Raw genomic sequence first — 144,179 nt, forward strand, 5'->3', positions numbered from 1 at the left:
TCCCAAAATGGAATGCCTGTCATGTGGCAGAAGATTGAACTGGGTAGAAAGGGAGGGAAGTGGGAAAGAAGAGAGTGAGGATAACCTGAAATGAAATAACTAGCCTTAAGAGATGAGACCACTTATCAGGAAGTTATGCTAGGAAACTCTCTTGGGGAGCAGTATGTTCTGGGGGGAAATTCCAGCCCTGCAATGCTGACTCCTGTTTTAGCTGATGCCTGAATTGTCACTGGCCAATCTAATCCATTCAGGGACCTCGTCAAACCTCCTGAGGTTCAATTTCCCACTTACATAAACCCCTTTGCCCTTCCTCTTTTTAATGTGTCCTGGGGCCCCTGTCTTCTCCAGCTAAAGTGTGAAAATTTCTTATAGGACAGGAGTGAAGAAAGACATTTTCTAAACCAAAAAAAGAAGCCCTGCTTTGCTTCAAACTCTGGTAAGGAAGCAGGCAGCTGGCATTGGTCTGTCCCGTGATCCCCATTCACATAACCTCAGCAGCTCCAGAGAGCTGCCACATGCTCACCACCATGAGGCAGATGCTCAGGAGAGGGGGAGGGATGGGGGGATGAAAGCAATAAAGCAGACATTGTTCCTTTCTCCTTTAAAAAGAGGAAGACCCCTGTGAGGTTTCATTCCTGAAGTTACCAGTAAATGCCCTCAAGTTCACACTTGAGCAAGGATTCATTGCTGAAATTCACTGAAACCAGAGAGTGGACACAAGAGAAGCCCTGGGGAGGCAACACAAGGTGAAAGAGGCAGAAGGAAGGAAAGGAGCTGGCAAAAGGTGAGGAGGGCTTTGGGACACCCTTTGTGCAGAGATGGCTATAACCCAGCCTGGGCATTCCTCCTCTCTTAGCTCATCCTTAGATTCTGTTACAGAAGTTGGCACCCTTTCCCAGGGAAAAGAGCTGAAGTGGAAAGGATTTCACCAGTGCATTGCTGGTCTCCCCAGGGAATGGGAGCGTCTCTGCATGGACTATTTATAGCACGTGCGTGCACACACCAGGGTGTTCATGTGCATCTGAGGGTTTCTGTTACTTGTAACTTCAACAGATCTGGAGGCGTCCAGATCTCAGAAAAGATGGTGGTAGTAATGGTGGTGGTAGTAGCTAATTGTCACATGGCGGCTCTTCCCCTGTTTAGAGTCTTTAAATACATTAACACACTAAATTTTCTCAACAACACTGTGAGTGGGAACTGTTAAAATCCCCATTCTGCAGACCAGGAAATTGAGAGACAACTTAGTTAAGCAACTTGCCCAGGATTACACGGCCAGCATTGGGCAGAACCTGGGTTTGGCCCCAGGCCATCTGTTCTAGTGTCCAGTTTCTTAACCACCATGCTACACTGTCCCTCATAAGGATTCTGGTAAAGAATATTAATTCTTATTGATAAGTCATAAGTATTAAGCTCTACTCTTAATTGAGCTATATTCTCTTAAACCTTATGTGTTAGATACAAGGTATATAAATAAACCTGTATCTCATGTAATCCACAAAACAATCGTACAAGATAGGTACTATTATTAGCTCTACTTCACAAGTGAAAAAACCCAGGACTAAGGAGGTTAATTTACTTACCCACATTTGCATTTGGCACACAGGCAAAACTAGAATTTATGTATATTTAGTAGCAAAGCTCATGTATACAAGTATCCAGGACCCTATGCCAAAGGAAAGAATAACTAACTTACTATTTTAGGTTCTTCGTTAAAGTCAACAAACAATTCAAGAAAGCCTCTCTTATTGAGAATTTTTACTCCCTTTCATTCCTTTTTTTTTTCCCCAATATATCCTGCTTTCCATTTCCAAAAACCTATTTTTCAGGGCATACTCTATGCCTTTCATGTCTCCCAGATACCAACTTGACACACACATTTGTAACTGGACAAATAGTCAAAGGCATTAATTGGATAACTATCGTTACATTGCCACTTGGAGAGGAATGAAATAGTGAAAATAACACCCCAATAATGAATAGAACAGATAAGTCAATTGCTGTGTATGAGTAAAATTGTATTCTACTTACCTGTTATTAATACCAGTAAATAGTAAAGTACCTGATAATTACTCCATGAATGTTTATTAAACCAAAGAATGATGAAAATAAAATTATTCTAATTACTTTGTCCTGTTTTATCACTCATATTACAATATATGGTAGGGAGACATTGAGAGCAGACAATCTCTTTGAATTCTAGCTTAGTGACTGTCTAAGAAATCTAAGTTACAGCCCCTCTCTGCCCTTCAAATCCTCCCTCTGCCGATTGAGAATAACAGATCTATCTCAAAGTTTGCTGTGACAGTGAAACAGGAAATACGCCAACACGTGCCCTAGAGGTGGATGCATGCAGGTGTTCAGTACTCTTCCTGCTCTGCCTTCCCCTGAGACTTTCCTCAGCAGGGACATGTCCACCTGCACCTCTGGGTCTTCCCTCTATCTCTACCTGCTCTGGCCCTTCACCTGGAATCCTTCATCATCAAGGGAAAAAGGAGTTTTGTTTTTTTTTATTTTTTATTTCTGGCACTGAGGATTGCTATATATACCTCTGAGCTATAGCCTCAGTCCATTTTAATTTTTATTTTAAGTCAGGGTCTTGCTAAATTGCTAAGAGTTTCCTTAAGTTAATGAGGTTGGCCTTAAACTTGCAGTCCTCTTGCCTCAGCCTCCAGAATCACAGCCCGACTGATGTTTTTCTTAGTATAGATATATTACTATCAAAGTGACTGTTCTCTACTTAATCTATGGTATATCTTAGTCCCTTGAGATTCACCCCCCCAACCCGACCCACCTCTTCCTCTCCTTCTCTGTTTCTCTCTCTAACACAGACTTTGTGCCTGCTAGGCAAGCCCTCTACCACTGAACTACACCTCCAAACCCTTGTCTTCTTTTTTTTAATGCTGCTTCACTAAAGAATGGAATGGAGAGTAAATGAAATGAGAGTCAAATTCTTCTACCCTAGATTTTCATTTCCAAGAGTTGGACAAATTAAAAAAAAAATGAAAACCCTAGAATCTCTCTTTTTAAAATATATTTATTATCTACTCACAATACAAAATGTATGCTTTTAGAAACAACTCAATAATTGCGATCTACTTTTACAAATACTAAATACACAATGCTAAAGTCCAAATCGTAAAGACTATTTTAACTTTATACTCTAGTTGACACTGGGACATGGCCCATGTTCCCCTTGAGGACAGCAGCTGGAATTGCAGAAGTCCTCTTTTAATTGCCCTCTTAGGGAAGTGCATCAGCCAAAGTCAACTGCTTTGCCCAAGGTCACTTTGGCAACCCACACCGGCCACTGGGCAAGATGGGATTAAAATATTTGGCCCCTTCCTCTAACACAGGACAACTGAGCAGCCCCACACTCCTTTTGGGGTTGGATAAGGCCTTCGATGAGACTGCATGCTGACTTCCCTCTCTTCCCCATAAGGCTTTCTTTCCTTCTCTTTCTCAAGTGCAGACCCCAAAGCACTCCCTAATAAATTTTCTGTTTATTAATCTTGACTTCAGAATATGTTCTACAACAGATGCCTAATTGGTTAATTTTCAAACATTTGAGCTGAAACCAAGATTCTCTTTTACTCCAAAGAGCAAACAAAAATTGTCATTTATGTCTACCTATAAAATGTCAACAATTGTAGATGGTTAAAAATTAAGCACATAAGGAGTTTGTATTTATGCTTGCCTAATATAGAAGTATAACTTACCTAAAAATGGCTGTCTTCTCTATGCATCATGAACACAATTCATTTTTTTAATTTAAAACAAATAGGATTACTTTTCTATAAATTAATTCAGTAAAAATTGACATCTTCAAACTGTTCAGAAGCATGATACATTTTTTCAATGTATTCAGATTTTCATTTACATATTAGCAAAGCTTTATACTAAAAAAAAAAAAATAGCCAGGTGCATGGTACACATCTGTAATCCCAGTAACTTGGAGACTGAAGCAGGAGGATCACAAGTTCAAAGCCAACCTCAGCAACTTAGCAAGACCCTGTGTCAACATAAAAAATAAAAAGGGCTGGGAATGTAGTTCCGTAGTTAAGTGCCCCTGGGTTTAATCCCCAGTTCCGCAACCTGTCCTCCCCTAACACACACACACACACACACACAAAAAAAAAAAAAAAAAAAAAAGAAGAAGAGGAAAAGAAAAAGAAAAAGTTAAGAAAGAAAGAAGGAGACTACGTAGGTATACATTTTTTTTTCTGTAAACACTTTATTGTAGGTGTTTCAATTGATTTTTAAGCATAACAAAAGCTCAGTTACAATGTTTTTGCTTTATTGGCTTAGTCATGATCCTAAAATTCATCTGGAATAATAAATAGATAAGAATAGCTAAGAAAAATATGAAAAAGATTTTACCCTCATTGTTAAAACACGAAACAAAAGTGTAATAAATGAATTAGTATATAAAGAATAGATAGTGAACAAACTAGTTGATCAGGAGCAGAACTTTTTTCTTTTTTCTTAATTAATAACATCTGCTAGAGGAGGTGCCACCACTGAGTGAGGAGAGAAACGAAGAGTTTCTCACAACTGGCACTAGAATAATTGATTAGTGATTTGGAGAAAATCAATTTTGATTCTTATCTTTCATTTGAAGGATTCAAGAATTAAATGGAGAGAAAAGAAATCTAAGTCATAAAAACTAAAACCAAATTCTGGGGAATATTATCTCTGTATTAGAAATGAATTGATTGGTTTAAGAAAAAACATTTCATTGACATAACAACTTTAAACTGTTGAACATAAAAAAAATACACGCACATTTTAAAAGTTCAACACAACCAATGAGAAAGAAATGTAAATTAAATACAGAAACTCGTTTTGACCTATTAAATTAATAAAATGAGCAAAATTATAATAGTCAATATAATGCAATTAATTCCATAAGCATCTTTTTATACTGTAAGTGAGGATTTTAATTCATACTCTCTTCCTAGAAAGTAGTTTTATAATTTATCTGAAATATTATTAAATGTTGTTACATTTTTAACACTGAAATTATACTTCTACAAATTTATCTAATGGAAATAGATATGGGGACAAAGTATCATACACATATATAAGAAAAGAAAATCTGGGTCTGGTTGAGCATTTGCCTCAAGTGCATGAGGCACTGGGTTCTATCCTCAGCACCACATAAACAAATAAATAAATACAATGAAGACATTGTGTCCATTTACAACTGAAAAGATTTTTAAAAAATGAAAATCTGAAATTAATGAGAACTATTATAAAACCATGTGATTGATTATCTTGTAGTTATTTTATAATTTGTTTTTGGAAGAATTTCTCATGATAAAGTAAAATGATCATAATTTGATGTCACAGGCAAATACATAACTGGACATGATTCTGAATGTCAAAAAGGTGTGAAAGAGTTCCAAAATGAGTGTCAATAGTGTTTATGAATGGTTTTGGTTGTACTGCCTTTTCAAGTTTTCTACAGTGAGAAAACAATTTTGCAAGTATATTTGTGTGTCTAAAGAGACATTCGAAAGGTAAAGAGTTAGAAACATTTTAAACAATTCTTCAGAGAAGTTTGCTCTTAAAATATGAGAGCTGCTGAGGGAAATGTAAAATCCCCACCCCCACTTCTCTCCTCTTCCCTTCTTTCTTTTTTATTCACGGAAGAGGTTTGAATGCTTTACTGTCCACAAAGGATAATAATACAGAAATAAAGAAATAAAAATAAATGTAAGACTAAGTTTCTTGAGGAGATGAAAACCAAATAAAGAATGCTGCAGAAGAAATTCACTGGGAACACATCCATCAAGTGAATGAATGAATGATGTCAAGCGGTAAGATTCAACACGAAGAAGGAAAGATTAGTGCATTTCTTTTTTCATTAAAATAACAGTATTGGATACAGAGACAGAATTGTTTGTATTCATTATTAAATTAATATTGCTAAGTGGTTCATATCTGAACTACAGGATTATGCTTAAATACTATTTGTTACAAGAGCAAGTAGAAACAACAGAACAAATTAACTTGTAACTCTTCTTTTACAGCACAACATTTAATTAGACTCCATTTACAAATGTTGGTTTCACACAGAGAATATGACTTGGAGAATGCTGGCACTTATCCAGATATTTCTGAAACCAAAAAGCACACTTGCTTTTGAGGAAGGGTAATTTTTAGGAAGTTGGGGCTCTGGATTTGTAGGTACTTTTTGTAAGGTAGAAAATGTTAAACCAAATATATTACTTTTTAAATATAGGCTGAGCTATATTCCTTTTTTCTTTTAAAAAATGACATTCAAGGGGCTGGGGATGTGGCTCCAGCGGTAGCTTGCTCGCCTGGCATGCGTGCGGCCCAGGTTCCATCCTCAGCACCACATACAAACAAAGATGTTGTGTCAGCCAAAAACTAACTAAATAAATATTGAAAAATTCTCTCTCTTTCTCTCTCTCTTTAAAAAAAATGACATTCAATAGACACTTAATACTGATGTTTTAAAATAGTAATTTATTTATACAAGATCTCCAAAATAGTTAGAGTTCTAAAAATAGCTATTTATTTGATTTGTATATATAGACTACTAAACTTTAAGAACCTCGCTAAATATAACTTTGATAATTCACATACTTTTTTCATAACTTTTTCATTTGAAGGACTTGCAATGTAAATTAAATATAAACGAATTAGAGCTACATAACTGTAAAGATATATTATCTATTTATTCATCCAACAAGTATTTATTAAACTTCTGTTATGTGCTAGGTACTTGGAAACCAATATGAAGTTGTCATCTGCCCTTACAAAGCTTACAATCTGATAGGGAAGACAGTCTCTGTATAAATAGTTTCATTGTATAGAAACCTTAGCTAATTTGGTTTCAAAAATGGCTGCCAATGGATTCCACCATATGTGTAATTATAATGCACCAACAAAAATGGCCACCAAAAGAAGTAATTTCTAATCTGTACTGGAAGGATTAGGTGATCTAGAGTGGGTAGAGAGACTCATGGATGCCAAGGCTGAGGCAGGAGGATTGCAAGTTCAAGGCCAACCTCAGTAACTTAGGAAGACCTGTTGCAAAATTAAAAAAAAAAAAAAAAGGCTGGGAATGGGAATGTTGCTCAGTGGTTGAGCACCCTTGAGTTCCATTCCTGGTAGAAAGAGAGAGAGAGAGAGAGAGAGAGAGAGAGAGAGAGAGAGAGAGAGAGAGAGAGAGAGAGAGAGAGAGAACACAAATGAACAACAAATGACCCGTGAAAGGTTAAAGCAGGGTACAAAATGGACTTCAGGAAGAAAATATTAGAATGCCTATTCAGATTAACAGATTGAAGATGGCCCTGCCTCAGCCCACATTTCAGATAAGCCCCTGTCACTCAGAGCACTTATGGTCTCTCAAGGAATGGGCACAGGGATGGCAGTGATACCTGGTTGATCTGTGACCTTTTGTACTACAGTTTCAGTGTATTTAGTTGTGTCAATTTATAAATCATATTATCTGATTTATCTAGTTGCACTTATCTTTCCAAGATGGTCAATTAGATATAAAAGATTGCTCTGAATATACTGTACATACAAAATAATAGGACTGGGGGTGAGGCTCAGTGGTAGAGCACTTGCCTAACATGGGAGAAGCCTTAGTTCAATCTGCAGCACTGCATCAATCAATCAATCAATCAATCACAGGCATAAGGAAAGACGCAAAAATACAGTCAATACTTTTACCCCTAGGAAGAGCTCTTAGATGGGCCACAATGTAAGGTAAAACAATGACCCTCTATTCAAATGTGATAAGAAGTCTACCCAAAACCAATTCAGGATTATGGAGAAGGATTCTTGGGTTCATCTCCATTAACGATGGCCCTCAGTTAAGTGCACATTTGTAGACAAATAACAAAAATCATGTCTTAGTAGGTGGATAGGATGGAGAAATAGATGGCTTGATCTGGAATTGGACCCTATAAGGCCCTTTCTCTAATGTGTCTATGTGTCTGTGTGAGGTCTCTTTCTAGCTACAATAGCGGTTAAACTCAAGAATCTAAATAAGCCGAATTTGGAACCAGACTTGTGAATTGCTGTATCACAGAGCATTAAAGATTTAAGAAATAATAATAAATTATACCAAACCAAATTTATCTCACCCAAACATTAACAATTTAAAAATTAAGAATATATGATGATAGAATAAATTATTATTAACAAATCTAAAATGTAAAATCCTATTTAAACTTTCACATTTTTAAGAATACTTCTAATGTATATAATAAATAGTACTACATACATATTATTGCCAGTACATGCATAGACATATTATATTGGGCAGGTATAATGAAGATGTTTTTAACCTGGGGTGTGTTTTTAACTCTCTCTGGGGAGTCCTTGCTTGGGAATGAGTTAAAGGAGGTTTACACTAGCAATGATCATGGGCGTGGAGGAAAGGGAAAAATAGATGCTAGAAATATTTAGGAGGTGGGGTAATAGGATTGGTGATATTCCTTTAAAAATGCACATTTTTCATATCTGTCACCTGCTCTCCCTTCACCCTATTTCTTTTTGTTTTCAAAGTGCTGGGGATCAAACCCAAGGTTTTGTGCATACTAAATAAGTGCTCTACCACTGAGCTATACCTCCATCCCAATTGCTCACTTTTTATTAAAACTCTTAGTATAAATGCAGAGGATAGAGTGCAATCAAGGGTCACTTCTCCGGGGAAGCTTTCCCTGGTTCCCAGGTCGGTACCTAGTCTTCCATCATTCCTCCAGAGTCAGACTCCTCCTTTCCTCAGAGCTCTGATCTCCATCTGTAATTAGTACCTTCACTGGCAATATCATCTGAGTAATGTCAATCTCATACTTTAACTCCAAGCTCCACGAAAGACTAGCAGAATGCCTGGCACTTAGTAAATGTTAGAAGAATGAATTAATTAGATGCCAAGAGTAATGGAGAGGAGCCAGGATCCCCCCCATATTTCTGGTTTGAGCATCTGTGCCCATGTGGTGCTATTTTCCAAGATGAGGTTTATCAGAGAAGAGGGTTTGAGTTGGGAAAAAGAACAATGAGTTTAATTTTAGACATATTACATTGGAATAAAAAACTTTGAACATCTTATTTTAGAAGCACATAAGTGTGTGTGTGCATAAATAACTATAAATATAGATCAACAGAAGACTATCAATTTTGATTCTGTCATTAAAATTACCCCTTGTGATTTTGTAATAGGTTCATATGCCGCAAATGTAAAAATCAACTTGCACTAAAACTTATTTTAAAAATAATCATCTAGAATGAAAGTTTATTTTTGTAAAGCATGTTACTCTACTCAAGTTATAAACAAGATTCTTCTTACTGTCAGCCATAAAAAAAAGAAAGAAAAGGAAAAAAAACACAACCTCTTTCCCAACCAAAACTACCTTTTTAGCAGAAAATATGAAAACTTATTTCTGCTCAGCAAGATTGTGTAGTATCAAATAGCACCCCTTGAAATCATGCCTCCCGCATCCTGAAACAGTCAGCCCCATCCTGCCCTGGGATCTCATGTGATGGGTTTCAGATTTCCTTGTGTTTTGATCTTGTCGTTTATTTTCCTGTTTTCTTATCTATATGCTGACTTCCTTAAGCCATTCATCACTTCCTTGATATCACTTTCAGTTCCTGATCTTGGATGTAGGCTACATTACTTCTGGATGTTCAACCTGGACAGTAAGAGTGATCACATTAGATCAGAACTAAGGAATGGTCAGCCCTGTGTCCTGTTTCTCAAACCCTGTTTCTCAGGGTTTATGGCAGGTTCAGGTTCAAAGCTCTCCCAAGCCTAGACTTCTGAGCATTTAATATGATCTATCATTTATGAATTTGTTATCCTTGTTTTTTTAAATATTTTAATTTGTTATATATGACAGCAGAATGCATTATAATTCATATTACACATATAGAACACACTTTTCCATATACACAAAGTAGAGTCACACCATTTGCGGCTACACACATGTACTTAGGGTAATGATGTCCATCTCACTCCACTGTCTTTCGTAAGTTATCCTTGTTTTGAATGAAGTATTTAAACATGGTTCTTATCTTTACTTGCCTCATTCCAAAGCCTGTGCCCTTAGCTTCCTTTGTACATTATTTCTAGGGTTCAGATTTCCAGAAGTGATACATATGCTGGCCTCCTTCTACTACTTGCCAAACTGTTTTCCAATAATAATGATTGCTACTTATGAAATACTTAACTATTTAAAGTGCATTTTATGTATTAACATGTATATTTCACAAAACCATGTGAGGTAGGTATTAGCATTCCCTTTTTAAGTGAGGAAACTGAAGGCACAGAGAAGTTAAGTAACTTGTCTAAAGTTCCAGAGCTAATATGCTGTGGCACCAAAACTAGAACTCAAAGATCTGTCTCCAGAGCCCACAGTTACTAAATTTGCTACTTCACAAATGTTGTGTCAATTTACACTGGTACCATTAGTAAGTGTAGATGTTATGCTCTAGTTTGAAACACTTCTACTTTTTAATTAATACATTCTCATGTGTACCCAAAGCTTACTTTGTCACTTTAAAGTTAAGGCTGTGAGTGGAAATGGAGGCCCACCTATTCTCTAATACCTTCTCTTTCCCATTGCCACAGTGGGAAGAATTTGAGCTGAGATATGGGCTTCATAGTTTCTTCAGAAAGAAGTAAACAGGGTCTGGGGATGTGGCTCAAGTGGTGGCACGCTCGCCTGGCATGCACGTGGCCCAGGTTCGATCCTCAGCACCACATACAAACAAAGATGTTGTGTCCGCTGAAAACTAAAAAAATAAATATTAAAAAATTCTCTCTCTCTCTTTAAAAAAAAGATAGACTCATATTTGAAATACCTTATTTACATTAAATTAACCACACCATGATTAAAAAAAAAAAACAACAACAAAGTAAACAGGACAGAATACCTTGTGTCTGTGAAGTTGTGTTTTGACATTTCATTGCCCCCTGCTCATCTCTGCAAAGTGTGCAAATAATGATAGGTACCATTTATTGAGTGCTTATTTTGTGCCAAACATCTGCTTAAGTACTTTGCAGACTTTGAATCGTTTGATTATGAGATGGGTATCACTACCCCATTTTAAACTAGCTAGGGGAGCTGCACTCAGTTGATCTGCATAATGGTGCATAAACATGGGGCAAATTAGACACTAAACTCCCAGGACTGCTCATTTGGCCTTGGTTCTTTAGTGAACTTGAATGAATGAGATTGTATCACCATACAGTTGCAATAACTAATGAACGTCACCTTCAGTTTCCCCTGACAAACAAACATACGTGATCTAAGAAAGCTAACCTAGGCGAAAACCAGAGATAACAGATTTTTTTTTTTTTTGAGGCTCATTCTGCTTTAGGATTTTAGTTTAAATTAAGTTTGGAGTCAGTAAGGGTTGTTGACCTCTTACAGTGCTACCATCAAGGGGGATTAGACCACACAGTGTCATGTATCTGTGGAAGGATGGCCAAGATAGTCGCTGTTTCCTTTCATTGTGAATTTATTTTGTGTTGTGGCTATTCCACCAATTTTAGTGTCAAAATATTGTCATGTATGGATGTGATCCAAAGAACCTTGAGGATGGTAACAAGGATTAATCAGACAAAAAAAAAAAATGTGATTTCATCAGTCAAGAAAAACCAGGAATTGTAAAAGACCATCTGTTGTTCTAGGGTAGACCATATAAATAGGAACAAAAGAGTGGTCTCAGAATACACAACCTGTTTTTACTGAGGTAGGATTTGGACATCTGGTGGCAGCACTGCTCCTGTTACATACAGGAAATTTGCAGGACACTCATTCCTAAATAACCTCATCAATTGACTTCCCTATTTTTTTCTTTCTTTTTTTTTTTGTACTGGGGATTAAACTCAGGGTCGCTTTACCACTAAATTACATCCCCAGCCCTTTTTATTTTGAGACAGGATTTTGCTAAATTGCTTAGGACCTCTCTAAATTCCAGAGGCTGGCCTTGAACTTTAGACTCTCCCACCTCTGCCTTTTGAGTCCCTGGGACTAAGGTATGCACCAATGAACCCAGCCCTATTTTTTTTTTTAATATATTGTTAAAATTCAGGTTGCCCTGTGTTAGTCCTTTACAGATTAAAAAGAAAAACTATATTCAGAAAATAGTTTTGATCCCGGTCTGGGGTTGTGGCTTAGCAATAGAGCACCCGCCTAGCATGTGTAAGGCCTGGGTTCGATCCTCAGCACCACATAAAAATAAAATAAAGGTATTGTGTCCAACTACAACTAAAACATAAAATATTTTTTAAAAATAGTTTTGACCCTGTTACTCAAAATTCTTATACAAGCAATCTACTTAATATCAGATCAGATATATTTGAAAGACTTTGAAAACCCATGGAAGAAAGCAGGTATTTTCTGTAAGCAGCCAGCATGGCCCCTTCTGCAGCTGTCCTGTTGGATAATTCAAGCAGAGAGCAAGTGCAACTGCAGGGAGAACAGGGTGAAGCTGGGATGAGAGCAGATGTGACTTAAGATCACATTCAATCTTTCTTGGGGTACAATTAATTTTCCTTCACAAATCAACTTTGGAAAGTCTCTCTTTCCTAGTGCCATAAAAAATAGCTGATAGGGCTGGGGATGTGGCTCAAGTGGTAACACGCTTGCCTGGTATGCTTGGGGTGCTGGGTTCGATCCTCAGCAACACATAAAAATAAAATAAAGATGTTGTATCCACCGAAAACTGAAAAATAAATATTAAAAAAAAATAGCTGATGGTGCTACTGGAGATCACTCAGGTGAATTTATCCAATTTTCCTTTTATGATAAAACTTTTTAATGTCTCCTAAGGATGTTAGGGAAATCTGCTGAATCGGAAAAGGTCTACAAATAACATTCAATACTAGTAACAATGCCCTTGGAGCTCAAAAACCTAATACTGGGCAAATTGACTCTGTGGACTTTGTGAAAACAGTAGTACTTCCTATCTGAAGTCTGAGTGGGTTGGGGCCCTTCCCACCTCCTCACCCTCCAAAGAGGGTTACTCCAGAATCGAGGGACATTTTAGAGTCAGACATAGAAAAGTGGCTTTGGAGTCAACACTGGATTCAGGACTTGCATGTGCCCATTAAAATGTGTGGACTTGAAATAAATCTTTTAACCTCTGAATCAGGGATTAGGATAGTGTGTCCTAATAGAAAGGTTGTGAGGATTAAACTAGAGATCCTGGGTAAGATGCTTAACCTGCTGCTTGTCTCTGAACACATTAAGGAGGGGAGCCATGGTCAAGACATCCCTTGAAGACCCCACTTGAGACCACAGCGATTGTGTTCAGGTGCTGAGTTACCAAAGGGTATCAAAAAGGAAGTTTCACCTACAAGCAGTTCTGAGAAAAGGCTCACAGTGGTGTTACCAGGCACTCTTCCTGAACACTGCCTCTTTCCCCCTTCCACCACCACATCCACACAGCAACAATCCTTCATCACAGCCTCGGTTTCCTCCAGTTCCAGGTTGTCAACTAAAATCCAGAGGTTGGGTGAAGATTTTTGCCTGATTACCCAATGGTTGAAACACTGTGGTTAAGACTGGGCATGGACTTATATTAGAACCAAATGGAACTTGCTTCCCCCTTCACTATTTACAAAATCTTTTGTAAACACGACAAATTTAACCTCTTGGAACCTAGTTTCTTATTTATCTAATAAGGATAATACCTAATTGAGGGATGAAAATTATTGAATGAGTAAATATGTACATATAAAGTGCTTAGTACAATAGCTGGCCAACAGTAGGGCCTCAGGACATAACCACTGAATCCTATTCAAAAGTGCAAGGTAACTGCAGTCTTTTGGTGTATAGGAACTAATAATTAAGTTAAAACTGGAATCAAAAGATATGCTGGGAATCACATTATTTTAAACACGAATGGATGGCTATACATCCTATCTTTAATAAAATTAACATTTCAACAGGCTTGAACTCGGCTCACAGTTTATCTACTTTACCTACTTAGGTTTCTTATTTATAACAATTATTTGTTCCAGACAAGATACACACTACCTAAAATCATTAATTTCATTCTAAATTAACTTCCTCCAGGGACAGGGTAGAAAGAATCAAGTTTCTGATGACCTACAGATTATTTGTGATGTGTGTACTATTATCTCCTTTTCTTACAAATTAGAAAAACAGCACCAGGACAAAAGATAATCAGGCGAAGGAAGCGATAAGTATCTTCAGAGTTGAGCTCAGGTGGGCTGAGCGAGGCTGAACCTTGGTACCCTTCAGTTCCCCTTGACTGCCCTTTTACTTTCTCAGGTATAATCAAGAATATGTCTCCTAAACAGTGTTCTCAGGAAGCCAATCGAACTAGACAAGAACAACGCCTGCCATCGAAGAGAATGAGAATTTTAATCAATAATGAGAAACTTAAAATCTGGGTGCCATCTCACTTTTCCAGCGGAGATTAAAAAGCGACAGCCCCTGCCACACAGTGACTACTCAGTCTGCCCCCATGAACGACTGCAGGTAGATTAATTTCTGAATTATGATTCACCTTCCCTTTCCTGTTTTGATGGAACACGAAGACTAAACCATCTCTGTCAATAAAAAGCTCAAATTTCCTCCCTGCAAATTCGCGCTAGAACGACAGTCTAATTGGCTGACGCGCAGGTGGGATTTCCTGTCGCCATTTTAAGGAGACACATCCCTCTGCAAGAAGTGCCCAGCCTGTTAAAAGGGGCTGTGCTTGAAACAAAGAAAAAGCAGGAAAAAAAGGGGGAACGATCTCGGTCGCCCCTGCCTGCCTCCCCCTGCCCCCAACCCATCCCCGATTTGGGCGCTGGGAGGCGCCGGGCGGGTAGGCGGAATCGCATGAGGTCCTCGGGCTCCTCCATACTCGACTCTGGTCTCTTCGCGCCTAGGCAGGTGCGCGCTCGCAGCCCTTCAAATCTTCTGGTGCGCTTCACACCCAGTCCCCAAAACAGAGCTGCACAGAGCAGATCTCAGGGAGGGCTGGCGAGGTCTGCGGGTGTAGGATCCGGAAGAGGGAAGGAACCTCTTGGGGCGGGCTAGGGACAAAGGATTTCCAAAGGTTCTGCGCTCCCAGCTCCCCCAACCACTCCAGTCCCCTTCCCGCCAACCCGGGCCGTCTACCGGCCACCCTAGGAGCCGACACACGGCTCCATCCCTGCCCGTAGCTCCAGGCGCTGCCAGCAGCTTTCTGGGCTGCATTCCCGCCAGTCACTCCTGCGGCCATCCTCAGGCTGCATTCTTCCCACAATGCAACTCCTCTCGTTTCTTAGGCCCTGGCTGGTTCTGGCGTACCCCAAAATGTAGCCCTCCGCCCCAAGAGCCCAGCTTTCCTTTCCTCCGCGGATGCCCAGTTGGCCATTCCACCTTCAACCCCAAAGGTTCCCATTCTCCAACCACTACCGCAGCCGAGTTTGGAGCACGCTGCCGGGCCCCAGGAGGGCGCGGGGCAGGTGTCCTGGCAGCGTGGAGCCTCCACTCTCCTAGCTTTCATCAGTAAGCCCCTCACGCGCGCGCTCCGCATCCTCCCTCATCCCTTCCCCCGAAGCTCAGTAGCCTCCAGCCTCGGTCACTGCAACGTCAGAGCTGCTAGAGGAAGGCAGAAAGGCGCGGCCGCCAGCAATGACACCATGTGACAAGCACCACTTAGTGACACGCAGCTTTGGTTGAAAGCGGGCGCGCAGAAGGGGAGGAGACGGTGGAGGAATGGCCTGACTTTCCCGGTTAAAACATCTTAAGCCCCAGACTGCAGAAGGACGACGCGCCTCCCAGTAGGAAATGACTACGGCTCGAGACCCTGAACGCCAGAGCGTGTCGATGTAAGTGAGAGGCTGGCGATAAGAGTGTGGGTGAGGGTTGGTGGTGGCGGAGGCTGGGGGGCGGGAGGAGATTCGAATTCAATCAGCCAAAAGGAAGAGAGCCAAAAGAACGCGGCCTGGGGCAGCCACGCCATTGCGCCTGAAGGTCGCTGGGAACCTCCGCCCTTCACCTTCCTCCGAAATCTGCCACGCCAAGCTTCCCAGCCCAACCCTCGCTGATTTAGGACCACCTTTTTTCCCTGCCCTGGGAGCCAGACCTTGACACAAAGGACATCAAACAGCAGTTGGGAATATCCGGAAGGGCGGACACTTTGACATCGCCTTTTGCCACCTTTCCCTTTATTTCCCAAGGTAAGGTGATTATTTTCACCCTAGGGAGGGCTGGGGAAGCGGCGGTAGGGAGAGGAGTGATGGTTTGAGCCGCGAGAGGAGGCTGAAACGTAGAAATTCTCCCAGCATGGAAGGAGGCAGAGCGCGGCTGCGCCTGATGTCTTCAGATTTTGCTTTTCGGAAAGGAAAAGTCCTAGTCCCCTGCTCTCCCCTGAGGTGCGGCAATGCGAGGAAGCGTCAGGGTCCCTGATTTCACCTTTGAAGGGGCTGTGGCTTACTTTTTTGATCTGTTTCTATGGTGGCAGAGTGTGGCGTCAGGTCTGGTTACATTTCATTTGGTTCAGCGACCACGCAGGTCTGAAAGGAGAGAGCAGACAATGTGAGGGCGCCGAGTGCCCGAGAAGTGTATGAATCCCCTTGGGGGGGGAGGGTATTTCCTGAGTCGGTAGGGCCCCGAGAAGCGCGTGTGTTGTCCCCAAGGGTGCCGGTGTGCGGCTGGCAGGGTCTAGGTACTGGCCACTATTTAGGGAGCCAAGCCGCCGAGCAGAGTAAACAGGAGCACGTTGGTCGCCCCTCCTTCGCGCTTTGCGGGTCTCTAATGAGGACGAGTAGGAAGATGCGGGGGGGAACTATCAAAGGATGCTGGCAGTGACTCATTGTCTTTTCCCGCCCAGAAGAGATTCTTTACAAAATGGAGAGAGAGGGCAAAAGAGGTAGTTCTTTTCCGAGACCCGGATCCGCTGGAGCCGGCGGACAAAAGGCCACCGCTTGAGCCGGGCCCCTCGCGGATTGTGCGCCCCTCCAGGCTCACCTCCTCCCCCCACCCCATCACCTCTCTCGGGTCCCTAAATGTTGCCACAAAAGGCCGTTAAACTCTCAGGCTTCCCTCCTGGAGGAAAAACGCGCCTTCGATCTTACGTGCGCCCCGCCCTCGTCTCCCTCCCCAAATAATCCGCTTCTCTGCGCGCCTGAGCTCTTAGCACCCCCTGGGACCCCGCAGGCGATCGCGATGCCTGGGCGCCGCTTGGTTGCCGAATCTCCAGGCCCTGGGTTTCTTCTGAACTGTAGTCACTAAAAGCACGAGTGCATATGGCGGCAAAAGGAATTTCGCGGTAACCGCGTCACGCCGTTCCCAGTGCCTTTCACAGGCTGCCTTTGGCCGGGGAAGGTGGTGCTAACAATTGAGTCCTTTGTGTCTCGCTCTGCGGCGCGGATCTGGAGTTTTTACGAGCCTGTTTCTTCCGTGGAAACCTAACTGCCGCCGGGATCGCGTACTTTTTTCAGACCAGTCTACCGTGATGCACGTAGTAAGAGTGGAAAAACCCGGCCGCTGGGAAACTGTATTCATTTGCATTTGGAAGGGGGTTTGACATCTCTGCAATGAGTTTTTTACATTTTTGAATGTAAGGGGGAGTGGGACGTTAAATGTATGGTTGGCAGAATGTGGGGCCTAGCGAGGCTGTAATTTGTCACCTTGATAGAAGAAACTGTGCAACAAACTCGTGCTTTTTCTGACGTCAGAAGGACAACGGAAATAAAACCTGAGCCTGGCAGCTGGCTGGCCTCATTGTCAAATATCTCACACCGGGTGGGTACTCCTGTAATCTATGCAAGACAGTCAAGTGGAGACACTGATCTCGTGTGGGACCCCTGGATTTTGTTTCAACCCCTGCCTCAAAATGGCTTTGCTCTTGAGAGTCTCTTAAGTTCTCAGTAGGTTGCTGTAAGCAACTGGAAACCGGCCTATTTTGATTTGAGGTCTTAATCTTGATGAGGTTTATTTGCCTCCCCTCCATGTACTGTATGCGATATATTATGAATATATGTTTTCTCCTGAGGGCTCACTATGTAGCTGGTAGCAACTAACAAGATCAAATTTCTGCTTCTGTGATGCTTCCGTTCTCGTGGGGGAAGCACACTATATGCATGCATGTATAGATACGTGTCTGGCAATGAAGAAACAGGTCTTGAGATAGAGTGACCCACTAGAAGGGCCCTAGTGTGTGTAAAGGTAACATCTGTCCTAAGACCTGAGTGATGAGAAAAGATCAGCTGTTTGAATTATCAGAAGTCCAGCAGAAAGAACAGCAAGTACTTCCTTATTACACTCTGCTTTGCTGTAATGTAATTCAGCACATGAGGTCCATAGATTTTAAAGGTTTTTTTTATTCTTTAAACATATTCTGTTGCATATATATGTGCACACCTGTTTATCCTACTTTTTTCCTCTCTCTGGGTGATACTTGAGGGCAAAACCCATCTTACTCATTGTTCCCCTAATGTCTAGCACATAATAGTTGCTTAATAAGTACTTGCTGGATTGAGACCTTAGTCAAGCCATTTTATTCACCTCTTTATGATATTGTTAATCATCCCTTCCTTTCCATATCCCATTATCTGTTCCTTACTCCTAAGTTTGAAATACTGGGGTTTTGCTTGTTTGTTTTTTGTACTGCTTTTCTTTCTTTCTCTCCAACATGGTCCTGGGGATTGAACTGAGGGGCACTAGACTACTGAGCCACATCCCAGTTCTATTTTTTTTGTATTTTGTTTAGAGACAGGGTCTCACTGAGTTGCTTAGTGCCTTGCTTTTTGCTGAGGCTGGCTTTGAACAAACAATCCTCCTGCCTCAGCCTCCCAAGCTGCTGGGATTACAGGTGTGCACCACCAGCACCTGGCTTTTTTTTTTTTTTTTTGTATTTTGAACCAGGGTCTTGCCAAATTTCTGGGGTTCTGGGGCTGGCCTCTAACTCTCAACCCTCTTGCCTCAGCCTCCTGAGAGTCTGGGACTATAGGCATGTGCCACTGCGTGTGGTTTTGCTTTGCTTTTCTTTTTCACCAACTCTCCCTTTTTGAGCTGTGGCTAAGCCCTAGCAACTGCCTCTCAAACTTGTCCTCTTGTCTTCATCCTCACTGCCCAAGTATAGGTCCCTGTCACCTGACCTAGATGTAGTAATTCAACTAGAATGTTGGACTATGAGAATCACGAAACAGAATGGAAGAATCCAGTGGTGGAGGGAGTAAGATGCAAATTCTAGGCCTGGTTAGGAGGGAAGGAGCCAACAAGTGAAGAGGAAGAGCTTCCCAGCTGGCCTCCTTCATACTAAGCTCTGCTCCTGTAATTCAACCTGGATACTCCCATGAGATTTGTATTTTTAAAACTCAGTTTACTTTTTTTTTTTTTTAAGACCTTGCTTCTAAGAGCCTCCAGTGGCCTACAAATAAAATCTAAATTCCTTCATGAGGCAGGCAAGACCCTTCATGTTCTGACTCCTCCCCTTTCCCTCTTTCTCCCTGAGGTTCCCTTTCTCCCAGTACAGGCTCACAGTACACCCTTCTGTCACTTTTCTTCCTCCGTAGCTATGTGGATTCCAGACTGGAATGCCCACTGAAGCCATCATTTGTGACAGCCTAGCCAGATGCCATTCTTCTACCTCTTGGAAGAAGTGTTTGCTGATCACTTCATTGACTTTTTTTGTTGTTGTTAAGGATTTGTTGATCCTCTACTATTTGCATTACTGTCACCCAGGTCTTGCATTACTGGGTCTCATCAGGTCTCAATTTACTAGCCCCAAGGACAACCTTAGCATCTCTAAGTTTCAGTGTTTTTCAGTTGTTAAATAGGGATGCAGATGATGGTAGTGGTAGTGCCCATCTTATTGAGTTATCCTGAAGATTTAATTAAGATAATGGATGTGATGTGTTTGGCATGGTGTTACCACTTCATTTATATTGAAGTAGAAAGGGCTTCAGGTTCATCATCTTTCAGGAGAAGTGGGGAAAGTTGACCAGTGATGTTCCCCTTACCTTTGCAATTCTGTTTAATCTTTTAAAAATGCTTTTCTGAAAATAATATCCTAATGGAGAACTATCTGAAGTTTTCCAGTCTGTGACGTGTGGGGGTGGGCATGGAGGAAGTATGTGCATAGAAGTAGGCCCATTCAAAACTGTATGATGGACTTCGGAAAAAGACATCTTGCTAGGCTGACCCTAACTTGAATCTTTTAAAAACACTGTTAAGCTTACTAGTAGAATTTGTTTGCATATTCATTGGTTTTCTAGTAATAATTTATGTATCAGGATTAGTTATCAATGGTAACGAGCTCAATGACTGGGAAAGCAGAGTGGCAACATGGTTGGGGGAACTAGCCCTGGGTCTGCAGTCAAAAGACTGTGTCCAGCAAGGCTACAATGTGTCCTCCTTGCCAATAACTATCTGCCCAGTCTTGGGCAACTCATTCAACATTTTTATATCTCACTTCCCATCTGCCCAATGGTAATAACAGTATCTGAGCTGCCTGCCTCACAGAACTGTGAAGATATAATGAGAACTGAACAGAGAAAATCCTTGAACAAGTTAAAAGAACTATTCAAGATGATGGTCATCTGGAGGTCAAGCACACTGCTAATCTGCAGGTTTGGGGAAGGGTTTAGATATTAGTGATTCTCAGCCCTGGCTTCACAGCAAACTCATCTGGGGCCTTGTAAAAACCTACCAATACTCAGGCTCCATCTCCAGAAATTCAGATTTCATGTAGAGTAAAGCCCAGACACCAGATTTCAGAAAAAAAGGGAAAAAAAAAAAAAAAAGAAAGGAAGGAAGGAAGAAAGAAAGGATGGATCACTAATATGTGGTGGTTTCTATTTAAAACAAACAAAATCAGAAATTCAATGAGGACCTCAGTCTGTTGCTTGATGAAGTCTTAGCAATGCAAAATTATGAGCTTGACTAACTTTTCCCCTTGATTTCACCAAGCCACCCAGTTGTTGACCTCATGGAGCCACAGCCTTGGGTTACAATTTATAACCTGAATTTTCCCAGGCGTAAAAGCCTGTCCAGTAATACAGCCAGGGCCACATGAAGATTTAATGTGGATCTCAGTTTCCATCTCTTAGGCATGACGAAGAGGATTAGAAAAGAAGGGACACAATGGAAAGGAGAAGGAAAGGGATACGTTGTGCCAGGCTGTGGAAGGAAGAGACTGGGTGGAAGAGAAAGGGCAGAGTGGAGAAAAGGTGGAGTTTAGTTTATTGAAATAGTGTTTGTTTAGGTTGCAAACTGGTGGTTTAGGGCCAAATTAAACCTGTGGACATGTTTTGTGTGACCTACACTTTCTTTTGAAATTGTTTGGAGTTCATTGCCAACATTGAAAAATCAGGATTTCACTTAATATCTGGATTTCTGGCATGTTTTGAAAAAAAGAAAATTAAAAGATGTGGCTCATGGTTACTGCTAGTTGGGGGGAAAGAGATGGGATACTTGTTCTACAGTTGGCTTTGCTCATTTATCTTGCCTGCTTGGACACTAGCTAAATTTGTTTTTAACTTTTTTTTTTTTTTAAACTTTTAATCTAAATCTGTAGAGTGGATTTTTGTTTTGTTTTGTTTTTGTTTGTTTGTTTGTTTTTTGATACTGGGGATTGAATGGGGGTAGGGGCACTTAACCACTGAGCCCTTCTTCTGTTTTTGTAAATTTTGAGACAGGGTCTTGCTAAATTGCTTAGGGCCTTGCTAAATCTCTGAGGCTGTCTTTGAACTCTGATCCTCCTGCCTCAGCTTCCTGAGTTGCTGTGATTAAATCTGTAGATTTTAAGGCTGGTTGCACATTCAGATCCCCTAGAAAGCATTTAAAATACTCATGTTTGGATCTCATCCTAGAACCATTAAGTCAGAAACTGTGGGTATTTGTTGTCCCCTTATCACTATTTAAAAACAACACCAAAAAAAAAAAAAACTTCCAGATGTTGAAAGAAACATCATTCATTGTTTAGTCTGCACAGGCTTGCCTCAGAATTGAGGACTACTTATCTACTAAGTCAACATTCAAAAGAGGTCCATCTTATCTTTGAAAGTGAACCATTCAGGAAGAGTCTGTATAATCAGAGGACTTCAGAACTGGGGGAGATATTTGAGAAAGCATCGTCCATTAATCCAATCTTCCTGAAACCTGGAGAGAAGAAAGGAATTGTTCAAACACTTCCATCACTTGGTTTTGAATTATGAAGTGTCTTTTGTTCCTTTTTTTTCTTTTCAATGCGGGTATATTTTTAAAGGTTTCTTTTTAGAAATGATCCTCTTGATATATAACCACTTCATAGTGCTTTAAACTTCTCAATATTTCTATTTTTCCTAGAGTATTTTGTAAATGTCATAGCTTAGCTAGGACTTAAAAACTAACCATCAAAACTCTTATTCATTGTTTTTAGTTCTAGAACAGTCCTTGACCAGAAATGTCATCAGGACAAAAACATATAGATACAAAGAAAAATTTTCACAAAGGCTGAAATATTCCATGTTGTTTCTACTTCATAAGTTTTTAGTAATTATTGAAATCCATTTTCAGTTAATGAGAAATGCTTTTAATTTTGTTAGTACATAGACTAATACGCTCCCTGTTTAAAGGAAGCTTCAAATGCTATTGATTTTTCAATGTAATATATGGTCTGTACTCCTACATTCAAAGTTATGGGTTGACTTAATTTCTGGAGTTTATCATTATTTTCTCTCTTGAAATCAGAATAGTTCCAAAACATCTCAATATAGAAAGGTTAATTCCCAGACGTCATAGGATGGGCATATTCATAACAGATTTTTCCGAGGAACTTGAATAGAAAAGGAATTATGGAACAGTGAAAACAGGTATTGGGTCATTGGACAAGATAGGACACAGTGGGCAGTCTGCTCCTGCAAGTTAGTGGCTCATCTCCAGGCCCCTGGCAGAAATAGTCAGTGCTCATCCCCCGTGAGTTTCCTATAACATCTTCTCACCCTCAGCACTGCCACTGACATTTTGGACCAGATGATTCCTTGTTATGGATGTTTAGCAGCATTCCTGAATTCTTTCCACTGGATGCCTACTGCACCCTCTCGCTTGTGACAAGTAAAAAGGCCTCTAGACTTTGCCAACTATCTCCTCAGTTGAGAACCTCAGCTTTAATACAACTCTGTCTCTGGACTTTCATAAATCATACCAGCAATTCCCAAACGTACCAAGTTCAGTGGCCTGAATATTCGTGACATGTACTTTACATTTATATAGTACTTCACAGTTTTAAGTGTATTTTTTCACCTAAATCCCACATGCCCAGGAAATTCAGTGGTAGACTTATTGAAAAACGATGAGACGGGGCTATCCACGTTGTTCTCGTTTTTGTTTTGTTTTCCTACACAGATTGTGTTTGAAAGAATTGCTGAATACATTGTCTGCGGGCAGATGATCATAGCTTTCTTTTTAAATTTCATCCTTCTTTTTATTATTAACACATGTCTACTAACGCCATGTGCTAGGGATCCAGGGGAACTGTGGTCCCTGTTCCCAAGGAGTTAAAATGGTAAATAAAACAATTATTAAAATATATGGCAACCCTTGCTGTCAGCCAGTGCGTAATCTGCATAGCAGTGTTGCAAGGTTTCCTAAGTAAACAATCAACCACAGATTGCTCATTGGTGAAAGGCATGATGGAGCAGGAAGAGTAAACAGGGATTGACTGGACATTGTTAGACAAAGCCAACAAGCTAGGCTTTGAAAGAAACGTCATTCATTGTGTCATTCATTGTTTAGTGGGCCCAGGCTTGATGGGAAGGTGGGAGATGTGTTCAGAAGCAGGAGGATGAGGAATGTAAAGCAGAAAGCTGCATGGGAACAGAATCTCTGAGGGAGTGGAGGGAGCGCTAGGTTCCAATGGGATGTGGTGGGAAGGAAAGGGGAAGAGATAGTGATGAGCAATCTGGGCTTTGCATTCTAGGTTCCAGTAATTAGACTTCACCGTGTGGATGTGTGGAACAGTGATGTTTGGCAAGTTGGGAAGAAAAATGTGCAAGACACTCATTTTCAGGAAGATTTGTCTTCTACAGATGGGAGAGGGCCTGGGATTGGGAGGTGGAATGGAGGAGAGTGACTGGGGCCACGCGAGGGTTGTGGGACTGCAAGGAAAGGGAGGAAGACATGGGACAGGATGAAGGAAAGTTGGCAGGACTTGGTGACTGATTAGATAGGAGGTTTGTATTAAAGTGTTAGCCAGGTTTCAAGTCTGGGTGACAGGAGAATGTACATTATCTTAAACAGACATAGAAAAGCTGGCGCGTGAGGTCGGTTTTTCACGTGTGGAGTCCAGCAGGCAGCCTGAGAAGGTAAAGAATTTGTGGAAATTTTTTTTCTAAGCAGGAAGAAACCTGAGAGATCATCTCTCCCTCCTGCCCTCTCATGTTACAGATGAAAAAAAAACACGGGACACGTTAAGTGCTATGATCATTCTCAATGAGTATTTAAGAGGGAGATCCTATATCATAATGCAAAGGAATCCTAGAGGCATAAAATGGAAAAAAGATCTGAAAGATGCCCTTGTGGGATCTTGAAGTCCTAAAAAGGAAAGAATTTGGAATGTGTGGAGCAGGAAGAGTAGAGGGCCAAAGAGCCCTTTATTCTGGGAGGAAGAAGGGAGTTGGCAGAAGAAGGAGCCAGGAAGGATGCAGAGAGAAGCAAGGTGGGAGAGGTGGGGACTCAGAATGAGGACTGGGAAAAGCCACTTGTCTTGGTTAGGTTGCAACAGTAGGAAACATAGTCACAAAAGTAAGTGCTGCCCATGAACTAAATCATGGAATCTTTGTGACTGTTCAAGATGGGTCATACTTCCATTTTACTGATGAGAAAACTGAGACAAAGAGAAGTTAAACTACTTGCTCAAAATGACACAGCTCTGTAGTGGAGGAGCCAGAGAATACCAGTCAAGCATGATTTCAGGGGACAGATGAAAACAAAAGCAAGAAGTTCTGAGGCTGTTGGCAGTAAAGGGGGGGTGTGTGTGGTTCAAGGTTCTAGACAAGGTTACTTTGCAGATAAGGAGCTCAGAGAATGAAAGACAGAGGCCAGGGAAGCCAGAGAGGGCAAGCCTAGAGCCTTAGGCAACAGGAGATAAAACACTTCTGAGATTGTTTGCTGGCTCCCAGCCTTTTCACCACTAAAGGCTGTTTTTATTATTACTTAACTCCCAGGTTTCAAAGAGTTTGACTAACAACTTTAAGCTTTTAATTGAGGTACAAATTATGTACAATGCAATGTCCACATCTCAGGTATAACATTTAGTGAGTTTTTTTTTAAGTAGTTGATGGATCTTTATTTTATTTATGTATTTATATGTGATGCTGCGTGCCTGACACACATGAGGCAAGTGCTCTACCACTGAGCCACAACCCCAGCTCCACATTTAGTGAGTTTTCATCATAAACTTAATGTTATTTCACTTCCCAGTTTTATTACCCCCCAAAATGTGTGAAATTGCCAATTAGAACCTAAGATTATCACATCAGGCCAATACAATCTAGCTAAAAGTGAGGATACCTGGCATGGTACCCTGTTTAGCCTCTCTGAGGCTTTGTGAAATATATCCATATTAGCACATAGCTATATCTACATAACGTCATCTAAGAGTGCAGAGATCTAAGGACCCAACATGTATGAACAAGCTCAGTCAGTTATGGGAAAAGATGGCCAGGAAGAACAGGGCCATTTTGGACTTTATGCTTAAAACTGTCTCTTAAAAAAAAAATTTCAAATATAAAATATGACATTTTCTTCTTTTTTTTGGTGACAAGAAGATCTAAAGTCTGCTTTTAACAAAAATCCTCAATCTAATACCATATAACTCTCATCCTCCTGTTGTACATTAGATCTCTAGACTTGTTCTTCTTACCTATCTGCAACTTTATATCCTTTGGCCTACATTTTCCCATTCCCACGGCTCCTGTAATCATTATTTAATTCTCTGTGTATGTGTTTTCTTTTTTCTTTTTTTTTTTTTACTTTCCACGTGTAAGATTTTGCAGTATTTTTCTTTCTGTCCCTGGCTTATTTCAATTAGCATAGTGTACTTCCGGTTAATCCATTTGTGGCAAATGACAGGCTCTTTTCTTCAGGCTGGATCACATTCCACTGTGTGTGTGTGGATCACAGTTTCTTAATGTATCCATCCATCAGTCCATCAGTGGACACTTTTTTTTTTTTTTCTTTTTCTCCATATCTTGACTCTTGTGAGTAATGTTGGAAAGAACATGTGAGTGCAGGTATCTTTAAGAGGTGGTGACTTCATTTCCTTTGGGTACATGCCCAGTAAAGGGATTGCTGGGTCATTTGGTAGTTTTTTTTTAAATTTCTTTAGGAATCTCAATTTATGTTTCCTCCAACAATATACGAAGATTTCCTTTTCTCCACACCCTTGCCAACCCTGGTTATCTCCGGAGGTTTTGATGATAGCCATCCTAACAGGTGTGAAGGGATAGCTCCTTGTGGTTTTGATTTGCATTTCCCTGGTTAGTGACTGTTGGACACTTTTCATACACACTTGGTCACTGTTGTGTCTTGTTTGGAGAAATGTCTATTGTCTCAATACCACTGGCCAAGCTATCAAAGTTGATTTTGGGGAGTTGAGCCAGGAGAGGTATGGTTGTATTAGTTCTTTTTTTTTTTTTTTTCAATATTTTTATTTTTTAGTTCTCAGCAGACACAACATCTTTGTTGGTATGTGGTGCTGAGGATCGAACCCGGACCACACGCATGCCAGGCGAGCGCGCTACCGCTTGAGCCACATCCCCAGTCCAATATTAGTTCTTCTTAAAAAACAACAATGACTCAAAGATATTATAAATTTTAGTCTGTATAGCTACATATGTAGTAATAGTAAGGAATTATTATTTTTTAGAGGTTTTGTTTTTGTTTTTGTTTTTTGGTACCAGGGATTGAACCCAGGGGCACTTTACCACTGAGCCATATCCTCAGCCCTTTTTAAATATTTTATTTAGAATCAGTTGTCTAGCTGAGTTGCTTGGGGCCTCTCTAAGTTGCTAAGGCTGGCTTTGAACTCATGATCCTCCTGCCTCAGCCTCCACTGGGCTTACAGGCATGTACCACTGCGCACAGCTTGTTATTTTCTAGGTTTGAGAGTAATATGGTGGTATTGTTGAAAATGACAGGCTTACCTTTTAAAGATAATGCTGAAAAATTCCAGGTGATGGTGGGTGGGGATAAAAATGTAGCCAGACTGCCCTGAATTGAGAATTGTTGAAATTGGCAAATGGTTGTTCATTATACTGGTCTACTTTTGTATGTATTTAAAATTTCCCATACAAATTTTAAAAGAGAGGTTGGGAGAGTAATTCAGGGGTAAAGTATGTGTTTAGCATGTATAAGACCCTGTGTTCCAATCCCTAGTACCAAAAAAATAAGTAAGTAAGTAAATAAATAAATAAAAAGAAGGATAAAATTAAAGATATCAGTCAGGTTTTAGCTGCATTTAACTGAGATTTTTCTATGATAAACCAAAAAAGTTTAACAAGGAATTAAGAACCTATAAAATTACAGACAGAGGAGGCGATAGGCTGGGTGTCTAAGAATAATTACCATAACTGCACCATTCAGCTGGCTGACTAAGGTCAACTGCTAATTGTACCTACATCAGGAAGTCATAAACTAGGAAGCCACTGTTACCATTGCATGCTCCAGGAACACATCACTCAGGCCAGATCTGACAATGAGGAATCATGACTACAGCTGTTGACTCTAGTGCCACCTACTTGCTATACCCGCTAGAATCGTTCCAGCAAAATGGATGCCTTCTCCCACCGCTACCACTCTCTGATGGTGAAATCTAATCACTGCTAGATCCCTGGCTGTAAGAGGGTGTGGGAAATGGAGTTTATTTCTTCCTACATGTTGTGAACGCTACTAGAAAAAAGTGGAAACAACTGAGTTGTCCATCCCACCACATACTACCATTCCCACCACACATTCCCACCACACAGTACCATCAGCAGTAGGTGTATTAGCATTGTTTTCAGTGTAAGTGATGTCTTCCCCACCTCCAGTCTAATCTTAACTGTCTTTACACACAGTTCAAGTCCTGTTTCTTTAGAAAGCCTTACCTGACTTCTCCAGGCCCTATTTATTTTTCCTCCTTTTCTACCTCCCTGTTTTCCTTCCTTCATGAACCCATGCATGTGTGTCATATGTGTGTGTATGTATGTCTCTGAAACCTTTGTGGACATAGTCTTTGTTCTGCCATGTAATTTGATCTCTATCATGCAAACATTTTTTTGGCATACCATCCGTTTATATGAGATGCCGAGCTTGCCTCAACAGGCGTTAAGTGACTTAAAGCAAGACAAGTTTGTATTTGTTCCTTCCTTGGGTATATAATTCCACATAGAGAGTAAATTTATGTATTTAACATTAATACCATTGTAAAATGTACCATTGTAAAATGTACCCGGATAATCATGCTCACCTTAAGTATCTTACAAGATTGTGGTACGGATCAGAAGTGTTCTGTGCTGAGTGAATTGTAATTTGTAACCTATTATAAATGTTGAGAGATAGTAATTATGATTAGGTTAACGCCAGGATTTTCACACGATGACCCCAGCATGCCTTTTAATTAATTGTATAGTTTGATGATTGTTTCTTATCTTTCAGTGAAAATGTAGTTCTTTGTTTTTTAAATTCAACCTGTACTTTCTGTTTCTCTGGGTTAAAGTCTAGGCTCAGGCCCGGTCTCCACCTGTCAGTCTTCTTTCCACCAAGCAGTCTGTCCAGCGATAGTGGGTCAGATGTCCATTTCTGGCACAGTCAATCAGTTAACCAAGCATATGTAGTAATAGCGTAGACTTGGTTTACTGACAGAACTCAGGATAGGATAGAAAATGGTATCTTGTCAAGTGAAAAAAATACATATATATTTTAAAAGCTTAATGATTGGCATGATTTCCATCTTTGTAAATGTATATGTTTTTAAATTTATACTCATTCTTTCATTTAACAGATACTTACTGAGTGTCTCCAGTGTGCCAGGCAGCGGATCTATGTGCATAGAGGAACCTTGGAATGCAATACAGCAGTACGTATCCAGTGATCATCTCTTCTTGCTGATTTAACAGGTGACTTTTTTTTCTTTTTACCTGTTTTATTTCATTTGCAAAACCATTTTTTTTACAAAGACTTATTTGTTTATTAATAAAGAACTAATATATTTTTGGGGGTGGAGGGAGTAGTACTGGGGATTGAACTCAGGAGCACTCAGCCACTGAGCTACATCCCCAGCCCTATTTTGTATTTTATTTAGAGACAGGGTCTCACTGAGTTGCTTACCACCTTGCTGTTGCTGAGGCTGGCTTTGAACTTTCCATCCTCCGGCCTCAGCCTTCTGAGCCGCTAGGATTTCAGGCGTGCACCACCGCACCCAGCAAGAACTAATGTTTTTTTTAAACATACTTCTATTCATCAAAATGTTTATAAGATGCCATTCCATGAAGAAAGTAGATTAAAATCCACAATGTTAAATTTAAAAGGGGGGTGGAGGGAGGTGCAGTGGCACCTGTAATCACAGCTACTTGGGAGGCTGAGGTAGGAGGATCATGAGTTCAGCCAGCTCAGCAACTTAGCAAGGCCCTAAGCAACTTAGCAAGCTCCTGTCTCAAAACAAAAAATAGAAAAATGCTGGGGATATAGCTCAATGGTTAAATACCCCAGGATTCAATCCTTGGTGCCAAAAATAAATAAACAAACAAACAAACAAATAAATAAATGGTGGGGTGTTGTAGAGGTGGATAAATTGAGAAGGAGGAAAAGGTGGAGAGGAAATGCATTAAAATCCAACAGTGGCCCATTTTTAGGGAATGCGATTTCTTTTATGATATTGTTCTAAAGATTCTCGAGTGAGCCTATATTGCTCTTAGAAAACGATTTTTTTCAGTGTTCAGTCCAAAGTTACTTTTCCACAAATCTCCTCCAGATGCCTGAATATGACACTTCTCAAATTTTTTGAACCATTCCATCACTTAGCACTCAATAAATACATTGAATGGATAGTGTTTCCCAAGTGTAGCCTCAGACATGGTGATAGGTGTCACTAACTTTGTTTTTCTCTTCATATTCCAGAACAAGTTAGATTTCATACAGATTATTTTATAGCAAATTTATTCCATCTGATTAGTTCCTACTGACATTTGTCTAATATTGACCTGATTTTATTGGCCAGGTTTTCTGTAGTCTTTTGTCTTTAGCTCATTTCTTTAAGTCATTAGTTACATGTGTGCTGTTTATATACTACACACAAACACATATATTTGATATGAAAGTTTAAATTCAACGCTGGGCACAGAGGCACATGCCTGTAATCTCACTTAGGAGTCTGAGGCAGGACTATCACAAGTTCAAAGCCAACTCTGGCAACTTAGTGAGACCCTGTCTCAAAATAAAAAAACAAGGGCTGGGAATATAGCTCAGTTGGTAGAGTGCTTGCCTCACACGCACAAAGCCCTGGGTTCCATCCCCAGCACCACAAAAAAAGGTGAGGGACAGGGAGCTGGAGTGTATTTTAGTAGTATCGTGCCCCTGGGTTAAATCCCCAGTACTGGGAAGGAAGAAAAAGAAAGCTTAAATTCAAACAGTAGTCTCCAAATCTATTATTAATCAACCTCTCTTCACCTCAGAAAATTTTTGTCTTGTGCCCTACTTCCTTCCAGTTTGAAGAGAGAAAAAGACTTCTTAACCCAGATTGGAAACTCCAAGCCTGCATTAGCTTTCTGTTAGACCTGTAGCATCACTTCAGTGGCCTTTGAGGTAGTCATGCAAGCAGAATCAGTTTGGCAAGAGTCCTAGAAATTACCTGGGCTAGCCCTTCTGAACAGCTTTCATCAAAGGGGGCCAAGAAGTGAGAGTGGGGTTTAAAGAATTTCAACGTTTGCTGAGTAAAGATAGTGGGGACCGTGGGTGCTGTGTGAAGGCACTAGAAGCAGTTAGAGCCAGGCTAGTCCTGTCGCCAGATCAGTCAGCTTCAGGCCAGGAGGAGCAGGGTTCAGATTTCTCTGTCTTGGCTTCCTGACTTCCAGGAGTGGCCCTGCCCTGTAAAAGGAAGAGGTTCCTGCCACATGAGGGATTAGAAAGTATGTTGTGAAAATTTAAAGGACCCGGAAACCAGGGAAGTCATTCTAGATAGGAGGTCATGTAAAGGAAAAGGAATATTTGGCCTGGATATGGAAAGAGAAGAAGGGAACACCTGAAAAGTATCATTCTAAGGTACTTTCTGTGGGTCCTTAAAATATTATCAATGAGTAAAATGCTTGCTGCGGTATACTAGGATGTATAGATGGGCGTGATCAAGTTCTGACTCTTAACTAAGTGAGAGTCATCCTACGGAATTCAGAATCAGACAAAATATTTTGTTGTTCAAGATGTTTGCCATTTGGAAGTATGAAAAACCAAATTCCTATTGACATTCTGCCTCATTCGTGGGACCCCATTATGTCACTAAGAATCCCAGTGAGGCGCCCTAGTGTTTATTGGTGTTCACCTCTCTGGCCACCTTCTTTCTGACTTGTGATGCAGTGCCCCAAAACTCTTTCTTCCTCTTCTGGATATTTCATTGGTGACCTCTCAGAAATCTAATCCACAATCATCCGTGTAGGATAAAATGTGAGTTCTGATAGTCTTTCATTTCTGATGAGGAAATAGAGTAGCAGGTGGACTAGCCAAAATCCCCTGAGTATGAGTTTTTAATTCCTTAATTCCCTGACATTGGAGTGATTTCACTGAAGAGATTGATTTAATCTCTTGCAGTTGATGGATAAACTATTTGCTAAATTTCAAAACAATATCTGTCTTTTGCTTGGTTGGCCACCAGGTTGAGTTGTCTGTCAATCTTTGTTGATGCCACTTGAATGAGGATTTGCATTTTTATTTAACTGGAATTGCTACATCAGGGTGCTCTGTGCCTGTGCAGCCTGCACTCCAGCTATATTATGTGCCCTGTGATCTGACACATTAAAATAACTGACTCGGTTTCATTTTAAACACACGATTTCATAAAAGAGTATCTATATTGCCTGGAGCTGATAAGGCATTCCTCTAAATGTGAACATAAAGGTTATAGGATATGACTCATTTTACAGTTAAAAATAAAGGGGAATTTATGAGAGGCATAAACTTTACAGGTAGGCTTCTATGTTTTGATGTGCAAAGATTTGCCTTAATGCATTCTACTAGCAAAATGTAAAAGTTGCATTATTAGTAAATTTACTGTTTACTTATAATAGTTCATTTTTCATCAGTGGTATTATTCACATGATTAAGTCTTTTAATTTTGCTATATTTCAGGGGTATCACACATATATATTTGCTGCTATCTGCTACTACATACACTCAAAACGAGAAATTTGGACTAATTGTTTTGACTACAAATAACTTCTAAACATGATGCATTTCAAAAGTGGACTCGAATTAACTGAGTTGCAAAACATGACAGTGCCCGAGGATGATAACATTAGCAATGATTCCAATGATTTCACCGAAGTAGAAAATGGTCAAATAAATAGGTGAGTATTTTTCCACTAATATTTTCAATCCAGTGAAAGAAATGGCTTTTAAAAATTATTTCGGTTTTCCGTTTATTCGTTTGAATTATTCATTACTAAAGTTATTCTCCATTTGAAGATGCAATTTGAATTTCTGATGTGACATCTGTTGGGCATAGTCTGCAATAGCAGATGAAGCAAATAGGAAAGTAATTTATTCATCTTTTCAAATCTTTCAATTGAGTCTAATAAAAATGTATACATTGGACCCCAACCAGCCCAAACTTTCAGAAGCTCTGTGCTGATGAATTAGACTGTTGGAATTTCACTGCATCCCATATCTGAATATGTTCTACACTCATTGGTACACATTTGAATCAAGAAGTGGTCCACGTTGCATTTGCCAGTGAACCTATGTTAAAACTAGAATTATGTCATCATTATGAGCATCACTTATAGTGTGGATTTTAAATAATAATAACAACACTTGTGCCCATTTGCCATTATGAGAGTGTATTGGAGAGAAATGGTACATGAGGAGAAAGAAAAATAGAGGGGCAGGAGGGGAAAGAAGGCTGGCTTGGAAGCTCCCACCACTAGATGTGCCCTTGGGCGAGTCCTCCCAACGCTTGGGTCTCTTAATTATAAGAGTAGAACAAACAGTATGTCTTTTAAATGATTTGAGACATTTTCTGACTTACTGATTTTTTAGCTGGTTTATGTGGATCCTTGGCAGGAAGTGGTACGGCTTGAGAGTTAGTGGCTTAGCCTCCTGAAAGTCTAGCAGAAGGAGAGTGGTATGTGTCAGACTATTTATTAGAACACCAATAAGTCACTTTGGTAAGGTCAGCAGGAAATTGGGGTAGGGGGAGATAAGAGCATTTTGTAAGTTAACCAGATATCATTATAAAAATCTTTCTGGTAGTCTGTTCTGTGTTCTCATTTAGTGAGTAACTGAAAGCCCACCAAAGGAATTAGCTGTCACTTAGAACACTTAGAATTTTCATTTTTCCTCTCTAAAATGAATATTAAGTCCTCAACTCATGCCCTTTTCCTTAATAATCATGTAAGTATTATTTATTGTGTTAGATGATGATTGTTATTATTGGACTCAAGTTTACTTACTTTCATTTTTTTTTTTTTTTTGAGTCATACTAGCTGCCAATTCTTGAATGCCAGGTATTTTACATGATACCATATACTCTTACAACTGTGATGCAAGGCGAGTTGTCTTCTGCAAATGAGGAAAATTTTAAAATTCAGTTTACAAATAAGGAAGCCAAGGCTCAGAGAAATAAAATAACTTTTGCATGGGCACATACAGAGCTGTCTAGGTCTGTGTCTTTCTGCTCTTCCCTCTGCCTCTGGTTGTACTTGGGTGTTGGTTGAAAAGCTAGGTTAATGGTTCTGTGCCATTTTGTGCCCTTTACTCCTGGAGTGCTCTGTAGTCACTGCTGACCTTCACTGAACAGTCACAACTGGGACATTTTGGTTTTTAACAAATCTTCATTCTCATAGCAACATAGCCTCGACATCATTTATAACATTCAGTTTAGAATCTGAACTTGATTTTTTTAAGTTTTACTTACTCTAACTGTTAAAGTTTTAGGTGATTTCCATTTGCAGTAGGTGAAAAAAAAAAAATACCCATCCTCATCCCAGACTTGGGCCCTTTGCCCACATGAACTCACTTCCCCGTAGACTATGACTCGGCCTGTGAGCTGGTTCAGAGCTGTGGGTGCTGACCACTGGTTTTGTAGACTTTGGTTCCACTGTTTCCAATGCATTCTGATGCTTTTCTTTCTTTCCTCATTTTATTTTCCTTCCTTCACTGACATAGTTCACAAATCTTATTTTTTTTTTCTGGCTCAAAGATAATTAAATTTAAAATAGCATATGATAACACTGAAGCTAATAAAGGTAACAAAACATAAAACAAACAAAAAACTCTGCCAATCTTAAGGCCCTCAATGGGTGACCTGGCTTATTGCTGGCATATTCTAGTAATCTATGGTTTCTGCAAAAGCTATACCTGAATACTTTTCACTCCTTTTGTAGCTTTCTCACATTTGTGGGAAGAAGGCAGGACCAATTATATGAACCTAAAAAACACACCCCTTCCCAAATAGTGAACTGCCAGGTAATAGTGACTCTTTTTAAGATGCTAGAGAAAATGTTGAAAACAATGCTGAACCCAGATTAGCTGGCATCTAGTTTGCCTGCAAACTCCTCACGGGGATACAATAAGAATTATTATTATTTTTTTCAGTTTCTTTTTTTAATTTATATTTTTTCTTTATATATGACAGCAGAATGCATTACAATTCACAATAAGAATTATTTTTAAGTTTAGTTAATAATAGAGTAGAGACAGGCATGCTCTACTCTGTTATTATAGAGTAGAGCTCTATAATCCTAAAGGTTTGGGAGGCTGAGGCAGAAGGATGGCAATTTTGGGACCAGTCTCAGCAATTTAGAGAGGGTTCAATCCCTGCTACCAAATTAATGATGATGATGATGATGATGTAGTAGAATCCCAGCAGGGTGGTTCACACCCATAATCTCAGCAACTCAGGAGGCTGAAGCAGGAGGATCACAAATTCAAGGCCAGTCTGAGCAATTTAGACCCTGTCTCAAAATAAAAAATAAAACGGACTGAGACTGTAGAGTGCTTGTCTGGCATACACGAGGTCCTGGGTTTGATTCCCCAGTACTGCGGGGGGGAAAAAAAGTGAAAACCAAAAGAGAGCCATTTGAGCATTAAAATATCTACAGTTATTCCAGTTCAATGTTTTTATTTTATTTTATTTTATTTCATGCCCTAATTTTGGGGTTCAATCCTAGAAATCTCTACCTGTAATGACAAAGCTTTCGAAATGTCTGCTAGATCAGGGCTGTAGATAGTTTGATGTGCACATGAAACATTTAGAAACCTTGTTAAAATGCAGACTCTGATTCGGTAGGGCTGGATTGGGGCCTGAGGTTATGACTCCTGGCAAGCTCCCAGGTGATTCCCAAACTGCTGGTCTATGGACCGTACTTCTGAGTAGCAAGCTTTAGGCTCCTTCGAGATGTGAGCCTCTTGAGAGGGACTGTCTCAGTCATCTCTTTCTTCCTTGTACTGATCATTACACTAGACACAGGGGGGACATTCCAAATAATTACTTTTTGAATGAAGGGTGTGTGGGGGGTGTGGGGGGGTGAAGTAGATGGCTGTGGAATTAGACCTGTATGGAATCCTGGCTCTGTCATAGATCTGTGTGATCTTACGTTCTAAGCTTAGGCCTATCCTTGTAAGACAGAAATAATGGAATTGTTGGGGAATGTGTAATGTAGTACTATTTTAGGTTAAGAACTTAGGCTCTGTAATCAGCCTGCTTAGGTTCAAATTCTGGCACAACAGTTTTAGTAATTAGCAATGTAACTTTGGTCAAGTTATTTAATTTCTCTAAAATAGCACGAAAATAGTACCAACCACATGTAATTAATGAAAATAGATGAGAAAATCCACCTAAAGTATTTGGCACTGTGTCTGGCAATAGTAAGCCTCTTAGTATGAGAAAAGTCTGTCTCAATAAAGCTACAACCCTCTTTCTTTGGCAAGGACTCCTTTTTTCTCCACCCCAAAGAGCAACAATATTGCTTTAGGTTTTGGATGACTGCTGGTTATTGCTCTCTTAAATTTGTTGAAATATTTGTAGATTATCCTAAGTGTATCCAGAATACTCTTCAAATATTTCCATACTTATCTGCTACTGTTCTCATTTCTATCTGTGGATAATCATTGTTATGAACCCGGTGTTATTTAACAAAGACTTTCTTAAAAGAACTTGAGGTAACTCCTGTCATCGCATCCTAAATCAACCTTTTTTGGTCTTTATATATTTTTTGGAGTTCATGTAGTGACTTTTTTTTTAAGTCACCGAAGAGGACCCTTGAAAAGTTCTCTCTTCTTTTTTCCTAATATATTTTGTATACTTAAGGGAAGAAGATTCCATAACTTCTTCCCATATTCAGTCAGAATATTCTTCCCTTGCTTCTGTCTTTCCTGTTACAATTAAAGTCTCTTTTCTCCATGTTTAGTGGGGTTCGTTCACCAACCAAGGCTTTCCTGCTTCTCAATCTTCTCTTTAAACGCCTCTGCTATTTCGTTAATTCTTTCTCTTCATTTTTCTGATCCCTTTTTCCGTGCTTGAGGAAGGGTCATGTAAGCTGAGCCACTCAACTCTCTCTTGTCTCTTTTTTGTTCTGAATCCTCAAATGAAGCACTACAATCTAGTAAGAACCTAAGCAATGGAGATTAAAACAGGAAGATTATCTTTCCATTGTACAACTCATCCTTAACTGGATTGTTGTGGTGGTTGATTTATTTTTAGTTTTACATAAGTGCTTTTATGTTGCTTGCTTCTTTTCTCACTACTTACATCCTTCTAAAGATTTTTTTTTTTTTTTTAAATTAGGGGTCACCAAATCACCCGTTGTAGGGTTTAGTTTTGTTTTCACAGAGCAATTGGCTACCTAATGGTTGATCAAATTCTGCTTTATGGGAACAGACTGACCCAGTGCAAACTCTTTACTTTCATCATCCTAAGATCACATGTCAAAGACATTTTATCCCATGGCACATTTTAAGTTAATAAAAAGAAATTTTAAGTCAATTTCATTGTGAGGTCAGTGCTTTTTTAACAAACAGTTGTTTTTTTAAAATGATAAAATAACAGAAACTTGTGATGAGCTGCTTGACCTAGATATTTTGAATGGAATTTTCCACTACAAAAAAGGTTGGTTTTTACCCATTTTTTAAAAAGTTTATAGGAACACAAAGATTTAAAAGCTTTAAATATTTTAAAAATTCTACCTAGTTGATAGGGCTGAGGCAGGAGAGTCACAAATTCAAGACCAGCCTGGGCAACTTAGCAAGAATCTATTTCAAAGTAAAATTGAAAAAAGGCTGGGGATGTAGCTGGGTGGCAGAGCACCTGCCTAGTATGCATGAGGCCCTGGGTTCAATCCTCAGCACTATTATGAAAAGCTAAAGGGAAGAAAAAACACCACAAAGAGAATAAGATATTCTTCTTTAGCTAAATTTTCCTGCAGCTTAAACTACTTCCTAATTCCTAAGTAGACAGTACACACTCAGTTTATATTCCCCGGAATTGCCAGTGTGGGGGTGGAGGCATACAGAAGGAGCTGAAAAGCACAGGGTGCACTATATAATCACTACGGATTCAGGATGAGTAAAGCAGTAAGTAGGTTGGAGTGAGAAAACTGAGTTCAAACCAGAGTGTAGGAAGACTTGTGATCGCTAAGGGTTTTCACTTGCAGGAGGGGACTTACTGGGAGGACTAAGGGCCTCTCTGGGGAGAGGGATTCCTGCCACTGCCTTGTTTTTCATTCTCTGTCCTCGGGAATGCCCTGTCTTGTCTCCACCCACACTTGCGAGAATACAGTGATTGCAGGGGGACCTAAGATCTGAACACTGAGGCAAAATCAAATTAAGCAGCACTTGAAATGGCATGGTGAGGAATTTGTACCTGAAGCTTATTCAGTGGAGAAGCCAGTGGAGATTTTTTTGGGAAAATCTATTAAGTCTTACTGCAGAAAGTGGACCAACAGAGGCAGAGCTGGGGAGTCACTCAGCAAACAACAGGCTTTAATGTATTCCTTAATGGTTGTGCCTTAGAACAGCTCTGTAAATCAGTTTCATCTCCTTCTGCAGTTCCACAGGAAATTGCTGGAGGCCAGGCAGGGACCTTAGTCTTCTGCTCTTCTAGTTGCACAATGTTTGACCCTATTTAATGTGCCCTCCTCCATGTCAGGTTGCCCACATCCTTTTCTTCTCTGCCCACCAGTCCTCTGCCATCGACTCTGAGGAGTGTTGGCCAGGCCTGGTACTGAGATCTGCCAAAATGGTCCATTGATGGGTTTATTTGAAAAAAAAAAAAAAAAAAAAAAGCTCAGGCTTTTCCCTTAATTTGAAAATAATGGAAATTCTCTTTGGAAAACAAGTTTCCTCCACAAGAAAGGCAGATGGGGGACTTGTTAAGTAAAGATTTGGTAGACTTGAGTTCTGGTCATTCAAATTAGCCTGATTACATTCAGTCTTTATGGAACAATAGGACTTATAAATATGAGTCAGTTCCATTTTGGAAAGTCCAGAACCCACACTTCTTTGGGCTGCCAGTCTGGAAGGGAAGGCTGCTTTTCCCTGACCCTCTGCAGCCAGATCTGTAAATCTCAATTCTGTGAAAAGATTTAGAATGTTAAGGACAAAGGAAAGGCCAAACCAGTCCTTAGCAGCAATGCTATACAGCTGTCAGAGTTCAAAAATGCCATGATGCCATGCTGTTGTTAAAAACAAGCAACACTATTTCTCAGGTTTAATGCTTTTAAGTTTCCCCTGGCTAATCCCCCCCCAATACTTGCTTTTCCTTCTCTGGATTCCTTATCTCATCTTCATTTTGCTCAAGCCAACATTTCTGTACTGGTGTTAGCTGCTATGGTCTTATTTCAAGTGGAGCATGAACTCCTATTTCTGGAGACCAGGTTTTCACTGTGGTCCTTCACAGTGACTGGCAGAGTCTGCGGATTGTGCAGTTTATACACATGATGGCTTCAGAGTGAGTTAGTAGTATATATTTTTTCTGGTCTTTGACTTATTCTGGCAAAATAGTATAAACTTGGAGAAGTAATGCCAGGGAGAACCAGATCTCTTGGATTAAAGATGAAGAAGGGAGATGAGTAAAATCGACATCAATGTAACATATGATTCATTTTTTAAAAAAATGCCTTATTGTGAAGTACAACATGACTCAAAAAGTGTTTGGAAATATAATGCACAGTTTCAAAATACATGCTTCTTTAATACTTCAGCTTAGGTGGTTTCAAACTTATTAATGAACAATTCACTGTGATTAGTTCTAGCCATGGTCAGATAATTGATCTCCACACCTAGAAGGACCAAAAAGCAGCCTTAATGTGTATTGAGAATACATGAAGTGGTTTACCTCCTTTGACAAAATTATTTTTTTAACTAGAGATTTTTTTAAAAATTAGAAATTTAGGCCATCAAGTTCTGATACCAACTCTGAATGCATTCAGTGAATCTAATGGTTCTTAGAGCATTTTGAATTTTTGGTTGTATGTGGACACAATGTTTTTTATTTGTTTATTTTTTTTTTATGTGGTGCTGAGAATCGAACCCAGGGCCCCACACATGTGAGGCAAGCGCTCCACCACTGAGCCACAACCCCAGCCCTGAATTTTTTTTTTTAAGAGAGAGAGAGAGAGAGAGAATTTTTTTTTAATATTTATTTTTTTAGTGTTTGGCGGACACAACATCTTTGTTGGTATGTGGTGCTGAGGATCGAACCCGGACCGCACGCATGCCAGGCGAGCGCGCCACCGCTTGAGCCACATCCCCCGCCCCCCCCCCCAGCCCTGAATTCTTACTACTATATATTTGTATGTATCCCATCCCAACTCAGGCCCCTCCCATGCTGTGGAGAGGGATGATTAATGTCTGTTCCTCTCATGCGCTGCTAGGTGCTGGACCCATGTTTTATGCATGCACTCTCTTGAATTCTCCCAGTAGTGCTGTAGGGCAGTGTCATCATGTCACTCCCATTTCACCCTGAGCAGACAGGGTGGGGCATGCCCAGGTCCCCAGACCTGGTAAGGATTTGAACTTAAGTTATGAATCCCGTATGCTTTCTCAAAGCCCTAGCTTTACCCCTAAAGTGTGGACCATGAGCCCTGCCTCCCCTGCCGTAACTTTCTGAGTGCTATAGGAATTAGACTATATAGTGCCTGCACCGCTAATTAGGTAGCCCCAGATCACCCCCATCGCCTCCTCCTGTGACTTGCATATGGTAGATTCTAGAAGAATGTTTGATGGTGAGACAGCTTTTTTTTAAAAAAATTTTTATTCTTTTTAGTTATACATGACAGTAGAATGTATTTTAACATATCATACAATACATGGAGTATACTCCATGTATACTTCCCATTCGTATGGTTGTACATGATGGGGAGTTACATTGTTCATGTATTTATATGAACATAGGAAAGTAGTGTCTGATTTATTCTACTGTCTTTTATTCCCATCCCCCCTTCCCTTCTTTTCCCCTTGTATAATCCAAAGTATTTCTGTTCTCCCTCACCCCTGCCTTATTGTGTGTTAGCATCCCACATATCAGAGAGAACACTTGGCCTTTAGTTTATTGGGATTGGCTTATTTCACTGAGCACAATAGTCTCCAGTTCTACCCTACCAGCAAATGCCATAATTTCATTCTTATTTATGGCTGAGTAATATTCCATTGTGTATATGTACACACATTTTTATTATCCATTCATCTGTTGAAGGGCACATAGGTTGGTTCCATAGCTTAGCTGTTGTGAATTGAGCTTTAATAAACATTGATGTGGCTGCGTCACTGTAATATGCTGATTTTAAGTCCTTTAGGTATATTCCAAGGAGTGGGATAACTGGGTCAAGTTTTCTGAGCAATCTCCATTTATGAAATAGGGAGAGGGAATTTCTATTTAGTAACTCTTGGACTCCTAGAGTATGAATGAACTCAGAAGAAAGGTTGCCTCTAGTATTCTTTAAAATGCCAGGTTTATAGTAGTCTTTCTTGTTATCTAATTTTCCACTTAAAGGAAAATCTACATAAATAATTAACTTACATTGTATGTAATATTGTCATTTATTATGAAAATGATTCAAAATATATAGCTATTTTAACTTAGAGTTGTGTTTCATTTCATCTCAAAATGAGCATCTGTTACAGGTATTTTTTGGTACCAGGTAGAGTGAGGGATATGAGGCAAGGTACCTACTTTGGAACACTCAGCATTTATTTGGTAAAACAAAAATGTAGGCAAGTAATTCTGGTAAAACAAACAAACAAAAAAAATAGGGGGTGTCGAATAGGGCAATACATTTTTTAGGCAACCAGTTGATAAATTTTCATATGTAATATGTTTTGGTAAGCAATAAATTTTTAGTCTTGATGTTAAGCTTGAAATCATTATCATAAGGTTAAATATATTATGCATGTCTTTACAGCAAGTTTATTTCTGACCGTGAAAGTAGAAGAAGTCTCACAAACAGCCATTTGGAAAAAAAGAAATGTGATGAATATGTAAGTGTCATTATAATAAAGTGTACTTATTTTTTAATCACATAAATTGGGACAGTTGTTTTTAATTCATATAGCATGGTACCAAAAACAGAGTTGTCTGTACACTAGGATATTCCTCACATATCCTATGTAATTTCTCCTGAAACCCATTTAAAAAAAATAACTAGCTCAACTCAGAAAGGATTTCCATGCTGGTTCCTAGTAGTGCATTAAAAGCTTTGACCTGATGGGCTTTCCTAGATAGAGATGGACTGACTTAGTGGGAACGTGTGTTTCTTTGTTCAGATCCCAGGAACGACCTCCTTGGGCATGTCCGTCTTTAACCTGAGCAACGCCATCATGGGCAGTGGGATTTTGGGACTTGCCTTTGCCTTGGCCAACACTGGAATCCTTCTTTTTCTGTGAGTATTGGCATGACAGAACTTTCCATTTTTTAGAACTTTTCTGTATACTTATGTTACTACGTAGAAGAAATCGGAAATAATTCTAAGTAATTCATATTTATTTATGTCTAACTTGGCTAAGTGACCAATAAGACTTTTATTTATCGTCAGACTGACTTTCCAAAGGAAGGAAAACCTTTTTATTAATTAAAAAAATTGAAATAGCCTTAAAAAAAAAGATCAAAACATTTGAAAATAGCAGTTTTTCTTGTACTCTTCTTGTCTCTTTTCATATCACCTAAATGGGCAAACTATTAAGATATCTAACTCAGCCAGTCACCACTTTGGTATTTGGAGTGCCATGGAGCATGTACTATCGCCAAAGACAAATTGCAGAGGTGTTTGTAAGAAGTGTGCAAGAAGCAGAGATGAGAAATGAGTTGTACCCTTTCTCTGAGATTCAGTGATAAGAAAATGGCAATTTTCTTTTTGAATAACTTCATCTCCAACTGTTGAATGGGATTTTCTGCAAATGTTGTCAGTTGGAACATGATTAAGACAGATCATAGAATTCATACCAGGAAAAGTGTCCCCCAGCCTGCAGAGCCGTCACATCTCCAGGGAGTGTCAGGGCACCTTCCTGTGTGAGGCAAGGAGCACGTGCGTCCTCTTGGCCCTGCCTGTTCCCCAGTTTTGCACTAAGGCTTCACAGACCTTGCTCTGTTTGGTTCTCATTGTCATGTCTTTCTAATGGTAGCATCATTTTCTTGGAAACAGAGACTACAACCCTACAGATTGTGTGTGTTTGTGTTGCCAAGTACCAGGTTTAAGAGTGATATGACATATTATCATTATTTTCTTTTTTTGGTATATGTGAAACTCTGAGGATGCTGCAGGCATATTGGGTAGTTACACTTGTGATTTTCAGTGCATTGACATGAGACATTTGGTCCCAACTCCTGTTCTAAGTGACGGTGTACTCTTAAGCAAGTGACTGAGCCTCTCTAAGCTTCCCTTTCTTTCTCTTTAAGACAAGGAAATCGTACAAGATAAGATCTCAGAACCCTGCCAACCTCCAAAGCCCTATGGTTCTGTGACTTCTTTCAGTCATTCCAAAGCCAGAAATTCATTGAGTTCATAAATGTGTATTACATTTCTTTCTTTCTTTTTAAAAAGTGATTGTAATATATCAAGTTATATGTTAAAGTATAAAAAGTCAATTACTTGATGGGCATAACAACTTTTGCAGCTCTCGCTTTATTCTGCATCCTGACAGCTCTACAAGGTAGGTACCATACTATCGACAGTTCCCCATTTCACAGATAGGAAACTGAGGCATAGGGAGTAACTTGCAATGGGAATCTCCCTTTGTCACCTTTCTGGGGATTCCCTTCACTCCTCTTCTGTGGTAGAACCCTTGTTTCCTGTATTTCATTTCTTCCTCTTTCTAGTTTTATTTCCTTGCTGTTATTGCTGTGAAAAACATGAATGGGAGTTTCGTGTCTGAAAAATGTTTTGATTCTACTTTCATCTTTTGTTTGTTTTTTTTGTTTTTGTTTTGGAGACATCTCTTTTCTTTATTTTAAAATACAAAACTATAGGAATTGAAATAATATGGTTGTGACATTAAAAAAAAAAAAAGGCATACAAATTGGTGGAACAGAATACGAGCCCAGAACTAAATCCCATATATAGTCAACTGATCTTCACCAAGGATGCAATATTAGACCAAGGAACAACTCCCAGTAGAATTGGGACAACAGAATATTCACATGCATAATGATGAAATTGGACCCAGATTTTATGTCTTACAGAAAAATAAAGCTTGAAATGAACTAAAGACTTAAAAAAAAAAAAAAAAAAAAAGAACCAAGGCTATAAAAGTCCTGGAAAAAAAACAAGAGGGTAAACTCTATGACTGTGGTCTTGGCAGTGATTTCAAAGGAATGATATAAAAAACACAGATAACAGATCAAAAATAGATTAGTGGAGTTGCATCAAATGAAGAAGCTTCTTTTTTTAAAAAAATTTTGTTCTAATTACTTATAAATGACAGTAGAATGTATTTTGACACATCACACATAAATGGAGTATAATTTTTCATTCTTCTGGTTGTACATGATGAAGAATCACCAGTCGTGTAGTCATATATGTACATAGGGTAATAATGTCAAAGTCATTCTACTATCTTCCTACCTCTCTACCCCTCCCCTCCTTCACTCCCCTCTGTCTAATCCAAAGTAACTCTATTCCTTGAAAAGAAGAAATCAATAAACCCAATTAAAAATTCAATGGAAAACATTATCACCAGACTAGACCACTTGGAAGACAGAGCCTCAGGCAAAGAAGACAAAATATATAACCTTGAAAATAAAGCTGATCATGCAGAGAGGATAGTAAAAAACCATGAATTATGGGATAACACGAAAAGACCAAATTTAAGATTTATCTGGCTTCGTCTTTGATTTGATTGGCAGTTTGGCTAGATATAGAACTCTGTATTGGTGATAATTTTCCCTCAGAAGTTTGAAGATATTGCTCCATTGCCTTTGAGATTTTTCTGTTGTGAGATTCCAAATACTTCTGATTCCTAATCTTTTATATATAGTCCAGTTTGGGGTTTTATTTTTTCTGGAAACTTGCTGAATCTCTTTGTTGCAGTGTTGCGCAGTTTCACAGTGACCTTGTGGAGCCGTGCTGTGGGCCTGTTTTCATTTTTTTGTGTGAGCAGTTGATGTGTCCTTTTGAGAAATCCATGGTCTTCAGTTTGGGGAACTTTCCTTAAATTATTATGTTAATGAATTATTTCCTCTTGTTTTTCTTTTCTCTCCTGGAACCATTACCCAGATTTTGGACCTTCTGGACTGGTCCTCCAACTTTTAAAATATTTTTAAAATTTTCATTTCTAATAACATTTAGCTGTACTCCTTGGGATTTGTCAATTTTTTCCCCCAGCTCCTTAGTGACTATATTATTTTTGTTATTAGTTTTTTATTTATAGGAGCTTTCTAAAATACTCTGAATGTTCCCTTTCTTAATGTTATTTTGGTTCTGTCTCAGGGTTAGAAGTCTTAGGGTCATTGTCTTCTCTGAGAATTCTTATGATAGTTTCTCTCCATTGTGGAAAATTTCAAACATAGAATAATATAAAAGATTTTCATGTTCCCTCATCCTATGGCCACAACTATTTAATCAATCCACACCTAGATTGTCTTGAAGCAAATCTCAACCATCGTATCATTTCATCCATAAATATTTCCGTATATATAACATATAAGAACTAACATATAACATATAAGAACTCTTAAAACATAACCATAATATGTCATACCTAAAACCAACAATTAACAGCAGTTCCTTAATATTGAATATCCAACTAATATTTAAATTACTGATGATTTCATATTTAAACAAACCAAAACAGTTGGATTTTTTTCAAATCCCCAGTACTCAAATAAGGTTCATACAGTGCAGCTGTTGGTTATTATGTGTTTGAAGTCTCTTAATCTATACAGGGTCTGCTGTCTCTCTCCTTGTTTTCCGTGTCATTTGTTGAAGAAACTGGACCATTTGTCTTAGAGATTTTCTAAGGATTGCATCCTTTTGTGCAAGTCGATGTTTGTTTTATTGTTTTGGATTCTTTCCTCAGATGTCAGGTGGCTCTTCCTTGTCTGTTATATTCAAGAATGCGGAAAAAGCAAGGCTGACTGGAACCTTGTGGGTGCACATGGGGCCAGTTTGTAACAACTTCACTCAAGGTGCTCTTTATAACCCTTTACCTGAGGAGCCACCAGTGTCAGTTTCTCTATCAAATCTCCTTCCTTCCTTCCTTCCTTCCTTCCTTCCTTCCTTCCTTCCTTCCTTCCTTCCTTCCTTCCTTCCTCCCTCCCTCCCTCCCTCCCACCCAGGGCCTCATGCATGCTAGGCAAGCCCTCTACCACAACCACAGAGCTATGTGCCTACCCCATGTCAGTTTCTCTAGGATGCTTCCTCTTTAGCTCTTTGGATCACACAGAGAAGATCTTGCAATTCCTGCAGGGTCTGGGCCTGGGTGTTGTCTTTCTGGGGACCAAGTCAGAGGAGGGGGCTGTTGGGACTATCACAGCATGCCTGTGTTCCCTGAATCCCTAATTCTCATCACAGTGCCCTATCCCCAAATTGTGCCTAGTTCCTCACCCAGAGGTCTGTATTTTAAACTGTCCAGTATCTTCAAACTCTGTTAAGATGGAGAAAAGAGCGACGGCTCAGCTTTATGGAGGAAAAGCCTGCTCTGGGGGTTCTAGCTGCCCCTTCAAGAGCACTCAACATATTCAGCATATTTTAATTTATCCCTTCCATTGTCCCTTACTTCCAGTAATGCCACCAGAGTGTTTTGAGGATTCTGTGGTAAAAATTGGGTTGGTCTTGGCTCTGTCCACTGTCATTTCAGATTCAGTTCTGTCCACCTTCCAGCTTCTGAAACAATTGTCTTCCTTATCTTCTTATTGTCTCAGCAGCTTTACACCTTGAAAAGAGTAAAATCAAATCCCTTTACTTTTATATTAAAAGGGAGGAGGAGTAAATCCTTGTATCCAATCTACCATTCTTGGAAATCGGTTAATTTTTTTCCACATTTTTTGTTGGTGCATTATAGTTGTACATATTGATGGGATTTGTTGTTATATATTTGTACATGCACACAGTGCAACAATACAATTTGGCCAGTATCACTTCCCTCTTTCCTCACATCAATTGATTTTTAACTATACTGACTTAGGGATAATTGATCTCGTATCTCATGACTCTTTTGCTTCTGAATGAGCAAAGAATTGGATAATCTTGACTTTTATAGTTGAGAGATTTCCCCTAGATGAAAACATTATAGATCATTTAGTTCTTCGTAAGACACAGAAATAGCGAGCACAACACACCAAATCTTTGGTGAAAGCTCCTGACGGTAGTAGTATAAAGAGTCAAACTTAAAAAGTGTCTCATGACATACAGGACTCTCCCACCTTAGAACAAGGACTCGCTCTGTGACTGTTGTAAAACCAGCTGCTCCCACAGCTGCTCAAAGCCAAGAAGCATTTGGCAGGTTCAGGACATTTCATCTGGTACAGGGCCCTGTTCCAGGCTCATGGGCCAACAGGGAAACGGAGCCCAAGACTGTGCAGGCTTCTTTAGAGACGTAGCCGGCAAGGCTCCTCCGTGTCGCGCTGGGGCTGGGGTGGAACTCTTTGCTGGGGTCATCTGGAAACTTGTTGGTGTGGTTTCTTGGCTGAGTGTGGGACTTCTTTTTTTTTTTTTTTTTTTTAACCTAGAGTAATGGCTGTTATTCCTGTTCAACCCACGCATCTAATTCAATTCAATTTGATTCAGTGAGTTCTGCACATTGTAAGACTGCTGTTAGATTTTGCATTTTCCTAAATTCTGAGGTGTTTTGTTTTGTTGCTTTTTTTTTTTTTTTTTCAGTACCAGGAATTGAACCCAGGGGCACTTAACCAATGAGCCCCATCTCCAGCCTATTGTCATTTCTTTATTTAGAGACAGGGTCTTGCTAAGTTGCTCAGGGCTTTGCTAAGTTGCTAAAAGCTGGCTTTGAACTCGAGATCCTCCTGCCTCAACCTCTCAAGTCATAGGTGTGCACTATGGTGCCCGGCTTCTGAGGTCTTATGATGCCTTCTGATAAACAGGAGGTATGCTTGTGCGGAATCTCAATTTACACTTGTTTTGAAGGTATAATTTTCTGTGGGAAACAAATGGGGCCATAGCTGGAGGCAGTAGTAAGGGATATACTGAGACCCAAGTGCTCAGGGCAAAGGGTTCCTATGAATTGAGATTCCATTTCGATTGGGAATCCAAAGAAAAGGCAATAGGTGCCAAAGAAATCTCCTCCCATGTAACTTCTTTATTTTCCTAAGTATCCCCATAATGCTGTCATCACAAAAGTAGGAGTTAAAAGTTAGTATCGACATGAAAGAATGGTGGGTTATGTTTTGTCATGCTTTCTAAATATTTCCATTAAAGGCATGCATTTTATAGAAAATTTATCTCTTTAGAACACATCGTCTCCTTATAATGCTAGGTAAATGAGGTGTTTATTAAGCTATACAGAATCTGATAAAGCGATAGATGATTTTTATTTAAATAATGTATCCCTTAAGTTTACAACTATGAATGAGGACAGTGAAACTCATGACACTTCTGAGATGTTAGAGTTTATTGTAAACAATGAGTGTGTAACTGGACAGGATGGTGCATGAGGCCAGCCTGGGAAACTTAGTGAGACCTTATCTCAAAATAAAAAAACAAAAAGCGGGGTGGAGATAGCAAACCTGGTAGAGCAAACCTGGCTTTAATCTCCATTAACACACACACATTTACACACATGCAAAACATAAAAACAAAAGAAACCCCAGTGAGTGTGTAAATAATCCCTTTGACGTGATACATAATATTGTCAAATAGCATTGCAATCTATACAAAATAATAGTTTGTTTTTTTTTTTTTTTTAAATTTTGGTTGATTAGAATTCCAGACTTTTTTGTCTCTCTCGTTTTCTACCACACTTGGGTCCTGGTTGTGGAAATGCAAATGTATTTAAAACACACTTTGAAAAGTGACATGCAAGGAGAATTTTATTAATCAGTATTAATCTCTGCTGTGAGGGGTAAATGAATGTGTGGTGTGTGTGCATGCACGTGCATGCATATATTAATGTGTAAGAGAAAAGAGATGCAGAGGGTACTAGTAGTGCCTGGTATATAGTAAATATTTGTTCAAGTACTTGGTTATTATTAGACAATAAATAATGGTTAACATATATTGAACTTCTACTGTGTAGGTAACTATGTATACCACGTTATCATATTTAATCCCCCCCAACAGCACAAGGAGGTACATATAGCCCACTCTACAGGTGAACTAAGTGAGGCTTAACAACTTACATAGGATCGTGAGTTAGGATGTAGAGGAAATAGGCTTGCTCGACTCCAGAACCAGTGAGATCAAAAGCCCTGGACTGCCTTTTAGTGTTGCCCTCTCCTTCAGAAACCAGCCCTGCGTGGGTAATGTACAATATGAGAGAAGTTTTATCCTCATTAACGGATGTTTGTAAGTTAATACTTTTAACTTTCCAATATAATTCAACTTTAAAATCACCTTGCAAAATCATCAGTATTCCGGATTTTTATCTTTTGGACTTATCGTGTTAGTATTCCACCAAGAACCATTCTCGTTATTGTAATAAAAACAGCTTTTCAGTATCAAGTGTACCAAACCATAGAGTAAGGGTGGACAAGTTCTTGGTCACAGTGAGTAGAACGTATGCCTACAGTATATTACAAAACCAGTAGAGCAGCTGAACTGCTCAACAGCAACTTTGTATTTTTCATGCTTTTCCTCATGTGCAGTTTAAGGATTTCCTACTGCCTCAGGAGCCCTTGAACTTAATTCCCAGCAAAGAGGTAACTAACTTTTTCTGTTATTAAAAATTGAACACCACATAGTAGCAAAGACACATAAGACCAAGTTCATCATTAGGAAATTGGTTAAATAATCATGGTAGTTTCATAAAATAGAATATAAGATTATTACTAAGGAGTAAAATAGACATGTTTCCCAAGAGCACTTTTACTGTAGATTATAATATTATTATGTGAAAGCAAACGGAATATTGGATGGCAGCGAGTGCAGATGGAGACTATATATTTGTGTACCTCTTGCCCAGAATATCTGAGGGGGTTGGACAAGAAAACTATTGATCGTGGGAACTTCTGGAGAGTGAGAGAGTCTGGGAGTGGAGTAGAGATGGAAAATTTATACTCTTTAAATTTATTTTTGCAATGTACTTTTAGGAGGAAAAAACTAGTTGAAAAAATTGGTCTCTAGAGAACTTAAAACCAATATAATAAAACTCCTTTTCCTCTTACCTAAAGAAAACTTGGGAAAATATTTTTGGTGTCTGTAGACCACAAGAGCTCAAATGAGAAATCAGTGTGGTGCTGCCTGGTCCAAATTCTGTTTTCAACCTTATGCCTTGTGCTTTGGCCATATTGGTTATCTCCCAATCTATAGAAGCTGAGGTGCCTCCACTTCACCCCACCCCCCCTCATCTCTCCATGCTTCTGAATCCTGGCAGTCCTGTAAGGCTCAGGGCAGATGCCATCTCCTCCAGAGGTGCTTCTCTGATCCTCAAAAGTGGAAGGGAGATTTCTCTTCCTTTACTTTTCAGTGTTATCTCTACATTTCCAGTAAGTAAGTAACAGGATGGTAATACTTAACAGAATTCATGTTAAATTTTTCCTTGTTCATTTAAATTGTGATCCTTACCCCCAAGAGGATCTAGAACAGTGCTTGCATATAGGTATTTCTCAATAGAGTCTATTGAAATGAATGAATGATTATGTAAGCATTGTATTTCGCAAAACAAAAAGCAAAGCTTTAGAGCAAAACATTGGCTCTTATCATTGTTGCACTTACAGAGGAGACACAAAGTCAACCAAAAGGTTTAGTTTACCCTCAGATTTTTAGTTGGCCATGGAGATGAAATGATAATAATCAGAAGGTTCTGGAACTCACTGATTATTATTTACTTTCCTTAAGAATGTCTCCTTCATTTGAAAATTCAGAATAGTTCAAAGATTGTTAAGAAATACAGTGTGAGGTTAGTATTGCAAAATGGCATTTGTTGTTAAATTGCTGTTTGCAAAAAGGACAGTAATTGTCATTGTCAGTTTACAGCAATGACCTTCATTTTGTGGTGGGTTGTTTGCTTTCATTGTAGCTGAATTCTTCCCTTTCTCCTAATATTTGCCTTGGTGGGCCATTTGTCATTATTTTATCAATAAGAGAATACATCATTTTGTTGTCTGTATCTAGTGTTTACAAACAAACCAGTAAATAGCCACCTAGTAAGGATAAAATAAAATAAGGGTGTTTGTCAACTGAGATTAGATTACCAGGTCTCTCTTCTCTTTAAATTCAGCATTTTACAATTGCGCCCACATTAAGGGTAGACAGATAAAATTGGAACTACAGACTCATCAACACATGGCCCTAAGTACCTGTTCCTACATTGTGGGACCTAGTTTGTTGTCCTTTCATAGAAATGTTCTCATTTTATGAGGAGGTTTATATTCATTTTAAACAACTACCTCAGCAGAGCTCTATGTCTCTCAGTATCTGTCAGCAAACTCCAGATTGGGTTAGATTGCCCTGTACCTTTGCAAATTTTCTCCCTGTTCTTGAACTGCCATTGCTTGGTTACTTCATATGTATTCTAAAAAATTGGAGTGATGCCTATCAAGATGATAATTTTGCATTTAGTGATAACAAAGATGGTCTTTGTGACATTTTCTGAGCTATTCCTTGTAAATGTTAAGTCCTTTTTTTTCTCTGCACAGTTCCAAGGAAAGACCAAATAGGATCTCGTGATATAAAAATGGGGTATTTAAAGGAGTCAGTAAGGAAACCCTACTCTTCCGGATAATCCTAGGAGGTCCTCGGATAATGGGCATATTCGTCTTCTGTCTTGTCAATCAGTTACTTGTTTTTAAAATTCTTTGAGTTATAGTCATGGTTCCTTAGAAATGATCTGAAAAGTGCTGTCCCTCAGCTGGCAGCAAAAATTATCGGCATCAGGGTCTCTTGTTTGGAAATAATAATCCTGGAACGGGAGAAGTGGCACATTGAGGTTTGCCAGCAGTTGAAATACATGTGAAAAAGGACAGTGGCAGTGCCACTGAGTTCTATTGAAATTCATTGGATTTAGAAGCTTTTCAGAAATAGGGAAGTGGGAAAGTGAGTGTCATGCTAACAATGAGTGTCTATTTTGTAAACAGAAAGAGTTGGCATGAGTAGGAGAAGAGTCCCATCCATTGTTTTAAAAGTTGAACACTTAGCTTATGAGTCATCTATCATGCATCTGATAAGGGGTTCCAAGAATTCAATTCTCTTGGCCTGGAAAGATAGGAATGTGTGTGCGTATGTGTGTGTGTATGTGTGTGTGTGTGTGTGTGTGCGCGCGCGCGCGCGCGTATGTGTGTGTGCACGTGTCCATGCACAAGAGTTCACTTCTTTTGTGCTCAGTTACTTCAGATACCTTGGTGCTAACCCAAGGACAACGGGGTGGCCTCTGTTTGGGTCCACTGTATTTTTCTTAGCTTGCAAAAGACAACTCTACTGTCCATGATTTTAAAAGCATAATTCATCTCCATGATGTGTAGAATGTCTCTTCCATTCACGTTCTGGCTTGCAGGAGACTGGATAGGTATCAGCAGAGTAGGGTAGTTTAAATGTATTCAGAGAGTTAGATTGGCAAGGTTAGCTTGAACTTTTATTACTCAGAGTAGTAGTTGGTTTAATAGATTAGGAAATAGCTCCTGTGTGGACTGGTTAGTTTTGCTTTGTTCTATGGCCACAGACTTCTCCTTATATCAGGCACATGGTATCAAAGATCTACTTCTATATCAAGGGTTGGTCGGCACATGATAGCCCATAGACCAAAGCTACCCACAATCCCTTTTTGTGTGTCTTGCTAACTCAGAAGAGTTTTTATTTTTTAAAAGGTTTTTAAAAAAAGAATAAGATAGTTTTAATATATACATTGTTTCATGGACTCTCTATAACTACCCTATTTATCATCCCCATTTTATAAAGAAACTAAAATTCTCAGAGGTTAAGTGGCTTGCCCAGAATCACACTGATTCCTGGAATAAGGTGAGTATGGCAACATGTCCATTGGGCATTGCTGTTGTACCTCATCTCCTTAAGTGTGCAACATTACCATGGAAATGGAGTGTCAAAGTATGAATGAAACCCCACATCTACCATTCTACTGGGGAAAAGTCCAAAATACCCACCAAGAACTGCATATTTGTCTATTTTAATGGTATGTGGAATTTTTCACCTTTAGAGCATGAAAAGAGGGGCATCATTTTAAAGGGTAAGGATGTAGGTTTGAGGAGAAGAGCAACCAGCAGATGTCCTTATGGAATGCAAGAACAGGAAGGAGGAGGTGTCAGCAGTTATAAATGAAGCACCCACAAAACCCACAGTGCTTTACCAACTATAGGCAAAAACAGGAAGTGGTAGTAGCACACGGCTTTCTTTCTTACTAGTACAACTTCCTCATTTAAGCTCAGACTTCCTGCTAACTTTTTAACCCCACAAAGCTGAACTGGTAAGCTAAACTGGTAAGCTTCTATTTCTGCCTTCATACCTCTTTTAAATACTTCTTTCGTTTTAGGATCATATGAACATTAGGTATTATTTGATTTGGACATCAGTGATACTTTTTCTAGACAAGGGAAAGTACCTAACCCACAGGCTAGCTTAAGAGAAGTTTTGCAGCAAAGAGTTTAGACTGACTTATAAGAAAAGAAATGGAAGGAATTGTACAAATAATTGATACCTACCTGCTGCTCGGCCAGCATTTTAAAATCATCCCTTTTATTTCCTAGCCCAATTTGGAAATACTACAAATAATCACATGCTACCTAAGCCCGGTGTGCTAATCCTCTGATGCTAGCTGTGTGACCCTAGACAAAAATACTTAATCTCTCTGGACTTCAGTTATCTGCAAAATAGGAATGTAATAGTCCTACTTATAAGTGAAATATGGAAAAAAAAATCTGTGCTGGGCATGGTGGTGCATGTCTGTAATTCCATCAACTCAGGAGGCTGAGGCAGGAGAGTTGCAAGTTTGAGGCCAGCTTCAGCAACTTAGCAACACCTTGTCTCAAAATAAAAATAAAATGGAACTGGGGATGTAGCTTAGTGGTAAAGTGTACCACTACCAAAGTGTACCAGTACATCCCACCACCAGAAAAAATGCATTTGATAGACCTGACATATAGTGAACACTCTAAAATTTATCATTGCTAATAACCAATAAAGTATTTTATTAATCATACTGAATTCCCATTAAAATAAATTAAAGCTGCTGGCCACAGTGGTGCACACCTGTAATCCCAGCGGCTTGGGAGGCTGAGGCAGGAGGACTGCAAGTTCAGTGAGACCTTGCTTCTAAATAAAATACAAAATAGGGCTGGGGATGTGTCTCTGTGGTCGAGTGCCTCCTCATTTCAATCCCCTGTACCAAATAAATAAATAAATAATAAAATAAAATAAAGTTCAAGAAACTTACTTGATGCAAAAGATAATTTTGAATTTTTCAGAATATCTAAAATATTCATATGAACTAGGGGACTCAAAACCCTCGTCCCTCTCTTCACTTTCAGGCGTCTCCTTCCATTTGAGCTCTCATTAAATAAAGGATTCTTTCCCTGTGTCCTTTGCCTCTTCATGTAAGCCTCCCACCTGGCATGGCTTCCACAGGACAGGACCTGTTCCTGGCCTTGAAGCTCATGGAGAACCTCTGGTCAGTGCCTCTTTCTCTGTCCAGATTAAATACCAAGGTCCCTCACTTGCTCGTACCCTGCTTCCTTTTCCATTGACTGTCCAGCACACTGTCCTGGTTCTCAGTTTTCCAACCACGCAGACAGACAGCACTTCACGTTCTTGGTCTCCATCAACAGTTGAGTCCTCCACGCTGCCCAGCCCCTCCATGACTTTCAGGAAGGTCTGTCCTCTGTCAACAGAGTTTTCAGATCTTCATTCTCTCCGTACACATATTTCCCTTGGAGGAATGGGAGGTGGGATGGAAGACGATGAGAGGTAACAAAGATGAAAGATGAATGAAGAGGTGCAAGTGGACAGCAGGGATGGTTGGGAAAGCAGGGAGGTAAGAGGTAGGAACAGGAGAGAGAGAGGCCAGCAGCAGCGGGTCAGGGCTGCAGGAAGATGATCAACCAAAAAGCAACGTGCTTCCCTTGGTTTATCTAGTTCTTTGGTACTGGATTTTAATTTTTTCTCAACCAGCAGTATGTCTGAGTTTTGAAGTGAGGGTTGTGGGTTGACATAAATAAAAACAGAACAAGTATTAAGACCATTTTAAAAATTCTAGCTCAGGGAGGTTTTTTTTTTACAGATTGTTCTGTTCACTTAATTGAGGATGGTTGAAGTTTTATGCTTCCAACTGGATTTAGAAGAGGAAGAATTAGGCTTTGGTTTTTGGCTTTGGAGGAGGCGAAGGTGCAACTTTCTTCAGTTGTCATGATCCAGGTTCATCCAGCACCAGCTGCTCCTGCTGCACAACCCAGGTTTGATCCCATTGAGATCAACACTCTGTGCCTGAGGTGAACTATCAGCAGGCAGGTGCCACGTCCACGCTGGATCCTGAGATCGCACCCCTGAATCAGCCTCCAAAACAGGTTGATGATTCATTGCCAAGGCAACTGGTGACTAAACAGAGCTGAGGATTGTAGTGAAGCTGACCTTTAGGACAGATAGGCCCCGATTGAGGCTTCTACCTCTACCTTGATCTTCAAAGCCTCAAGGAATCACGAAGAGACAGAAAGAAATAGAAAAACTTCAAACATAGGAATATGACTTTTTATGAGACCTCCAACATTGCCCAACAGATATGGCAATGACATTTAGCCAAAGAACTTTCTGGAACCCTTAAGGAGATCTCAGGGACTGCCCAGTCTCTGGGCTGAGATGCTGATGGCCACCACCCTAGTGACATCCTAGATGACAGCAGTGGGATGTGTGGGATGCCCAGCTAGTTAAGAAGGACAAAGAAAAATATTTCAATATAGGATCAGCTGACCAAAAAAGAAAGAAGAGGAAGCATTATATAGTGTGGTGAGCCTCAGATCACTTTTAGAAAGAGCAACATGGAGGAGAAGAATTTGAAAATAATATTTAAATATATATCCTGGTGAAGTAAGGAAAGCTTAAGGAAATCCACTCAAAAATGTGCAATTCAGCTGTGAAGTGCTTCCTTTCATTGCAGTCTGACCTGGATAACTATGGGTCTATGTTCCAAACAATGGAGCTATCATGCTGGCCTAGACAGTGTGGCAGACTACCTTACTGAGAAACAGAAACAACTGAGATTTATGGGGCCAGAGCTTGAGCCTTTTTTTATTTTATTTTTTTCTCTTGGAACTGGGGGGTGAACCCAGTGCCAGATTGGGCACACTACCAATCAAGCCAAAAAGACTGGGGAATGCTTTTGATTTAATTTTGAGAAAGGGTCTTGCTAAATTGCCCAGGCTGGTCTTGAACTTGCAGTTTTCCTGTCTCAGATTGTTTCATTTTTTAAATTTTTCCTCCAAGTAGCTGGGATTACAAGCATGCACCACGGCATCTAACTGGGAGGCTTTAAACCTCAGCCCTCCACGTGTGGTCCATGGACCAGCAAGCACAAGCATTTTTGGAATGCTTGTTAGAATGCAGAATTTCAGGTCCCAGCCCATACCTGCCCAATTAGCTCATTTCAGCTTTGGCAAGGGAGAGTCATGCTCGAGAGGACTGGTACGGGTTCTCTGTTCTTTTGAAAACAGCGGGTCCTGGAGGAGTTGAAAGCACTCCGCTGGGAACCAGCCCCCAACACCCCCATCTAAGCTATTTCTGGATCCAAAGCAGTGACAGCTGCTTCACCTCCACCCCTCGAAAGGGCTCTGATGCTGGGTTGGGAGTGTCACTTGAATCTTGCTGTATAACAAGGCTTTTTAAAATATAGTCTCATCTCCCTTAAAGTCTTCTGGGGTTGTTTGTTTTTGTTGTTAGGTATACTTTATATACAATAAAATCCCCAGTTCAAAGGAGAGGATTTGATAAGTTTACCCGATTACACTTGTGATCATGGTGTAGAGCATTTCAGCCACCTTAAATATTTTGGTTCTGTTTGTTGTCAGAGCTTTCCATCTTATTCTCATATTGTATTTTAAAAATGAAATTTATTGTAACTTCATGCATAGAATCTTTGGGTAAGTTATGGAAGAATAAAGAATTACATTCCTGTCAATATGATTCAAAACATAAGTGTGTAGAAGTTCATTGTTTGATATGAGTCAAATTTTCTAGTAGCAAATAGAGCAAATGTATCTTAAACCTCTGTCACAAATATTTAAGAACTCATGGAGAGCAGGAGTATCCCTGAGGATTGGAAGTAGGCAGATTTCATCCCAGCTTTCAAAAGTGGCAAAAAGTGGACTCCAAGCAATGTTATATAGCAAATTACTAAATGGCTTGTTTATGTGCAGTTAACACAGAAAATATTGCTCCATAGAGACTTAAAACTTCCCTAAATGGCATTAAATTAACTTTTTCTTTTTTGATACTGAGGATTGAACCCAGGGATGCTCTACCACTGAGCTATATCGCTAGCCCTTTATTTACTTATTTTTTAAAATTTTGAAATAGTGTCTCACTAAGTTGTCAAAACTGGACTTGAACTTGTGACCCTCCTGTCTCAGTTCCCTTCTCCCCCAACTAGATGAGATTACAGATGTGCACCTTCTAACTCAGCCTAACATCATCTTTAAACATCTGGATAAACTAGTAGGTCACAGGGACTATCCTAAATAAGTCTTGATTTTACCAAAGTATTGATATAGACTCACCTCACTTGCAAACGAGATCCTAATATTTGTAAATTCGCTGATTCTTAGCTAAGAACCTGTTGTTTGTGTGTTTGGTGTTGAGTGTAAACAGATCCTAATATTTGTAAGTTCACTGATTCTTAGCTAAGAGTCTATTGTTTGTGTGTTTGGTGTTGAGTGTAAACAGCTAAGTAGGTGAATTCAGTCACCATGGCCTGTCCTGTAATCTGGTGATGGAGACACAAAAAAGCAATAAAATAAAAAATGATTCTGGCTACTGGGTGAAGGATAGATCTAAGGAGGTACAAAAAGGGAGATGGGTAAAAGTTATCAGAAGTTAAAGATGATAGCTCCTTAGACTGATGTCAGTGGAGATAGGGAAAGCAGCTTATGTATTTGGGATGTATTCTGGAGGTAGAAATGATAAGAGCTTTGCTTGTGAATTGGGTATGAGGAATGAGAGAATAGGTAAGAAATCAACAGTGACTTCCAGGCTTCTGGCTTGAGCCGTCAGCTAGACAGTGAGTCATTTGCAGATTGTCTTGTTCTATTCAGTCAGGATCAGAGGCTTCATGAAGGTACACTGAAGATACGAAGCTGCTGAGATGAGTAGAACCAAAAAAAAAAGAAGAAGAAGAATTTTAAAAGATAGCACAAGACTTGAGGGATAAAATGTAATAAAAATAAATGTAGAATTTTACACTTAAAAAAAGTAGACAGGGTAGGCTAGAATCAGGCAGACTTGGCCTAGGAGCATTTTATACCAGAGCTCAAAAAGAATGAGAAGTGTGATATGACACCCATAAAAATGAATCCCCAAATAGTTTGCCTTAAAAGAAATATGATGTCCAACTCAAGAGAACCGAAAATCACATCATGCTTTGCACTATCTGGACAGAAACTGAAGTTGTAGTGTTGTTTGTGCTTGTCTCAGCACACAGGCCTTGGAAGAGGAAATCATCTGAACCCTTTCTCACAAGATGAACCGTTGAAAAGTCTGGAGGTGTTTAAGTCAAAGTGTCCAGTCACCTTCGGAGGGATTGTTAGGTAGAAGAGGGGTTAGATTTCAGGTAGATTCAAACAGATCTTGAGGGTAAAGTGAGGACCAAGGGTAGAATAGCAGCAGTGATTTCAGCTCAGTCTCAGTTCCAAAGCACAGAACTATCCAGAAACAGAACAAGTTGCCTAATGGGTCCCCTCTCAGAACATATTTTGCAGACCTGGTACCTGTATGTTTGCGTGGAGTGTGGCGGTTTCTTGTACTGGTTGTAGATCTAGACCGAGGTCGTCTGGGAAGGTCTGTCCCTGATTCAAGTCTAGAAATCCTCTAGAGTTCCCTAGCAATCCTCCCAGGAGACAAAATTTCCTGATCACATTCTTCACAGTTCTGACCTTCCCACCGCCCCTTCCCCACAGCCCATCTAGTAACATGCCCTAGATCCCCTCTAGTCAAGGCCAGAAACAAGTGTGAAATATCAACATCTCAAAACCCCAAGTATCATGTAAAAATGCCTTTTCCAGCCACCAGTGTTTGTGCCAGCCGTATTAAAACTTTCGCCCAATGGTTAACAGTGTGGAGGCTTAAATGATAATCCAGATAAAATGAAAAAAGGAATTACTCGTGTTCCCCTTTGTTAACTCAAGAATACCAGCTAGTGTTTCTCTTCCAGGAAGCCATAATTATGTGTTCAAATACCTCTTTAGACAAATAGGGGCATCGTGCTACTGAACACCAGTGTTTAAATAAGCCCTCACGGTCTCTCCCATTGTTCCTCTCAGTGTTTTCCTTTAAATGTCATGGTTTCTGTGTTTCAAAGCATCTCTGACTTGGTTTTCTTAAACCATTGTGGGATCTGTTAGAGTCAACTAGACAACATACTGCTTATTTCTAAGAATCTAAATAAAGAGGTGTTCTTTTCTAAATTTTAATCTTGCTAATGCTAGTTTCTGATATCCCAGAAGAATTATTAGAATTATACCTACACAGTTTGCTTTCTTAGTGGCCTGACAAGGGGAAAAAAAAGTTTTGTTGTATGTTAGTTTTCAGTCATGAAAGGAAAGATTCATATTCTGTGAGGGATGAAAGAGAATCTTCATAGATTGAATGGTTAAATGCAGAGGCTCTGGGACACTTGCTATGTGTCCTTTCCTGTGGGGTGCAGTGTTCTGTCCTTTAAACATGGGGGCAGAACTGTTTCCATCGCTGTGGGAGCACTTCATCCTGCCGTGTTTTAAAGTGGGGAACAAAATCGGGAATCATCCTACTCCAATCTTCTCTGATCGACACTTATCCCATCTGATAAAGGAAAAGGTGTAACAGGATTTTATGAAGAAATTCTTCAATTCTTTGACAAGGGCCAGAGGCCCACTGATGAGCATCATCCACTAAGAGATTCAACTATAGAATGCGTGAAGAGACAACCATGTGGTTCCAGGGGCTATTAGCGAAGAGAACACTGCAAATGTTTTCATAGAATATTTCTTTTGCTATTAGGTATTTAGTTTCTTCCAAGTTTAGAGCTTTTGGTAAATCATTATATAGATGCTAAGTAATTAATACTTCCTGCTAGGCACATCTTTCTGCAAGGTCATACCACAGCCTTGGGTCTGTAGTAATACCTCCTGTACTGTTCTTATCAGGCCCCAGCAGAGTCCGATTAGGTCACATGATCACCCCAGAATAGCACATGACAAAATCCTAAGATGGCACCCATCCTCTCCTCACTGGGAAGTCCATACTGTTCTGTTCTATGTCTCCAGGGTCTGTCATATGCACATTAGAAGTCGCCACTTAGTGTTCAGGATCCTTGCACTTGAGAAAACTCTGAATAAAACTCAAAAGTTTACTTTTTTAACATAAATATTATTTATCTTATAGGGGAAAAAAATCAAGCTACAATTTGATCCTGTATCTTTTTCTCTCACAGAGCATATCAAATCATGTTTCATTACATATGTCAAAGCTACTGGGTTGATCAATAAACACTTCCTCTCAATGTTTTATGTCCTTTAACCAGCAAAGATTGTAAGGGACTTACCTTACCATCTTAGTCACCCCCCTTAATCACTTACCATCTTAATCTCCTCTATCAAGCTAAACAAATATGCATCTGAAGGTATCTCCTCCATCAGCATAATTAATCTAAATTCCCCTTTATTGGCAGGACAGTCTGGCCTATACACAAAGTGTTGGGTTTTCTATTTTTCCTCCCAAGTGCTCAGACTCTCTTTTGTTTTCTGACCAATTTCTGTCAGTCCATCTGTTTAGCTGGTGACCATTCTATACTTCCTGTTTTCCTCCACAGCATTTTGCATGCAGGAGAAGCAAAATGCTATAGGACCAGAGACTAAGGAATAGTCATTCCACCCAGTGCAAAGGAATGGCCCTATGAGATGGCCTCTGAGCTGGGCCAAGAGCCCCCGGAGTTCAACAGGTGTGCAGTGGGGGAGGATCAGGAGTAGGAGCCCCGCCAAGAACAGCATGTTGTGCCTAGTGCCTCTCAACATCACTTGCTAGGAAAATAATTGCCTTTATTTACTCAAACATGGAATCAATTGCAGTAATTTATTGTTCTAGGTCTGTATTTCCCTACATCAGAGAGTGAGTGGTTTCACTTGGGGAATGGAATATTTTCCCCCCTCTTTTTAATAAATGGGCTTTATTTTTAGTATCATGTCAGTTTTAACCAAAGGATTCGGAAATAATCTATGTAATCTCCCACATCATTTTAACTGTAAATTTCTTGAGAAGGGTTTCATAATGAGCCAGATGTACTAAAACAAAAACACGAGTTCATCATTGAAAAAAGCCTTTTCATTATGCTTGATTGTCAGAATCTCCCCACTGGAAGAGGTGGGTATGCATCTCAGAGGAACCACATGCAAAAAACAAGGAAATTAGATAAGTGGTACAACGTATAGATTTGAAAATAGCCATAGGGGGAAAGGTCACATCTTTTGGCTGGTGTCTTCAATCCACCCATGGAAGCAGTGAAGCAAGTTGCCCAGAGTCACGTGGTCTCTCTTGGAAGGTCACTCCCTGCAAGCTTTTTTTTTCACTTCCCACCCCCAAACCACTTTCTCACCCAGATGTAAAGAGAGACTATCCATACCCTAGACTAAAAATGTGTTGTTTCACAATGTGGTCTTACAGTCATCTCAACTGAAATGTTCCCAGAGAGCTGTTTCGGCTTCGAATGACATAAAGAACTTGCACTGGTAGACTTACTCAGATTCTAATGAGCACTTCTTTATTTGGTAGGACATTTTTATGGAGGTTTCTAAAGCAGGGTGACTAACAGTTTCCACATTTTGGATACTATTAACAAATAGTGTGAACCATATAAATAAACCTTTGCCCTTCTAGAATGCAAGATCAGAATATGCTGTTTTCTAGTTATTACAACAGGATTTATTTTCTTTGCTTCAGGATACTTTTGACTTCGGTGACATTGCTGTCCATCTATTCAATAAACCTTCTATTGATCTGTTCCAAGGAAACAGGTAAGCTAAGAAAAAGTCTGATTTTGTTAAGGCTGAGGTGAATAATGTTCATGGTGAATTGTGAACAAATGATGCTCTCTTTGTTCAGCAATTTGATTATTAAAAAGAAGGACTACTTTGACCTACAGTAACTGGAAGACTTATTGTGTTATTTGCCTAGAGAAACAGGCACTCGAGTTTAAATTGTCATGAGCAATGAGCAAATAGCATTGTCATTTAAAGTGAACCCTTAGTTGCATCTGTTTTTCTACTTTAAGATGACTTCATTTTCAAGGCTTCTGTTTTCCCTTAGGCCTTCATAAATCCTGAACAAAGATTGCATGTTTTATATCATAACCTCCAAGGTTTTAAAAAGTAAATAGACCTTTTATCCTCTTTGGTGCATATTCCAAGGAGAAAATGTTACTCCTGAGGCAGTGTGGGAGGGAGCCAGCTACCAAGGACTTCAAGTTCTCTGGGCAGTGTAATACCTGAAGTGTTTATTTTCTATTCCTGGGACACTGGATTATGTTTGTAATACTTTGACTTTTACATTAGCTAAAACCACATTGGCCAGCTATTATTGTATACAGATGACTGGAACATTTTGTAATAAATTTAGGATCTACCCATTGTCTAGTTTAAACACCAGTCTTATGAGAGATTAAATAAAGGTTTAATTATAGCCTGATCCATATTGCTTTCTTGAACTGTCATAAAGAAATGTAACAGGTCGTTGTGTTTTGTTTTTTGTTGTTGTTCTGTCTTTTTTTCTTTTGGGGGTACTGGGGATTGAACCTAGAACCACCCACATGCTAGGCAAATACTCTACCAACTGAGCCATACACACAGCTCTTATTTTTTTGTTTTGAGACAGGGTCTGTAAGTTGCCCAGGCTGCCCTTGATGTTGCCTCAGCCACCCTACCCAGGCAGTTTTTGTTGTTGTTGTTTTTAATGAATGGATAACAATTTTAGTATCTACTGATATGAGCTTTTTGATCACTTTAGAATTTTGCTACAGCCAGATTAGTCTTGGCTCAGATTTGTCTGCGGCTTTCTTTGAACTAAATTTTATGAATGATCAGAATTCTTATGTGATTACTACTAGAAGCCTATCATTATATTTAGGACAAGAGGGATTGATGGAATGTTACGAAGATAATTCTTTGTTAGCCTGATCTGTTCAGGTAGTTAATCATAAAGGAATCTTTTTGTTTTAAACACCAGGATCTTTTTTTAATCAATTCTTCAGTAGTACATACCAAACCTGAGAAAAAGATGAAAGTGGGAATTGCCCTCCAGTAAGGTAGAGATATTTTAAAATAAGCCATATGATCTAGAGTTTGATTATAATGCTACTGTAGCCAGCTTGAAAAAGGAGAAATGGTGATCATGTCTGACCTTTAAAAATGTCAAGATGTTATTTTATCAATGTAATGCATTAACCCTTGCATAGCCAAGTTGGCTGCTATTTGTCTGAGTTTGAGAAAGACACAAAATAATTTGAGGAATGGTCAACAGGATTGTGTCCTTAATTTTGACTCTTAAATAGGCTGCATGGTTTATGAAAAGCTGGGAGAACAAGTCTTTGGCACCACAGGGAAGCTGGTCATCTTTGGAGCCACCTCTCTACAGAACACTGGAGGTAAAGAGAACATACTTTCCATACATAAAGTATGTGACTTATTGCCTTTTCTAATTCTGGTAGTGGGGTGTCCACACAATTCAAGCAGTTATCACACATGGAATGTAAAGCAGAGATAGCCGTTCTTACTTAAAGACAAATATCCCACTAGGGCTGCTAAAGCTACCTTTGTGTCTTATTGAAGGTTAGTCTAAGAATAGGCTGGTAGTCTTCTAGATAGCTTGCAATATGATCTTTGGTATTATTTTTCTAAAAATGTTCTCATTTTCCTCCAGCAATGCTGAGCTACCTCTTCATAGTAAAAAATGAACTACCCTCTGCCATAAAATTTCTGATGGGAAAGGAAGAGGCATTTTCGTAAGTTATAGACTCTGTGTGTGTGTGTGTGTGTAATAAAACTAAAATGTTTTTAATTTAAATGCAGGCTAACCAAAGCTTTTGTTTTATGAAAATTGCAGAAACAGAGTTTTTCCTTGGCTGTTTTTTTTTTTTCCCCCTTTGTTCAACAATAAATTTCTTTGGGGATATATAAGTGAAAGAAGCAGGGAGAGCCATTTGAATATGAACGTTTAAAGGTAGAATTATCTGTTATGCTGCAAACAATTGATACTGCATTTTCCCGTGAGCCTGAAATCTATATCAAATTTCTGTGAAATAGAACAGATATAGAATATTTTTACACAGAAGCAGAACATGAAAAAATACAAAAAATAAGACCCTAGCCTCTTACTTAAAGGCTTATAGCATTTGGGGAGCAAAATTTATATGAACAAACCTCATTAAAGATGTTGCTAACCCTGGAAAATGTTGCCAGCCACTTTTGGCATAGGAATTATGTTTTGACTCTTTCTTGTTTAATAGTTCTTATTAGTCTTAGTTTCTGTTTTCCTTTGGAGAATTGTAGGAGCCAGAGTTCCTAGTGCTCTATCCTCAGGATTCAAGGTCAAATCCAAGGGATCAGCGAGAGAGAACTGCCTACCTGTGGTGACTCGATTCTCACTGATACCAGCCAAGCAAAACAAAAAGGAACTTTCTCTTTAAATAATTGATAGGACAAGTTGTAATCTGACAGAATGCAATGTATGCATTCAGCTTCAAAACTACATAAATAATTCAGAGGAATGCCACATTTAGCCAATGAGAGACAAAGCTCATTCCCCTTCTTTCATTACCTGGGAGTGAGGCAGTAGTAAAGGAGTAATGGTTGGGTTAAAGTGTCTGGATAAAACCTGAATAATGATTAAAAATATCAATGGTAAAATTAGTAATAAACATGAATTACAATATATCATGAAATTTTACCTGGGGCAGGCGTGTCACTTTCTAAACAAAACATAGAGCCTAGCTGTGCTTACCTGCCTTTCAGAGCCTGGTATGTGGACGGCCGAGTTCTGGTGGTGATGGTTACCTTTGGCATAATTCTCCCTCTGTGTCTGTTGAAGAATTTAGGTAAGGAAAGATCTTGCCTTTATCTTGCCCATAATCTCTACAGTGCCCACACGATTTAGAAGCCTCATAAAAATGAACAACATTGCCTTGTACTTCCACTTGCAGGGTCATAAGTAAGTGAATCATAAACTGCAAGTATTAATCAGGCCCAGTGTTAATGTGTGAGGAAAACACATCAGTATGTGACTTCCTGAGGAGTGCCTCTACTAAGCTGGGATGGGCAAAGGGAAGGTTTTTGGGGCGGATAATACAGTATTACAGGTTGCCCCAAGGAAAGTCCTGAAAATGGAATTCTCTTCTTATGAGGTCATACATACTCTGATTATTTAGACAGATTTTCATATTTAATATCAAGACAGAAAGTTGCTTGTGTTTATACCCCAAAGTGTCATGAATCACTCTTAAATTTCGAGTCTAGCCAATATCAGTGATTTCCCTTGCTGAAAGGAGAGTGAAAAAGTTTAAAGTCAAAAATGACATGATCTCCAAGTCACATCCATTTGGTTTTGACATTTGTTTCTATGCTTGTGAGTTGGAGACAAGTATGCCTGCTGTTAAAGAGAATTTCATACATTGAGTAATGAGGCCAGGTTGCTATGTAGTCAAAAACCTCTAAGAGGCATTTTCTTAAAATCTGGGCTAATTCAAGGCAAAATTTTGGATTAATGTTCTTCCAAAAATAATTGTGAAGCAGTTTTTTTCCCCCTGTTAAAAAAAGAAAAGTCACACTTCGATAGCTTCTATGAAGTTTATTAAATAGACTTGTTTTCTTTTAAGTACTTAATTTTCTACCTTCTGGGTTGGTGTAGGCTTTTCTATGATGCCAGAGAAGGGCCCTTCCTCAGGGATGAAGAATGCAGTTCCCAGGAGCCCACTTACTTCACCTTCCTAGAGGCTGTGCAGAGAGGCAGATGGAGTTCTTAGAATCCCAGTTGGATTCTAAGGGGAACAAGTAAAGCTCCTCAGATATGCCATTTATCCCTAGAAATTCACATCTTGTGCCTGTCATCTGGGGGAAGAATTGTTATGATTGACACTCAGTGTGCACACAGTGTGCACGATGAAGAACTGCAGAGCATTGAGGAGTAAATGGATTTGCCTGTAGGATTGCCTTAGAGTCAGCACACAGGCCTAGGGCCAAAATTGGGAGGCTCCTTTTCCCTGAATTCTGGGAATCTGTGTTCTCTAGTGTGCCAGGAAGCACTGAAATCAGAACACCTAATATAATGCTTTTATTCAAAACCCTAATTTTTTTTTGCCAATAAAGTAGCACTGTCAAATAATAAATCTTGTATTCACATGGGCATGTGTGCATATTATTGGAGTTCCAAGCTAGGCTTCAAGTAATGCATTGAAAGAAATGAAATAATTGATGAAATTATAATAGCAATTTATTTTTTTACTTTTTAAAGGATATCTTGGGTATACTAGTGGATTTTCCTTGAGCTGTATGGTCTTTTTCCTAATAGTGGTAAGTGCTGATTGAAATGGTTTGATTTTGACATAGTACAATGCCATGTAACAATTATTCATTGTTTGGCTTTAGTAAAATCTATATAGTTTCTCTGGTGTTTTTTTTTTTTTTTTTTAATACCAGGTTATCTACAAGAAATTTCAAATTCCCTGTGGTTTTCGAGAGCTAAATTCAACAGCAAATGCTAATTCAACAAATGCTGACATGTGTACGCCAAAATATGTTACTTTCAATTCTAAGGTAAGTTTCCTTATCCTTTAAAGATAAGCAAGAACATCTTGATTAAGGCCAATATATTTCTCATACTTGTAAAATTACACTGTTTTGAGTATATTAGTTCTTATAAGAACACATGGGGTCATTGCTTTTGTATTCCACAGTCCATTCAGAGACCTTTGAGATGTATGGAAATATATTTCCCCTTACTTCTTATCTGCTTAAGACAAACCATGAGCGTTTACTGTGAAAATTTCTTTCTGGGTAATTATCTCAGCTTTTCTCTTAGGTAGAGGGCGATGCTTTGAAAGCAAAGTATAATATCCTTCGCTCACTGCATTTATATGATGGTGACAGAAGGAATACCTCAAACCTGTTCAGTTTGCACAGTTGAAATATAGACCTATCACCACGAATTGGCATGTAAAAAAATGTTTATACTGTAAAATAGGGTTGATATTATGGGGAACCATGGACTCTGTGGTCCGTCAGGCTTGGATTTCAGTCCTTAGGCAAGTCATATCCCTTGTGTCAAAATGAGAATCCTTTTCTTTATCTCCCAGGGTTTTGTGGGACCAGGTCTCCTATAGAACTTCAGCAAAGTAAGAACAGGAGATATACTAACTTTTCTTCCCTTCTCTATCAATTTCCTTTTCTATAACAAATTCTATTGAGTTTGAGAGTTAAAAAAAATCTTATTTAAGAGAATAAATAGGTCTCTCTCTCTCTCACACTTTAAGGATACAAAGTAGTGAACTATGGAACTAGCTTTCTTTTTAGATGCTATCTTTTAAGTACTCTTTGATGCACCTGACCTAGCCAAAGAGCGGTCAAACAGAGGTGGAAGTCCTAAGCACATTACCTAACCTGTCCGAGGGATTCCAAGAACAGCAAGCAATGGCCTCTCTGCTGCTCAGGGCTGCTGTAGGGATCCAGTGAGAGTGTGATGTAGGAAAATTGCCATGTAACTGACTAATGCCACTTAAACATGGGTTTACTGCGCTTGCAGTGCATAAACACCCTGTAGGCGGGCCAGATCTAAAGCCGTTATTTGACAAACGCCTAATGGCTAGAGCTAGATAAGCCCTCTTGAGAAAAGCTGCTCCTGTTTTAGAGATCAAAACTTTCCTAATTACCAAATAATCCAGAGATTCTGAAGAGCTGTCAGATAAAAAACAGCTCTGGAAACACTGGAGTGAGCTGTATAATTTTTATGGTAAAGATGTCTTTTTCTTAGTGTTTATTTCTTTTTCTTTCAAATAGACCGTGTATGCTTTACCAACCATCGCATTTGCATTTGTCTGCCACCCATCAGTCCTGCCAATCTACAGTGAGCTTAAAGAGTAAGAGATTTCATTTTTATATCTTGATCATTTTATGCCCCTTCATTAGTGGACAAGTTCTATATTAAAATAAAATCTTATGGGCTGGGGCTGGGGCTCAGTGGGGTTTGATTCTCAGCACCACATATAAATAAATAAAATAAAGGTCTATCAACAACTAAAAAAAAAATAAATAAATAAAATCTTATATAATGAACCACCACAGATTCATCACCCAGTTTTCAACATTGACTGACATTTGCCATTCTTAAGTACTGTATTTAAAAATCCAGAAATCTGCAGTATTCTTTGGCCATAAATATAGAAAGTGGCCAATCCTGTGGGATTTTTAGTTAATTTGTATTTTCAAATATTGTATTAACTTAGGAGAGTTCAAGTACTTGTGTTGCTTTTTGTTCCTTGTGCTTAGTTTTCAAGTAATGATAATCTTCAGACTGATCTGGAAACTGCTAAATGCACTGTCTTTGATTCCCCTGATGGTTGGGGTAGAAAGGGCTGGTAAATCAGACAATAGGAAATTAATATTAAGGCTACAAACTAGAAAGAATAATATATTATTTTTATGGACACAATATCTTTATTTACTTATTTATTTTTATGTGGTGCTGAGGATCAAACCCAGTGCCTGACATGCTAGGCAAGCCCTCTACTACTGATCTACAGCCCCAGCCCAGAAGAATAATATTGTTGTTTGAAATTATTAAGATGATTCTATGGATTTGTTTTTGATTGTTCTTTTAGAGAAGAGTAAAGACCAGCTTATAAATCTCCTCTGGTGTTCTCCTGTTATCAGATTATTCTATATAAAAATAGTCATCAAGGAATAGTCTTAGGTTCAGAAAAGATATACAATATAGTTATTCATCTCCATTTTTAGACAAAAATATTGATGTCATTTAGCATTGACTTCTCTCTCAATTCTTCCCCTTTCATATTTAATTGATAAATGGCCAAATTTTGAAATGTTTCCTTTTATTTAAAATCTGCATATAAATTCGTGATCCTACATTTAGAGAATTTAAATATGTCTTTATCATCTTTTCAATTTAATGGTCTGCTTTTAGTTTATCATTTTCTCAAGTATGTACTTGCTCGTTTTCCTCATTTTCCACGCTCTCATGACATCCCAGATTCTGTATTAGGACACAACTAAATGTTATGACTGTCTGTGGTCTGTTATGGAATACAGTCTTGTAGATTAATTATTTGAGCAGTTTAAAAAACTTAAAAGGGTCATTCCAACCCCAGAGTAGACTGGTCCTGAGAGAGAGCCCACCCTCATCGCCAGTGCAATCTCTTGAGTACCTCCTGCTCTGGAGAGACACAGACTTCCAGGTGCCTCCCTGGGGTACTTGATGGGCCAACCAGAGCCCACACAGCAGCCTTCAGGACACAACTCCTGAGGTCAAGTTCTAGCTCTGCCACTGATCTCTGCAGCTGGGAGAAAGAGCACTTGAATTTTTTCTGCCTTTTTTTTTTTTTTTCCTTTGCCCAGTCAGTGTGGAGATAATAAACACAAATATTAAAGAGTACTGTCTGGCCTTCAGATGAGAACTTGATATTCTTTTAAAAGCATGGGGAAGAACACTCAAGGGAGTGTAGTTCATGGATCACTCCCTCACAACATCCATTTGGTATTAAAGGTAGTTATTTTAAACTGGCATAATTGCTGGGGGTTTTATAGCTGACCAGATCTGCCCCAACTTGATGGAAGTAAAGTTAAATGAGTATGTTCCTCAGTGTTAGCCCCCACACTTCAGTTCAGTAATACATTCTTTTAAATTCTCAAATTCATTTATCTTTGTTTTTAGTCGATCACAGAAAAAAATGCAGATGGTTTCAAATATCTCCTTTTTCGCCATGTTTGTTATGTACTTCTTGACTGCCATTTTTGGCTACTTGACATTCTATGGTAAGTAATCTCTGTCGATGCATACTTACAGGTATGTACAAATAAATTAGTTAAAATCAATAACAAAATGACACGGAGACCAAACAGGGCAACCATTTGGTTTTACTGTTTTCACATAAAATGGTGATGGTTTCTTTTACATGTTTATGTAGATTGCAAAATAGGATCATCACTAAAACAATATTCTGTAGTTGTTTTCTTCTCATAGTGTCCTTAAAAGAAATTGCATTTTAGTAAAAGGCGAAAGATTTATAGGATCTGAAGAGAAACCAGAGTATAAGACATTGCATTTTAGAAGCATGCCGTCTTAGGAAAGTTTGAAACTACATCACAGAAGACTTTCCTAATTGACACTGAAAATTGGGTCAGACTCCATTAATAGAAAAGACAGAGACAGATGCTGGAAGTGAGGAAAAGGAGAGTGCCACACTCATGACACTCTACATTAATTAAAAATAAAACGCTAAGTGTTTACCGGAAGTTGGGGCCTTGCAAAGACCAGAAGGCATGACATAGAAAGTTAAATGAAATGAAATCTGAAAAAGAAAGCAAGGTTTTATTTGTAACTTGTATTGATCCTTTTAAATAGCTTACCTGCTTTTGCTACTTAATCTCTCCTACTCAAATTATCCTGCATCCTTGTTTATCATGTTTCAGTGGCATATTTTCCACAGTTATCTCTATTAAGTGATATTTCTTTAGGGCATTTTTCTTTTCCATAAAAAATTGCCTCAAAATTTAAACACATTTAAAGATTAATTTAGCTTGGAGAGAAAGGCTACTCTGATTATACAGTTGTATTATTACCATTTCACAAGCAATAGAGAATAGCATTATCTACGACTCCATAACTAGCACATTTAATTTTGCATAAAAATGGTGTTTCTGCAGTTCCCACAGAGTCATAGGACTAGGGTGGGTGGAGGGAGGGAGAGAGGGAGAAGTAATGTTAATTGAACAGTCTCACTGTTACCTTCTTCAAGCTCTGATTTTTCTTTGTAAATCCATTTTTTCAACATATAATAGAATACTGAACCCTTTTATACTCTTAGAAGAAAGAAAAAAGATGAGCTATTTTTAAGTGATTATGAATTCTGAATCAAGAAAATGAGAACTAATGAGTTTTTTTTTTTTTTTTTTTTAATATCCTTTGGTCCTTTTCCAGACTGAGACAAGCTCTATGGTACAGGTTAGAATTTGAACTTCAGGCCCAGAATCTTGAGATTGGTTCAATGAGAAGCTTTTGAAAGGAGACATGAAGGGAAATGATTTCTTATCAAAAGAATGAGCATTTCCATGCTGTTCTTTGACTGCTTTCCCAGCATTGGTAGTCTTTGAAATAACACTTTCTGGAATTTGGAGCTGAGAGAAATTCAAAATAGTACATCAACTGTATGCTTTTTTTTTTTTTTTTTCCTCCTCTTAACAAAAAAAAACATTCGTGGAGGAGAAGCATTCTTTCTCAGTGGTCGTGAGGATGGTGAGGTTAGGTTGGTACCTCTGCTCCTTGGCCACTGGAGGTTGAGTTGCAAGAGTGGAGTGTGAAGGAAAAAAGCTCTCGTGGACTGCAGCTAGTCGTTGTAGCTTGGAGAGTCGCTCTCGGTCAGGGGAGTCTGTAGATTTGGAGGGGCTTGTGCCTCAGCCATGCAGGTTAATTAGTTTCAGTGAAGCAGCCCTGCTCCACGCACCTTCTTCTAGTGATTTGCTTTGCATTCTTTTCAGCTAAAGGTACACCTGAACGCTGGAGCATGTCTCTCTCACATAGGGGTGGTTTTTTTGGTTTTTTTTCTCAACTTTATAAATGGTTTTAACAGATATTTCTTTACCCTTTGGTTTACAAATTCTTGGTAGTTCACAAGAACTCATTCAGCATAACCCTTTGTCTCCTTCTAAAACCCTCTTGCTTTTCCCTCCCTGTAGACAATGTGCATTCAGACCTCCTTCACAAGTACCAGAGCAAGGATGACATTCTCATCCTGACAGTGCGGCTAGCTGTCATTGTCGCTGTCATCCTCACCGTGCCCGTGTTATTTTTCACAGTGAGTAAAAGGCCTCAGTGTCATCTGAGAAAAGCTGGGGTCTTGCCTTTCTTTTTTGCCTTCAGAACCCTGTTCCAGAAAAAGCCTGCCTAGGTGACTTTCCTAGTCATTGAAAGAGCCTGAGAGGCTCCATGCTCTTGGGACAGTAAGTGGGATCTGTGAGCTAGTGTACCCTCTGTAGATGGAATCTTTTTTTTTTTTTTTTAAGTTGTAGATAGATACAATATCTTCATTTTATTTATTATTTAGATTTATGTGGTGCTGAGGATCGAACCCAGTGCCTCACACATGCTAGGCAAGCGCTCTACCACTGAGCTACAGCCCCCAGCCCTCTGTGGGTGGAATGGTTGAATGTCAGGCATACATGATGAGAGGGTGTAGAAAGACCAGAAGAGAACACTCAAATCTTAGTTAAAGCAAAGAAATTACCCACCCCAAAGGAAAACTCTTACTGTTCATATATGCAAATACTTGGCAGTTGAAGTCAAGCCTCATACGTCCAAAACTGTTAAGCTATCTCAAAATTCACAAGGCATTATGAAACATTCCACAGATTCCTGTGCAGCACTCCATCAGTTATTCTACTGAGAAATGTGAAGTTTAGTGTTCTGCTTAGGCCTTTACAGAATCCTTACTTTCTTTTCCTACAGGTTCGTTCATCTTTATTTGAACTGGCTAAGAAAACAAAGTTTAATTTATGTCGTCATGTCTTGGTTACCTTCATACTCTTGGTTATCATCAACTTGCTGGTGATCTTCATACCCTCCATGAAGGATATTTTTGGAGTCGTAGGTATGGCTTTATGACTTTCCACCTATCATTCCACAACATACTGCAGCTGTTTTAAAGTTAAAATTGCATAAGAACAATCCTAAGCTGCCTTCTTTTTTTTTTTTTTTTTTTCTTTGCAGGAGTTACATCTGCCAATATGCTTATTTTCATTCTTCCTTCATCTCTTTATTTAAAAATCACAAACCAGGATGGAGATAAAGGCACTCAAAGAATCTGGGTATGTCTCTTGCCAACCACTCTAATTTTCTGATTAGCTTTCCATTTGAATTTGGCAAATAAATAGTTCATCTCTCTACCATCTTAAACTACTTTTAGTAGCCTTGAAGGGAGGCATTAGCCCTATAGTTTTCCCCTTGGGGATATGTAAAATTTCAAATCATATCTTCTCCTTTCCCTCAAAATATCTTTTCCATTTTTTACTCTTATTGTGCATTAGCTTTTACTCTGATCCAGCTAGCCAGGAGATGGATATTTCTACTCCTGTGACTCCATAGGTGTGTGATGCCTCTCTTTAGCGAGATATGAAGTGGAGAGACTCAAAGATTGGATGCAGTCTTCTGTTTCTGCATGATTTCTAGTCACATAACTAACTCCTTCCTACAACCTAGGGCATAGGCAGTGACTTAAATGAAATGTCTGAATTAGTTTAAAGAGCCTTTTTATGACTTGACAGAAATGCTTTGGAGCAAGCAGACCTGGATTCAAAAACTACCTTTCTATATTGGGATTCTTGTTTCCAGGTCTGGTGAAGTTCAAGGGCATCTTGAAGGTGGTGCACTTGGAGACAGTGAGGGAAGCAGGGGTGAAGTGGCTGCTACATGAGTCCCTTCTGGAGCACCATTTTGCTTGGCCTCGAAGAAGGCTTCTCAGCTGCCCTCCCAGATAGTGTAAGCACTGTAATTGCACATGTTACCTGAGTCAACAGACCCAGAGGCAGGAGGGACCATCCCTATGCACTTACAAACATCATTGATGCTGGTAGAGCATCTAGTTTATCCTTGAAGCCATAAACTCCAAATCCTTCTAGGCCTTTACCTGTAGGATCTACCCAAGGATAGAGAGGAAGGAGAATTCACTGTGGCACTATCATGAAATATCCTAAGATGGAATTGGTGCAAACGGTGAAGGCCTGTTGTCTGTAAATTCTCTGGGCCTCTCCATTCAGACTCCCATGATAAAACTGCATCTACCAAATAGCATTAGGCAAGGGCTCCTTGTAGGGACTACTGGGAGTTAGATGGGTCAGCTCCACCATTTGCCTCATCTCCTTCCCTTACCTCTTCTACCCCCAAGTTCCCAGGCTAGCCCTTGGCTCTCATATGGCTTCATCTTCCCCTGCAAAACTCACTTTTCTCAAGGCCAAACAACTTATAATCACCAGTTCTCCAGATGCTGAACTTAGTAACCTGTCCACCTGTGGCCTTCATCAACCCTCCAAGTAACTTAGTTTTTGACACTTGTTTCTGATCTCACTTGATCAAATCTACTTTGCTTTTGCTTATATTTGTTCCATTTTTTCAAACAGAAAGGTCTGCCTGCCAGTGATAATTTAGGTTGGTAGGTAACAAGTACCACAATGACCTGGATTTTTTTTCTTTTTAAGTTATAATTTTACTTTGAGAAAAAAGCTCTAAGGATACCCAGTCATTTGTAGACTGGATACATTTGAGGTGACCATGAAGTTAAAAAGAACAGAATGTAGAGGACGGCTGTGCTTAGCTTATTTTTCTTATTTTCCCATTCTTGCAGAATCAGATTCACACAATTGTAGAATCTCACCATTCAGCAATGGTTGTAACAAACTCCAACTATAAGGGGACACAAAGGGAGAGGGGGAAAAATTTTCTATTTTTTTTCCCAGGTGCATATGGAAAAGGTCAACGGCATTGAAAATAATCCATGTCTTTTTATTGCTCCAGGCGGCTCTCTTTTTGGGCTTGGGGGTGCTGTTCTCCTTGGTCAGCATCCCCTTGGTCATCTATGATTGGGCCTGCTCATCCGGTAGTGACGAAGGCCACTGAGACCAGCCGGAAAAGAAAGCATTCCAGTCTGCTGCTCATCAAGTCTCCACACATCAGCAACTCCTCATCACTTCTTTTGCAAGTTCACAGAAACAACAGAAAAGTACAAGATACTTAAAATGGAACAGCACTTTGGTTGCAAATTGGAGACCTGTTTCTGTAACAGTTCGTGCCCCTCCAACATTTGGGATCTCTTTAGGAATGGTGGATCTTTCCCCCTATCCCCAAATTTCATGCACTTATATTATAAAGTACTTTTCAAGTCAGTTATTTTCCATTCTCCTAACTCTGTTTTTGTGGCTTTGTAGTCTCTTAGAACTTTGAAAACATAATCACCAATCGTGTTGACTTATTACATATCTGGGTTCTGAGATAATTTTCCTACTGATGTTCAGCTCACACTATCTGGGTCTTTTTAGAAAAGAATCTTGAATTGTGTATATTTATTTTGCTTTATAGGAAAAAAAACAGTTTTTCGTAAATAATTTGCCTCTTTTGGTTGACATAGCACACCAAGTTAATCATATGGGAGTCATAGGGCACGTGCCATTGCCTCATCTGAGCATGCCCATTGTTTGAGGCAGCTCAGATCAGGGCCGTCCAGCTGCCTAGCAGGTACAACATACTGCTCCCATGAAAGATATTCCCTTCTGAGTGTCCTCAGATAGGAAGAGGTTGGAATAATACCTTCATAAATATATTAAACTACACATTTATCTAATCTTGCAAATGAAGTTTTTTTTTTTTTTTTTCCCTTTTAGAATCTTAGGTCAGAGTTCCTCTAGGCTAAGTGAGCTTCTACTGGAGGAGACCCCTGGCACCTGCCATAAAAAGATTGTCCAAGATGCCTAAGAAAATACTCCTCTGATGTAGATAGCCTTTAACTCTACACCTGTATCATTGAAGTGAGGGAAATGTTTTATTGAATTGATAAGCCCAGCAGCATTTATTTAGTCATGTCCACCAGCTTTTTGTCATAGTGAAATAATGTGTCCCTAACTAAGGACGATCTAGGGTAAGTAATTCCTATTTTATATTGGGTACTTTAGGAGAGTCTTTAATAGACTTGTTTTATATAATAAATCTAGGTTATTACAAATACAAGATTTTTGTACCTCAAATAAGCCTCATTTCTCTTTCTTCTCCATTAACTTTCCATCCAGTCTTGAAAATAAGCTTTCAGAGAGTCTTTGTGAAGAACCTTTGGTGAAATCACTGTGTACCTTCCTTTTCCCCACAGGGAAGACGAGGGCCTCAGTGTCCGAACTCTCTCTCTTCTCATTACTGTTCATCTCAGCGTGGTTTGTGCAGCACAGAGTTGCCCCAAACTCTTACTCAGTCCCTCCCCTAAAGGGAGCGGAAAGAAACTATGAAGAGATGAAATGAGAGAGCTTGTGACAAGGTAGCTGGAACAGGAATGGGGGACACAAAGGACACCCAGATAGCAACCCCCAAAGCTAGGCCATCCCATCACTTGTGATTGGCATGTCCCTGTTTTATGAATGGTAAGAAATGTGCATGCTCTGTGAGCTGGTCTCTTGAAACAGGGCTTATGCCTTATCTCTATGTATTCTGGTTGCATTTTCTAAACATGTAAGTTCACCGAGCACAGATTTCTTATCTGGAGATAAGTAGAATCTAACCACAGATGGTTGGCAGAGTTTCCAGGCACTTAGCTCTGGCTTCTGTTCCTTCCACCCTGACTCCCCAAAGGGCTTTGCTGTCACTGAGAGTCAGTCACAGGGAACTGTTCCCCCCCCCCTTTTTTTTTTTTTTACAAACTAATGTCTGTAGATAAGGCAGGCATCAAAGCACCTGTCACAGTCCTCTTGGAGGAGAATGAAAGGTTATTTCCTGCTTTACACCATCATAGCTTTTAATGTAATACTACAGAATGACATCCATATGGAGTCAGAGTTCAGGCAACTGGATTTGATCGCCTGACCCAGATCCCAGTACCTTAACCTAGTAAGTCCACAGCCATCTTGTCCTTTTCAGAAGTGGTTTCCATGTTAACATGAGCAATGCTAGAAACTGAGCATTTCTATTTCACCAAGTAATGAAATAGTCAGAGAATGGGATGACCCTACATTAAAAAAAAAAAAAAAATTCATAATTTAGTTTGCAAGCTATACTACTATGCATCTTTCTATTTTCTTCATTACTCAGTTCATTTTATATTCACAAAGTGAATTCAGAAAATTATTAATTCTGGGATGTGTAGTGATATTCTTTGGATCTCTGGATTTTGTGTGTCAGTATAAGAAATTTGTTATTTAAGATATATTTATTTAGAGGAAGCACATTATTATTGATGTCTGTTATTCACATTTTTCAACCTTTCTTTATAAGTTTAGTTGGTTGTTAACTGACTATTATAGACCCTACTGTAATTTGTCAAATATTACTGATTATATGACTTGTATGGAATTCACTATGAAGTGTACTGCTATTCTTATTCAAAATAGTGCACTGGTATCCAAAAAATAACATGTATTGCAGATGTTAGGTAGAACTTAAGCAGCACAAGTCAAGTGCTATAGATGTTTTTCTGCTAAATTAGTAGACTAAAGATACTGTATCTTAGCCAGAGGAAGCAGCACGTTTTCCTTTGGTAGATAGGATCTCTACACTAGTGAACAGTGTCAGTTTCATACTGTGGATTTAGAACTGTTCTCTGGTTATGGTAACACAGAATACTACAAATCCCTAATTTACTTCATGTCACTTATTGGAAGTGGGGGTAGCAAAACATGCCCAGGAAGAAAATCTACTCTTTTTAGGCATAGGTAGCCACCAGTTATAAGGAATTTATATTGTGAAACTTTGTGGGTTGTTTGTAACCTGGAATGTATTTTCCTTTAGAAATCAGGTTAGGCACCCAGACCAGCTAGAAATGATTATCAGACCCATAGTTTAGCTGAAATTGAATAATTTAATATGACTGCAAAAGGAACCAAGCCACCAAATATGATTGGTTCCTGGGGGTGTTTGTTCAGAGCTGTCAAGAACATCTCTGCCTGTTGCTAGTGGAATCTAGACTGTTCATCTCAGCCACATATCACCTGCTGGACAGAATAATGGTCTCCAGCAAAGATGAGGGAGAAAAAGTCCAGAAAGCCTGGGGGTAGGAGGAGTGGAAGCAGGATGAGGGGCCTCCAGGGGCGGGGGGTTGTAAGCGTTCCTCAGCTGGTGCCTTTTCTTTCATCCGTGGTCTCAGGCTGGACTTCTTTTGCTCCCATAGATCACCTCCTTTCCAGCCCACTACAGAAAAGGACATCGCTGCATAGCTTTTCCTATGTGCCAGGGTGTGGTGGAGGCGAGCACATGACACTTGGAATAGCCTTAGTGCTCTTGATTGCAGTTTAATTGCCCAGTAACCACAGGAAGGGTAAAAAGTCTCCACTTTCCTTTTCACATACACCCTGTTGAAAAAAAAAAAAAAAAAAAAGAAAGGTACACATCAGTTAGGGGGTGGAGGTAGGCAAAGGGCAGTGGTAAAATTCCTCAGCATCTTAGAGGACACCTTACTTACCAAGAGAGACTTCTTCCTGGAGCTGGACTCAAGCCTCCAAGCTAGTGGTTCTCAAAGTGCATCTCCCAGACCAGCAGCATCAGCATCATGCATGGACCTGTTAGAATGCACATTCCCAGGCCTGGCTTCAGACAGTGAAATTGGCCGCTCTCAGAAAGGGGCAGCAATCTGAACAAGGCCTCCAGGTGATGCTAATGCACATCAAGTTTAAGAACCGCTCTGGACTAATTAGTTCTCTCCATGAGTCCTACTTCAGAAGATAGTTTCCAGGCAAAAAAAAAAAAAAAAAATGGGAGCCCAGGCAGGGAGGGGAGGAAAACACCTCAGTGACTCTGCAATGGCAGGAAAAGCAAAGGAATCTCTTGCTGTCACCCGCTGTGCCCCCTCCCTCCAGAATTACCAGTGCAGGTGCACACTCCAAAACTACACTTAGGGTTACTTCAGGTAAGGCACAGTGAGGATGACATTTTTATAGCTGTGAAGAAATCAAAGTAAGGCTTTTTTTTTTTTTTTCCTTTTTCTTTTTTCTTTTTTTGAGGGAAATTAAAAGAAAACCCCTTTTGTAAATGTAACCTTGGAGGAAATACTGAATTTGTGTCAGAAGTCAGTTTGCCACAGAGTGTGTTCGTGGGGGCATCAATCCTGTCCTCCTTTTAAAGTGAATTCGCAGTCAGTGGTAGAGCACTTGCCTAGCATGCACAAGGCCCTGGGTTCTATCCACAATGTGGCAAAAATAAATAAAGTGAATTCTCTCCTGATCGGTCTACACTGATAAAGGAACTACAAACTGCTCTGAAAAGTAGCAATTTGGCTCCATTGCAGTGTAGCCCAGCAGTGGAGGGCACTAGTAATTGGGGTGGGTAGAAGGTGGTGATAATACTGGATATTTGATTTTGTGCCTTGGAGAAAAACCTTCCCTCCATTTTTCAGTTTAAATGACTTGGGGCTTAGGAAGGGCATAGGCTTTAAGACTAATTCCCTCCCTCAAGCAAATGTCCAGCAACTTTCAAAACAACAATCCAGATGACATCATTTAGCAGTACTCATAAATGGTTTTCCTTAAGGATGACAGATCTCAAACTTTGTTAGCAACAGAACATTCTTCCTCTGAAATAGAGTGAATTTTTAATAATGATATAAGGCTTTCAGGTACAAATTGGGGGTGGGGTGGCTAACAACTGAAAAATATCAGAATCAAAAGAGAGTTCTTGGAAAACAATGTAATATTTGCAAGGATGCAGACATCCTCCTTTGGGGTTTTCTCTGAGGAAGGCCCTGAAACTGGGCCTATTTGTATACAGGCTCAAATTTGTGTTTTTAAGGAAGAATCTATGCAGCTGAGGCTTATTGTAGGAATGCTTCATTTGTATATAAATATATTGTAAATAAATAGGAGGCTGTATATTTTTGCAGTTGTTGATCCACACTGAAATAGAAGTCACTAGTATCTGCATATAAAGAATAAATGTTTTCATAGATATTAGTGGTGGTTTTGTTTGAGAATTAGAACAATTTTACTTTCTATCCCAGGTATCATAATTCTCTCAGTATAAACTTGGAACCTAAAACCTTACTTAATTGTTTAGAAAAAGAAATGTCTGAGAAATAGCTGTGTTGATTTTTTTTATGCTGGTATTAAAATCACTTGTTTAAATGATAGTTCTCTGAGCTACAAGAATATTTAGACCCCAATCATTGTCATATAAAAATAGGTAAACCCCAAATGACAGATTGTTTCTTAATAAAATTCTTTGCTGTTTAACATTGATGCCACTATGCAGTATTTACGAAAACAGGAGTTAGGAGAATGTTTTTGTTTTTTGTTTTTCCAAAACTGAATTGCTACATTTCCCAAACTTTGGGATCTTGGTGTGGAGAGTATGGGTAGGGGGACTGAATATTAACTATGAGCACAAATTTGAAGGGAAAAAAAGTTATTTTATCAAGTTTTGAAAGTTGCATGTTTGCTTTTTATTTTAGTGTTGAGGCCGACATAGTCTCTTATGTAAGTGTTTTCCCCCAAAACACTTGAATCCTAAGTGTTGGTTCGTAATCCATTCTCTGGAGTCCAGTGTATTTTAGACTTCATCTGAGTCCGGTATGTGTAGCACACCACTGTTCTATTAATGTAAAAACCTTGTAAATGAATTTCAGATGGGTCATTTGGGTCACAAATCACAAAACTTTGCTATTCACAGTTAAGCAAATAGAGAGTTTTGTTTTCTTTTTCAGGGTGTGGTGTAAATAAAGAAATGTAAGGAGTTCTGTTCTATAACTGCTCTGTTAACATAGTTTTTAAACAGTAAAAATGTGAACTAAAAGTACTTAGAAGTCTTGTCTTGGTTCTTTGGGGATGCAGTGCTGAATTGGGGGGCAGTTGAGTATTATTTATCCTACTTAGAACCACTGGAGAAAAGTTTGTGTGTGTGTGTGTGTGTGTGTGTGTGTGCGCGCGCGCGCGCGCACAAGCATGCACATTCCTCAATGTTTTTGATCATGGAAGCTTATATTTTAAGATTCCCACCTTTTTAAAAAATTAATTAATTAATTAATTTTTAATTTACATATGACAGTGGAAAGCATTACCATTCATATTACACATATAGAGCACAATTGTTCATATCTGTGGTTGGATACAAAGTATATTCATACCAATTCGTGTCTTCATACATGAACTTTGCAAAATGATGACCATCTCATTCCACCATCAAAATAAAAAAGTTCTGATAGAAACCCATTTGGTCTGACACATATTAGGTATGTCACATCCTTCCTACTCAGAGTAGTTTGGAGACAATGTTTTCTTTTTTAACTCAGGTTCATCCTTAGGAGTGTTCATTTCTGTCCTGTGCTGTAGAAGGAACACTACCCACACTGCAGCTGCCATAAAATGGGATATTCTGCCAACACCTGTGTTTCCCTGGGAACCAGGAGGGAAGAAACCACTGAGTTTTGCCTTTCCCTTCCCATCACCTGTTTCATCCCAAGATCTCAGAGAAGTTTTCTCAGAGGACCAACACAGTCAGGGTCTGATGAACAGATTCTTCTTGTAAGCACAGTCAGTGCAAGACTAGGCTGGGCGTTTCTTGGTGTAACTGGGTGTGAGGCTCACCTTGATTCTCCCTGGGCTACTCAGATGATGACAGCCCATGGGGCAGGGCCCATCAGCACACATGTGCATCTCAAGGTGGAAACAAGGAACAGAGTCCAAGTCACATACTCCAGTCTAGCTTTATTGGGAATAAAGCTGATATTTTTATCCTTCCATGCCTCTTGTGTCTACTTCTTAATTGATCAAAATCCCAAAGGCAAAGTATGTAATTATCACTTTCAAACCTAAGCAGTGGTAAAAAAATCACACATTGAAAAGTTTATTGAGAATCTGAGCATTTTGTTTGAATTCTACATATCTTTTGATCATTCTGGCTGCTTCCACTGTCACTTCATGACTGCCTGCCAATACTGTACACCTGTATTCTGCCCCATGGAACACATACATGGTGGTTAAGGGTTATCCTGCCTCTCCTTATGAAACAAACTATGGGCTTAGTGAGACCTTTGCAATTCAGAGGCCCTGTTTGCTTATTTTTGAGATTGATAATTGTGTTCTGCTTGGTTTAATATGGTCTGAAAAGGGTTAGACTAAAATTGTAGAACAATCTACTCTTCCTTGGGAGGTTCAGTAGAACATCAAAATAACCTGCCAAATCATCTAAATGTATTGTAAAGCTATAGCACTTAAAACAGATTTGTACTAGTATAGAAATAAATAGATCAAAATAGAATGCACACAAGTGACCCAAATAATACCAAAAGGTGGCCTTTTAAATCAATGGGGGAAATAAAGGTTACCTAATAAATGGGGACAACATGCCTAGTTTTTGAAGAAAATAAAACTAGATCTCTATATTGCCCCTTTTAAAGAGAACTCGAAATATATTTAAGATTTTAAACAAGACATGTAATAGATCTACTCTTTACAAGTATGAAAAATTATAATTGTGTCAAGCTTTTTTATTTAGCTTATTATTAATGAAGGAACAAGGTGTTTAAAAAACGGTTCAAAGGAGAATTCAAAGAACAGATATATTATAGAAACAATCAGGAATGCTGAAACAAATTTGCTAATAGATGCAAAACTAGTTGTCCACAGAGGAAAATCAGCTGCATCTCCAACAGAATTCATGTGTTTCTCTAGACAGTAATCTCTATTTCTATCAGTTTGCTATAAAGTATAGGATTATAAAGTAGTTCAAAGGCCTGAAAAGGAAGAGGAGAGATGGAAGGAAGGAAGAGAGGGAGTGGGGGAGGAAGGGAGGGAGGGAGGGAGACCTGCGTACAATCAGATGACCCAGAAAAGACACCTAATATTTCATTTAAAGTACATCCAGTAATCTTTTCTTTTCCTCTTTAAAAGCTGTTGGGTTTTTTTTTTCCTTAACAACTTCCCCCTTTGTTGCCATAAAAGTCTCAAAGATTATTCCTAGTCATAGGAAGGCTGGTCTCATTAAGTTTGACCTACTTATTTGCATGGGAGCAGTGAGTGTCAATTAACTGTATAGGCTTCCGTGAGTTTGCTTGCAATCTAAAACTATGCAGTATTGAATTGCTGCTGGAGCCACAGAATTGTACATTTAAAAATCTACTCTTTGCTAGTTCAAGGCTAGGAAAACAAGCCCAAGAAACTACCACATTTCAACAGTACTATCTGTAAATTTGAATAAATTCGTCTTTACTTGAGTTCCCCCAAATTTGCTAAATCCCTGGCTTACCAGGAAGTTCCCGTTCTTACTACCTGTAAGGTTGGTACCCTACATTTGGAACTAAGCTATTGGTTATGCCCTTAAGACTTTGGCCCTAGGCCAGTTTTTCTGGGAGTGTTTTGTAGGCATTGGCTTTATAAGTAAAAATCAACCTTTACTCCTTAGGGTTGTTTGACACCGGCTAAATGACCATCATTCTCAAATATGACATTCCAAGTAAGGCCAGGATTAATACAATCAATTTCATCCAATTATATGCAGGAAAAAGGGAGAGAGGCAGTTGAATGTATGTAACGAAAAACATTGCTATGTAAAAGTAAGGGGACTCAGTTGCAGTTTTCCAATTCAGGCCTGGAGGAGAGTTCAGTGAGAAACAGAAAAAAAAAATGTTTAATTTCACTTTATAAAAGCAAAGTCAGTTGAATCTTCTCAAGATAGTTTAAGAAGAAAGATAAATGGCTTCCTTATATACCCAGAAAATAGAGCATTAAAACATAGTCACAATAAAATATTCCTCCTCAGGTCATTTTGTCCTTGTAATTTTGTTCTGCTAGATCTTGGATTAGCATTCTGCTTTCATAAAGCTGTCTCCTTCTAGATTAAACAGTCCTGGAAAAACACACTTGCTCCACAGGTACAGACTGAATGTCATCTAAGTATCAGCTCAGAGCTTGTACCCAAGAGTCTTTCTCTACAGTGTCGATTCTTTAAGGTACTTTTACACAGTCATTTTCCATGAGTTTCTGGGGCCCTCTTTCTTTGCTGAAGAACAAGATTTTGGCCTGTAGTTTATAACAGAAACTCAGGCGAGTTTCAGGAAGCAGAAACCTGTTTGATAATGAGACTGGGAGGTTGTAGTTAATTTACTACAGTAGCTCTTGGTGATTCACTCCATCCTGAGCATCCATTATACTATAGGTGTCCTCCAGGTGACCTTGAAGGCTGTGGAGTATTCCCTGAAAGTTTACCCAGTAATTCTCCATCCCCTTCAGAGTCCTTCACAGTTTTTCTGTTATAATCTGTATATCTATAACTATGTCTCACACATATAATGTCTTGCAGTAGAGAGAACTTTCTTGTTACAAAACACAGAACTAACAAAGGAGGTAATTGATAGATAATATTTTAAAACTATTTGACATACAATAGTGCTAAAATGCAAAAAAAAAAAAAAAAATCCAGAATGGAAGACAAAGTTAACCTTTGCTACACACATTTTGCAATTGGTGGAATGTGTCTCTCAAGTTTGAAGTTCCAATTGTTCAACAAATCCCTTGGGCCAAATTACCAGGATACCCAATATCATTTCCTTTCCCAACTCTGAATTGTCCAAGAACTCTAAAGATATCTGACTGCAGGGGCTGTGGCTAAGGATCAGTGGTAGAGCGCTTGCCTAGCATGTGTGAGGCACTGGGTTTGATCCTCAGCACTACATAAAAATAAACAAATAAAATAAAGGCATTCTGTCCATCTACAACTACAAAAATAAAAATAAAAAGATATCTGACTGCAGGCAAAGAGAGAAATGGTGAGTTTACTCAGTTCACAGCATCTTGCCCACCTCAGTCACTTCGTTGCTGGCACATAGTGTCACTGCTGAACACCAGCATTGCACAGCTTGTTAACCTATGCCTACCCTGGCCCTGGGTTCTTCACATGTTCAACTCTGAGGGCTGGCCCAAGCCAGGGATAGTTCTTCAGTTTGCCCCAGTTTGCTCCCAATTCACACCTTGCAGCCTGTTGCACAAAGGAGGGACTTCTGTTTATAATATTTTTAAACTGTACACTACAGATGAAGGAATTGGGTAGGTGACAATATAACCCCCTGGAGGCTTTCTGGTGCCTCTGCAAATTTATCTGGCTGTTTCAGCAATCTTTGATTCAAGATGCCAAGGGATATGTAGCTGGAGGCAGTCACATTAAACCACAGAAACATTCTTCTTACCTCCTTGCTTTAGGAGGATGAGTGCCTTGGCTCTGACTTAGATCTTAAGCGGGAGGGCATTGGACTCACTTTTTCTTATTTAAAAGTAACTAACTGTCTTCACAAAGAAGCACTTAGACACTTAGTAAAGTATGGCCTAAGCAGCCCTTGACAATATAACATAATCTCCTTAATAAATCAAGAGTTTCTAAAAATCATCAAAAAAAAGTCTAATAGAAAAATAGACTGCAGAAATACAAAAGGAGCTATTGGTAAAAGATAAAATAAATACCCAAAGAGAAGGTCAATTTAACACTAACTCATAAGTAAATTAAAGTGTGAGAATGTCTACATGATACCTTCTTATTTTTTACTTATCATACATCAAAAACTGAAATGGTTACTATTATAGTTCTCGTAAAGATGTAAGAAACAGGAATTTTTAGGGGCTGGTATTGTAGCTAAGTGGTAGAGCACTTGCCTAGCGCATGTGAGGCACTGGGTTCGATCCTCAGCACTACCTAAAAAAGAAATAAATAGAATAAAAGGTATTGAAAAGAAAAAAAAGAAACAGCAGTTTATGAGAGTGTACATAGTTTTAGTGTTTTTGAAGAGAAATTTAGCAGTACCTAATAATACAGTAAATACTCCTAACTTTTCCCCCTGCATTCCATGTCTAGATTTTCTAACTCACAAGAAGCTATGAGAATATATGAACAATATAGTATCAGATTCTCTTCTCTCCTTTCATCTTAATTCATATTCTGGTCTCTTTGCAGTTTCTGTTGTCCTTCCAGCTATTTTTTATAACTTGTCTATTTTTTTTTTTTTTTTGGTACAGGTGAAACAGAGTCTCCCTGAGTTGTTTAGGGTCTCACCAAGTTACTGAGGCTGCCTTTGAACTTGCTATCCTCCTTCCTCTGCCTCCTGAACTTCTGGGATTACAAGCATGTACCATCATGTCTGCCTCTTGCTTTTTTTTTTTCCTCCTTTTTTCATAAGTTCTAGAACAGTCCTCTGTTAACCCTTTCCCCAATTAACCCCAGCTCCTTGCCCTATTTTCCACATTCTGGCTCCAAGTGAGCCTAGCTATATACCACACACACAAATAGATAGTACTTGATCATATGATCAGAAAATATTCATTGGCACTGGGGAATGATTGATCAAATTATGTACATGTACCAACATGGCACAATGAAGTCCACTATTATGTATAATTTTAATTCATCAATAAAAAAAGAAAAAATACACAAAGTCTGGGAAAAGAGAAAGAAAGAAAAGCAAAATACTAATTGGTAGCTCTTTGTTTAACCATGGCTTGGTTCTTTACAGTTAATTCCAAAAGATCAGCAGATTGGTTTTATGAATTTAGGATAGCTTAAAAAATAATTTACCTCAGATCAATTAAATTATAATCTCTCCTGGCTTAAATGTATATGTCTTAAAAATTATCCAAAACTTACAATGAAGAAGGATGTAATATTAGACTGGGATATTATTTACTACACCCACCCAAGGATTAGTGGAGAAATCTACAGCACTGGTGTTTGATGTGCCATATTTGCTATTGACTAAAAGCCCATATTTTGTGATGTTACATATTATTTGTTAACAATTTTTTTTTCTGGTAGATACACAAATGATTTTTGTCTACTAGAAAAATTATAACTTCAAAAGTTTTGAGTGTTATTTAGATCTCTTATTACATAATTCCTTTAAAAATACCTGCTGTTATTCAAAATACTTTTTGAATCAGTTTTACTGTCTTAGTTCAGATTGAGTTTGTATGGTCTTTGGCTGACTATTTTTATTAAGAAAATTATTCAAAAAATGTGAATTTTTTGTCTATCTCTATCTCTGTTGATATTTTATGTTGCCAGACTCACTGTCCCCTGGTATGTTATTATTATTTTTTTTAACTTTGGTTTTTAGTCTTTTATTCATACTATGGACACCCTGGACACAAGACTAATCTTCTGAAAGATTCTTGGTGGTCAAAAATATCTTAGATGAAGACAAACATTGAAATTCCAATTTTTAAACACACCATGCCAGCCAAATAGAACAAGTCTGAGAACAGGTTAGGCATCTGAAAGCTCGTTGGTGACTTTTGAAGCAAACCAAACCTGCACGGACAGCTTGGCTCTTGAAGACTGGGCATCAGAGAGAGTATTATGTGCTGTCCTCACCTTTTGAAAGGGTAGCTCTTCTAAGTGCTAACAACAGTCTTCTCTGCAGCTTGCTTTTACTTTTCAAACATCAAAGTTTATATTTGAGGTAAAGGTTTATTTTCCTGTGGAATTTGGGTGGATTGGAATAACATGAAGGAAAGAGTTAGATCTACTTTCCTCTCATAGCTTTCAAAGACCCCTTTGACACTTAGATGATGTCCTTATTCCTGGATCTTTTCCCTTAGACATTTTCAGCGGTGTCTACTCTGTGATCTACATGCTTGGGCATTTAGCATTTCTCTCCTTACTTAACCAGGTTGGTGTGTGGTATAAATGGCACAGCACCCTTTCCTGTGATGGGGACAGTGTGGAGGTGTGCTTATGGGTCTGCAGAGCTTCTCTGGGGGATGGAGCCAGTTTCCCTTTGGACTGTGGTTGATACTGCATCCTTCCTGCAGGGCTCCTTCCCTTCCTAGTGCCTGTGAATTCTTGGGAATACTTCCTAATAAATCACTTTCACATACATTTTGTCTTTGGATTTGCTTCTGGGAAGCCTGACCTAACACACAGTGTCTATAGGTTATATATGAAATGATCATTTTCTCCTTATTGTCCTCAGACTTCTCAGTAAATCAAAATCCTGATTTGGTTTTTAGTCTTGGACGGAACTGTGTAATCTAATGGACATTTTCCCTTTGTTCAAAATCAAACAAATAAAAACTGCTCACTATCAATTGTCCCTATCAATCTTTCAAGATTCTGAATGATGTATCAAACCACATAGAACAACACATTCTATCTTCAGGGTCTATTCAGGTAGGAACTGGAAGGGACTTCCAAATTGTTCTCAGGAACCCCACAATGTTCTCCTTTCAGACTTCTCTGAATATTCTCCCAGGTCACTTCCTCTCTTTAAATACTGTTTTGAGGGGATACTCACTGCAGCGTTCCTAGGTACCATGTGGAGTGAATGACAAATGCCATACTACAGTTAACAGGGATTCCTTTGCTGCTTTAAAATGCAAACGATGTGTGCATGTGCACGTGTGTGTGTGTGTGTGTGTGTGTGTGTGTGTGTGTGTGTGTATTTCTTTTTATGTTCTCTCTTTTTTCTTCCTTTTCTCCCTCTCCCCCTCCTTAACAGCAGGGGAAACAAGATGAACACTTTGCAATCATAGGCCAAGTTACCATGTCCTTCACTCCCTCACTGACCACATTACAGAAAACCAGACCTGGAAACTGGTGCCAGCAAGTTGAGCAACAGCTCTCTCAGGGCCACCAGCTGGACATTAATTATGTTTACTGATAATTACACTTGGAGTATAGTTCTTGTATTTCCTTTAAAAAGTTCTTTATTTCTCCTTGTAAGGGACATGCCATTCTTTGGGACATGAGTCTGCTGGCTTTCTTCTTTGCTAGCAAATCAATAAAACTTTCAGTGCCTTTTTCTCCAAAACCTTGTCTTCATTATTTGGATTGGTGGGGACAAGGACTGAGCTTGTCCTTCGAGTCTGATATGACCAAGAAAATCGTCTATATTTCCAATACCAGTTCACTAAGTCGTATCATGTCATTGTTTGTCCAAGATTCTCCAGTGGCTTCACACATCACTCAGAGAAAAAGCTAAAGTCGGGGCTGGGGATGTGGCTCAAGCGGTAGCGCGCTCGCCTGGCATGCGTGCGGCCCGGGTTCGATCCTCAGCACCACATACCAACAAAGATGTTGTGTCCGCCGAGAACTAAAAAATAAATATTGAAAACTCTCTCTCTCTCTCTCTCTCTCTCTCTCTCTCTCTCTCTCTCTCTCTCTCTCTCTCTCTCTCCCCCTCTGTCACTCTCTCTTTAAAAAAAAAATAAAAAAAGAAAAAGCTAAAGTCTTCCTCAACATAGTCTTCCCATGATCTCTTTCACTTCACCACCTCCACCCCAAAGTGGCCTTCTTGTTTCTTGAACACACCAAGCATGCACTGACCTCAGGGCCTTCAGATTTATTGTTCCCTCAGCGGTCCTACTCTGCCCACGGTTATCAACATAGCTTATCCACGGACAGTTAATCTCATTGCCTTCAGGTATCTTCTTAAATAGTACCTTATCACCAAGATCTTCTCTGATCCTTCTACAACAAATAACTCAGCTGAGCATCACACTCATACCACTCTGCCTGTATTCTTTATCTTGTTTTATTTTTCTAGTCAGCTCTTGTCTCCATCGGAAATGCCTTAGTTTGCTTACTTATTTGTTTATAGTCTGTCTATATGTAAACTCCTTGAAGATGGTATCTGTCTTTATTCTGTCCCCTACTATGTCCCCATAACCTAGAACAGGGATGGTATTCAATAAATCTTTGTTGAATGAATGAACAAATGAGAATGTAATAAGTTACATTGTCACTTTTTCTCATTAAAGTGAAACAATTACATGTAGTATTCAACATCATGTTCCCATATTTATTTTCTCCCCCTTAACAATTTTATAATTTAATGTTTAAGTATTTTTCTTTAAGCCCCAGAGATGGTGGCACACACCTGTAATCCCAGAGACTCAGGAGGCAGGAGAATTGCAATTTCGAGGCCAGCCTTGGCAATTTAGTGACACCCTATCTGAAAATAAAACAGGCTGGGAATATAGCTCTGTGGTAAAATCCTGGGTTCAATTCCTAGTACCACAAAAATGTATATAAACATTTATAGGTATTTTTTAAAAGTATTGGGTTCTTACTGGGTGTGGTGGCTCATGTCTGTAATCCCAGCAGCTCGGGAGGGTGAGATAGGAGGATCAAGAGTTCAAAGCCAGTCTCAGCAACTTCAAGGCGCTAAGCAACTCAGTGAGACCCTGTCTCTAAGTAAAATACAAAAAAATGGGGCTAGGGATATGGCTCAGTGGTTGAGTGTCCCTGAGTTCAATCCCCAGTACTCCCCTGCTCCCCTCAAAAATATAGGCTTCCTGCAACAAGTCAGATATTACAGATAATCATTAAGAAATGATTAATAGTCTGCTCTTTTATAATTCCATCCTCTAAAATAACCAAAATTAACATTTCTCCCCTGTGCTCATATAGATATACATAGATGTATGCCTGTCTGGGTTTTTTTTAGGATACTGGATTGAGCGCAAATATCAGAAATATGACTTTCAGCATGGTGGTTACACACATATACTACTTTTTTGTTGTTGTAGTAATGGAGATGGAATCTAGAACCTCATACATGCTAAACAAGCACTCTGCCACTGAGCTACACCATCAGTCCCACACATGGACTCTAAGTCACATGCTCTGGCTTCACATTTATTGGACTGGTAAACTCAGACATGTTTTTGAGATCTCAATGCCGGCTTTTGCCTTTGTAAAATGGTAGTAGTAACAGTAATAGAATTGCTGTGAGGATTAAATGGCTTAATTAAAACAGCCACAACTTAGAATAAAAATGTCATGTTATGGGCTGGAGTTGTGGCTGAGTGGTAGAGTGCTTGCCTAGCACATGTGAGGCACTGGATTCGATTCTCAGCACCATATACAGATATATTAAACAAAGGTCCACCAACAACTAAAAAAATATTCTAAAAAATGTCATGTTGTAAGCATTAAGTAAATTATCCCCCCCCCCTCCCGCCACACACACACTTAACAATACATCTTGAATATCACTCTAGGACAGTAGCTATAGTTTAACTCTAGAAATTCTATGAATTCTTACATAGAATTCCCTGATATTGATAAATGAGGGATATATATATAATTTTTTAGTTTTAGTTGGACACAATATCTTTATTTTATTTATTTTTATGTGGTGCTAAGGATTGAACCCAGGGCTTCGCATGTGCTAGGCAAGTGCTCTACCACTGAGCCACATCCCCAGCCCAGGGATATATATTTTTAAATAACCATTTTTTATCTATAAACATACAGATATTTTGCAGTTTTTGCCAGTACATATAGTGTTACAATAAACATCCTTGACCATATGTCCTCATAAATTGGTACTTTACAGGTAGAGTTGGAAGTACACTCATTTTATGTATTTGGGAAGACTAGAAATTTTTATTGGTATATTATAATTATGTATAATAGTGGGATTTATTATATCATATTTCTACATGCACTTAATTTGGTCAATTTCATTTTTGTAGTTCCCCTTTTTCTCCCCTGATCTGCTTGTTCTACTTTACAGATCTTTCCCTTGAATTATTATTATTATTTAAATTAGTGCAGTGTGTGTGTGTGTGTGTGTGTGTGTGTATCAATATATATATGATTCATTATGGTATACTCATACACAGACATAACATAATTTGGTAGACTTCATTCCCCAGTACTACCCCATGCCCTCCCCTCCTCCCTTCCTCTGGATCCCCTTCCTTTACTTTGCTGGTCTCCCTTCTGTTTTCATGAGATCTTTTTTGGTTTTTTAAACTCCTCTGTCTCTCCCCTCCCCATCTCCCTCCCTTTCCCCCCTCCCTCCCTCTGTCTCTCCCACATATGATTGAAAACATTCAACCTTTGACTTCCTGAGTCTGGCTTATTTCACTTAGCATGATGTTCTGCAGTTCCATCCATTTATGAACAAATGACATAATTCCATTCTTCTTTATGGCTGAGTAAAACTTCATTGTGTATCTATACCACATTTTTTAACCACTTTATCTAGCCTGTTGATGGGCACCTAGGCTTGTTCCACAGTTTGGCTATTGTGAATTGTGCTGCTATAAACGTTGATGTGTGTGTATCACTGTAGTATGTTGATTTTAGTTCTTTTGGATAAATACCAAGGAGTGTGAGAGCTGGGTCATGTGATAGTTCCATTTGTAGTCTTTTGCAGAATCTCCATACTGTTTTCCATAGATAGGGATGGAAGTACATTAATCTTATTTATTTGGGAAGAAAAGACATTTTTCTTATACTCAGTCTTCCTCTCATACAAACCACGGTGTATCTTTCAGTTGCTTTTTTTTCTTTCTGTTGCAGTAAACTGGGGATTAAAGTCAGGGTGCTCTACCCTTGAGCTACATCCTCAGCCCTTTTTATTTTTTTATTTTGAGACAGGATCTAGCTAAGGTGCTTCAGGCCTCTCTAAGTTGCTGAGGCTGGCCTCAAACTTGCAATTCTCCTGCCTCAGCCTTCTGAATAGCTGGGATTTACAGGCATGTACCACCATGTCTGGCTTAATTTTTGCAGATATTATCTTCTGTCTTTCAGAAAAACTTTACAGTTTATTTAGTATAGGTCCTATACTTTCCTTTTAAAATGTATTCCTAAGAACTTTATAGTTTTTGTCACAATAAACTGAATATTTTTCTCCATTTCCACTTCGGAACTAGCAGACTCCATATTTTTATTTTATTTTACTCAGTGGAAGTACCTCGCCTGATTCTCCCACCAAAATTATCACCAACATTTCTCTTTTTTTAAAAATTTTACCATTACTTTATTTTATTTTTAAAAAATATTTTCCAAAGACTTTCAGAAATTTAATTTTAAAAAACGTAACCAACCTGCCAAAGACAAACTAATAGCAAATAGAATAAGGTAAGTAGCAAGTACCCTGCAGACATATTTGAAGAAATATGCCTATGTCTATAGAAGGAAGGCTAACCTTCCTTCTACCAGATAAACATTTGTTTTTCTTCATCAATAGAAATGATCAGTTTCCAAACAAGCTCATGTAACTGAAGCAAACATGTGGGTAGTTATTATCCATCCAGAAATGACATCGCATACTTATGAAGACATCTTATGCGGAATTTTTATTTCACCATAGTCATGTTCTCTGTAGAACAGATCCAGATGTTCAGAAATGCATGTTGACTTTTATATGTTTCATATTTGACTGATGATCAGAAAAATCAAAGAATTTAAGAGCCGAAAAGAAATAAACCAAATATCTCTTCATTTTACCTAACAAATAAGTAAACTAGAACACTGTAATATTTATTTGTTTGCCCAAGATGGCAGAATTAGTTAATGGCAATATTGCTCATAGAAAATAGTTCTGATTTTTGACCCCATGTACAGATACTTATTCACTGTGTTTGTGAATATATCATGCAAACTCTGTTAGACATGAGGACGTTAGCTATGTAGGAATCTCATGGAAAAGCATTCCACATAGAGGGAATAGTTAAGAGGAAATCCCCACTGTGGGAGCCCATTTGCATGTTCACAAAAAGTTTGCAGAGCTGGAGTCAAGTTTTACCATTATTTTAGCTCTAAAAACTTACAGTAAGCTTGGAAAGCTATTTCTGCTTCATATTGTGTGTTTTATATATAACTCATGATTTTCCCTTGCTAGAATGTTCAACGTAGTGCCTAGAATTTATCCATGAGCCAACAACAACAACAACAACAATAACAAACATTTATAAGAAGAAACTCTAGTTGTGCAGGATTTGGACTTGGATGTAGGATTACTTTATAGTCACACAATATACTTGAAAAGACTGTCCTATGATGAATACCTGCCACTTTACTGTGTCCCTTTATAGATACTCCCTGCAATAGTATCTTCATAACTCAGACTCAAGGCATAACAGCCTCAGCAGCATGAACAGGTGGAGAGGTAGAGAGGTTCTGAATGAGGACAGGTTGTCAGCGGGATCTCCCAGCTGCAGAGGCTGACTTTGAAGGGTGGGGAACTGGGGGAGCCTCAGAGAGTGAGAACCACACCAGCTTCGGTGGAGATCACCCATCTGTCAAAGCTACAGATGCCAAGAAGGTGTCCAGGCTCCTCCTAGTGGTGGAACTCTGAAACAGAAAACCAGGGACATTCCTAAGTCAGGATGGCCATAGCCTTCAGTCAAGAAACTTCTCCAAAGACATTGGGACCACAGACAAACACGACTTAACAGAGAAGGATGGGTTGGAACTTAGGAACCAAGACCGAGGTAAAAATCAGTGCACCATTTGAGGCAGCAACAGCAGGCAGAGCAATACCAGCATCCATCTGATGATATCACGTGGTGGTCTGGGAATAATTCGAGGCCCAGGGCCACCAGTATATCTGAGTCTGGTGTCTTAGTTATTGATTCTCCCCTGTCTCTATGGCTGTCCTTCACCACACCCACTCACTCATATGTAATACATAGACCTTGTCATCACCACTATTATGGAGTTCCTCCATCGTCCCAATTCCATGCATCCCACTTCCTGACCACCACTTCCTCTCTGTAGAGCTCACTCCCTCTGCTATCTGAATGCTAGCTCTCTTTTGCTCTCACCACATGAGTTTTCCCCTAGAGTCTCACTGTCCCTCATGCCCTGGGTGCCCTCTTGACCCATCTTAAATTCCATCATCACTCTAATCACTCCCTTGGGTACTCATTTGACTCCTTTCATTTCATTGTATTCACTTGGTAATATCAAAACCAGTCATCCTGAATACCCTTCCCTGTTTTCCCCTCCAGATCCACCATCTGCTCTGTGCCCCAGGAGGCTGCCTTTTTGTAGATGCTTCATCAAAACTCCCTTAACCATTAGCTACCCATTGGGTTGAGGCAATGACAGGCAGCAGCAGAAAGTAGGGCAGAGAAAGAGAGATAGGGATATTTTCCCCCTGCTCCCTGCTAGCAGGCTGCAGTTAGGCAGTGGCTGAGTTTCTTCAAGGTCATATCTGCGAAAGAGAGACCCCTCCCCTACAGCTGCACCTATCCGGAGGAGGTTCTGCTGACTCCTCTTAGCTCTTGCCCTTTCAGCCTGGGGGTGGTAATGGCTCCCTGCTCTAACCAACTCTGGCTGCTTCACTTTCTTGTTAGTTCCCTTGATGTTGCCCATAAATTACTCCTTCATTAGTGCCTTCTCTTTCGTCCTTGGTTCAAATCCACTTCTGAACTACTCTGTGCCTGAGTATCTACATATGGCTACGGAAACACCCCAACCTCCTGGTAAATTGTACATAAACAGATGACCAGAAACCACAACAGAGTCCCTTTTTTTCTACAGGCAAAGATACCATATATTTCAAGTTCATTCCTTCTTCTATTCTTTTAGACAACTCTTTCACACCTTCTTTCTTCTTAATCTCCTAGACTTCACACCCATCTTCCTCTTCCATATATGATTTTATTTCCTACTTCACTGAGAAAATTGAAGCACTCAGAAGAGAAATCCCCAGATGCATCATCTCCTGCCCACTAGCTGTCCTCCCTCTACATAGCGGAACCTTCTGTCCTTTATAGAAAGTCACTCTCTGTACTTGGAGGCTGTACTCCAGGAATGTTTGGGTGCCTACTATGTGTCAGGCACTGCTCTAGGCACTTGGAATATGTCGGTGAGCAAAACAGAAAGATCCCTTCCCTTGCAGACTTACATTCCAGTATGGGGGAGAGATAACAAATGATACTCACAAGTAAGACAGTAGTTCTATGAGAAAATGATTAATTTTCCATTGTCTCATTCCAGCATCAATTTTCTCACTCCTTCTATTGGATAATTCTCATCAGTCAATAGGCATGATTATACTTCCCTCATTTCAACAGTAACAATAATAACAATACCTTACAACCTTTTATTAGTTGCTACCCCGTTTCTTTTCCTTTGCATTTGCCCCAAGATTCTTAGAAAGAGTTGTCTGTATTTACTGTCTTCAACTGTTTCCCTTCTCTTCCACTTAACCCTCTCCAATCAGGTTTTACCTCCAATAACTTCATTGAAATTGCTTTTGTCAGAGTCATCAATGATGACCAGGTGGCTAATTATAATGAGCAATCCTTGGACTTTTATCTATCAGCAGCTTATGATGCACTTTCTCTTCCTAATACACCCCAACATACCACATTCTCTTGGTTTCCGGTCCACCTCTCGGGGTGCTTCTTCTCACTTTCTTTTGCTATTTGCTTCTCTTAACTCATCCTCTTAGTGTTAGGATGTGCCAGAGCTCAGAACATCTTCATCATTTACATTTTGATAACCTCAAGTAGTCCTATGTCTTGAAATAAAATACATAGGCTGATGATTCATATTTACATCTTTCTTGAACTTCAAGTTCATATGCCTAAAAGCCTCAACAACTCTACTTGGATGTCTGCGCTTTCTAAAACAAACCTCTTCGTTTCCTAAACTTTCTCACCCTCATCACTCTCTATCTTAGCTGATATCAATTCCAATCTTTTAAAAAAATATTTATTTATTCTAGTTTGTTACACATGACAGCAGAATGCATTTCAATTCATAGTACACATATACAGCACAATTTTTCATTTCTCTGGTTGTACACAAAGTAGAGTCGCACTATTCTTGTCTTCACAGATGTACTTAGGATAATGATGTCTATCTCATCTCACCATCTTTCCTACCCCATACCCCATCCCTTCCCTTCCCTCCCCTTTGCCATATCTAAAGCTCCTTCACTCCTTCCATGCTCCCCTCTTTATGGATCAGCATCCACTTATCAGAGAAACATTCAGCTTTTGTTTTGGGGGGGATTGGATTATTTTACTTAGCATAATATTCTCCAACTCCATCCATCTACCTGCAAATGTCATGATTTTATTCTCTTTTATTGCTGAGTAATATTTCATTGTGTATATATACCACATTTTCTTTATCCATTTATCTACTGAAGGGCATCTAGGTTGGTTCCATAATTTAGCTATTGTGAATTGTGCTGCTATAAACATTGATGTGGCTGTGTCACTGTAGTATGCTGACTTTAAGTCCTTTGGGTCTAAACCAAGGAGTGAAATAGCCGGGTCAAATGGTGGTTCCATTCCAAGTTTTCCAAGCAATTTCCATACTGCTTTCCAGATTGGTCTACCAATTTACAGTCCCACCAGCAATGTATGAGTGTACCTTTTACCACATCCTCGCCAACACTTATTATTGTCTGTATTCTTGATAGCTGCCATTCTGACTGGAGAGAGATGAAATCTTAGTTTTGATTTGCATTTCTCTAATTGCTAGAGATGTTGAACATTTTTTTCATAATTGATTGATTGATTGTATAGCATCTTCTGAGAGGTGTCTATTCAGTTTCTTGGCCCATTTATTGATTGGGTTATTTGGGTTTTTTTGGTGTTAAGATTTTTGAGTTCTTTATATATTCTAGAAATTAGTGCTCTATCTGATGTGCATGTGATAAAAATTTGCTCCCATTCTGTAGGCTCTCTATTCATCCCACTGATTATTTCTTTGAGAAGAAACTTTTTAGTTTGAATCCATCCATTTATTGATTCTTGATTTTATTTCTTGAACTTTAGGAGTCTTGTTAAGGAAGTCGGGGCCTAATCCCACATGATGAAGATTTGGGCCTACTTTTTCTTCTATTAGGCTCAGGGCCTCTGATCTAATTCCTAGGTCCTTGATCACTTTTAGTTGAGTTGTGTGCATGGTGAGAGATGGAAGTATAATTTCATTTTGCTGCATATGTATTTCCAGTTTTCCCAGCACCATTTGTTGAAGAAGCTATCCTTTCTCCAATATATGTTTTTGGTGTCTTTGTCTAATATGAGATAACTGTATTTATGTGGGTTTGTCTCTGTGTCTTGTACCACTGGTTTACAAGTCTATTTTGGTGCCAATGCCATGCTTTTTTGTTACTATTGCTCTGTAGTTTAGTTTAAGCTCTGATATAGTGATACTACCTGTCTCACTCTTCTTACTAAGGATTGCTTTGGCTATTCTGGGTTTCTTATTTTTCCAGAAGAATTTCATGACTGCTTTTTTTATTTCTATGAGGAATGTCATTGGGACTTTGATTGGAATTGCAATAAATCTGTATAATGTTTTTGGTAGTATGGTCATTTTCGCAATATTAATTCTGCCTATTCAAGAACAAGGGAGATCTTTTCATCTTTTAAGATCTTCTTTAATTTCTTTCATTAGCATTCTGTAGTTTTCATTGTACAGATCTTTCACCTCTTTCGTTAAATTGATTCCCAAGAATTTAATTTTTTTTTTAGTCTATTGTAAATGAGGTAGTTCTCCTAGTTTCTCTTTAAGAGGATTTGTCACAGATGTACAGAAATGCCTTTGATTTATGGGTGTTGATTTTATAACCTGCTACTTTGCTGAATTCATTTATTAGTTCTAGAAGTTTTCTGGTGGAATTCTTGGATCCTCTAGGTATAGAATCATGTCGTCGGCAAATAGTGATAGTTTGAGTTCTCCTTTTCTTATCCATATCCCTTTAATTTCTTTCTTCTCTCTGATTGCTCTGGCAATTTAACTATGTTAAAAGTGGTAAAGAGGTCATCCCCATCTTGTTCCAGTTTTTAGAGGGAATGTTTTCAATTTTTCTCCATTTAGAATGATGTTGGCCTGATGATAGCTTTTACAATGTTGAGATATGTTCTTGTTATCCCTAGTTTTTCTAGTGTTTTGAACATGAAGAGTTTCAAAACATTATTTTGTAGAAAGCTCTTTCTGCATCTATTGAGATGTTCATATGATTCTTATCTTTAAATCTATTGATGTGATGAATTACATTTATTGATTTCCGTATGTTAAACCAACCTTGCATCCCTGGGATGAACCCCACTTGATTATGGTGCACTATCTTTTGGGTATGTTTTTGTATTTGGTTTGCCAGAATTTTATTGAGAATTTTTGCTTCCATGTTCATTAGAAATATTGGTCTGAAGTTTTCTTTCTTTGATGTGTCTTTGTCTGGTTTTGGAATTAGGATGATATTGGCCTCATAGAATGAGTTTGGAAGTGTTCCCTCTCTTTCTATTTCATAAAATAATTTGAGGAGTATTGGTTTTTCTTCGAAGGTCTTATAGAACTCAGCTGTGTATCCATCTGGTCTTGGGCTTTTCTTGGTTGGTAGGCTTCTGATAATGTCTTCTATTTCATCACTTGATATTGGTTTGTTTAAATTGTGTATATCTTCCTGATTCAATCTGGGCAAGTCATATAACTTAAGAAATTCATTGATGCCTTCAATATCTTCTATTTTATTCGAGTATAAGTTTTCAAAATAATTTCAATTATCCTCTTAATCTTTTGCTTCCTGTATTTGTTTATGTAGCTCTTTATCAAAATGATCTTTTGCTGCCTATATTTGCTGTCTTATATCATCCTTTATTTCACAGGACATTTTTAATTATATACATCCTGAACTCCTTCTCTGTCATTTCTTCTGTTGTGCTGGCTATGGATTATAATAATATAGTAGCTTGGTTTGTTTGGAGCACTTTTTTCCCTTGTCTTTTCATGTTGTTTGTGTGTCTTCCCTTCTAGCACTGAAGATCCAAGGTGTCACAGTTTTTACCCTGTAGGATTCCAATACCTCTCCTTTAAGGGGGAGAACAATATTAATAGATCCTTATAAAAACATTATACAGCCTTAAACCAAATAGCTTCTGTGAATAAGTTCACAGTTTTGTTACAATATACAGAAATGATAAGTTCAATTATTATCTACAATATAAACAGTAGGTTTGCAAAAGGGTCTACTGTTTCTGATGGTGGACAAGGAACTGGGGGTGAGGTGTAGGATGAGATGTTGAGGGGGTAGGAGATGAGGATATAGAGTCATTAGATCTTAGAAAGCATGAAAGAAGTTGGTTAGTAGCAGAAGAGAAAGTGATTTTGGACAGACAAGTGGGAAGACAATAGAGAGTACAACAAACAAACAAACATAAATATGAAGAGAAATAAAATATGTAAATATAGGAGATAAAAGAATATACAACACCACTGTAATATACTATTCAGACATCCCCGTCCTCAATAGCCTAATTCATGAAAAGTACTTGGTTTCACAAATGTTGGGGATGTGAGGAGAAGAGAGAGAAAAGAGAAAAAAGAAATCTCAAAGGAAGATACAAGGATTGTTTTTGTTGGAGATCAGTATCTTTCCTGCTTCCCTTCTCATTCAATAGCTGGGCTTGTCTGTTGTTTGCTGGTATCTTCACCCTCAGGGTGGTGAAGGTTATTAGGGTGGAAGGGTTGGTCTTGTTGGCAGAGCTCTTGGAGGTGGAGTATAGCACTTGCTGGTCCGGATGGGAGACTGTACCTCAAGGACCTCCTTTTGGGTCCTGCTTGTTGATGAGGGTGTCTGGTCTTATCTCCTTATATCTCCTGTAGACCTCACAATTCTCTAATTTGTCTCTAAATTGTATCTCACTCACCTCCTCCCTTTCTCCTTCCCAATCAGGAACCTTTGTCTCCAGAGGTCTTATGGGACATGTTCTGGGGGCTGCCCACCTGTCGTGGAGAGCTGTTTTGTATTGGGCAGTTCAAGACCAGGTTTTGCAAGCTAAGGACTGACCACCTAGCTGCAGGCACTGTGCCAGGTTAGTGGCTGCAAAGGAGAGGGGGTCGTGGGGACTGTAGGTACCTTGATTTTGCTTCTACGCTCCAACCAGTGTCCCAAGCTCCAACTAAATATAGTGACAAAGATATCCCAAGATGGAGGCGGTTGCTTTCAGCAATGGGGTATCAGGTTGGTTGGGCTTGAGTGGTGGCGTTGGGTGGTATGTTCAGAGATGCAGCTCTGTGGTGTGCAGTGTTGTTGCTGGTGGCTGTCTCCAGACCCTGTGCAGTGTCCCCAGGTGCAGGCTGTCGCTCATAGGGGACTATGGCAGTGATTGCAGTGTCCCAAGATGGAAGCTACCAGAGGAGCCCCAAGTTGGTAGATGGGGGTCTACACGGGAGTGGCCTCTGGAGGTCCTGCATGTGGGTAGTGGCCAGGATTCCTGAGCCAGTGCTGATGTCGATGGTCCTTCTTGAGCACCCTGAGGTCCTGTGTGGGTAAGCAGCCTGGAGTCCTGCGCTGGCACTGAGGCTTGGAGACCTGTGTGCCCACACAGTAGTCATGATTCCTGCACAGGAGCATCTGTCAGCGGTCCTCTAATAACTCGCAGAGAAATAGTACTCCCACTACTTGAATCCTGGGTCACAGAAAAACACAGAATGCAGCCTCCTGCTAGCCCGCCATCTTGGATCCTTCAACTCCAATCTTACAGTAGCTGAGACAAAAATGTTGGAGATATTCTTGCCTTTCCTCACTATAACTTCTTCTTCTTCTTCTTCTTCTTCTTTTTTTTTTTTTTTTGGTACTAGGGATTGAACCCAGGGGTGCTTAACCACTGGGTCACCCCAGCCCTTTTTTTGTATTTTATTTAGAGGCAAGATCTCACTGTGTCGCTAAGTGCCTTGTCAACTTGCTGAGGCTCGCTTTGAACTCTCATATCCTCCTGCCTCAGCCTCCTGGGATTACAGGCATGCGCACCATCCCTGGCTTCACTTTTACTTCTCATGTCCTTCTTGCTCAAATGGTTCCACCTACATTGGCTTCTTCTTTTTTAATGGCAGTCTCACCCCTGCCTCTTTGCTCTAGTTTATCCTCCCACAAATGTCCTCTGGCTAACTCCCTCCCATCGTTTAAATCATTCACAAATTTCACTTTTCCAGGAAGGTTTATGCTGACTGTTCTAGATAACAATGTGGTTTACACACACACACACACACACACACACACACACACACACACACACATACGGGGTGGGGGAGCACACTTTTTGTCATTTTCTGACAGAACTTACTGGTTTACTTATGAATATTGCTTTTTGTCCCCCCACACCTTAACCTACTGAAATATAAGCTCTACAAGGGGAGGGATATTTCTGTTGTGTAGATAGATCCTAAGTACCTAGAGCAGTGCCTGAAACATAGTAGGCAATCTAATATTGAGTAGGCACTCAAATATTGTAGAATGGATGGAAGATGATTTAAATATTAGATCCTACTGGTTTGTGGGGGAGGAATCTTTATCTGTTCATATCCTGCTTATCTCAGACAAAATGGAATATAGGGTCAGGTCAGAACTTACAGATTGAATCTACCTGGATGGGCCTGGATAGAGGAGTTCAGTTAAGGTAAGAGATAGGTTCAGGGGTGTAAGCTCAGCCAAGGGGACCCTTGTCAATGTTGGTTAACCTTTTCATGAGTCAAACATGAAGACAATAACAAAGGCCAAGAGTTCATTCATTAAAATGACTAGAGAAAGGCTTTCCTGATGATGAAATAAGCATCTCCACACATATATCTGCAGAAGATACCCATGAGTCCAGAAATTGCAGATTTGTGTGTGTATAGAGTGCTGTTGTGCCCACTTCTCCTGAATGTAGCTTATATAATCCAGAGGGGATGAGACAATATGCAAACTTGAGACCAAAGATAAGTTCCAAAGATCCTCTGTTCAAACTTGTCTTCCCAACCCTTCATCAGGTTTCACTCCCCGAGGGAATTCAGTCTGTTTTACTTGCATCTACAGACTTGAATCCCTTCTAGAACAGCTCAGTGCCTTTCAAAGTATAGCCTGAGGATCACCTGAATCAGAGGAGTGGGTGTCTCTTAAAAGTGTAAATTCCTGGATCCTTCTCAGACCTATTAAATCACACAGTGGGGCCAGGAATCTGCATACTCAGAAAGATCTCTAGAAAATTCTAGTGTATGGTAGTTTCAGAATTGCTGCTATAGATGGCGAGATGGGCTTTGTCTGCTTCAATTTGTCTATCCTATTTTATCTTTCGTATTGTGTCTCATCCTTCTTATTTTACATTTTAAAAGCACAAAAACAAAGACTGTTTTGAAAACCATCCACGTTTGGGATTGATTGGGAAATTACAGCTGAAATGGACTTGATTCAACAATTCCTGTGACTCATTTTGTTCTACTTCACTTTACTTTTAGGTGAGGGATAAAAAGCACCAGTCCATGTCCTAAATAGGCACACAAATTACCCTTTCCTCCCTGGTAGATTTTTATTGAAATTTCAAAACCCTTTCCCCCCATTACAGATTGAATCTACCTAGATGGGCCTGGATAGAGGATGATAACTCCTTCTAATTTAAGAGCTACCTTATGGAGAAAGTGGACAGTTTCACACCAAATTTAGGAACAGCAGAATTTCAGGTTAAAACATCCCCTCCAAATATCAATTAACCCAAGATCAAATTGTACTAGGCAGTTGATCATCTGTAACACCATCCATTATTAGAACATTCATGACCTGCAATCTTTGGCCATGTTGTCCTGGCAGGCAAACCCACTGACTGAGCAGCAAATAGGTAGAAAGTCATAGCTAAAGAAGTTTCCAAAAGGTTATCACTCAACTTGATCATGGCAAATAACTGGATGACTTTAAGATATTCCAGAATATTTTTTTTTTTTTTTTAAAGAGAGAGTGAGAGAGAGAGGGACAGAGAGAGAGAGAGAATTTTAACATTTATTTATTTTTTCTTAGTTCTCGGCGGACACAACATCTTTGTTGGTATGTGGTGCTGCTGAGGATCGAACCCGGGCCGCACGCATGCTAGGCGAGCGCGCTACCGCTTGAGCCACATCCCCAGCCCCCCAGAATATTTTTTAAAGAGAATATTTTTAGATATTTTTAAAATAATTTTTAAATATTTTCAGTAGAGGAAATTTAGCAAATAAAATTTCTATCACTCTAGCTTATCTCCACCATAAAATAATTGTTTTTATCAAAGGGACCTCCAACTTACACTCTGGGCACTTTTTGCCCAGTTCATTCGTTATCATGAAAGCTAAAAAGAATTCAGCAGACATTAGGATAATTCCAAAACACCATTTTGATGCTGTTAGGTATCTTGTTTTCTAAATGAGACCCCACTTCCCCTGGAAAATCAGGTACAGTTCCAAAACCCTTTAAGACAACAGGAAACTTTCAACACACCCCGTCTCTTCAGAATTCAATTGCTTTTAGAAAGAAGAGTTTCTTTACTACCACTTCAGAAGGGCATGCTGAAATGTTTGTCATTTTGGAACTCCTCTTTATTATGCATTAATTTTTAGTTTTCTGTTCTTAAAATAATTCTGTGATAGTGATTACTTTTCCTATTTTCTCAATGTGGGGGAGGAGAAAAATACTTTGGAAGTTTATTAGATCTGTGCCAGAATCTCATGACACTATTTTCTGCAGAAAGGAATTTGGTAAGGAGTGTCCATCTTATATGGCAAGTGAGTGAGTAGAAGCATTAATTGACAGTTTCCTCTCTACACCAGTGCTGCAACTGCCTCCAAGCCAGGCTTTTCATCAAACCTCCACATAAAATGGGAATAAGATGGGAAACAGGTCTTACAGCTTGCCCAAGGAGATGTCCAGCTGGCCTTGCCTTTTAGTGAACTGATTTAGGCCTCCCTTTTGAAGAGTGGCCCTTGGGTGGACATGGTAGAGGCAAAGCTCCATTCTCAGAGTGAACAAGCAGCCTGAACAAAACAATGTATCAGGACCCATCACCACCATGTGAGTCTTCAGGAATGGGCTGTCTTCCAGAGACTTCTCAGTCGGCTCTACAAGAATGAATCCCAAGTATGATTGGGAGCAAAGCTAGACTCAGGGATGGGGGTCTGTATGAGTGTGTGTGTGTGTGTGTGTGTGTGTGTGTGCACATGTAATGCCTGTCCTTCTCTTTCAGGGTTCCCCACAAGACCAAAGGACAAATGATTTATCTAGAAGAAAGTGTAAGGAGTTAGAAATGTGGATTTGGACCCAGATTGACCTTGCTTAGAATCCTGCCTCTGCCACTTACAACTTACAAAGCTAAGTAACATTGGGCAGGTTTCCTTCATCTTTCTCATTCTCAGTTTCCTCAACCATAAAAAAGTAATGGCAAAAATGGCCTCCCCAGAGAGTGCTTGTAAGGAATAAATTAAATAGGAAAAATACTGTAAATTGCTTAGCATAGTACGTGTCACATAATAAACCTACAACAGAGGCCACCTATTATCATATGGTGATCTTATCTGTGCACCCATATCGCATGTTTCCTTTGAGCTGATAGAAGTAAGTAGTGAGAAAACTCTGCTCAGCAAATACAACATCATTGTTTAGACCAGAGGTTTTTTGAGGCCAGGATAAAAGCCAAAATAATGTTGTAGTTAGAGAGTCCAAATGCAACCCTAGCTCTTCTTACTTCCCAAAGGGGCTACTCAAGGTAGAGCCGCCACGAAGTTTGTGACTAAACCATTGTCTTAAAGCCAAACACACTGCATGCTTTAAAAAGCAGTTGTTTTCACATGGGTAACTGCTTGAGATGAATGCAGTCAAGAGTCAAAGCAGAGTAGATTCTCATCAGGAAAGTGTACTCACAGCAAAGACTTTGGCAGAGAACAGAAAGTGTTATGCCGTGACATCAGATCTGTGGGCTGCTGAGCCTCGTAAGCAAGGCCAACAGGGCAAAAACTCTCCAGTAAAAATTAACACTAGTGGAAGTTGAAGAACACCAGGCCCCAAGAAGCATGAAAAGCCACATGTGCTACAGGGCAGCTGGTTCCATCTGTGCCTGAGATCATGACCACATTTAATCCTTCTCCATAATAATGAATTACCTGCATTAATTTAGAGATTCTGGAGTGAGATAATTTGAAAAGTACTAGGTGCTGCATGAATGGTCCCTTAACCATAATGAGAAATTATGTATATCGTAACTAATTTGCTATAACTAAAACTGCGAGCTCCAACACGTCAATCTTGTTCTTCGTGTCGTTAGACGCCTGAGCAGTTTTATTTTGTTTTTTTAACTGTCCCTGGCAGCAGTCCAATAATACTTGGAGAGAAGCAGTCTCTTGCCCCCCAGCCACCCTCACCCTGCTCCCATTTAGCCTGCTAAACAAGCTGGTTGAGCAATTATGGCAGGAACACTGAAACCTTACTCACCTTCCCTCAACCTTTCCTTAATTGGGCAATCAATTTGCGTACTTCCAGTCCTGAGGAAGGATACAAAGCCTTGGATTCCTGGACCATGCTACCCAGATCGCAATGCATTTATCTATATTCAGGCTTCTTAGTTACACATACATAACACCAAAGATCCACATATTCTTTCTCATGCTTCACCTTTCTTGATTTTTCAGCAGGTGGAAATTTAGCTCAAATACAAAAACATTCTTAATATTTACATGCCACTTGTTTACTCATCACAGGGTTAGATTTTTGAGAGAAAAGAAAAACCAAAAAATAGCTATTTGGATGATTAGAATTACATACATTATTGACAGAATAGTAAACTGAAGTGAGACAGGTAAATTGTTCTAAATATTTGATCATACTAGAATATTTAAAAAAGAGAACTTTTGTTCACTTTTGTGTTCCCACATGGTAGGTACTCTGTAAATATCCAATGGGGCTGGGCATGGTGGTAAGAAACTGATGTGACTCCATTTTTGAGACACCAGTCTGTACCTCAGAGCTAAGCCTGTCCAAGGAAGGGGGCATGACCCTTGTCCTTGGAAAAACCCACAGAGCCTTCCTAGGCACATATCCACCCTGCTGAGTTGTTTGTCTGTAAATAATAGGAGAGATCTGCAGTGCCTGGTGTCCCTGACTCAGTTGGGCTAGGTGAGGACCCATAGCAACCCCCTAGCAACCACCAGTCAGCATGAGACAGGGAAAATACCTGGGATGCCAGATGACCCCCCAGTAGTTTATGGTGGTTGATAACATGTTGATAAACCATGTAGTTTAGCACGTACACCCCTTGTGGCCTAAACCAATCAGTTCAAACAAATCCCCCTCTTGTACTAACCAATCACCCCTACCCAACTTGTTGCCGCCAGTGAATGTGCTAATCAATGTTAAGATTTATTGTTTGACTTTCCTGCAGTGTGAAATGATTTGCTGTGTGATGTTGTGACACATAGAGTATCCCCCCAAACCTATAAAATCTCTCTGAACAAAGGACCAGGGCTCACTCCCTGGAACCACTGCATTGGAAACGGTTGTGAGTCCAGGCTTGAGGCTGCAATAAAGACTCTTGTGTGATTGCATCGGATTCGGCTCCTGGAGGCCTATTGGGGTCCCACGAATCTGGCATTACAGTGGCACATGCCTGTCCTCTCAGGGACTTGGAAGTCTGAGACAGGAAGATTGCAAGTTCATTGTCAGCCTGGTCACCAATATGACCCTGTCTCAAAATAAAAAACAAAAAGGGCTGGAGATATAGTTCAGGAGTAAAGCACCCCTGGGTTTGATTCCTTTTAACCCACCCCCTGCAAGCCCCCCCCCTAAATAAATAAATAAATGTCCAATGAGGATTTAAGATTGAATAGTTACAGACTACCACTGACTGGGGACAGTAGTTCTCAAACATTTATGTCTAGTGCTGATCCAGAATATACTTTTCATCCGTCAGGGAGGATATGAGAAAATTAAGGTATGGAAGTAAGTTTTTTTTTTCCCCCATGGATTTGAAGTTATTCCACTTAAAGAGTTGACCTTGGGCTGGGGATGTGGCTCAAGCGGTAGCCCACTCACCTGGCATGGGTGGGGCCCTGGGTTTGATCCTCAGCACCACATAAAAATAAAATAAAGATGTTGTGACAACCAGAAAACTGGAAAATAAATATTAAAAAAAATTCTCTCTCTTTAAAAAAAAAAAAGAGTTGACCTTTGTTCTAAGATTTGTTAAAGCTTTTATCTATCTCCATACTTTCTTTCCCTGTGATGTTGGGGATGGAGCCAGGACCTTGTACAGGCTAAGTAGGCACACTATCACTGAGCTACAACCCCAGCCCTTCTTTTATTTTTAATTATACTTCTTGAAATCTAAATCTGGGAACCACTGCTGGTGTACATCTAGAATATGAGAGCCTATCAGCTGAGAACTGACATATTGCCCAGCCACAGAAAAGCTATTGGCTTTAGGTCAATAACAATCTGGCTCAGCCAGCTGAAAATAGACCCAGATGATGTCCAGTCTCTTACCCTTATCCTGGTCTAATTAAGTCCACTCCCTTCTCAAATCCTGACGAGCACAAGATGCCTTCATTTAAATATAGGAAGGGCTGAACCAAACACTTTTATTTGAACCAAAGAATAGTGAATGACTGCTGGGTAAACCAGCAGTTGAATTCTGTGCAATAGAACAATCCCTGAAGAATGAAAATGGAGGAAAATAAATACTCTCATCCCTCTAAAACACAATGATTGCCCAGATTAAAGAAAGAGAGAAAGAAAGAAAGAAAGAAAGAAAGAAAGAAAGAAAGAAAGAAAGAAAGAAAGAAAGAAAGAAAAGAAAAGAAAAGAAAAGAAAAAATCTGGAAGCAGGCAGCATTGTTTTGATTCAGCTCACCAGTGTGAAGGCATCATATTGGAAAAAAAAAATTATTGTAACCAAGAAGTAAAATACAGAATTCCAATCTTAGCCGAGACCACCTGTTATGAGCTAAGTGAAAGCACATCAGAAGGAAATGTCTCTTTATCACTGTATTTATGGTATTACAATTTGACTTCTTAGCATGATGCCCCAAAGTGAGCATGTATAACCACAGCACACTTGGGCTGAAGTGGCTGAGAAATTTTATTCCCTAGAGGAAAGAAGAGCATGAGAATCCTTTAAGGAGAGTGATCCTGGTGGGGTCTCTGGTTAGGACTCCAGCCTGGGTGAATTTTAGATTCTTTGAAATGGTTTATGATTCTATCCAGTTTCTCATCACTGGAGGGCAGGGGCAGAGACTCCATAGCCCTCTCCCAAAGAAGATATTTTCAATTTGGATTTAATTAACTCCAAGTTCTTGTACACAGAGGGGAAGATACATATAAAACTGTCACTTTGATGCACTTCTTCGGAAAATTAATACAGTTTTAGAATCCTGTGTATTGAGAATCGATGGCCATCCCTCAACCCCCATAACCAATTATATAAAATGGGAACCATCATGGTGATTCTTTTGGCTAGCTTGTACACTAAGAGCAAAGCAGAGTTTGACATGGAGAGAATCTTGGTTTTAGGAATTCTAAGGAATTGAGGGCAGTGATTTTCAAACAGAAGTCTAGAACAGGAGCTTGTGTCAACCTCCTCTTTCTCCATGGTGGTGCCCTCAGTTGTGTATGTGTGGTACTAGGGATTAAACCCAGGGTGGGGCTCTACCACTGAACTTTATCCCAGCCCTTTTTATTTTGAGGTAGGGTCCCCTTGAGGCTGACCTTGGACTTGCAAGGATTAGAAACATGTGACACCATGTCAGCCCACCTTTGTCTTTTCTGATGTTCTCCTGCTATCTATTTTATTCCCCCTACCTAAGGTCTGATGGAGGCATTACTTAGTAAGATAAATAGCGAACTCTTAGTGCTTCTTTAACTGACCAAGTACTTTCGATTTACTGTTATTCTTCATTACTACAGAACATACAGGGCAATCATTCTTACTATATTCGATCTTTTTTTTTTTTTTTTGGCGGGGGAGTGGGAAGAAATTGAGGTTCTCAGATGAAAAAGACCATCTAGAAAATGTGGCAGAACTGGAACTCGAATACAGTATTATTTTTCCTAGTTTCACATCCTAGTTTCCTTCCTGCCCCCATACTGGGGATTGGACCCAGGCCCTTGAGCATGCTAAGCATTCTACCCCTGAGCTACATCACCATCTCCATATCCTGTGTTTTAAGTAGCATTTGAAGCAAAAGTTAGTAGTATAAAGACTAAGTCAAGGATCTGAATTTTTTACTTAAACATATTTTCCTTTTTTTCCTCTCAAGATTCATAGTTCCCTGAGTACCTAAAACATGGTTTAAAACAAACAAAGAATGCCAGAATTGTGGGGTTTACCTGAAGTTCCAGCATCTTGAGAGAATGAGGCAGAAGGATCACAAGTTCAAGGTCAGCCTGAACAACTTAGTGGAAATTAATTAAAACTAAAAAGCCTGTGGATATAACTCAGTGGTAGAGCACTTGCCTAGCATGCTTAAGGTCCTGGGTTCAATCCCCAGCACTACAAAACAAAACAAAAGTCCTCCAGACAACCTAAGAGTAGCAGAGCCCTCATTACTCATTTCCCCTTTCTCTTAAGGAAATTAAAACCAGCTGCATGATGGGGCAGCCATTACAGTTCTGAAAGAAAAAAGGAAGTATGAAAAACTAGGACAAAAGTGGAAATAGTGTTTATTGTAACTAAATTAGTGAAGTTGTTGTGCAACTATTACCATCATCTAATTTTAAAATGTTTCATCAACTCCCAAAGAAACCTTGAACCCATCAGCAGTCAATTTCCACCCCATTCTCTGGACTTCAGCAACCACAACTTATAATTCTGTCTTTTAAAATTGGCCTATTCTGGACATCTCCTATAAATGCTATCATACAGTATATGGTCTTTTGTGACTGGTTTCTTCCACTTGGCATGAATGAAAGTTGATGCTGTCAAGGTTCATCCATCTTACAGCTTGCACCAGTACTTCATTCCTTCCATAGCCAAATAATTTTACATTGCATGGACATTTGGATTGTGTCCACTTTGGGACAATTATGAAAATGCTGCCATCAACATTCTTTGTGAGGACATGTGCTTTTGTTTCTCTGAGAATAATACCTAGAAGTGGAACCACTGACTCATATGGGAACTCTATGTTCAATCATTTGAAGAACTGGCAAACTGTTTTCCAAAGTTGATGTGCCTTTTTACACTCCCAGTAATGATGTATGAGGGTTCCAATTTCTCCATGTCTTAGCCAACAACTGTTATGTTCAAATTTTCTACGTAAGAATGGATTTGAAGTGGTATCTCAAGGTAGTTTTGATTTGCATTTCCCTCATGACTGATGATGAGATTGCTCCAAGTCCTTATTAGCCATTTATATATCTTCTCTGGAGAAATTTTTATTCAAATCCCTTTTAATTGGATTATTTAATTATTGAGTTATAAGGGTTCTTTATGATACCAGTGTCTTATCATATATGTAATTTGCAAATATTTTCTCCCATTTTGTAGATTGTCTTTTCACCATTCCAATGGTGTTCTTTGAAACACAAACATTTTTACTTTTAATTTAGTTCAGTTTATCAGTCTTCTCTATCACTTTTGCTGGTGGTGCCAAGTGTGAGAGATCATCACCTAACCCAAGGTTACAAAGATGGACTGCTGCTTTCCTCATCAGGTTCTTTCTTACATTTAGGACTATGATCTACTACAGGTTATATTTTAAGTGTTGTCACACAAACAACTTGGAAACTGGGGAAGAGGTCAGCTGGGTTTTGCCAGGGTAACATGACGCCAGTTAGCCTGGCCTATTTGTTTTCATCCCACTTTAATTGGGAAGATGAGGAAGCTGCTAAGATTGTTATGTAATGACTATGGATCAACACTTGTTTTCATGGTTCTTTATACAGAGCCTCACTACAGAAGTCAAAATGCTTCAGGATTGGGAGAGGGAAACAAACTCAGATATCACTCTAAAACCTAAGTTTTGCTAATTCTTTTCTACAGACCAATAGGGCTTGTAATTGATCAAGGTTTCATCTCTGATGTATTGCTCTTCAAAGAAACTTAGTTTTCTTTTTGTGTGCATATCTTACTCTGTGACTACTTAGACAAAGTGAAATCTAACTTCACTTAGACTCTGAGAGGCAAGTGTGCTATTTGTTATCTTCTTTCCTATGAGTCTCTGTTGCTGGAGAGGAGCCTGCTCCTGTGGATGTCTTTTGCTGGACTTGATGATTCCACTTCACCCACCCCAATCATTTGGCCTTGATATTCCTATAAAGCACTAGTTTGACATCCTTCTGTAAAACTCAAGTTTGAATACTCCTGGAAAGCATTTCACATTATCAGATTTTTTTTTTAAATTTGTAGATGGACACAAGACCTTTATTTTATTTATTTATTTTTATGTGGTGCTGAGAATTGAACCCAGTGCCTCATATATGCTAGGCAAATGCTCTACCACTGAGCCTCAACCCCAGCCCCTTTTCAGATATTTTTGACATATGTTAGATGGTTAATTTTTTGGGGGGGGTATTACCAGGGATTGAACTCTGGGTCACTTGACCACTGAGCTCCATCCCCAGCCCTATTTGTATTTTATTTAGAAACAGGATCTCACTGAGTTGCTTAGTGCCTCACTTTTGCTGAGGCTGGCTTTGAACTCGCAATCCTCCTGTTTCAGCTTCCCGAGCCGCTGGGATTACAGGCATGAGCCACTGCACCTGGCTAGATGATTAATTTTGGGCTCTGAACTTTTGAAATCTTCTTTCCTCAAGCCTTATGTGCATTCTAACAATGCTTAGCAATTTCTTACTTGGTAATAAAAACTTTGACACTATGTAACTTCTTTCCCATAAAGTTCCTGCTATATCACCTTAGCAAAATATATTATTTTCTGTTATTCAGAATTCAGTCCAGGGTGACCTTCAGAGCCTCCCAAGAGACAAAACTGATTAGCAAGGGAAGCAAAAAAGTACCCAATTCTCCTCATCCTTTCTGTAACATCATTCCTTAGTTTTGGTTTTATAACTCTGCTTTAGAAAAACATCTACTATTCCATCTGGCTGGTCATTCCACTACAACAATTTTTCTATTTCTATTTCTTTTGCTTTGATGTTTACCAAGTGTTTCTCATCATGTTGTACCCTAAGTTCAATGTTATTCAACAAATATTTACTGAGTCTACTTTTTGCAAAGTACTACTCTGAAAGAAAAAACATTCATCTACATATAAATATGTTAGTTCTTGGGCTGGGGATGTGGCTCAAGCAGTAGCGCGCTCGCCTGGCATGCGTCCGGCCTGGGTTTGATCCTCAGCACCACATACCAACAAAGATGTTGTGTCTGCTGAAAACTGAAAAAGAAATATTAAAAAATTCTCTCTCTCTCTCTCTCTCTCTCTCTCACACACACACACACACACACACACACTCTCTCTCTCTCTCTCTCTCTTTAAAAATAAATAAATAAATAAATATGTTAGTTCTCGACATACTTCTACCCTTTACCACTTCAGGTCCTCCTCCCATGTGATGTTGAATAGCTGACTCATGACAGAGACAAACCATTATTGATTAATGAGACCTATTATGAGTACAGGGTGTTAGCACTTGTGTAATATATTTCGGATCCTAACCTATGGGCATGATGATATCAAATAATTATTCTTTAGCAGTGTGTAGACTCTTAGTTGCCTACGCAATAGTTGCCCACCCCCATTCTTTCTTGCTAAAAGAACTGAAATTTTAATGAGATAGGGGTATAGAGATCCCTCCTACTCCTGAGGATGAATTTTTCTTAGTCTAAGACAATCATGGTCATATGATGTTTTATTCTCGTTTATGATATGTAATATATGAAAATGGGTCTGCTGAGGTAGAAGTGGGAGCACTTCAGGGAAAGATGTCCCTTTTTATTAACATGAGACCACAGAGTGGAATGGCTCCTCTTTATTCAATTTGATGTGCTTGCATCTACATGTGTCACCCAGAATGTCACATGATAGGTGGCAGTTGTCATCTTGCAACCACAAGGGGACAAACCTAAGGACCAAATTCAAGATGGTGAAGATGACAAAGCAGAGAAATTGAAACATAAGCATCCTCGATGATGTCACTGGACTGCTAATTAACCAACACAAAACTGTGCTATCTCCTGTTTTGTGAGATAGTGCGTTATACTTACTCTTTAAATAGATGTATGCATTAGTGTGTGTTTCTCTCTTTATAAATTTCTTTGATTTAAAATTGTGGCTATATATTTGAATGTGGCCTTAGAGGTAATCTATATTCTAGTTCAACTCTTTCAGTTTATTTATAAAGAACAGGTTAGAAAAGTAAAGCACCTTGCTCAAGGTCAAAAGTGAGTGGTTGATTGATTCTAGAATCCCAGTCTATGGGTTTCTTTCTGATTCCACGGTGCCGTCTATTCCCCCGAGAAGAGAATATAATTCAAAACCTTTCCAGACATTTTGATTGAGGAGAAATGACATGGGGTATCTAATCTTCAGACAAGGAATGACTGATTTTCCTACAGTGAGAGTTTCATTCAATCATTTTCATGTGGGCTTCTGCCAGGGGAAAAATTTCCACATTAGAGACAACCCCTGTCCAGCTTCACAGGACTGCTGCAGACCTTTCACCACAAACATGTGGCTTTCATCTAATTTAAGTAAATATGTGATTTTATTTTCTTATTAAGCATCCACAGGTACTCAGAGAGCCACATGTAGATATTTGGGCATTATTTCTATAAAGGAAATTCTATAGAAAGAAAGAACCTTTATCTCTTAGGAAGTGACTTCTGGGAATAAAAATATGTAAGCATTTACTTTTCTATGTTCATAACTTTCACACCAAGGAGACCAAACCAGAAAAACAAAACCACAACAAAACATTATTTAAAATAAAAGCAGATCTGCTGGTGCTTATATATGGCATGGCTTAGCAGTTTGCTCCTTGTTTGAATCTGAACGGTGTTTCCATTTTAACCACCTTAGTAATGGTTTGTTTTGAATTTTGCTCCTTTTCTACATGTTTCTATACCTCCATAAACACAGCACTGCGTTTTGCAAAGATAAGGGCATTCTCTGGACATTTTGCTGTCAAATACAAAGAATGGTGACTTGCACCTTTTTTTTTTCCCCCTCTACACTGGGGATTGAACACAACGATACTCTACCACTGAGCTACATCCCCACTCATATTTAAAATTTTATTTTATTCTATTTTGAAACCTGTGATCCTCCTGCCTCAGCTTCCTGTGTATCTGGGATTATCGGTGCATACCACCTTTCTTTGGCAGTGCTGTACACTTTTGCATTACTACCCACCATAGATAAATGTACAACTCTATTTTTACTAAGTACATTGCTGATAAATCACTATAGATTAAATAACCCCAGGGTTGGGGTTGTGGCTCAGTGGTAGAACATTTGCCTAACATGTGTGAAGCACTGGGTTCAATTCTCAGCACCACGTTTAAATAAATAAAGTTCATTGACTGCTAAAAAATATTTTTTAAAAATCCCAAATTTTAAAATAACAATATTTAAAAGTCTGATAGATATTGTATTGTATTGCTTTGTCATATTAACAGCTTATTTTCAGATAAAGAGTAATTATAATATAATAACTTATCTCTTAAAAAAAGATTTATAGAATGTTTTTCTCCATGAAAATAGCACCACCACCTGGAATCCTATGGTTTGTGCAGTAAATAAATTTATGAGGTTTTTGTTTTAGGTGGTAGAAAAGGAATCTGCGTCTTCTTTTTTTTTAATATTTATTTATTTTTTTAGTTCTCGGCGGACACAACATCTTTGTTGGTATGTGGTGCTGAGGATCGAACCTGGGCCGCACGCATGCCAGGCGAGCGCGCTACCACTTGAGCCACATCCCCAGCCCAATCTGCGTCTTCTTGAGAGGTTTTACAGATAAAAATAATGCACAGACAGCATTTTTTTTCCCATGCTAAAAAGAATCATATCCCTTCTCTTCTGCAATAGATTCATATTCTTTGTGTCCTACAGAAACAGACTGATTTTAATGGTATCAAATGCTCCCAGGATTTCTTTTATGGCTCACGTTATTGCAAAATTAATATTTCAACAGGGATTAATTTTATGTTTCTTTCCTGACTGTACATTTTCTTCAAAATAAAACTACATTTTTTCTTTAGCCTGATGTAAAAAAGTTTGATGTTTCAATTTCTGACAATTTTTTCCCTCAAGAGAAGTAATTAATCAAGGCACACGATGGAAAACAAAACAGAATCGCTCCTCTAAAAACTGAAAGTTTGGTAAAAAAATTTTAAGCATTACACAAGCATACAAAATTATTGTTAGCATAAATTCCTTGGACCACTAATAGTGTAGCATACATATACACACATGTGGCTCAAATGTGGATCTGTTTAATAGTTTATTTAACAGTATATAAAATTCTGCAAACCTTAAGCTCTTCAAAAGTTGAAAACACTATATAATATTTGTTAAAATTTTTGCTATTCTCATGAATGGAACAAAAAAGTGTATTCAAGAGTCAAAAATCACACTCAACACTCTCAACAATCATTCTCTTGTATTGTATTAGGACGTTTTAATCAATGACCCTACTGCCATTGTTTTTCATAAATCGGCCCAAAGACTGAAAACTCCAGTGTTCCATTCACTTGCCAAAATCAGTCTCATCATGCACTGAGCCATGTGCATCCTCTAAAGTGGAGCCAAGAACAACTGTTTCCTGGAAAACAAAGGCAGAGCTTTTCCAGTATGCCAAATGAACACTACAGATAAACATCCTTTTATAACGATTCCTATGGCCACTTTTATGTTCCAGTTCTCTAATCTGTGAATATGCTACTAATCAGCTCATGTAGTGACCTTGTCTCCTTTACTACTATTATTCCAACCACTTAAGCTGGTAGCTAAAACTGAGTGTACCAGTACTGCCCTAAAGGGCTCACATAGTGGGCACTATAATTTCCCCCATTTTTATAGATCAGGGGACCGAGGATCAGAGAAGTTAAAGTTTTCCCAAGATCACACAGTTATTAAGAGGCCCACCGTGGATTCCAACATAGGTAGTCAAGATCCCTTGCGTTAATTCCAAGCACTCTAATCCTGCTCTTCTAACAACTCCACAGTGAAGAATTTTTCCCAGGGGGGAAAGAATTGGTCAAATGCAAAATCCAAGATAGCAATTCCGTCACATTTTTATACCAACAAAAAGTTAGAAGTAACTTAAATGTCTATTGGTAAGAATTCGGTTTAATAACTTATGGTACATCCAGAAAGGAAATACCATTACAAATTCTGACGCAGATCTATCAGATTTATTAATGTGGAAAACCACAAGATTTATTTTGAATGAAAAAAAAATCCGGTTGTAAAATAGCATGATTAATATGAACCTGCATTGTAAAAATATTTGTGAGTGTGGGCACAGAAAATAAACTAAAAGAATATGCTTTGGCAAATGCTAACTGTGTTGATTATGAGATAATAAGATTCCAAGTGATTTTCACTTTCTTTTTTAGGAATTTCTGTATTCTTTGTTTTTCTTTACAATGACTAGGCATTACTTTTACAACATTTCAAAAAAAAATGCTACTTCCATTAGCAAAATCAAAACCTTGGAAAGATGAGCATGACATTATCTCCTGCCACACCCCATCCCTGTCCTTCAGATCTGTCAGCAATGTTTATATGTATTGGTGGGCAAAAGAGGGAATGCAGCACTGGGGGAGGGAGGGATCTATTTTTATTACAAATGTAAATACTTGATATGAGTACTTAACCTTTCAAGGCTAATTTAAATATAACCATCCTAGGATTTTTTTTTCCACTAAGATTCAGCAGAAAAGTGTTTATGATTTCCTTAATCATCAGATTTTTTTAAAGGTTGCTGACTGTAACAATGATATTTCTGAACACACCATAAATAGGCTCATGAACTACACCATACAAGGTAAGTCTCTCCTTCAAGACTTAGCTTCTCCCCTCACCAAACATTTATTATGCACTGACTCTGTGCCAGGCACAGAGATTACTAAATAGGTGAAACAGTCTCTACCCTTAAAAGGTCTACTTTCTTGCAAAGGGTAGGCAGACAAGTCAACATAGGACACAGTTAATTCTGATTGTGCTATATTAACAGCAACAAATCATCCAGGTACAAAGACTACTTACTGAGCAAGTCAGAAAAAGCTTTCTAAGAGGTAACTCTTGAGCTGGGCTTGGAGACTTGGAAATATTTGTCTTCAGTGGAGACAGGAGAATAATGACAAAACATAAGTTGTGTTCCAAGGCATAACAAAAGAAAGTCAGATGAAGAATATACAAAATGGTGTGCTTGGAGTGCTCAAGTAAAAGGCTTTTTTTTTTTTTTTAAATTAACTTACAAAAGCAGTGTGTCCTCATTGTAATGTATTACACAAGTTTTTAATGAAACAAGCTGAGGTATCTATTACCTTCTCCCCTACTCATTCTTCCATGCCCCTTCCTGGAAGTATTCTTGGTAACAGTATCCTTTCACAAGCTGTCCATCAAACACAGCACAGGGACAAGAGTTTTATTTGCTTGCTTTTAGTTTGTCTCACTTTGGCAAATATGGAAACATACTATTTGCATTATTCTATAACTTTCTTTTTAAATTTTATTTAACAATCTATCCAAGGCTATCTCTCTTGGTTAATGAATACAGATCTGATACATTTTTAAAATAACTGCATAATACTGCATACTGTTGAATTTAATCATTTCCCTGTTATAAAACATCCAGCTTGTTTTCATTCCTTTCCTTTTCTCCCACTTTCCAATATAAACAATCATTAATTTCGGGATATAGAATACATGTGTATCCTAAGTTTTGTTTGTGGGTGTGTGTGTGTGTTTATGGGATGGATTTGCTGAGTCAAACACTAATGGACTTTCAGTCTTAATAGATGATATCAATTTTCTTTCAAATAGCTTTTAGTCATTCATACACCCCCACTGCATGAGGACCCATGTCTAAGTCAGATTTATTTATTAAATATATTTGTCTCTCTAGTCGGTGAAAAACCTGATGGCTGAAAAATTATAGGATTAAAGTTTTCCTAGCTACTTGGGAGGCTGAATAACTTTTCTTATATTTATTGGGCATTTAGAATTCTTATTCTGTGAATTTTCTCTTTATATACTTTATTCATTTTCCTATTACACCTTTGTATTACCATTTTGTAGAAGTCTCTTTTTTCTTATATGTAATACAAATAGTTTTCCCAGTCTATAATTTTTCTTTTCATTTTGATTTTGTTTCATTTTCATGTTATCATATAAGCTTGCCATATTCCTTTGTGACATTGGAATTCCTCTTAATTTTCTTTTTCTTTTTGTTTTTAGGTTGTAGACTTTTCATTCAGCTAGATTTTTTTAAAATATGATCTCAGGAAATAATCTAACTTTGATTTATTCTAAAGGTTTATCATGTTATACTCGCATCATTAATTAATCCCATGCTTTCCTCCTAAATTGCAATGTTACCTTCTGCCATGAATCCATTTCTAGACTCTGTTCTGCTCCAGTGATCTACTTACCTATTCCTGTGTTGATATCACACTTTTTGTTGCTCTAGCTTTTATGGCTGTCTTAAGAATTTTAAACCAGACAGCAGTGGGGTTAAGTATGTGGGCTCTTGAAACTGAAGGTCAGGATTTAGATCAGATTTCACCAACTTTGTAATCCTGGTCAAGTTACTTCAATGTCTTCATCTATTAAAAAAGGAGATAATGATAGTACTTAACTCATGGGGTTATTGCAAAGATTAAATGATTAATTTTCATAAAGTGTTCAGAACAGTTGTCTGGCACAAAGTGAGGTCAGTGTTGGCTGGAGAGGGGTGTCACCTTTCATTATTCTTATGCATGATTTTCTTGTTTGTTTGGTTTTTTTCCTATTTGGCTTTTACTTTTCCTTTCTCATTTTCCCACAAAATTTGTGGGATTCTTATTCATACAAGCACAGAATGGATACCCAAAGAGATCACAAGAGACTTGCAACCATGATTTCTCTATGGAGGGAAACAAGTTGAAATTTCACACAACTGAATTTTCTAACATGTGTATTTAACATTTTTTTTAAAAAAATCTTTTCAGTTTTCTTTTTTATAACCCATTTATGTTCTGATTGGAATTGCCTTCATGGATTCTGGACGACTCCCTTTGAGCATTAGAAGGGTGGCTAGTGTAGCTGAGGAATGGAAAGCTTTGTCAGAAAGGAGTATCTTGGTGACTCCTGGAAGGCTGTGTAGATGTTTTTCTGACAATGAGTGGTGAGAAATTCCAGAGTTTTGGTATGGCCTTGCAGGAAGAAAAAGGGATACGATCAAGCACTGTGTGAGAGCGGCAGAGCCCTGAGTGCTGGGAATGGGAGGAGAAAGGAGAAGAACTGACTGTAAATAGAAACAAAGGCTGAGTCCTAGGACTTAAGGAAAAATGAGATGAGATGGAAAAAGTGATCCAAGTCCCAAGGAACTTCAGGTTGGGAAAAAAGATGGGGCAGAAGGAAAGGTGAAACCAAGATAGCCAACAGAAGGTTATCTGTGAAGACAAGCACCATGCCTGTCCCATTCAGCACCTATTTCTTTCTAGCTCTTAGGATATTACACACATGTGCCCCCACAAGTATTTGCTGAATGAATGAGTGAATGAATGAATGACATATCCAAAACAACAGTAAATGTTTTAAGTAAGGAATGAAAGCAAATGATAATACCAAATATATTATAAGGAAATTATTGCTAGCATGGCAAAAAAATCATGAAGCAATCTCTTGCAATACTAATATTAAACATATGATGAATACCTTCTGAATCACTGAATGTACATAAAATGGGACTGAAAAACATTAGAAAAATTAGCTTTTTAAGCTCTTTTAATTTGGAAATACTAGTTTTTTGGAGGAAGCATTCTTCCTTCAAGCCTTTATTTGGAAATGAGTTGTTAAAATCTTGCAGCTACATAAATTGAAAGTTATTCCAAGAATCAATGGGGAAAAAATGAGGCTTGGATGGAATGGAGGTAACAGGTATATCAGTGATGTGAAGAAGCTACTGATTTTGGTGGAAGCAGCTCTGTCCTGGCATCGGCAGACCCTGGTTCCTATCTCAGATTTCATACTCATGAGGCAGACCCTGTTCTCAGTTCTTCCAACTACACATGATCTCTAAGTTCCCAGCCAGCTCTAATATTCTGTGATTCTAAGTATTGAAGAAAAAGGAGAAGGGAAGTTCCACAGGCTGGCAATTTTGGGCCAAATCATTATCCACTGTCCACTGTAGTCATGATAGAAAAGAAACATCCTTTAGTCAACAAATATTCTTCTGTCTTGTAAAATAGCATGCCAAGTGACAGAAAATTAATAAAAATATAAGCCCCACTTTCAAGGAGCTTATAATTTAGTAGAAGAGCAAAAAAAAAAAAAAGAGAGAGTAGAAATAAATAAGATTCAAGGTACAAATGTATGAAATATGATATGTCATGTAATGTTTTGTAATGTTTTGTAATGTTTTGAGCAACCAATAAAAAAAAAACTAAAAAAAAAAAAGATTCAAGACAAATAAGATTCAAGGCAAAGTGTGGCAAGCACGTTGGAAGAAACTAAGTATCTGAGGCTGGTCCCATGAGGCTCCCACATTGACACAGAGTAGGGTGTGGGAGGTGAGAACCCTGAAGAAGGGCTGATGGAATTTGCCTTGCCAACCTCTCTGCAGCCATGCCCACTTCATATAATACAGCACTGACCTGTGGAGTTGAGTTTATTTCAATACAGACAGTTCCCAATTAACAAATATTGAGCCCCAGAAATTAATTCATGTGTTAGTTTTTAGGTTCTCAAACTCACACATGATTCCTTATTTATTGGTGATAAAGTTTCCAGACTAGCCAATCAAAGCCAGTTTAAGGCACGAGGTAACAGAGGTATAGTATGAATAAGACAATTTTGACAACATTTAACCCTACACATTTAATGTCTTGAAGGCTGGGTTCAACTGGGACTGCCTACCAGAGCACCTACATGGCACCTGTCCTACACAGTGGTCACAGGATAGTGGAACTTCCTACATGGATGCTAAGGCCTCCAAAAGACATAGTAGAAGCTGCTTAGCAACTGTGACTTAACACCGACATCACACAGTACTATACACACGCTGCTCCACTGGGGGAGGAGTCACAAATCTCTGTGGACGCGGATGCCCTCTAAATTAAAGGCAAGTCAAAGAATTTAAAGCCTAGATTAAAATTGCCAAAAGGATTAAAGAATAGAGGCCCATACACAAAAGAGCAAGGGCTTTCTCATCCAGAGCATTTTAGCTTCTAAATAAAGAGGCCTCTGTAGATGTTTGATTGTGGAAAAAGGAGCAGTAACCCTAACTAGGCAGAGAACTTCTGAACTGTTGTTGCATCATTTTACTCGCATGTGAGAATCGTTGGTAAAATGAATTAGGAAAATTTGGTTTAGATCTTTTTTTAATTTTATTTTAAATAACACACCTACATCTAGTTGGGCACAGTGGTGCAACTGTAATCCAAGAAATTTTGGAAGCTGAAGCAGGAGGATCACAGGTTCAAGGCCGGCCTCAATAATTTTGTGAGGACTTAAACAATTTAGCAAGATCCTGTCTTAAAATTGAAAAACTAAAAAAGACCTAGGGATGTAGTTTAATGGTAAATATCTCTGGATTTGATCCCCAGTGTCAAAAAATAAAAATCAAAAACACATACACACACATCTAAATAGGCAATAACATATTCCTTTAAATATCCTGACAATTTGAATATTTTACTCAATTTTCAAATAGAGTAATTGACTCTTACTGAAGTAGTGTTATTAAGTGTACAAATGACGGAAGTAGTGTTATTAAGTTCATAGTTTTCTTCATGTCTGGCAAAACACAAACTGATTTGTGGTGTGTGCATATTTCTTTCTCTTTGGTACCCTTTAATTATCCTTAAGATGGAAATACCTACCATGTAATTGTGGAGGAAAAAATTAGGGGTTGTTACTGGGGATCAAATCTAGGGGAGCTCTACCACTGAGCTACATCCCCAGCTCTTTTTATTTATTTTTGAGACAGGGTCTCACTAAGGTCAGCTGAGGCTGACCTTGAACTTACGATCCTCCTGCTTCAGCCTTCCAAGTTGCTTAAAGGTGTGCACAACTGCACATAGCCAGAAAACATTTTCAAATTTAGAATCTTAGTCTTTTCCTTTTATTTTGCCCCCATTGTTCTAAGTTATCGATTTATTCACTTAACAGTAAACTGAATTCCAAAGTACTGTTCCTCGACACGGGAATTGTTTCCATAATTGAATGTGTCAGATATTATCTGAGGTAAGCAGCCTAGAAAAGAAAAGTGCTTACTTCACACAATGAAGAGGACTTCTGATCTCGTATCAGGGAAATACGCTGAGGATGGTCCCCTTTAAAAATGTCACTGTCATTATTTCCCCTTGCTTTCTACAGGCAATGATAGGTGAACTATAGGAAAATGATCCTTGGCTTTATTTATCCGGGATCCTAGTGTGAAACAGAATAGAGACAACTAGCAACTAACGGATCCAGTATGAAGGACGCGTAGGTACATCTGGAATGATCTGAGAAAGAAAGGTAACAAAAACAAGGATTTGGTTTAGGCTTAAGAGTTTTTTGTAGATTGAGAATGGCCTTTCATTAATATTCATGCCGTATTTGATAGTGCTAAGCCCAAACAAACTTATAAAGAAACTCAAAGTGTCATGGGAGGGGGCCCTGGAGGTGGAGCTCAATGTTAGAGTAAGCACTTAGCACGTGCAGGTCCTGGGTTTGATCCAAACCCAGTAACAACAAAAACAACAAAAGTGCCACAGGAGCAGTCGTGCATTCCCAAAATCCCAGCGGCTCGAGAGGCTGAGGCAGGAGGATTGAGAGTTCAAAGCCAGCCTCAGCAACTTAACAAGGCACTTAGCAACTCAGCAAGATCCTGTCTCTAAATAAAATATAAAAACGGGTTGGGGATGTGGCTCAGTGATTGAGTACACCTCTGGGTTCAATCCTCAAAAAAAAAAGTCATTGGTGTTCCCAAGGAGATTCTTACAAACACCACTGAGCCACATCTCTAAGCTTCTCTCTCTCTCTCTCTCTCTTTTTTTTTTTTTTTTTAAGACAGGATATCACTACACTGCTCATTAAGCTGTTGAGACTGGCTTTGAACTTAAGATCCTCCTATCTCTGAGTCTCTGGGATTATAGATGTGTACAACTGCGCCTAGTTTACACACACTTAGATCAGTTTGGGCTGGCCTCTATGATGCCATTTTTTGAAGTGTTTTAAGGGATCTTAGACAATGTTCAGAGATGCAAACTAGAGAGATATCATGAAGAAGGTACTTCATGGTACTTCATAATGTTACCTCTACTGGCTACTAGCAACCAAAGCCAGGTACATCACAACCCTCCTGACTTCAAGCAATGCATGGTCCCTCTTGAGGTGCAAATTACGGCTCATTGCCCTGGCTATTGATGCTAGACATCTTCTCCACAGTCTGACATCTCTGCTATCTCCTGAAAAGTGAAGAATATGCACTTCATTCTGTCATAGACTATTTAGCAGGTTCCCCTGGAAAGAGGAATTTTCTTTCACACACAGAAATCCAAGGATGCTAGAAAAGATCGAATAGATTCAGAGCCTACTGCCCCAATTTATATATAAAAAATAAAATAAAATTTTGCTTCATTTCTCTATAATTTTGCCAAATTTGGCAGATCATACCAAATTCTACCTCCTGTAACATGGTTTCTATCATGTCTCCTAACACACTGCAAATGTAGCACATGCACATACACATAAAAAATCCAGCATTTGATGTTCTATGTATACAAATATGTCTATATTGAATTTTAAACATACTTCTGAGTTCTTCTTCACTCTTTTATATTGGCTAGAGTAGATTCTTGAGAAGAAAATAGTTTTGTTTCATACTTTAAATGCAACCAACCCTCAATTTCAGGCCAATTGGAATGGCCATTCCACCATTGCTGTTCAGTATTGCAGCTTCTATTTTACTTGTCTCTCTCCACATCTGTGAGCTGCTCCAAGAGAAGAGACTAAGCCAAGTCCCTTGGTCACCCAGTATTGTATTTTCATTACCCAGCATGGTCCCAAAGCACATGACAAGTGTCCATAAAATATTTGTTGAATGAATGACAATTGAGAATTTAAAATGGTGCCAGAGATCTATAAAATAACATAAGAGTTTTAATCATTTAGATAATGATAAAGAGTTCACTTCCAATAATAATAACCATTTAAGAATTTCTTCATAAGATGGGCATGGTGGTATATACCTCTAGTCCTAGCTACTTGGGAGGCTGAGGCAGGAGGATGGCAAGTTCCAGGCCAGGCTGGGCAACTTAACAAAACCCTGTTTCAAAAGAAAATGGGAAATGGGGCAGTATGTAGCTTAGTGGCAGAGCACTTGCCTAGCATGTATGAAACCCTGGATTCAATCTGCAACAGCACGAACAATAACTAATCAACTAACTAAATAAATAAATCTTATTTAATAAACATGCAATAAATAATAACAATACTACCTGAAACTCTTCTTCAAAATGTGGGTTTCAGTAGTGCTGCTATGGTTTTAATATGACTTGTTCCCTCTAAAACTCATGCTAAAATATGAGCCCCACTATGATATATTAAAAGGTGGGACCTGGTAGGAACTTTAAGAAGTTGGGAATCTGGGCTGGGATTGTGGCTCAGCAGTAGAACGCTTAACTAGAATGGGAGGGACCTGGGTTTGGTCCTCAGCACCACATAAAAATAAAGGCATTGTGTTGTGTCCATCTACACCTAAATAAAATAAAATAAAATACAAATAGAAGTTGGGAATCTGCCATCATGATTGGGTTAATTCACTTGTGTGATTATTGTATTGATGGACTAATGGGTTACTTATAGAAGTGGACTTCTATAAGAGCTAGTTTAGCTAGGGCTCTCACATACTCCCTGTCTCTCATCATATAATGGCCTGTACTCCCTCAGAATCCCACCAGCAAGAAGGCTATCACCACATGTGGCTCCTCAAACTTGAATCAGAAAAATGAGCCAAAATAAACCTTTGTTCTTTATAACTTAATCAGTCTTGGTATTGTGATATTAACAGCAGAAAACGGACTAATAAAAATAGTCTGTTCATCTTTGTATCATCTGTGAAATGTCAGTGTTTTAAATATACAATCAGAGCCCATTTAACAAATGACTTTTTTTTTTTAAGTGCAGAAGATAAAGAGCCAAAGGAAGAGCAGCAAGCAGTACTCAAGAGCTTTGAAGGGAAGAATCATCATGGTAGGAAGAGGCATTGGCAATTATGGACCATAAATGAATGAAATGCAAGTTTGGTGCAAGATATATGCAAACCACAGTCTATTATTCCCAGTAAACAATCTATTCAGGTGCTTTCTACAATAATATTATTGTAGTAAAATAACAATAGTAATCATAATCTCTGCCCAAATTTTAATCAATATGATACTTTTCCAATGGGATTGGGGAGTGAGACATTCCCTAAAATGAAGTCTCTCAAAAAAAAAAAAAAACCCAAAAAACAGAATGCACTGATCTTCCTGAGTGATGCCTGGGCTGGAGCCTGTGAACAGGAAGGCAGTTCACAACAGAGCTGAGGTGCCCTGGTACTGTTTGCTTGGGTGCCACATGCACAGGACAACAAGCCTCCTCACAATGGTATGCCAGTGTTTCCTCACCCAGGCACAGAGATGGAAGCATAGCAATGACTACCCTTTCCTTGGCCTCCTGCTGGGTCTGCCAACAATGGTGCCACTTGGTACCAGCGGTGAAAGCCTGCAACACTGAGAAAGACCACCTCACTTCCTGTCAACGAGAAAATAGTCTGTAGATGTCACTGATCGAGTCATCACCAACCTAGATTGGATTTTGACATAATCTGGAGACCCCCTAAATCAGCCTTTTAAAGAATAATACACCCATACTTTGAAGGGCATGTTTTTCAAATAAGTGAAATATTAAGATTTTCCATGGAAACTCTGAACTGATTGGACCTCATAGAAATGCCAGGAGATACGTGAAAACCTGAAATCATCATAAGACCCCAAAGAAAATACCATGCTCAGTAAGAGGGATAATGTGTCATAGTTAATTTTTAAAAATATACTATGCATACTTCTAAACACTTCCACATTAAATTGGAGATGTGGACAAAAATTTATTATGCTGTGGCTGGACAAAGAAAGAGAGGCTGTCTGCTCTGCAGGGCTGCTGGATTAACAAACCCAACAGAACTGATGTCAATTCTTTTAAGCAGCAAGCCAATTCAGCTAAACAATAAGTCATTTAACTTAAATGCTTGGTCTGGTTATCTCTTTTCAGTGAATTAACTGGTTGATGAAAATGCTCAGAGGGGTTCGATATTTTAACATTGATAGATATAAGTTAGAGACTTGGTGAACAAATCAAAAGAAACCAAATAGCCTAGTACCTATTGTACATTCCTCTTCAAGTAAAATAAACCACCACGACCATCACCATTTCCCCCCAAATTATTTAAAATCTTTTCTACCATTGCACTTTAGCAGTTTAATTTACAACATTATAGAGCAAAAGACCTGTCACTATATGATCAAAATCTTCTTTCAGTAATAAGAAAGGAGATTAAAACAATACATTGTAGGGCAAACCATTCACTTCCACAGCTTAAGTTCCTACCTTAACCCACAAAATAGAAACTTTGCCTATTCTGAGTGTTTGGAAGATGAGCTTTCTTTCTTCCTCTCTCCCAACTTGATTATCATCCCTGCTCCAGGAAAAAGAAATGACCTATGCAATCACTATGATTGAGACAATGAAGCAGGAACTGAGGGTGCAGGGTGCAGTCTCTGACTCTTGGTCTCCTTCTTTCAGTCCCTCTGTCACTCAGCATGGCCCAACATAAGGACAAACACATTCGCTCCCCCAAAATGCAGGAAAAAAACATATATGAGGGAAATTTATAGTCTGTGATGGTCCAGCCCTGTTAATGACCACAGTGTGAACTACATTTAGGGTCAAGGAATTAGGAAGTGCATCTGGCCACAGATCAATGTTGTGACCTCTAATTAGGTTTACTAGTAATTAAAGTGTAGCTATTGATCTTCTATCATTCAGATAGTTCCAAACTCAGAAGGGAAAGAAAGGAGAATTATTTTTTTTTATTACTTCTCCCAGGAAATTCAGTACATTTAAACTCTAATGATTTGTGGTAATTATTATGTTGGTGTTTTATTTGACTTTTTATTTCTAGCAATAAATTAATCCTCAATACAGGAATTGAAAAGACTTTCTAAAAATATTAGATAAAATGGTAAACATTCAACAACAAGCTTTCGGGGAAGAAAAGGCCCAGGTCTATAGTGTTTGGTGACTTTTGTGCTGTGAACACTTCCACATGCTGACTCAAGCTGCCAGTGTGAAGTCATTGGAAGGGAGTCACATCACTGGCTCTCACAAGCTAGTGCTAACCATCTGTAGCTCATTGCTCTCAATAAAGTATGCTGAATTTCTGCTGTTTCCTGAAAATTAAGTTCAAGGATGATTGTGTGTCTTGGTACATTTTGTGCTGCTGTAACAGAATAACACAGACTGGGTAATTTATTTTTAAAAATGTATTTTCTCACAGTTCCGGAGGTAGATAAGACTGTAATTAAGTCACTGGTATCTGTTGAGGAAGTTCTTGCTGTATCCTTACATGGCAGAAGACAGAAGGACAAGAAAGAAAAAAGAAAATGTGTCCTCAAATGGCAGAAGAGCCAAAGAGAAAGAACCCACTCCCACAGCCTCCTGCCTTTTGTCATTAATCCATTTATTAGAGTGAGGCTTCATGACCTAAACACCTGATTGATTACTAGGGTACTCAGATCTGAAATGTATGGATTTTTTTTGAATTTGTTTCCCTAAACAATGTCATATAATCTATGCAGAGTATAAAATGGGATGTTTCATGAAAGAAACAGCTTTCTCCTATGTCAATTATGGGACAAAAAAACACCATGCAGAGACTCTAATTTTAGTCTCAGCCAGAACTGGTCCTAACACTACAAGAAGAGAGTTGGGGAGCTGTACTGGTCCCAGATGTCTCCCTGTACCCTCTGTACCTCCTGGGTAAATATCCTTGGAACTATTAGTGAAGTTTGCTACTGTGTCAGATCCCTGGCACACAAGAGTCTAATTTGATAACCTGACCCTATTCTCATGCCCTTAGAAAATTAGTTCATACTTGATCATAAGTTCTCTCATCCATAAAATGGGAATAATAATGCTGATCTTTTATAACAAGAAGAATAAAACAGATAAGACAGGAAAGGCACCTAGTTCATAGCAAAGAACAATAAATGCCACTTATATCTTCTACCTCTGATTCTCCACTAATAAAATGATGTTCTCAAGTGTGTACACTGAGCCTCCAGGATTTGTTTACTTTATTAATAAGATGTCTTCAAGGGATGTCAATTATGCAAATAAGCAGTGTATGTCAACATTTTTGCACACACTCTACACAATGGAGTGCCATTTGAAAACATATTTTTTTTCCTCTAAAGAAAAAAATGCTAAACCTTGTAGACAAGCTTAAAAACTTGCAAAAATTATTAAACTAAATGATATCTGGATTACAATTTTTTGGCATAACTAAAATTTTCTAATTACATACATGAATTAGTTAAATAAAATTTTTCTAAGAGTCGTGACACACGACTAAACCAGTCAAAGACACTCCAAGTGAATTTGGGGACTAAATAAAGATACAGACACAGAAAGTACCTTTTTATTTGGGTTCAGTGACTGCTCCTCAGCCGTAGCTCCCACAAGGGGGGCAAGGCAGGCAAGAAAGAGAAAGAGCACGCCTTGAACCCAAGTTTTATTGGGAAGAAGCCATTCAAAGGGACAAGGGGTCAGATTTCAAGCGGTTGAGTCTAGCTTCCTGATGTCTTGCTGTCAGCATATTGACTGACATCTTGGAAGGTCACACCCACCTCCTGTGCCGTGTGATGATCAAAGGCAGAGCAAACAAAAGGGACACATACGTGCACAGCTCAGACAGAGCAGCATCCAGTCTGCTTTATATACTCAAAATGCTCACAGCTCACACACACAGCCCGTGGCTGGCTTGCCACATCTAAGCCTTTATTTAACAAGTATTTATTAAGCACCTACTATACACAAGATATGTGTAAGGCCATGAGAATACAGAGGTGAACCAAACAGTGTGGCCCCTGCCCTTTCATGTGGAGCTAATAGCCTAACAGAGAAACTGTCTTTAAATAAGTATCATTCATATAAATTTATTGCTATAAATCCCATGTGTTACTGAGATGAGAAAGTACAGATGGATGAGAGAGTAAACAGGACTATAGTTAAATTGAAGGCTCAGAGAGGGCAGCCTTTAATCCAGGACACTAAGGATTAATAGTGTTGGTCAGGTTGGGGGAAAGGAAGGGTTCATTTGATTCTTATGTTATGTTCAGCCAAGTTGAGAATCACTACACAGATCATTTGCTTCTCTGGTTCTTCTCTTGGTCTCTGTGCTGCCCTGTACCCATGTCCCCTCCAAATCACTAGTCACCTCTTTTTGTGGTTTCTTTGGATGCTCTTTGTCTTTTCTATTCATCACCACATGATGGAGTCCTTCAGGCTCTGCTCCAGTTCCCTCTTCTCTTTATTTCATCTACCCAAGGCCTCATATACATCTGTATGCTGACCACTCTGACCACCTTCTGAGCTCCAGATCAATATCCAACCCTGTGCTTCAACTTCTGCTTGAGTATAGGCACAGGCATGCCAGGTAGCACGGAGACACAGAGCTCCTGGTCTCCATCTGCGTCTTCTCCTATCTGCTCCCTCCCCAGAGCTCTGCATCAGTAAATGACCCACCCACTACCCAATCACATATGCCAGAGACATGGGAAACATCCCTGATGCATCAATCACGGAATGTCACGAGGCAACACTCTCTATTCTGGCGATAAGAGGGTTGCAAGTGCAAGGCCAGCCTAGGCAATTTAGCAAGACACTGTCTCAAAATGATATAAAAAGAGTGGGGGCTATAGCTCGGTGGTAGAGTGCTTGCCTAGCATGTGTGAGGCTCTGGGTTCCAATGCTATAATCCTAATTCAAGATGCTATAATCCTAATTCAAGTCACTATAATCAGATAATGTTCCTCTCCTACTTAAAGCCCCAGGATACTGCTCATTGTGCTTATGATAAAGTCCCACTCCAGACCAACTAAACTACAATTTCATAGAATTTGGCTCAGATGTCAACATTTTTTAAATGCCCCTGAGTGATTCTAATGTGCGAGTCAGTGTTGAAAAGTATTGATTTCACTTGAAGGTGGATTGGAGTGGGCTGAAGAGTGAACTGCAAGTGGGGAACGGGTGGCCAAATATGAGGGTGATTCCAAAAACCTTGCAGAGAAAGAGCTAAGAGATAATAATAATCATGAGAGGGGAGTCAGCTTTTTACTTTTTGCTATTTACAAAATGTGCAGGATTTGCATACATTTGTCCATAGGACTAATTTTCACTAACTGTATGATTTCTGGCAAAGCCAAACTACCCAACTAAAGATCACCAGTATGATATGGTTGGGAAACCCTGGATTAGTGTTCAGAAGTTCCTTAGTCATATCCTAGTCATATCCGGCACTGCCACCTTCTAACTATGTGCTATTGGATAAATTACTTAAGTTATCCAAGCCTCAGCTTTTTTGATGCTAAATGATGATTACAACATTTAGCTCACAGACAATGAAACAATATATGCAAAGAATATGTGCCGAGAGCCATGGTGCACACCTATAATCCCAATGACTCAGGAAACTAAGGCATGAGAAGTGCAAGTTCCAGGCCAACCTCAGCAACTGAGTTAGATCCTGTCTCAAAATAAAAAATAAAAAGGGCTGGGGTTGTGGCTCAGTGATAAAGGGCCTCTGTATTTGAAAAAAAAAAAAAAAAAAAAGTAAGCCCATGCAGAGCACTTCCCAAGCTCTCCCTTAGTGCTCTAGTGCCCTCAAGTGGCTTCCCAGATGGTCTAGAACCCATCATACCTGTCCTCCTGGGCAGCTCAACATATCTTGGTCATTCCCTGAGCCACTCCTCAACCACTAGTATACAGTCTCTTATCCATTCCTTTATTCTCCAACCTTAATCTAGCTGAATAAACTTGAGCCAGATGAACTGAAGTTCAAAACAAGATGTGTCAGAATCCCAGGATAACATTAAGTGCTTTGTAAAATGCACTATTCCAGAGCTTAATATAAGGATTGACTGATGTGCAAATTTCAAACTCTGAGACCAAAGACAGAGACTGTTAAACTGAGGAAACTATTTATCACCATCCAAATCATACCATGGAGTGGTATCCAAAGCTTTGAGTCTATCTCAAACTTCTTGATTCAATTTTCTCTACTCTATCTAACACAATTTCATTAGGGTCATTCTTCCTATGACACAAACATATCATATCACTCTGTAGCTCAAAATATGTTCAGAGACTCTTTTCTTGCTCCCTCCTCCTTCAGTTGGTGGAACATCCTTTGGCAGAGCCCCTATTCACCTCACGGGGGTGAAAGATTGTTAGAATGTAATACGAAGTTAGCCCTCACATTTGTGGGTTCTGCATCCATGAATTCAACCACCCATGGATCAAAAAATACTTGGGAGTCTGTACTGAACATGGACAGTCTTTGCCCCCCCATCTTTATTTCCTAAGCAATACACTATACCAACTATTTACATAGCACTTACATTGTATTAGGTATTATACGTAATCTAGAAATGACTTAAAGTCTAAGAGAGGATGTGTGTAAGTAATACAGAAGAATTACACCACTTTATATGAGACTTGAGCGTCTGTGGATTTTGGTATCTGAGAGCATTCCTGGAAACAGTCCCCCACAGACACCAAGGGAGCAGGAGGATTGTATTATCACACTTTCTCCCTTCCTCTAAGAGATTACAGAATTCTTTGCTCTCAAATCTGTTGAGACCACAAAAGTAGAGAAAGACACTTAGTTTGAGGAGGCAGGGAAAGAATTGAGGTGAACTTTTTCATCTTTACTTTTTTTTTCTTTTTAATGGAGTCTCATTATGTCACCCATGCTGGCATTGAACTTGATGACCCTCCTGCCTCTGTCTCTGGAGTAGCTGGGATTACAGGTAGATACCATCAAGCCCAACTAAGTTATATACAATCTTCTCGTCTGTGTAGGTTGTGTGTCCAACACCACAGTAAAGACAATGAATAGTTCCAACACTATAATGATCCCTCATATTGTCCCTTTATAACCACACTCACCTCCCTTATCTCCTCCCCTATTCCCAACACTTAGCAACTGCTTGTTCTCTGTAAAATCTTGCCTTTTTGATAATGTTGTGTAAATAGTTTATACAGCATGTAACATTTGAGATCGGATTTTTTTCCACCTCAGAGTAATTCCCTGGAGATTCACCCAAGTTGTTACATATATGAACAACTTGATCCTTTTTATTGCTGAAGAGATTTCATGATATGTCTATGCAGCGATTGGTTTAACCAGTTATTTGTTGAAAGACATCTAAACTGACTCTATTTTTTTTCTATTATAAATGAAGCTACCGTGAACAATCATATAGAGTTTTTTTTTATTTCTCTGCAGCAAATGCTCAAGAGTACAGCTGTTTGGGTCAATTGCATGTTTTAATTTTTAAGCAAAGTACCTATCTGTTTTCTAGAGTGTACCTTTTCTATTCCGACCAGCAATCAATTTACTCTGGATCTCCATTGTCTAGCCAAGATGTGCTACCAGAAGGTGGGTGGCTCTTCCTGCTCAAAGACTGAAAGCAGGGGGGGGGGGTGACCAAAAGGAGACTGCTACTTTTTTGGATAATAATAAGTGACATGACCAAGTACTTATTTTCTGTGCTGCACTCTACTAAAGACGTCCTATGTTCTCGTCCATTTCTGACTTCAAAGAGCCCTATTATAGTTTAGATCTAGAATGTGGAATATCCTCCAAAGGCTCATATGTTGAAGGCTTGGTCCCCCAGCTGGTAGTGCTACTGGGAGGTGTTGGATAATTTATGAGGTAGAGCCTATTGGGAGACATGTGTCACCAGGAGTGTGTCCTTGATGGGTATATTTTGTCTCTGAACTCTTCTCCTATCCCCTCTGCTTCCTGGCCACCATGAGGTAAGCAGCTTTGCCCCACCATATGCTCTGCACCATAGTGCTTTGTCTCACTATGGTCCAGAGACAATGGAGCCAAGGGTCTATGGCCTGAGACCTCTGAAATTATGAGCCAAAATGAATCTTTCCTCTTTTAAGTTGACTTTCTTGAGTGTTTTGTCACAGCAACAGAAAGCTGACAAATTTAAGAGCTAAGGGTAGGCCTATTATAATCCAGTTTATAGATTAGGATGCTGAAGCTTTGGCACAGAAGAACCTTGCTCATAGTTATAGTTTGTAAGTGGCAAGGTCAGGATTTGAACCTAGAAGACTGTACTCTCGCCTACCTGACTGTTCTGCCTCCTGTGTAATAATGAAAGAAGCAGATCTGTTTGTGCAGAAGCAGCTGTGTGGGTCATGTTATAGTTAGGACAATGTTTCTCTCTCCATATGTAAATATAGATTTTACCATTTCTGGGAATTAATGTATATTCTTGCAATGTGTGTGTATGCGTAACTTGGGGAGGATAAAAACATATCCTAAATAACGTGGGAAAAGAATCAAAAAGAGTTTATCAAAAGAAGAAGAATTTTCCATAATATCTCAAAGTAAGTAGAACATCTTGGCAAACACCCTGCTAAGCAAACACAGGAAGAAAAATGATGCAACGATTACAGGCTGGAAGAAAATATAACTCTAAGATCAGAAAACCTTCCCTGCAGAGTTTCACGGTATAGAAAAACTTAAGATCTCAAAGGCCAAATGATAAAACAAGAGGCAAAATAAGAAACAGCTGAACTAAGATTACAAATTGAGGACAAATACAACACCATGAGAAACTAATAAATTAGAGCAAGGATCAAATAGGCTAAAATGGTATAATTTAATGACAAAAAGATATTGATATTGTCACCACACATTCAGGAAAAAAAGAGAAGATTTTAACAAGAGGAATAGATGTGAGAGATAGAGATGATCCTGTGCAAGGAGGATTGGTGTCTCTGAAGTGGAGAACCAGAAAAATAAAACAGAAATAAAATATTAAAAATGACAATTCCCTTAAAATTTATGAAGAACTAACTTTGCATATGAAGGAGGCAGGTTGAATTCCAGAAAAACTGGTATACAACAATGAAAACAGATACATAGCCTAATTAGACCAATGACCTTTGGGGAGTTTAACAGAGAAATCAAAGTAGAAATACAGGCCACCTGCATGAAAAACAAAGTTATACTGGCTTAGATTTCCCCTGCAACAGCCAATGGCAGAAGATTATGAATCTGGCTCTACACAACTCTGAGAGGGAAAAGTGTGATTTAAGAAAGTGTGGTTGAGCACTGTAATCCCAGCAACTTGGGACACTGAGGCATGAAGATTGTGAGTTCAAAACCAGCCTCAGCAATTTAGCAAGTCCCTAAGTAACTTAGCGATACCATTTCAAAGTTAAAGAAAAGAATACCCAGCCATGGGTTCAATCCCCAGTACTACAAAAGATAAAGAATGCTCAGCCAGTCTTCTTGTTTGAGAATAAAGACAGTAAGCACACATTTTTCAAACAGAAAAGGACTTACCAAATATAGATGTTCTTGGGAAAAATTTCCAGAAATGAAGTTAAGCTACACAAGAAATGAACAGACATGCTAGGATAAAAGGCATGATATTCAGTATTAAAAGGATATAGTGTATGTAGTGGGTAGTTCAGGAGTGAGAGCACCTGAGTTTGAATCTTGGCTCTGCCAATTCTCACATTGGTTGCAGACAAATCATTTAACTGCTTTATTCTCTTACTGATAAGATGAAGAGGATAATGTTTGGGAATCAAGGGAATAATTCATGTAAAGTTCTCAGCATTGTGACCAGCATTAAACACTGCCATTATAATAAATGATAAAACATACAATGATAAAAACATAAATAATGATAAAACATAAAATAATATACATATAAACATATAATGATAAAAACATAACTTTAAGGCTTTTTTTTGTAATATTTTTTCTCTTAATTGTAGAAACTAATACCTTTGTGATAAGGAAAATTTTAAACCACTTAAACCTCTGAAGTGGTAGACAAGAAAATGATCCCATTGATACTTCTGGAAAGGAAACAGGGTAAATGGGAAACACAGTAGGAGGGAAATTTTCACTGTTCTTTTTTTTTTTTTTTAAATTTGCACCATGTGAATATATTACCTATTTTTCTTAAAAGCTAAAGTTAAAGAAATGTTTACCTAGGTTTCCATAATTTCTTAATTTTTATCAGTTGTTTTCTTTTCAACTTCAAGTATAATTAAATTGATGCTTATGTAAAATTAACACATAGTGTGGTCCCCATTTTTTGGCAAAATTATTCCTAGCCAGCCAACCCTCCAACTTTAAATATACAACAAAAGAAGTCTAAAGTGACACTAACGTTAATGATGGTTATTTCCTAGGTGGTGAAAGTCATTGTCCTAAATAAATAAAAACCGTTACCTATCAGTTGACAGCTCACAAAGCACTGAGCTCTGAATGCCTGTCCACCCGGGAGGGTCCAGCTGAAGCTCTGGTTGTATGATTGTCTGCCTCAGCTCCTGCTTTGCTCAGTGTGCTACAGGAAGCATTGTGTCCCACAGTGTGCCTTGCTGATACTTTAAGTGAGAAGGTGACACCTGAGCTACACTCCTGCCAAACGGAACTCCTGTCCTTCCCCTGTATGCTTTTGTTCCTGATCCTCCAATCAGCTAGAATGCCCTCCTGCTCCCTGAGCCTCAGTCACATCTTTCCTCCAAAGCCATGTCAGACACCATGTCCTCCATGCACATTCTCCAAATCTGTATACTAATTTCCCTCTTTGAAACCCCACAGCACATGTTTACAATTGTCTTTTGGCTGTTCATTTATTCAACAAATGTTTCTTGAACATACACCTCATCTTTGACGAGATTCCTGTTTTATCTTCCCTACAAGTTACCTGAGGGCAGGAGGTACGTCATTCAGTCAGCTGTTCTACAACACCCAGCAGAACAATGTTCAAAAAGTGTTTGTTGGTAATTAAATAAATGAACACTCAAAAAGCACTTGTTGAATTGAACTGATTACTTTATTTTTATCAATTTTTTAAAAGCTTGAAAATCTTTAGTTTTAAAAATCAACTGATTCGTGTGAGTTTTCCAAAGAGTGAATGTCTCCCCTTTCTCTGAAAAAACTGGCATGCATAAAAATCCATGGAACAGCAGACGGTCCAAATAACTAAATAATTGAATAGGGATTTTTATTTCTGTTTCCTCCTGAGGAGGTACAACAGTCTTGAAAATTGACATAGGAAAGGCAATTTCTTCTTAGCCCCTCAAATCTCTAATGTCTAATATTGGCTCAGAGACAGGGTTTCAAAATAAGTTCATGTTACTCAGGTTTTTCATCTTTTATTTCATATTGCTCAAAACAAATAAAGCTAATTTAGTATAATGGCATATGGGTGATGAGATTTAAGATAAAGTCATTATGAGTATAAAATAAAGCACAGAATTAAAAGAGTAACTTTATGAGACAATAAGAACTAGATATGGAAACTATCAGTCTGTGTTCTAATTAGGCCTGTCTTTCCAAAACTGGGTTTATTGAATAAACTATTCCCCCCTCCCCCAATACTGAGCAAGGAGTAATATGCTGCCACCTACTGACAACTGGAGGAAAGAGCAGCTGAAGACACATGGAAATTTTTTTTAAAAAATCTTCAAAAGTTTCAGAATAAATGTTTAGAATATCTTATTTTAAAACTAGCCATTGGCGCCTGAAAGACTCTTAACATCAGAGGGGATAATCATCATGTAAATTAAGGTAATTGAAAACGAAAATGAGATAAACTAACATAAGCTGGTAGTCCAGGCATTCCTATGTTCTAACACCAAGGAATTCTGTGCGGGAGGGATAGGGTCATATGCTATTCCTCATCCGGCCCTATTTCTCTTCAGTGACCCTTTATATATCTATCTAAGCAATCTAAACCTTTCCTGAAGGCTCGGTTCCAGCTGGCTCACTCTTGGGGTGAACAAAGTTCCACAAGCAACACACAATAAGTAACATAAACTGAGGATAGACCACAGGACCTGACATTTTATATTCACCAATATATTTCTAGCACTGTGTGTAGTTCCCACCGCATCGTAGGACTTTAAGAATACTTCTTGAATGGATAAAAACGTACATAGGCTTTCTGTTTCTCTTCACATTTTTTTTTTTTTTTTGTATTTGATCTCCAAGCAATGTTATCAGAATCCTAGCATCTGAAGACCCAATACTATGACTCTGTGATTTCTATTTTGTTTTGGTTTTAGAAAAATATTTCTGGTTAAAGATTAGCTTATGTCTGAATCATTAGGATACCTTCTCAATTTTCCAGTTCAGTTAACATTATTTATCAATTAAGGGTTTAGTACATTGCAAACTGAAATGTAAAACTTGGCTCAGTGCTGAAGGTTAACTTTCAATGTGTAGTCCAAAGGCAAAATTAAGGAAGAAAATTGGAGAAGAGCCTGTACCTGATCAGGAGGATTAGAAATGGCTTTGAAAGCGGTTAGCTTAGACTTCCTTGTTGAAAGAAAGTTATTTGGTCTGGAGAGACACTTTCCCGTTTTTTAGTCCATTAGCCTATAATCAGAACTGGGAGTGGAGGCCAATTCCTGTAATCCCAACTACTGGGGACTAAGGCAGGAAGACTGGGGATGTAGCTTAGTGGTAGAGCACTTGCCTAGTAGGTATGAAGCTCTGGGTTCAATCTTCAATACTGTGAAACAAATAACAAAAACACACCTATATTCACATAGCCAAAGTCAGGGAAATGCCAATTTTTACCTTACATTCACCCCCTAGTAATCACCTGTTTATGTTGGCAGAAGCCCAGATAGAATATTGTCTGAATAGTCTGTATCATGTCTACTCTGTTCAGGGACCCTCAGCTGTAACTTGTGTTTTGATTGAGGACATGTGCACAGATGTGTGACACAGAGCCAGACACAGTGGTGCATACCTGTAATCTCAACTCCAGGAGCATTCAAAGGCAGGGGCAGGAGGATCACAAGTTTGAGGTCAGCTTCAGTAATTTAGAGAGTGCCTGTGTCAAAATAAGAAATAAAAGAGCCTGTTATGTATCTTGGTGATAAAGCATCCATGGGTTCAATCCCCAATATGGAAGGAAAAAAAAACATACATGAGACAAACAGCCTGACACCAAGAGTCACAGCAATTTTTCAGAGAACTTTGTATCCAATTATCTAATAATATGGTGCACTTCACAATGTATGAGTAAGGAAGTCCCTGCCTTTGAAGAAGAGGGGATTTAAACAGTTTCAAAAGATAAAGTGAAGGGATTATTACAATATTTGAAGATTCATAAGATTAAAAGAGTGGGCAAACATCTGGTTTGAGATAGTGTGACTAACATTACAAAGGAGATTGAATTCGAATATGTCTTTAAAGATATGTAGAGTCTTGTATTAGGGAGATTCACATGGAGAAAAAAAATTACAAACCACATTTAGAAGATACTGAAAATGTTTGTAAACAGGAATTTTGTCAGTATGAACTTAATCTTCATCATAAAAAGTGGCAACTAAATTGGAATGGCAACATATAATGTACTCGTTCTGAAACTGGTGGCCTGGGGTGAGTCTTAACCCCATTCCTTATTTGCTGTGTGTTTGGACAAGTTTTTTTTTTTAATATTTTTATTCTTTTTATTATTTGTAGTTGGACACAACAGCTTTATTTCACTTATTTATTTTTATGTGGTGCTGAGGATCGAACCCAGATGGAACCCTTGCTCATTGCACGTGCAAGGCGAGCACTCTACCGCTGAGCCACAACCCCAGCCCTTGGACAAGTGTATTTAGTTTATTTGGCCTTTGAGTGCCTTAAAATGAGGACAATAGAAAATCTTACTTTATAAGTCTATTTTGTGGGTTCACTGGAAGAATTTATGTGCTTTAATCATGCTGAATATAGTAAATGCTCAAAAAATTAAATTAAATTTGGCAGGTTTGAACTTGATTTACTAAACAATGGGGAATTTTTAAAGATTTCTGAACAGAAGAGCTGTATGTTTGAAACTGAAACTTAATTAGTCCGTCAATGATGCTTAAGATGAATTTAAAGGAAGCTGAAACTATAGTTAAGAATCCCAGATAGGGGAATTTTATGACTGTCTAGGGAAATGTAATGATAATCAGTATTATAGATAAGGTGGTAAAAGAGAAAGAGGAGGAACAGAAAGAAGGGACAATTTTGAAAAATATTCAGAGAAATAATACTGAGTGTGACATACAAGGGATGGAGAGCCATTAAAGACAACTTTAAGCCTTTGAACCTGGGTCCTAGGAAACCACTAATTAAAAAAAAAAAAAGAGCAATGAGGAAACCTGGTTGGGGAAAAGTTATTCATGTAGAGATCACAATAGACAGTTACATATTTAATGCAGACCTCAGAAGAGAAGTTAAACCTAGCTTAAGTGTCTTCAACTTAGGGGTAGAAGTGGAGACTGAAGTAGATGAAATCACAGAGGATGAGAAGTCATCTGACTAAAATCCCTTATTCTTTCTACCTGTGGAAATTATAGGAGTTTGCATCCATCAGTGGAAAGAGAAAAGAACTTGTATATATATATATATATTTTCAATGAGGTTCAACTCCTGATTTTTCTAGCTAGCACCATGTCACTTTAGGGATCAGTTTCTTGTCCCAGCACTAGAAGCAATTTGTACTTTCCTTGAAGAGTTGTTCTGAGTATCAAATGAGTTCTCATCTTTGTCTGGATTATCCAACAGTGATTACAGACACAGGGTGAAATTTTTTTCCTTTGAAGGTCCTTGAGGCTCTGGGCTTGTTCATATATACTTACTCCTCTGCCCACGTCTCGTTTTTTCACCACCAACCATTTAAACTCATCTCCTCCAAATCTCCCAAGCCTTGATCACATTCTACCAGCTACTTTACCAGCTTCTCCTGACTAATTTCAAGCCCCCTGTCCCTGGACCTCCTGTGTCCCATTGCCTCTTCTGTAAAAATTCAGATGCTTTCAGTGAGGTAACTGGAAAGGTATTGATAAGGAAAAACAGAAACAAGGAGAAGATGATTCAGGGAAAATTACTTGTATGGGGATTGGAGGGGGTAGCGGGGATTAAACCCAGGGCTTGGTGCTAGGCAAGTGTTATCCACTGAGATATATCCCCAGCCCTGCAAAAGTTATTCTTTTAACTCTCTCAGTTATGGGCTCCATTTTGTCCTTCATAAGAATTCTTATCCCAGAGTTTCATCTAATCTCAGTTTACTATCAATCCTATTACCCCACAACAAAATAAACATTCTCCACACACTTGTACATGCACATACAAACACACATACAGTTATTTTGTCTGTAGAGAAAAGAGCTATTGTTTTTTTTCAGAACATTTTTTTCTACTTTTTGGCCACAGGAGGAAGAGACCCCTATGACCCGAATTTGAGTTATTTGATCCATTGGTTTTTATTCCCTTCCCCTGTCTTATTCAACGAAGCTTAAGCAAGTAGGTTTTTAATCTGCTTAATTTCACCTTGAGAGGGCCCAATATCTCCATAAATTACACTATTTCTACTTACAAGATTGCTCAAAAGCGCCTTCAATTTTACCGTAAATTGCTATGGACTTGGGGTGTCTTTCGGTTTCCAGGAAAGCCAGAATGCTCTCTCTGTACTCGTTCGGCAGAGTGACCTATAATTTTATAATTTTTTGCAGCCTGTATTTTGGTTTTCCTGCCCATTCATTAGTCTGACAAATGTCTGTTATCACCTGAAGTATTTACATTCCAAACCTAAAATCAGTTTTCTCCAACTCAGCATCTTTTTGTCCTCTGGAAATCAGCAGGGTCCTATTGACAGATTTTTCAGGAAAAGGGACATTACAGTATATCTAAAACAGTGGAACCCTGAATCCTCACTTCAAACTGCAATATTAGCATCAAGGGTAGTCTGGACACATATCTTGCATCAAATAGTAATCAACATGTGTGCTATTAGGTGCCCATCATGGGCTCTTCACTACATTATGTGATGTAAGAGAATCAGAAGTAGAAATGAAGATTACATCTGTTTTGAACATAACTTTATACCCAGTATATCCAGTACCTAGTATAGAGTCTGACACATGAAAAATAATTAAAAAAAGACTAATCAATAAGTGAATAGTAGCTCTGAGAAACTTAACACATGAGAAGCTATAAAGAATGACTCAAGGGCTGGGGATGTGGCTCAAGCGGTACCGTGCTTGCCTGGCATGCACGGGGGCGATGGGTTCAATCCTCAGCACCACATACAAATAAAGATGTTATGTCCACCGAAAACTAAAAACTAAATATTAAAAAATTCTCTCTCTCTCTCTCTCTCTCTCTCTCTCTCTCTCTCTCTCTCTCTTAAAGAAAAAATAAAAAGAATGACCCAAGCAATTCAGTTAAGGAATCCCTTAGGTGGTGGTTCAATTACTGCATGGGATTACAGTAATTCAGAGAAGTGAGATCTTAACATAGGCTGAAGTCGTTATAGGTGAACTATACACATAATCTATAAAAATAAGTGTTTTTGGAGGAATCACTAAAGAGAGGACCAGAATTTTAGGCAATAGAAAAACATGTATGAAGCCAATTCAGTCAGTAAAGAGATCAGCTAATGAGAAACAGGGGAAATATTACACAGTAAAAAAATAAGGTTGAATAAGTGGGACCAGATAACAAAGGACATTAAAAGACAAGACAGAAGAATTGTCAGTGAGCCAAAGTTTGCCTTTTAGTTAATTGTTTAAAATTCAATTTTTTTTCATATGAAACATTGTAATCTAAGTTATGAGTAGCCCTAACATAGATATTCCTCTCTTTATGAGATGACTAGTTAGAAAAATTTATAATTAATTATCAAGGATGTCTGCCCATTTTTAAAGAACTTTAGTTTCCACCTTCTTAGAAGAATAGTAAATTCAGCTAAGCCCCAGGAACAACTCAGCAATCCTTAAACAATCTTTAGTCTGTCCCCTTCTTTTGGCCCTCAGCAACCATTTCAAACCTTCATCAGTCTCCTTAAGGTCCTTGCTACGGTCTCTCATAGTACATGACTTGAATGACCACTTCCTGATTAAATGAAAACCATCATGGAGTTCCTTACATTTCTTGGCCTGCCCTCAAAATGTATATATTACCCTTTTCTAAATTTCTTTTCCTTCCCTATCTTCTATTCTTGACTTTTCCAAGCCTCCCTTGTCTTCCTTTCTTCCCCTCCTTCCCTTTTCAGTCTAATTACCCATCTATCATGTGCTCCTCCATTTCCTATAGCTTCCACTATAAATATATCAATACCTCCTTAAATCTGTATCACCAGGTATTTTTTCTTAAAAAACTGAGCTCCAGATTCCTCTTTTCAATTCATATAAACTCCACTTGGTTCTACCACAGTGACTTTATACTTGGCATGCCCAAAATATAACTTTCTATCTATAATAGGCAGAACAATGGCCCCTCAAGAATGTCTATGACCTAATTCTAGAAACCTTTAACTATACCAGGTTACAAAGTAAAGGGGAATTAAGATTGTAGATGGAATGGAAGTTTTATCAACTGAATTTAAATTAGAGAGACTATCTTGAATTATTACAGCAGGCCCAATATAATCACAAGGACTAAAATGGGGAAAAATTATTTTTCTATACTCACAATAGTTCTGACAGCAAATGTGTGGGTCTCTTCCACACCAAGAAATTCTCCAATTCTCTGAACACTAAGTAGGCATCCTTCAATTCAATTCAATTCAATTCTGACACTATCTGCCCACGAGTTAAGGCCTCATTCCCACAAAACTGCCCCAACTTCAGAATCCAAGGAGGAGTTCTTAGAGAGACCTCGATTCAAGATAAGTGGGGTTCCTGACAAATGTTACAGAAGTGAATTTAAGGATGTGTCAGTTAGAGGTACAGAGATTTATTTAAGGAAGCAAGGAATATACATTCAAGGGAGATACAGAGTTATTTCAAGAGTGAGAGATGCTTTTGGGATTCTCAGATTCTTTTTAAAGAAAACTAGGTGAGGGTTGGGCATGGGAAGTTATGTGGGGATGACGTCAGCTTACTGATCAAAAGATGTTTCATGATAGCCTGGTTCCCTTTGTATGATCAGCAGATAATGTTGAAAATTACCCTAGATGATAGGCTTTTTAAAATATTATACCTCTCTTTGCTTAATCTGCTTATTACATGGGCTAATTAATAGTGCACAAGGTAGTTTTCATGAGTGGCTGAATTTATGATCTTTAAGATTTACCAATTTTCCAGAAATTTGGCAGTGACAGGCCTGTGAGAAGAATCTGCTTGGGGAGTGAAGATATGCAGAACTTTAACAAGGTTTTTGGATTATAGTCTCCTTATCCTTCCTTTTGTTTTCTTTCTATCTCTTATTTCTTTTATTCTATTTCCCATAACCCCCTTGATATTTCTCTAGAATTTCCCCAGAATTGCCCCAGGGAGTCATTTACTTATATTTACTTTGAATATAAACTTGTGTCAAAGGACAAAA

General features: G+C 38.9%; 1 protein-coding gene across 6 annotated transcripts; it reads left to right on the forward strand.

Annotated features, from left to right (window-relative positions):
- Positions 1 to 15,444: 15,444 nt before the first annotated feature.
- On the forward strand, positions 15,445 to 80,686 carry Slc38a1 (solute carrier family 38 member 1). Of its 6 annotated transcripts, none has more exons than XM_078014840.1 (18): positions 15,445 to 15,820; positions 16,045 to 16,171; positions 28,960 to 29,074; positions 32,292 to 32,509; positions 41,561 to 41,636; positions 41,922 to 42,037; positions 61,883 to 61,956; positions 63,489 to 63,581; positions 63,857 to 63,938; positions 64,948 to 65,030; positions 66,443 to 66,501; positions 66,628 to 66,744; positions 67,984 to 68,063; positions 69,875 to 69,975; positions 71,896 to 72,014; positions 72,665 to 72,806; positions 72,926 to 73,023; positions 74,726 to 80,686. In XM_078014840.1, exons 4-18 carry the CDS (start codon positions 32,388 to 32,390, stop codon positions 74,825 to 74,827), a joined length of 1,464 nt encoding a protein of 487 aa, XP_077870966.1. In that variant the 5' UTR covers positions 15,445 to 15,820; positions 16,045 to 16,171; positions 28,960 to 29,074; positions 32,292 to 32,387; the 3' UTR covers positions 74,828 to 80,686. The 6 variants fall into 6 exon arrangements, 5 of the variants coding, with proteins under 5 accessions (XP_077870966.1, XP_077870967.1, XP_077870965.1 ...); XM_078014841.1 differs by having other exon boundaries at positions 16,076 to 16,171; XR_013422960.1 differs by lacking the exon at positions 15,445 to 15,820 and adding an exon at positions 73,547 to 73,693 and having other exon boundaries at positions 15,860 to 16,171.
- The last annotated feature ends 63,493 nt before the right edge of the window (positions 80,687 to 144,179 follow it).

Source organism: Ictidomys tridecemlineatus, chromosome 6 (genome assembly GCF_052094955.1).
Source record: "Ictidomys tridecemlineatus isolate mIctTri1 chromosome 6, mIctTri1.hap1, whole genome shotgun sequence".
Lineage (NCBI taxonomy): Eukaryota > Metazoa > Chordata > Mammalia > Rodentia > Sciuridae > Ictidomys > Ictidomys tridecemlineatus.

Coding starts and splice junctions, on each gene's coding strand:
- Slc38a1 (XM_078014840.1), top strand. CDS start 32,388: ATGATGCATTTCAAAAGTGGACTCGAATTAACTGAGTTGCAAAACATG. Junction 42,038..61,882: donor ACTGGAATCCTTCTTTTTCT/GTGAGTATTGGC, acceptor TCTTTGCTTCAG/GATACTTTTGACTTCGGTGA. Junction 65,031..66,442: donor GTGTCTGTTGAAGAATTTAG/GTAAGGAAAGAT, acceptor TACTTTTTAAAG/GATATCTTGGGTATACTAGT.